Source organism: Equus quagga, chromosome 9, assembly GCF_021613505.1.
Source record: "Equus quagga isolate Etosha38 chromosome 9, UCLA_HA_Equagga_1.0, whole genome shotgun sequence".
Classification (NCBI taxonomy): domain Eukaryota; kingdom Metazoa; phylum Chordata; class Mammalia; order Perissodactyla; family Equidae; genus Equus; species Equus quagga.
In genome coordinates, this window is record NC_060275.1 from 88,560,344 (window position 1) to 88,685,691 (window position 125,348).

General features: G+C 38.9%; 3 protein-coding genes across 6 annotated transcripts in view; all 3 read left to right on the forward strand.

Moving 5' to 3' along the window:
• The first annotated feature begins 2,205 nt into the window (after positions 1-2,205).
• Positions 2,206-65,011, forward strand: C6 (complement C6). 4 transcript variants are annotated; one of them, XM_046670930.1, is made up of 18 exons: positions 2,206-2,333; positions 7,580-7,742; positions 9,192-9,348; positions 10,607-10,751; positions 14,983-15,124; positions 19,692-19,830; positions 23,014-23,214; positions 26,774-27,014; positions 32,050-32,172; positions 35,922-36,088; positions 37,528-37,753; positions 38,570-38,741; positions 38,994-39,105; positions 42,598-42,730; positions 43,652-43,840; positions 48,798-48,888; positions 51,693-51,934; positions 57,188-65,010. In XM_046670930.1, exons 2-18 carry the CDS (start codon positions 7,600-7,602, stop codon positions 57,367-57,369), a joined length of 2,805 nt encoding a protein of 934 aa, XP_046526886.1. In that variant the 5' UTR covers positions 2,206-2,333; positions 7,580-7,599; the 3' UTR covers positions 57,370-65,010. The 4 variants fall into 4 exon arrangements, with proteins under 4 accessions (XP_046526886.1, XP_046526885.1, XP_046526883.1 ...); XM_046670929.1 differs by lacking the exon at positions 2,206-2,333 and adding an exon at positions 2,668-2,799; XM_046670927.1 differs by lacking the exon at positions 2,206-2,333 and adding an exon at positions 3,915-3,964 and having other exon boundaries at positions 57,188-65,011.
• An 8,689-nt stretch (positions 65,012-73,700) lies between these two features.
• Positions 73,701-75,617, forward strand: LOC124244773 (eukaryotic translation initiation factor 3 subunit L-like). Its single transcript, XM_046671610.1, has one exon. The coding sequence runs from the start codon at positions 73,728-73,730 to the stop codon at positions 75,420-75,422; it is 1,695 nt and encodes a 564-aa protein (XP_046527566.1). The 5' UTR covers positions 73,701-73,727; the 3' UTR covers positions 75,423-75,617.
• Positions 75,618-103,310: 27,693 nt separating this feature from the next.
• Positions 103,311-125,348, forward strand: part of MROH2B (maestro heat like repeat family member 2B) — a 56,355-nt gene continuing 34,317 nt past the window's right edge. The window contains exons 1-17 of the mRNA XM_046671214.1: positions 103,311-103,434; positions 104,759-104,820; positions 106,254-106,364; positions 107,652-107,811; positions 108,521-108,619; positions 111,285-111,439; positions 114,531-114,671; positions 115,049-115,141; positions 115,230-115,299; positions 116,956-117,069; positions 118,010-118,083; positions 119,680-119,802; positions 120,551-120,664; positions 122,542-122,698; positions 123,060-123,100; positions 123,714-123,855; positions 124,422-124,465. Of these exons, the coding sequence (XP_046527170.1) occupies positions 103,311-103,434; positions 104,759-104,820; positions 106,254-106,364; positions 107,652-107,811; positions 108,521-108,619; positions 111,285-111,439; positions 114,531-114,671; positions 115,049-115,141; positions 115,230-115,299; positions 116,956-117,069; positions 118,010-118,083; positions 119,680-119,802; positions 120,551-120,664; positions 122,542-122,698; positions 123,060-123,100; positions 123,714-123,855; positions 124,422-124,465 (1,824 nt within the window). The remainder of the gene's footprint in view (positions 103,435-104,758; positions 104,821-106,253; positions 106,365-107,651; positions 107,812-108,520; positions 108,620-111,284; positions 111,440-114,530; positions 114,672-115,048; positions 115,142-115,229; positions 115,300-116,955; positions 117,070-118,009; positions 118,084-119,679; positions 119,803-120,550; positions 120,665-122,541; positions 122,699-123,059; positions 123,101-123,713; positions 123,856-124,421; positions 124,466-125,348) is intronic.

A 125,348-nucleotide genomic window follows, 5' to 3' on the forward strand; every position in this document is an offset into this window, starting at 1 on the left:
CTGTATTGCGAACCCTTCATAGAATCATAATTATCATTAGATATAAAGAAGATGATTGACCATTGCTATATGAAATGTTCCAGATTAAATGTTCTATTTGGTTTTGCTGGTATATGAAAACATTTTTTTCTGTAATAAACTTGTATCAAGTAATTTTACTAAATTATTACTTTTAATACGTGTCTATAGATTATTCTGAATTTTCCACATACACAATCATGTTGTCTACAAGTAATATCATTTTCTTTACTTTCTTTTCAATGTCATGCCTTTTATCTCTTTTCTTTCCTTGTGTCACTGGATAGGAACTCCAGCACAGTATTGAATAAAAGTGGTGATAATAGGCATCCTTATCTCTTTTCTGATCTAATGAAGAAAAGATTCAATATTTTCCTGTTAACTCTGATGTAAGCTACAAGTTTTTTGGAGATACTCTGTCAGATTAAGAAAATTATTTTCTGTTCCTAATTTGAAGAAATTTTTTATCTTGAGTAAGTGTTGAGTTTTACTAAATGTTTTTATGCATCTATTGAATAAGTGTTTTGGTTTTAGTTTCATTTACTTTATTCTACCTCACATCATTTATAAAAATACAGTATAAATGCAGAGGATTAAAGAACTCCTTTTGAAATATAAAGCTATAATACTAACTGAAGAAAACTTAGGAACGTATCTGTGACTTCAGATTTTTTAAACAAAGTAATTTCTTAAGCAAAAGAAAAAACTATCCAAAGCAAAAACTATCAAGGGAAAATAGACAAATTTGATTACATTAAAATTAAGATTTTTCTCTTCGATCAAAGACACCATAGGTAAAAATAATACATAGCTGTCAGACTGAGAGAAGAAATCTGCAAAATCCAACACTTACAAGGCATCAACACCTGGAATGTATAGGGCACACCTGAAAATCAGTTAACAAAAGTCAGTAAAGAAGCACAATAGAAAAATAGACAGAAAATGTGAATTGTTAATTCACAGATAGGAAAACAGAATGTCTGGCAAGAATACAGAGATGCTGAAGTGCACTATTGATCAGAGACCTGCTGATTAAATGACCAGGAGATACCACTTTACATACATCAGATATAACATCAGTAGGTTGGCTAACAACAAATGCTAGTAAGAACTCACTAATGAGAAGCCCTTGCAGGCTGCTGGTAAGAGTATAGACGTGTATAATTTTTCTAAAAGCAACCTGGAAGTCTTTAGGAATTTTCTCACAGGTTCACAAGGAAAGAGTATATTGTGTTTAGAGTTGCAGGGAGTTGAAGGCAATAAAAGTGGACAATAAGAGTGGATAAGTAAAATACCATTGATAACACTGAATGTGCATGCTGCAGTAGATTTACACTGAGTAAGGCTCAGAAGCATAATGTTAAATGAAGAAAGCAAGAAATCAAATAAAACTTTTAGCAAAATACCACTTATGTAAGTTACCAAAATACACGTGGAAAATTAGACTTTATATTTTTGAAGGATACACATATATCTAAGTAATCCTATGTAAGGACAATCATCAAATACATTAACACTTGTAACTAATCTGGGAAAAGAAATGAAACCAGATCTTGGGGTGAAATAGTGAAGAAAGGGTAAAAGAAGACCTTACACAGACCAATGATGATATAGTTCCGTAAACTATGGAATGTGATCAATTCTGTGCATTGAAATCTTTAGAAAAAGTATGACATCATTTAAAAAATTACATATGTATGTGTGTTCATGTGTACACTTAGAGAGACACACATATATATGTTATATGACTGAAAGTATTTACTCCAAATATTAATAGCAGTTTTGTCTGTTTATGAAAAATGATTTTAATTTTCCTTTTCACGCTTTTCCATATTTTCTAAATGTTCCTCAATAAATATTCTAGAATCAGAAAAAAGTAAGAATCTGTACATATTTCAATTAAATGGACGCATTCCTAAAGGGGAAGGCAATTTTAAGCAATTTATTCTAAAGGGTTTTTAAAAATAGAGTCAGAGATTTCTTTCCCTGCAACAGCAATATCTATTGCAATAGCTCTTGAACGGGAAAATCATTGAAAATTCAGGCCCCTGTGTAAAATCTTGCTCAGAGTTTCAGGATTACTGCTGATTGAAGTAATCATTTGCAAAGTCCAGAGTTTCCACAGAACGTTTATTTTGACAACACTCTAGGTGGTGTTGGGTCTCTGGGACATAATGGCATTGTCTTGTGTTAGCTAGCAAGAGCGAAAGAAAGTTTGTTTGGATTTTCATATAAACTCTTTTCATTGTGAATACCTATTGTTTCCACAGCTATTTGCAGATTAGCTCTCCGGATACCACAAACTCTGTTTAAAGGTGAGTGACATCATGATTTCATTTGTAACCTTAATATTTCAGAATTGTAGATTGTGTTTCCAACAAACTTACTCTTTCTTGCATTAAAATACATAACTCAGATTATAGCCATTTCTTTGTCTTTCTTTTTAAAAGAAGAAATAACTACTTTGCTAAAATCTCAAAAGAACCAAAGGTTTATGTCTTTTAAAGAAATATCCTGCCAGAGAGCTACCCTGTTAAGATCAAGTTTTTCTATGAGCTAAACTACAGTTAGAAGTAAAGCAAACATAACCTTTAGCCAAAGGACCAGTCATGTGCCTGGGCTCCCCAGCCTGTCCTAGCAACGGTAAATATCATTTCTTGAGCCTCTGGGGCATGCGAAGAAGAAAACAATAAGAAATAAGGGATTCGAGACATTTACAAGGAGACGGAAAGGAAGAACCTGCAGTTGGGGTCAAACTAGAGCATCCTCTGAACCTGTCGGGTAAGATGTGCCGAACTGCTTTATGGACAAATCTTTCATGTGACTCAAGTACTTCTAAACGTGACAGGTCAGAATAAGATGGACTTCACTCTATGCTAGAATTCTCTAAATGCTCACAAAGCCATCTTCAATGGGCCCACTGATTTTTAGAGTTCAAGAGGGAATGGCAAATATAAAAAAACTGCAGAATTGCTGCTCTTCTATCATGATACTGCAGTGGAAGGTTTTTCCTTTCTTCCTCTATTCACTGAACATTCTTTTGTTCCATGTTTGTTTGGTAATGGGTCGAATGCCCACATGTAATTTCAGATGTCTCCAAAATGCCTAGAGATGTTGGAAATGAATAAATAAGGAACCATTTGATATTATATGCTGGGCCATGGAAATTAAAAAAATAGAGAAGTAATTATCTTTATTTGAGTGAAAATTATCCTTTTAACATAAAACAATTTTTCCTCATAACAATAAAATGTTATAAAAGGAAAAGGTACCAATTAGCTCTTTTATTAGCATCTCCTAAAATAAGAAGCTTTGATGTTATCGTCTTAATTTATAGCATTTTCCAAATTGCCTCAAAACAGTTATAGTCAAAGAAGAGATCAGGATATTTTATAAGAATTCTGTCCTTGCAGTTTTTGATGAGAATTGGAATAAAAACCACATATACTTTCCAAGCTTTGGAAGTTAAAACAGATAGTGTCTGCTGAGAACTGAGAACTGGTAATCTCTGGTAATTCAACTTCTCCCATTCATTTACATGCTGATTCCACAAAATGCTCTAAGAATCTGTTTTGCCTACAATTGAAGGAATTATTCTGGAAGATAGCTATCTGTTTAAAATCTAATAAGAAAAAACAAATAAATAAACAACAATAAAAACCCCTCTGTTTAGGTTTCTTTGTTGAAGTGGTTTGTGTATAAGAAGATCCCAATTTGGAGGTGGGGGGATGGGGTGGTGGTCTGTCTAGCAGTTAACGGGGAGACTTCACATTGTCTAGGAGCCTTGGCTTCCAAGGGCCCCAAAGCCAGCGAAAAACCACCCAGTCTGGACTTGAGTCTGATGATTAGGACTCACACTATTCTGTCTGATCATTGCCTAAATTTTGTCTGGACAGTCTTGTCCCAATGTCCTGTGGTTCTATGCTGTTGAGGAAAACCAGGAAAGGTAAGTTACTTATCAGTGAACTAAAATCAGTAGACAAGCTCAGCAATCTTTAAAGGAGCCTCTGATTTTTATGATTGAAATAGCCTAGGGCTGTAGTAGCTTGTCTATGAGTTGGATAAGAAAGTTTGGATAAAAAGCCTGAGAAGCATCTTCAGTTGCCGTCTACCCTCTGCAGACAGTGATAATGGATTCTATTTCTTTGTATTTCACTCAATGCCTAGCAGCACACAATAGATACTCAAACGTGTGTTGATTCCATTTTAAATTGAAGGACGCATTCAGCCATATGTCAATGGATTTGGTCGCTTTTATTCTAGCATTTTTCTCTGAGCTTGTAGGAGAGTTCAGAAAGCTTACTGATTTATTAAGAAGAAATGTTCTAATTTCTGAGCATATTGGAGAAACAGTTCTTATATCTGATTTCAAACTCTTGGCTTGAGTGAAGATTTATAAAATGATGAATCCAGTTTTTTTTTTTACTGAAATATCCTTTCATCACAACTGAGAAACGTAAATGACCACATTAAAATATGATCAGAAACTCACCCTCTGAGACATTCGTTAGGGCAATTTGGCATATCTATCAATATCTTAAATTTCAGATCATTTGACTGAGCCATTCTATTGTTAGGAATACACCCATTGGTCCAATGGATATACTACAAAAGCATGCTAGGATGTAATACAAAGATGTTTATTGCAGGGTGTGTCTATACTAAATGTCTGCAAATAGGATAATGGTTAAATCCAATATGATACATCCATATGGTCTAAAATTATGCAGCCATTAAAAAGAATAAAGTAGATATGCATATATTAATATGGAAAGATCTTCAATGTACACTCTGGAGAGAAGAAAGCAAAGTACAGAATAGCATACATCATGGCTCCTCTTTTTCGTGTGTATTTAAACCACATGCATGCATGTGTCTGTGTAAGGTGATGTATGGGAGAATTTTCCCTCTTTTGGTTACCTATAAAAAGAGAAAAAAGTGATTATGTGTGGGGAGAGGTTCTGGCTACAGGTGGAAGAGAACTCAGGCCTTATGTTTTTCTTTCTGTTCTGTTTAAAATTTCCAAATATGGGAACATTATTTGTATTTTTTGAATGTCAATAGAAGTTTTCTGGTTGGTTACATTATAAGCCATCTTAATTTTCTTCATTATAGATTTCTATATATTTTTTTCTTTTTTTTGAGGAAGATTAGCCCTGAGCTAACTACTGCCAATCCTCCTCTTTTTTGCTGAGGAAGACTCGCCCTGAGCTAACATCCATGCCCATCTTCCTCTACTTTATATGTGGGATGCCTACCACAGCATGGTGCTTGCCAAGCGGTGCCATGTCCGCACCCGGGATCTGAACCGGAGAACCCTGGGCTGCCGAGAAGTGGAACATGCAATCTTAACTGCTGCGCCACTGGACCGGTCCACTGTATATTTTAGAACACAACAAATGTTATCAAATAAATAAGAAGTGTACTGACTAAACAAATTACAAGTGTTTTAAAAGTAAATCTGTATCTCAAGAGGCCTAGTTTTTTATTTCAATCAACTATTACAACTAACTAAAGCTAAACCAGCTATACTGCAAACTATCACTCTTGCTAAAATGATGCATAACAATTGAACAGATGAGTTCATTTCCCAAAAGTCTAGAAAATATCCTTAATCTGACAGAAATTTTAAGAATAGTATTACAGGGCCGGCTCCGTGGCTGAGTGGTTAATTTCGCGTGCTCCGCTGCAGTGGTCCAGGGTTCGGATCCTGGGCGCAGACATGGCACCGCTCGTCAGGCCACGTTGCGGCGGCGTCCCACATCCCACAACTAGAAGGACCTGCAACTAAGATATACAACTGCGTACGGGGGCGGTTTGGGGAGATAGAGCAGAAAAAAGAAAAAAAAGATTGGCAACAGTTGTGCCAATCCTTAAAAAAAAAAAAAATAGTATTGCAGAAGTGGCCGTAATGATGGACCCAAATTACACTATTCAGATTTCATTAAAACCCATTTCTAAACAGTGTCCTACACTCCACCAGTTCAACAATACTTATTCATTATATACGATGCTTGCTCTCATTCTCCTAAATGCTGAAATAAACAAAATGGACAAAAAAAGATTAACTGCCATGGTGTTTACATTCTAGTGAAAGAAGAGAAAAGAAAGAGGAGCTATTTATTTAAACTTAGTTTATACATTAGGGGGAGATATATAACAGAAAAAATAAAGCAGTGAAGGAGATAGGAAACTGGTGGGAATTACAATTTCAGATAAGATGGTCAGAGATCCTATTTTATTTGTGAGATGAAAAGCGACTAAGGACATATTTCTAAATCATTTTCACTATGAATAACCTTACTTAACATCAAAATATATTTTCTATCTTCACGTGATGCTTGTTGTAATTTGAGGAGCCCCTAATTTTGAAAAATGCATGACTAACAGCTACAATTAAATTTGTAACATTTTTAAGTGTTATTGCTAATTTGAAAGCTAATATTTATTGAGGTATGATTTTATGCCAATGGTTATTCTAAGCACTTTACATGAATTTTCTCACTGAATCCTAACAAAAGCCTTATGAAGAAGGTAAAAGTATTATTCCTATTTTATAGATAATAAAACTGAGACAGAGAGAAATTAGATGAATGCATTTTACTTCTTTAAATAAAAATTAAATATTAATTACAGCAGCATTTTCTATATTATCTAGCCATGTTGTATATTTTGTTAGAGATGTAAAGATCAAAATAACAATATTGGGAGGCAGAGATGGTTTTGAAAATTCCTTTCAATAATTCACAGATCCTCAAGGTTCCACAGCACACCGTTGGAAATCACTGGTCAAAGTTTTCTCTAGCACGCAGCCACAGCTGGATAAATGCTCTTGTGGCCTGGGTGGTGGAGCTCTAGGCATCCAGATGAGCCAGTAACACAATTATTGGTGTTATTAGAAATTCAATGCAGCCACGCACCTCATCCAAGAAGGTGGAGTCTTCGGCTCTTACTTGACATGTAGCCTCACCATTCCCGCACCTCCCTAAGCCTCAGTTTCATCATCCATAAAATGAGGGAGCTTAACCTGGAAGCTTCAAAGATCCATTCCAGCTCTGATTTCTGTGACCCTATACGTAGAGACAGTTGGACAGTGAACTCTCTCTTTAGCAGGTTTCCAGGATGCCGGGAAACTAAATAAAGCTTCCAGAGGAATGGTCCAAACTCCTTCCTCAGTCCCGGAAAAGTATAAAAGTTGAAAGGTACTTGAGGGTACTACCCACAGAAAATGAGCAGCTGTTTTGAAAAGTATAAGATTATATAAGAATTTCCATTTTGGAATGAAATAGGATACAAACATACACTACATATTTTGTCTTACAGTCTATCACTAACAGTTCAGAGAAATTTACTAGTCCTGGAAGTTGTAACTATGGGAATATCCACCCTAAGAAATAGGATTTGTACTCATGAGCATGTGAATTTATAGGTGTTAACTTGCCTTAAGGAAGGCAGGGAGATGTTGATGTTTTCTAAGATCATATTCGAGTCTGTAACTGAAAATGACTTTTAAAGTTTTACCCCGATAAGGTTGGATATGTATTACATCCTTCCTCCTCAGGGCCTGGGGGCTCTCAAGGCATGGCCAGACACTCCATCCTGTATTTCATCCTGCTGAGTGCTCTGATTGACAAGAGCCAGGCCTGTTTCTGTGATCATTACCCATGGACTCAGTGGTCTAGCTGCTCAAAGACCTGCAATTCTGGAACCCAGAGCAGATGGAGGTGAGTGTGAGCTATGTAGCTTTCCTTTGTGCCCTGGGTACCCTGGAGGACAGAGTTAGCAATATCAAAAATGCCACTCTAAGCAATGGGGAAAAAAACAATATCTTAAAGTGAGAACTCATGAATTTGGATGGAATTTGAGGTCTTTTCCATATAAGGTTGAAATGAAGTCTACTTTTGTTCTCTCCATAAAATTGAGGAGTTTCAAAAAAACTTAATTAGGAATCTGTGTAATATTTTCAGTTGACTATTTAACTTACTTAGACTCACCACTCAAGCTTTTTTTCAATCAGCATATAACTCTGCTTGCCTGCAGTTAGTGAGTTCATTATAGAGAATTTTCTACTTATTAAACCGAGTCTAACGGAACCTCAATTGAGCGGCACTGCTAGCTATTAGCTTGATTGTTGGCATGCACAAGAAGGCAAGAAAACTATGTTTACTTGATGGCATTTAATAATTCAGTCTTTTCACCAATTCAGACTACTTGTCCCCCACATTTCTTTAAATCGGTTTCTTTAAATCTGTTAGATGTTTCTGGTCCATGGAGATGCTCACATGACATGGGGGAGAAAGACATATATTTAATGTGTTTTAACCATTATAGCACTTTTTAGAGACCTATTTTAGAAAATTATTTTTGCCTATGTAGTGTGAGTCTTGTTAAAATCACCCACTGACTTCCCCAATAAACCATTCACTAAGTATGTAAAAACAGGTTTGTTTATAATACTCCCCTACTCAAATGTCCCTCAGTAGCTCTCTACTGCCTACCAAATAAAGTGCAACAAATATCCAGTCCCTCTCAACCACGCACTCCTCAGGCCCATCGCACAAGCTCCTCCGTGGACACGTCAGGCTCCTCCATCTTCAACTGTTGCATATGCTGTTCCCTCCACATAGCCTTTCCTTTGTTGCCTGAAGAATTCATATGAATTTTTCAAGATCTCTCTCTCATGTCATTTTCTGTTTGAATCTTTGGCCCCACAGCACTCTGACTCCATCTCAATCATTATACTTATCACATTGTGTTATCATCTTTTAAGCAATTTGCAGGAACTTTCTTCTCTTTTCTTTCCTATCCAGTCCCTTCCAGGAATTCCATCAGGGCCAGCTTCATGGATGTGTGACCTGTCAGTAGCACAGGACCCCACACCTAGAAGAGCTCTGCGCTTGGCTTAACGCTCTGCCATCACTGTCTAGAAATTCTTAATAATGTTTGAGTAAGACGCCCCCCATTTTCATTTTGCACTGGGCCCCACAAATTATGCACCCAATCCTGAGTTCTGCTGAGTGGTAAGAACTGCACACATGCCAACCTGCCTGATTTTCCATGAAAACCTTCTTTTCTTTTATTCACTGTAGTTAATGCTCGACAATATTTTTCCTATGGGGCTGGAGTCCCAGTGAATTCACTCATTCTAAGTAGTTTTTTCCTTACTGTTATAGACAAATAGTAATAGATCAGTACTATCTGGATAACTCTTGTGACCAGCTTTGCACCAAGCAGGAGACCAGAGAATGTAACTGGCAAACTTGTCCTATCAACTGCCTCCTGGGAGATTACGGACCTTGGTCAGATTGTGATCCTTGTGTTGAAAAACAGGTAAGGGCCATATGGGCATATTCAGGAAATCTGAATCACAATAAAATGGCTTGCGTTCCCTGACAGGCTCAATAATCACAGAAATGCTGAATTTTTTCAATTTCTGAAAACAAACTGTCCTAGCTTCCATTGAGAGAAAATTCCATTTAACAATTTTGGAGAGTTGTGGGGGAGGATTCATTTTACATGTTTTCCTGTCCTGCAGCCAACTAAAGGAAATTCTGTCCCCAGTACTGGTATTGCACCTGCCCAGCTCTGAGTTCCACTGCCTGTGCTCTCTGAGAGCTGAGAAAGCACAAGTAAGGGCTAGACAATGGAGATTTCAGTCCAAGCTTTAAAATCAGATGGAAATGAGGGATGTCAATCCACAGCCTGACTCCTGGCCCTTCCTCCAGTTGCCCTCTCCCTGGGGGAAAGTCCCTCAATTTGTTTACTGTTCCCAGCTGCACTATTTACCCACCTCAAGTTCATTCCTGTAAGGGCGGTGGCCCATGTGGACTCCAGTCAGGGCAGGTGCTGAGAATTCACACATCAGGGAAGAAAAAGAAACTTATTTGTGGAGCACTCCATCTCTGAGGGAAATTTTTGTAGGCCCTTTACATACATCACCTGATTCAAACTTCACATCACATTGTGTTTTTCTACCCATTTTTCAGGTGAGGATGTCATAGCTCGTTAGGTGTTAAGCAATCTGCCCAAGAATATAGCACTGAGGAGCTACATTTTGAACTTAGATTTTTCTGATTTTAAAGTCAGTACTTTTTAATCCTATCATATTTCTATCATTCCCTGACTCTTTTACTATTCACTCTTTTCAGCTGTTAAGAATGTGTCGACCTTGGTTTCCATGGTGACTTCCTTATGCAAAAGAACCCCCACATCCTTTCACATTTATCACTTCACACTCTCCTTGAGATATAGAAGAGCCATTGTTATTACCTGGAAGAATTTACTGTACTCGGGACACTCTCAGTAAATATTTCTGCATTTAATTTTGATTCTATTTATTTTCATATGATTTCAGAGTTAGAAGTCTTAGAAATCCTTTTTACCCCACTTCTTTAGTGTACAGTTTGGAAAACTGAGGCTCAGAGAAGTGATGACTTCCGTAAGCACACACAATAATGGAATTGGAAAAGTCATTAGTTAATTTAGGAAACACCACTTAGGAAAAATCACTACTGTGATTGAGAAGCCAAGTTTTCTCAGATACGTTTTGGCTTTGACCGTGACTCACCTTTCTCTCCTTTCCCTTCAGTTTAAGGTTAGATCCATTTTGCAGCCCAGTCAGTTTGGGGGACAACCATGTTCGGAGCCCCTGATGACCTTTCGACCATGCATTCCGTCCAAGCTCTGCAAAATCGAAGAGATTGACTGCAAGAATAAATTCCGCTGTGACAGTGGTAATGTACTTTTGGAAAATGTTCAGCCTCTATTAAAAACGACTTGACTAAATAGAGTTATTCCAACTGACTACCAATAAAAGCCATGATAGAGAAGTCCCACCTTATTTTAAGCATGGGGAGACGGGGGTGTTATGCTACCAATTACCAAGGTATTTATGTGTGAAATTATAGCTGTCAAACTATAATCATCTTAACCAGTTACCTGGTTCATTTGCTCATCAAGTATTGGTGCCCAAGTCTCCACACTGCTACAAAGCAAGAGGAGGAGAGAAGAGGAGAAAGAAAAGGACGAGTAGGCAGCTACTTTTAGAAATTGGCTATTAATATGCATAAACCTATAATCAGAATAAGCAATTGAAAAGGAAGGATGGATTAAAAAGATTTTCAATATAATTTATTAAAATAAAATATTAAGATACTATGTCAGGGGGATGACTAGAGATGATCTAACAAATTTTCTTCAGGGTCCATCAAATGGTTCCAAAGGTAATTTCAAAAGAGAAGATTGAAAATGATTTAAACAGTGGCAACATTCCCAAGTCCAATACTCATTCAAATTCATAAATTCTGATATTTAAGTATCATTAGATTATGATCAAATCTTGAATATACTGCTTAATCATATGTATTCTCTTGCCTCTTAATAGCTCTTGAAGGCCATCATTTTGAACAGTCTAGATCATGTTTCTGTAAGTTTTTTCAGTAAAGGTCCAGATGGTAAATATTTTAGGCTTTGTAAGCCATGCAGTCTATGTTGCAACTACTCAACTCTTGCAATGTAGCAGCAAAGCTCCCGTAGACAGTGTATAAACAAATGAGCACGGCTGAGTTCCATTTGAACTTTATTTATGAAAACAGGCAGCAGGTCAGTTTTAGCCCATCAGCCATAGTTCACTGACTTCTTATCTAAACAGTCAATTTGAAGTTAACATAAAAGCAGAGCTAAGATGAATAAAATCCATACCATTTCTGTGTAGTCTGGAATACATTGAAAAGTAAAATATTTATAATAAGATAGCAGATCTCGAATCCCATAGAAAACTGACCCCAGACCTTGGATCTAATGTTTTTCTCCTCTTACTCCTTGCTTCCTCCCTTCAGCTTTTCCAATCTTTTCTGAATGTCATATAGGAATGTTGGTGTCAGGGTTTTCCCTCTGTGCTCCTCCAAACCTGAGATACGAGTGTGGGATGTGGGAAGGGAGATATACATCATGCCTACACGAATAAGGTCATTCACAAGTTGACAAAAGAGGGAATATGAGAAAAGTCTTGATGGCAATAGCTGAGGGGAATACAGACCTAAGCAATACATCTAGAATGTTAAGAAAAAGATTTAGAACTGAAATAAAACTATTTGAACCTTGAAGGATAGATTTTAGAGCAAATTACCAGGAAGAAGTCCTTTATTCAATGGTTAAATAATCTGTGAAATTTATTACAAAAGAGCTTTGTTTAGGTCAAAAATCTTCACAAGTTTGAGAAGGCCTGAGAAACACCAATGGGCTGTCAATTCATAATGAGTGATTTCAGGAAAGTTAGTGGTGTAAGCATGGCTTATCTGTAGTTCATCAGCAAAATCCCCACAGAAAGTGACAAAAAACTCAACTACTGAAATGCATCAATAATGTTTGGTAAGCAATTGCTACCTAGAGCTCTCTTAGTGACCCTTACCCTGCTGTCCGGATCCCTTCCCCAGGAATACCTAGACCTTCCCAGGACCCAGCCACTAACTAGTTAATCCCTGGCACAGTGGTTGGCATCCATTCTCATTGGGTTGTACCGTGGCCTATTGGTTGTTAAATATTCCACTGAAGGTGATATGCTACTGTGCTCTTCTAAAAACGTCCAATAATGCCACTCTCAAAGGGAATAAAAGGTTGGATGGATCATCATTTGTCTGACTTAGGATGATGTTTGGCCCTCAGTTGACAAAGAACTCTCTATCCTAAAGCATTTCCCTCTTCCCTTTCCTCCCTCATGATTGCTAGTCAGAGTCCTCTAAGACTAAATATATTATTTTAATGTATACATGGATCTTTGAGAATTACCCATGAGATTAATCCCCATGCACTATGCCAACTGCTCTCTCAAAATCACAATTTTAAGCATTAAGACTAGAGAATTTGCAGCTGGTAGTAAAAATAATAAACTCTTGCAGTAACACAAATCAATTCAAGTAAGTAGGAAAACCTCGTACAATTTCTAAATGATTACATAGCTCCTGCTGTAAATGTACAAACGTGTGTGCTGGCTAAAACACACTGACTTCTGCAAATCCTGCACTATCCAAACTGCCCTTCCGCTTTCCCTTTCCTTCTCTGCTATAGGACGTATTCACGGCTAACAGTCTCTCTCCCCTGTGCTTCCTATTTCATTGAGTTTCCATTAGCCTGGAATCATTCTCAGCTATGCCCTGTTAGACCTGTATCACTCCTGCCACACTTTCATAAACATTACTCAAGGGGTGTCCTCCTGCTTTGATCCATACCCTTGCTAATAGGTCCTCTCCAATACCCCTAGAAGTACCAAGTGGATAGAATTTCTTGTATTCTAACATGTCTGATACCCATTCACAAAGCTAGATTGGTGAGAACTGTACCCTGCATGTGTATTCCTCTACTCACAAAATGGGATTTTTTTTTGCATAATCATATCAAAAATTAACTTTTGATTAAATTTGTAAGTGCCAGGTTCAAAACATCTTAAAAATGTAATATTTGTTCTTTTTTATTCTTTAGAAAAAAACATCTCTATTTCAAACTAAATTACCCATTCTGTTCTGCCCTGAAAAAAGCAAACAAACAAAAAACTAGAGATGTGCTATTTGAAAAACAGAGCATCTTTCAGATTATGTCTTGGATTGACAGAAACTCAATTCCGTCTATATTTTCAGTCTTGTTTGATTGTGGTGCCCATAACTCTAATTCCTTATAGGAATGGTCTGGATACAATGCAAGGTTTTAAATAATCAAAGGAGGACTTAATTACTTTCATTACACTCTACTTAGTGAAGATTATTGACTAAAACAGTTGAAACCAAATGCTTTCTGGGGAACTCTCTATTAATAAAAATCCTTTAATTCAACAGAATACCCAATCTCCCCAAGCACTTTAGTTGCTCAAAATAGTCGTGCATAGCTGTAATGAGATGCTGATCACAACTTAAAATAGTTAACCAGATAATCTTGAGTAAAATATTTAACCATTGCCAGTGAGACCTGTACATAATGGTACAGATGTTAGCATCTCTGATTATGGGCAAGAAGCTGAGGGACAGGAGAGGGGTTGTCACTGTACATAGTAGCTAAGGCATTTCAGTTTCCGTAATATGTGGGTACACACTGATTCCAAGGATCCTTATGAAATTCAGCAAGCTTAAAAAGGATGGGAATTATCTGAGTATGTGGAGTTTGTTCTATTTTCTAAATTTACTCATTTAACCTGCTACCTAATGCTGTAGTACCAAGGCATTTAACTTGTCCAAAAAATAGTTAAATATAGTAAATTATATGTGGTAAAACAATCATGATCAATAATTATATATAGTAAATATATACAATAAAAGATGTATAGTTATATATGGTAAACACAGGTAAGTGTGCTATTTGATTTTGACAAATGGATACCCTCATGTAAATAACCCCTAATATAGAAAATTTCCGTAAACCTAAAAAGTTCCTTCTTTTCTCTTTCCAGTTAATCACTCTTCTTGCTCTTTAACATCAGTTAAAGGAATCACATGGCATGACTCTTATGTGTCTGGTTTCTTTCACTCAACACAAAATTTTAGAGATTCAGCCATGGTATTATTTGTACCTGTGGTTGTGAGTGGGTGTCAAATTATAGTTTTTTGAATAAAAACAGTGACCTTGAGTCTGCTATCCTGAATCAAAACAAATTCTGAACCTACTGTTAATTTTCTCCTACAGAACATGATTTCTGCAATAAGCTTACTGCAGTGAAAATGGGATTCTAGAATTGTTTCTCTTACTTGAGACAATAAGCACAATGAGGATTGAATAATTCTATAATGACTCTTATCCTAAAAAATAAGGGAAAATATCAGTTTTTCACTCTATTTCCATATTTCCTAAATCTTTACCAAAAATAATGAAAACTTGCTCTCAAGTTTCTCTTGAAATTTAAAGCTTGCATGTTTCAAATCAATAATTGCTTTCATAACTGACCATTTGTTGTCAATCTTGTTGTTTGTTTTTCTTGACCAGGCCGCTGCATTGCCAGCAAGTTAGAATGCAATGGAGAAAATGACTGTGGAGACAACTCAGATGAAAGGAATTGTGGGAGAAAAAAAGCAGTATGCTCACGGAAGTATGATCCCATCCCTAGTGTCCAGTTGATGGGCACTGGGTATGTAATATCTTTTCATTGTTTTGGGCAGTAGCGGCATCTCGGATCTAATGAGTCAGAAGCAGCAATGAAACAATGAGACACATCGTTGTCCATCTTCCTCATTATCCTCTTACTACTTCCACCAGCCCTGTCTTTGACACTTGGCTACCATGTTAAGGCAGCATGTGGCCAGGATCCTCACCCCTAGGGAATAAAAGAACTTAGCACTTTCATACTTAGTTTAGCCAGCAATGTTACAGGCCCTTCATAAATATTGTTTGTTTTAATTCTCATATATCCTTCTGACAGCTCTGAAGTGGATGAGGGTAAAGTGGTGGGAGGCCAGCCAAGCTGGGAGGTGCTAGGGCGGATTCCTGGGACTGGGTCTTTAATGGGTGAGTAACCACTCAGAGAAGTGCAGTTTCTCACTGATAATGGAGGTCGAGGGTATCAGAAAAGTATGCTTGTGACTCTATTAAAAGTCAAAACACTAAAGAAGCAAAACCATCTTCAGGTGTGAGAGGCAAGCTCTGAATTAACAATGGGAGACAAAGCCAGAAGGAAAGGAGTTAGGGAAATAAGAAAAGAGGGTGATAAAAAAAAAACAATGGTGTGAAAAGGTAAGAGAGCAAGAAGTAAAGTGACCATGGCTGGGGGTCCGAGCTTCCTCTCACATGGCCTGTGTGATGCATGGGTACTCCGGTACAGTTTAAAGGCAAAAGGTCAGACCTGTGTTACCCTTGAGTTCTACTCGCTCAACTTACAAACCAGGAAACTGAGCTTCAGGAAGCTTAAATAACCTGTCCAAATCTACCAACTAGTAAAAGGTAGAACCAAGATTCGAATCCAGACTTCAAAACCCAGGTTATTTCCACCATCTCATTATGATTCAGGACTACATCTGCTTTAGAAATGGAAACATACTGGAAGAAACCTTGGTAGACCACACAACCCTCTCAATCTTTGAATAGTGCTCAGAAATTCTAATGTTCCTATTGTAGATCGTGAGGACATTGGAGGTTTGACAAAGGATTCTAAGTTCATTAGACTGAGCCAATGTCTTAGAAAACTTTAGGAAATATAAGAGAAGTCAATGAACACAGAAGAGCTTAGCCTTAGTTGGAAGCATAAGAAAAATCCGTAAAGATAATCTCCTGTACTCTCCTGTTCCCGTGGTTAAGAATTCTCCCTTCAATTTTTGGGCACAAAGCAAGTAGTTTGCTATAGGCTTTTATTGCTTTGCATTGGACTTTTTTAAGTCTTCACTTATGCTGCCAGGCTCGCATAATATGAAACCTTGGGGCACAAAAGACAAACAGCAACAGTTGCAAATACAATCTCTTTTGATTAGAATAAAAACCAGAAACTCAAGGACAAACTCAAGGACAGCAGTAAAATGGAACAGCCATTAGTCTGGAAGGAAGGGGAGTCAGACTTTAGCCACAGTTCTGCACTAACTCACTATATCATAACCATGTCATTGAATGTCTCTGGGCTGCTGCTTCCTTATATGTATATTGGATAGCTACGAACCGATTTGAAGTTCTGCCCTAAGAATTCCTATTAGAGTTGATTTCAAGGAGGGTGTTTCAACAACATCTTATCAACGTGCAGAAATGGTTTCCTTCTTTTTTCTTCCCCGGAAAGAAAACCTCAGCCAAAAACTCCCACTGATAATCACATTTTCTAATGTTCTGATTGATGAGGGGTGACATTCCAAACTCACCTCTTGTTCAGTTGGTCTAGACTCTAGAGTTGCAGATGGGGAGGACCACATGCTGTGTGTACTTTGGCAGAAGGACCATGTGGCCCTCTGCCAACCAGAGCTGTTGTTCCAAGGATTCTCAGAAATGAGCAAAACCTGCTGGCTCCAGGACAGCCAGTCCTCTGCTTGCCTCCCCAGGGACTGGGAGTTTTGAGAACTGCTTACTGGAATCTCTTTCTAATCTGCTGGCCTCAGAATCTCTGCCCCTCTCCTACACATGTCTACCCACAAAAGATAGCTTCCTGGGTGGCTGTACCTCTTTTTAAATGGCATCTCTCCAAGAAAGAATTTAACAAGACGTACCAACTTTCCTACCTTGCCAACATCAGTCACCGGGTCTAAAACTTGAAGGAAGAATCAGGCAATAATAACATACTGTTTGTTTTTTCTCAGGCTCAGCTAAGGTACAAATGCATACACACACACTCACACACACACACACATACATACATGCACACAAATGCATATTTTTATATATATAATTTTTTATTAAATTCAAAAAGTTACAAGATATGACACATAATGTCAAATTAGATAAAAGCAACTTAGAAACCTAAAATATTAAAGGCCTTGATGTATTTGAAACACCAAAATATTTAAAGTCAATTTCAATACCACAGACAGAAGGAGAAAGAATAGAGCTGAAAATTGCTGCATAGTTTACTTAACACCTAAAAGAGTCCTCAGGCATGCTCTGATAGAGCCACGTGCACAAAAATCCTGTCTTCAGGCTCTCTGCAAGCAGCTGCTACCTTCACAGATTCCTTACGACCTGGGACCCATTTTTCTCAAGCCCTTTCTTGTTTGTGACAAACACAATAAGTACACAGCATATGGTAGTCTGAGTTCAACAGTTCTTTTTTCTCTCATTGATCCCAGTTAACTCGGAAAACAAAAATGAATGAGTCTTGAACACGTGTCTGTTGCGCTAACTTAAGCAGTTTAGAAAGTTCTTCCCAGACCAGCTTCTCATACTTCGTCCCTAAGATACCTATTGATACAAACTCAAATATGGATGCGAATGAACCTCAAATTATGCTTGCAGCTGAGTATGAGGTTCTTACAGAACCCACAGGAATCACTTCTTTTTTTAACAGCTTTATTGAGATGTAACTCGCATACAAATTCTCCTCCTGTGTGCCTCTTTTACTCTCACACTACTACCATACTCATGACACTTCTGACACCAGATGTGTGAGGTTTTCTCCCACCAAGCAATTCTCTCTGACACCAGCTGGGTGTCCTACAATTTAACTTAATTCTGACACTATCTACCTGGGCACAGTGTCAGATCCTGCAGGTTAAGGGCCCAGTCTAAGAAGACTGTGCCCCCTACTTCAGATGCCACGCTCAAGTCCAGGTTGTCACCTGTGCTTCTGACATACCAGATGTTCTAACAACTCACTCCTTGGGTTTGACTAATTTGCTGAGAGTGGCTCACAGAACTCAGTAAAACAGTTTAGCTACTATTTACCTGTTTATTATCAAAGGATATGATAAAAGATTCAGATGAATATCCAGATAGAAGAGGTGAGTAGGGCAAAATATGTGAGAAGGGGCGTGAAGCTTCCATGCCCTCTCTCAGAGCACTACTCTCCCAGCACCTCCGTGTGTTCACCAACCCGGAAGCTCTTTGAAACCCGTACTTTTGGGATTTTTATGGAGGCTTCATCATGTAAGCATGATGGATCATTAACTCCATTTCCAGCCCTCTCCCTTCTCTGGAGAATGGGGGGTGGAGCTGCAAAAGCCAAGCTTCTAATCATGGCTTGGTCTTTCTGGCGACCCACCGTTATCCAGGAGCCCACCAAAAGTCACCTCATTGCAACAAAAGACACTGCTATCACTCAGGAAATTCCAATGGATTTAGGAGCCCTGTGGCAGGAACTAGGGTTCAAGACCAATATTAGAACAAAAGATGCTGCTGGTGCTCTTCTCACTCAGGAAATTACAAGAATTTTAGGAACTCTGTGCCAGGAACTGGGAGCAGGGACCGTTAGATATATTTTCCATTATCTCATCACATGTAATCCAATATTACCAAAATTTTTGTCAAAAAAACTTCCTTTTTTCACAGAACAAAAATACCTATAAGAATTTGGAAAACTATTAGCACCCTGGTGAAGTTTTTCATCTACCACAAAACAATTTCTTAAATACTTGGTTTGTGAAAGCTAATTAATCTCTGTGTGCTTCAACTTCCTCCTTTGCAAAATAGGTATAATAATTATGCCTACATCACATGGTTATAATGAATATTAAATAAATATAATAAATATTAAATATAGGTCAAGCAGTGCTTGACTTATAGTAATAGTATGTAAGCGTTTGTTAAATAAATTTTAAATATTATTACAGTTACTAATAAAGCAATAGTAATATTATTACCATTCTATTAAAATATTGCTATTACTATCTCATTATTAACTCTCTGTGAGAATTCCTTTATTGTACCATACAGAAAGGAAGTGGACCCAGAATGGCATTAACTATGTGATCATTTATTTCATATCTGCTTCCAAAGTTTGCACTGGCTTTGTAAGTCATGAAATAATTATAAACTCAAATTTTATTTCATGTTGGAAGCCGACAACAATTAAGTGAGTGGAATAAGGAGAATCTAACAGAGCCAAAAGGGTTGAGTTTTGGCTTCCAGTCCTTTCTGGATGCTTCACTATAGACTAGAAAAAATGGGGTTTCCTTCAAGTCATTCGTCATGAGTCAAAAGTGTCTAAAAGAAGAATTTCTTTCATATAAGTAAGGTAAATTTTAAAGATTGCTCTACATCTATTGAATTCTTGAAAATTACTTTGTTTCTAGGTTTCATTTTCTGGCAGGAGAGCCCAGAGGAGAAGTCCTTGCTAACTCTTTCACTGGAGGAATATGTAAAACTGTCAAAAGCAGTAAAGCAAGTAATCCATACCGTGTTCCGGCCAATCTGGAAAGTGTCAACTTTGAGGTATGACAGCCTATCATGGCGGCACTCCAAGGCCAATGGTGATTAAAAGCTGAATTTCCAATGTAAAATTAGTGATGAATGAAGGGACAGGATAAAAAGATAATGAACAGTTTTATCACCTATTATACATTGGTGTTTAGTCCTTCCACAACCCAATGAGGTCAGTGTTATTATCATCAATTTACGGATGAAAAAAGTACTATAACTAATTTGCCCAAAGTCAAACAGCTAGTAAATAGTGGATTACAGACTCAAGCCGAGGTTTCCCAAACTCCGGATGTTACCGGCTCCAAACACAGGTTCTTTTACCTGACACACAAGAAAGATACCAAAATAAAAATGGGAACACCAGGTTTATGACAAGGAAAGACTGCCAGACAAGGAGATGGGAGTTTGTTAGAACTCAGATCCACTTGCTCAAAGGAAAAAAGGTAGGGTTTTTGTTTAAGGTTTTAGGTAGAGGAGGGGAAGCATGTGACCTTGCTGGTTCTTGCCTTCCCACCAGCCTGCGGTTGGCCTTGTGAGGCTGCTTGTAGGAAGGAGGATGGTGAGATAAGGGAATCCACAGGTGAATATCCTTCATTGTCTGCCTCCACAGTGGATGGTGGATTACGGTGCCAGGAAGCCAAGGAACTGGGGTGTGGGAAGCTTCAGCTTCTTTTTTTTTGAGCAAGAGTAGTCCTGAGCTACCTACTGCCAGTCCTCCTCTTTTTGCTGAGGAAGCCTGGCACTGAGCCAACATCTGTGCCCATCTTCTTCTACCTTATATGTGGGATGTCTACCACAGCATGGTGTGCCAAGTGGTGCCATGTCCACACCTGGGATCTGTACCGGTGAACCCCAGGCCACCGAAGTGGAATGTGCGCACTTAACCACTGCACCACCCAGCCAGCCCCCAGCTTCCGCTTCTTGATAGTCTCTGGATATCAGTTTCCCTGTAATAAAACTTCAAAGGACTGGAAAGCAGCCAAAATGTTAGCATGAGGCCACCTGGGCTCTAACCATTCATAACTTCTATTTGCCTTGTGAAGTTCAGGGATACAAAGGTTTAAAAAACTGACATTTACATATGAATGTAACTTAGAGAAGCAGAGGAAGTGGAGGAGTGCTTTTGGTTTTAACCCCATATATGCTGGGTTTAATATAGGGAAACTGATATCAGGGCTGGTGTCACAGAGTCTGTGCTTTCTACAGTGAACATACAGCTGTAATATATACCCACACAGATAAATAGCTCCATTTATTCAGAATTTTCTCCTATCGTAGATAGCTCTTTCAGGTAACCACAAAATTTAGACATAAAAAAGTGCCTGGCTTCTAAAAAAATCAAGATGAATCTAAATATATTGGGGGTAGCTCTGCTTATCTTCCTTCCCATCTTATAAGTTGGTTTGGTTTTCTGTTTGTTCTCCCAAGTGGTAATGAGCAGTATCATGCCTACTCCCAGAATCTAGCCCAGTGCTTTACACATGGTAAGTGCTCCATACTTGTCGAACTAAAGTAAACAATCTACTTCATTTAATTTATGGTAAGAGAAACAGGAAAGACATGATTTTAATGGTGGTATACATGCCTACAAATTTGACATGCTGGAGAGCATTTCTGAACATCTAATGATTTCTGAGATATTTATGGATAGTAAAAGTTCAGAAACATTCATTCAACATTTCCTTTTAAAAAAAAAACCTTTATATACATATAACTATAGGTATTTTCCAATTTGATAAACTCAATTTAAAACCATCTAATGTACATATTAATGAGTGTGGGAAATGTCCTTGGGAACTGCCAAATTCCAACACCTTTTGGAAGACTTGCCCTGAGAAGTCCCATCTCTGCCTGGAGGTAGAAGTGACAAGAGTAAGGAGGGGCCTCTGACCAGGTAAAGAAACTACCCGCTGTCTCCCTTCAGATCCAGAAGTTGCTAACCCCAGGGCCCACCAACACCAAGGGAGGTGGAAGAGGTCTTGCCGGTACCCTGAATAGGAGCTCAGAAGGTACTTTTTTCCAAAGAAACAATAAAATCAGGAATCCTGTCAAAGATGGTACTACTCTTACGATGTACAGTATTGAATAGGCTTTGTTGACAGAGCTAAAACCCAAACATTTACATATAATATTGTTATGTTGGAGGATGCTTTCTAGCTCCTAAACAACCAATCAATGAGCTTACTTTCAAAATACAATACTTTCCAAAAAACAAAATGTGGACGTTTTAAATGCTAACCAGCAGGCACTTCAATATCTGAAAGTAACACTGAATTTTGGACCGTATTTTCCTGTTGAGCAAGACTCTTGCAACTGGGTTATTTTGTCTTTCTTTGACTGATTTTGCAGGCTATTTAATCGTGACATGTGGTTTGCCTCACAGTGCATTTTAATATTGAATATTTTAAAACAAGAAGAGGTTGTTTCCATTGCAAACCAGACAAGCATCTTGAACATAAAGAAATACTCTTCGATCAATTTACTTTTCAGCTTAAAAAAGTATCTATTGTTGTCTTCTTACCAATATAACCATAACAGGGATTTAACTTGTAGTTGGAAAACATCCTGCTCTACTCATAGCTCAAGTCAAGTCCCACTGGCTTTTTCTCTTCTTCCCAGACCAAGTCAGTGAAGACTGATAACCCGCCACCAGGCAGAACCAATCTATTCTTTGTCCTCTGCCTTGTAGACATGGCCAGTAGAGTGCTGATGCCCAACATTGAATAAAGCTAAGGGGATGGGAATGGAACCAGAGCAGACAGGACCTGACCTTCCCTTTTCTAGCCCTCAATTTTCTGAAAGATACCTTAAATTAAACTCAAACTGCATCAAATTAATAGGCAGACTGAAAATAGTCCTCGTTGCTTATCACCTCAGTAACTCTCAGTTTAGGAGTCATTTCCTTGAGCAAGCTTTTCCTGGTATTGCCTCTCTGGATTTTGTATATTTGTGGCAATCCCGTTGACAGTACAACACTTGTCACATTGAATTAAGTGTCTGTGATTGTCTTTCTTCCTAACTAAACTATTGACTCCCTGAGGGCAGGGACTAACATTATTCCTTGTTCCCTAGCAAAACGAGTCCTCAGTAAATATTTATTAATGCATAAATGAATGAACGATTCTTGCATCAGATCTTCACAGTAGCTCTGGTATTTCCTAAGTTATGTTTTATTTCATATGGATTTTTCTCCAGGTACAAACTAAAGAAGATGATTTGGAAACAGATTTCTACAAGGATTTAATTCCCTTTGGAAAGAATGAAAATCAACAAGCCTCAGCTTCGGGCGTAGGGAGCAGCAATTTTCATTTCCCTGTTTTTTATTCCTCAAAAAGAAGTGAAAGCTCTACCCATAGCTCTGCCTTCAAACAAGCGATTCAAGCCTCCCACAAAAAGGTAATACACGTGGTTCTTGATCTTTTTATTCTTTCCTAAAAATTAATGCCAATTCCAGCAATCATGCAATGAGAAGGGGAGAGTTTTCACATTAAATCAGTAAGATTTCTAACACAGATTTAAATAGTTTCATGTCTTGTTCTTGTTGTATCTCACTTTAAAAGTTATAGAGGTAATATGTATAATGATGCTCCCTGTCTGCATGCGTTTTGCTCTGTTTAGGGTTGTGTTTTCTTTATTGTAACTTTTCTTTGTCTTACTGTTTTAGGTTTATTTCTTATAAACTGCAAGTAACAGAATTTTGCTTTTTTGAGTGTAATCTGACAGTCTCAGGCCTTTGCTAGGGAAATTCAACCAACTCACATTTAATATACTCACTGAAACACTTGATCACATTTCTTCCATCTTTAATTTTTCTACTTATTTCATTTTGTTGCTATTTCTTGTTTCTTTACTTTTTCTGTCTTTGTCACATTTCTATCTCCTCCCTCTTATCCTTTTGGTCATTTTGGAAGTTCTACTAAACTTTGAAATTTTGATTATAGTTACCTTTCTCTAGTTAACGAGCATAATTAAACCTGTGTTTTTCTTCTGTCACATGAAATAATGTCTATAGCCCCCAAAAAGATGTTTTATTTACCTATTCCCCACCTCCCATCCTCACTGTCTCCTTGAGAACACATTCACTTCCCTACTCCCCCACCACCGTGATCACAGACCTCCAAACCCTCAGTTTTATTGAGATAGTTCAAAACGTATGTGTTCCAAGCTATTCATAGGTATCATTTTGTATTTGTTTTTATGTTATATATATTTATTTGTTTTTATTCTGACTCTTGTCTTCTCTATTTAAAGATTCTTCACATAACATGTAAATTCAAAGTTAATAGTCTGTATTTTATATTTGTGTTATATTTTATATATGTATTTGTATATATATGTGTGTGCATATATGTATATCCCATTTACTCCTCACTGTCTCCTCTTTTCTCATCTTCTCTTTCTTGAAATCCTTGTTCTCATTCAGTTGTCATATTTTTATATTTTCCTCAGGTAGGATACATGCAAGGTATATCCCCTAAATCTTTATATATCTAAAAATGTCAACCCTAGGGGCCAGCCCCGTGGCCTAGTGGTTAAGTTTGGCACGATCCACTGATATGAACATGTAAGAAAAAACGAGAATAAAACAGATTCCTTTTATAACTAGATTATTAGTTCAGTTTCAAATGGGTCACAGAGTGTCCCTCAAACTTACCAAATTATATTCTTAAGACAAGATAAAATTACCGGGAAGTAAAAATATACACCCCCACCCCCAGGCCCTTCCCTTAATTTCCTGATCCAGAATATCTGGGGTCGGGCATGTGATTCTGGCTTTTTCTTTTTAAGTCCCCCAGCTCACTCTGATGTCGTATCCAGGATTGGAAATAATTGCCTAAAAATATAGTGAAAGATGGGGAGGGAAATGGAGATGTTGAAAGAGACATAGATAGACAGATCTCAGTCTCAACATTAAGATTTGCTTCACAGAATTAGTTTATAAGTGCTTCAAACATATTAGAGGACATTTGTAAAACCCTTATCTGTCAGTAAACAGCTGTTATTTGATCCTCTAATAGTCCGCCCCAAAGTGGAAACATTTTGGGCTATTCGCAGTATCGGGTTGGATCCTATGAAACTGCGATAGTCAACTATTTTTGACTCACAAAATTGTCCACTTAATATGATTCAACCCAACATCTTTGATTAGATCTGAACAGAATAAGGAAATCTCAGGTTAAATCGAAAATGCCACTGCAACCTTAAGTCTTCAAATAGTGAAAACAAGTTACCACAAACTTGAAAATCAATCCATGCCCTTTGGTGGAGCTTAATGCGCTTTATTTATTTATTTTGTCAATGATTGATCTGACTAAACATTTGTTGGGCAGTCTGTTTCAAAGTCAAAATACCAATTATTGCAGTAAGATTCAGTGCTGTTTCTGAATTACTTTACAAAATTGAACCGACAAAAAGATGGTTAAAATAAAGCGAGATCTCACAAAGTGTTGAAATAGATCGTACGTAGTTAACAACCTACTGTTACATAACTCTTTAGTCTAAAATAGCCTATTCCAGCCATCAGGCACTGGCAAGTGGAACGCTAGAGAAGGTGATGTGTTGAGTTACCCAAATTTCACTTGTATTTTCCACAATTTAGTTTTTAAAGCAACCTGAAAATTTTGAACCGCCCATTTAACATCCCTGTCTGAACAGGCATTTCAGAGACTCAGTGAGTAAGTGTGCTTCTTACTAAAAGCACAACGCCCCTCCAATTTTTGAAAACCATGGTTCTATGAAAAAATTCAAGTATTCAACTTAAAAATAGAATTAATGGACACTTACTAAAATGTAAGCTCCGCAAAGGCGTGAACTTTGTCTGCCTTGTTCATTTCTGGGCCCACAGCACCTGAGATAGCAGAGCAACGTAAATATATTGAAGGCAACAAGGTAGGAAGGAGGGAAAGAGGAAGGCAGGAAGAGATATAGGAAAAGAGAGAGAGTGGAGGACAAATGATGACTCTTTTTCATTTCTTGTGATTATTTTTTTCTTTTGTTTACGCAGCTGTCCTAATTAAACATACAGGAAGATAGCTGTTTAATAATTTACCACCACAATAAAGTTATTTCACTAAAATATACTCCTTTCTCTGTTACTCTTACTCAAACACTACAATTTGCTAAAATTGAGATATTAGATAAAGTATACAGAATTTTTAAAAAATAGTCTACATGGCTGCACTCATAAAACTCAATGGATACGTAGAAGGGACTCTAACAGAGTGAGATTTTGAACATAGTAACAACCACCTAATCCTAAATGAACCTCAAATAACAAGAAATGATTTAAAAATACAATCTTCAAACAAATATTTCTGCTCATGGGTGGAAGAGAGAGAATATAAACAATTTTCTTTAATTTTACCCCCTAAGTAATTTAGAATCATAATATTTGGAGTTGAAAGGGTATGTAATGTCACCTGGTACACAGACGAGAGCTGTATACCAGGTGACATTTCATAGCCGACTGAGGCTTGGAAAATTTAAAGGCTTTCTCCCAGTTAGTGACAAGGTATGACTTGAATCTCAGTTGCATAACTTCCCGTTGAAAATTTACATGATCCTTTTTAAATTATTTGCATTAGCAAGGCCTTCTAAGTAAAAACTTCGTAAGGATGTAGTCACAATTGACAATCGAGAGAGAAAATTTTATTTTTCTGATAATTGATCTCTTTCCCATAGAATAACATATGCCTCAGTCACAGTTTACGTTATTGAGATAATCTTGTCTGTTCAGCACTTTGAAAGAGCACCTCATGGAAAGGTGCTGGAAAATAAAATGAAAATTATACTTTTGTACATGAGAACATGCAATTGAGAGTTAAACTTGTTGGCGTACTATGACTGGAATGAAGCTAATGATAAATAGATGACATTTAATGCTTGATACCTCAAGCTTTCATTACCTTTAATCATCTTTATTTTTTTTTTACCTCTTTTCTCCTCTTCCATTTAGGATTCGAGTTTTATTAGGATCCATAAAGTGATAAAAGTCTTAAACTTCACAGTGAAAACTAAAGATCTGCAGCTTTCTGATGTCTTTTTGAAAGCACTTAACCATCTGCCTCTAGAGTACAACTCTGCTTTGTATAGCCGAATATTTGATGACTTCGGGACTCACTATTTCATCTCCGGCTCCCTGGGCGGCGCGTATGACCTCCTCTATCAGTACAGCAGCGAGGAACTGAGGAACTCAGGTATGCTTGCTGCAGCCCTCATTTCTTTTAAGTGATATGATAGCATGCAATACATTTTTCACTTTATCATTTTAATTCTTCTTCTTTATTGACTTTATTAGACTCTGCTTTATTTCGAAAATAATATGAACAACCAAAAAGTACAACTCAAGCACACAAAATAAAAATAGAAAATTAAGACAAAAAAAGAAGGAAAAATAAATATGCTTAACCTCTTTGACTGGGCATCAGATTTTGTCTCTGAATTTCCTGACATCTAGGAACAACATAAGCTACACAGGGGTGGTAACTGAAAAAGAGAGACACATGCCATTATCTCAAGGAAGACAAAATGTGTCCTGGAACTAAATTCTAAAAGATAATTTATTTATACTATTTGTATAGGAGATAATAATTTTATAGATCAATAAATATGGCAAATTCACTAGCAGTCTTTTTCTTTTAATGAGTTTAACTAAAAGCCAAGGGCATAAGATGAAAGAGCAGTTAAGGACTTGGCAAGAGGCTGAGTTAATGTAGCCCAGATATGCACCTACCATTGATAAAACTTGAAACCAAATGAGAAGCACTTTTGTTTAAGGAAAGATTGCAACTTTATATCTTGGGATATAATCAGTGATATTTTTCTGCTTACGCATAAAATAACAATATAAAGCTTGGTTTATGAATAAATTTTGGTTTCTTAAGTATTATCTTAAATTACCAATATTAATTGTTATTACAGCTTGAGCTCCTGAGGATAAATTTGTTTTCAGATTCCTGTGTGAAATGACGTAGGGTCTTTGTGATGATTCTATCATGTGTCTCTTGAGAACATGGCTGGGAAAACTGTACAGTAACTAGAACTCCACTGGCCACTTCCCCAAAATGAATCAGAATTCTACATCATGTAACTTTCATACAAAAGAACCCAGGAATTTCTTTAAAAAGACAACATCAGGCCAACCCAGGGGTCAATAGAGTATCAATCGCTCTGTTCTTACACCTCACTGTGGCAAATACTAATGCTCAGTGTGACTGCCCTGAGTCCTTCCAAACATTAAATGACCAGATATCCCTCATGATCTGCTTCCTAAGAGAAGAGATGGAATAAATGTCTTTGAGAAGGACTTTCAGTAAGAAGGTATTAAAAACATTTTACCTGACAGAATTACTGAAATCCAAAAGATTTATGCCATGATGGGCTTTCCACACTGCCTGTCCCTTATGTCCCATTTCAGTTATCCTTTCCACTGAAGCAACGTTTGCATGATGAACCGGACGTCTTCTGCCACTGAGAATAGCATCAATGTTAATGCTGAGCAAAAATGGTTAGGGGAAATCTCTGCCCCTTGACTTGATTTCATCTCACCCTTGGGATGAAATTATGCTGGTCACTGCTGCTGTAGCCTAGAGAATAATTTTGCCCTGGATGAGCTATACTTATCATACATTCAGAGCAAAGCTTCTAAAGGCTTTGGGATCAGGTCAGTTAAATAACTATGTGAATCTTTAATCAACCACCCAGCATTTTAATAGCTGAAGCCCCATAACCAAAATGAAAAGGGAGGAGCTGCATTTTCCTACTAAAACATTCTTACCTATTCTTACCTGCCCTCTCTTTTTCTATAAATAGAAACCAGCAAACAGATATGCATAATAAGGGAAAGAAAGGGAGCTTGAGATGTGATAGGAACTAAAAATATATAACCCTACACATCGACATACACATACATACACACGCTATATATAGTATTTATAGTGTGCATATATATAGGTATATTCAATATGTTCAATAAAACATTCTTACATATAATATATATTCTTATATATATATATTTCTCTGAGTCACAATAATAATATTGGTGTGCAATTTTAATTGTGGTTAAGATGAAGCACATTCACACAGAAACAAATCTCAATAAACTGGAATTCTCTAGTGGATGTGTTTACCTGTTTTTGGCCACTCTCTAGATGAATACACTCTGGGCTCCTCCCTTTTCTCTTTCTATTCCTTTTCCCCTTATCTGGCCATTACATGGAACTAGAGTATAGGCTTAGTTTTTGTTTACTTTATTCAATAAGAATTATATCCCTTGTCATTAGTTTCAAAAAAATGGCTTGAATATTTCATAGTCCTTTTTCTCCCTCAAGAAGAAGGAAACGATTAAATTGCTTGTTATTTGCCTCCCTTGATTTATTCCTCTGTTGTTCAGTGTGCCATAGTCAATTTAAAACCTTGAATAAAAGTTGACATTGCTTCAGTGTGCAAGGTGAAAAGAATTTCAGGAATACAGTGAAAACATTAAACAATTAAAATATCATAATATGCAAGATGGTAATTTTAAACTCCTTTTGTTGGGAAGTCATTTTCTGCTTTGAATTGGAGGAGAGAAACTATTCACCCCACTGTTTATCAGTATGCCATTTTTGAGTCACACTGTTGACCTTTGCCAGTCAGAGTAGCTGAGGAGATTTTCAGAATACTCATCCCTGTGCTGCATCAGAGGGATGCTCAGGTTTGAGAGGCTGAGTGCTGTAGCATCAAGCAACTCTGTCGTTAGTGTGGATGGAGGTCAGGCAGTAAACTACAGGACACACGGTATTGCGAGGAAGAAAAGAAAGAAATTCAGACGGAAGTTCTCTGATAAAGACGTGACATTTTAATTCCTGCATGACCAACATCATGGCTCATAAGAGGGATTCATCATTCAAATCTTCAAGGATTTTTCTATAACCCTCAGAAAATGAAATTAACTAAGTTTATAGTTGATTAATTATGTTATAGTTAATCGGACACATAAAACATAATTTTCACTTATAAATAATAAAAACCTAATGAAAGACTAGGAAAAGGATAGGACTTGTGCCCTATAGATGCATTAAATTCCTAACATGGCCTAAACATTTGACTGATCCATTATAAGAACAATCTTACCAGAAAACAAAATGACTTGTATTTATTCAGCCTGGCCAAGTTAAAGATGCAAAGGAAACATGAGGGCTTCAAACCAAGAATTTTTTACTCCCAACTTAGAATGCATCTCTTCAAATGTGTCAAACTATTGAAAAAACTTTGAAGTAGGCAGACCCCAACCCCATCTCCTCAGCCTCATTTCTCAGTGATCAGTGCCTTTAGCTTTCAATTTCCCTATCACACCCAAACTGTGCCTCAAGCTCTAAAAACACTCTTTCCTGCCTATTGTAAACTCCAACCCTAAATATCAGTATTTGTAGCCAGCCCTGACAGCCTAGTGGTTAAAGTTCAGCATGCTCTGCTTCGGTGTCCAGGTTCAATTCCCAGGTGCAGAACCACATCACTCATCTGTCTGTAGCCATGTGGTGGTGATGGCTCACATAGAAGAACTAGAAGGACTTACAACTATGACATACAGCCAAGTACTGGGGATTTGGAGAGGAAAAAAAAAGAAAGGAAGACTGGCAACAGATGTTCGCTCAAAGTGAATTTTCCCTGCAAAAATGGGGAAAACTTGAACTTAAATATCAGTGTTTGATAAACTTCCTTGCTTTAAGGTGCCTAAAAGCTGATATTAACAGCTCTCTCTCTCATATGCTTATGTTTTGCAAGGCAACTTTAAACATCAAAAAACCTGGATTCTAATTTTGATGTTTCAGGTAGCAGATCAGGTAGGTTGGGAAGCTATTAAGCAATATGGGGGCCGGCCTAGTGATGCAGTGGTCAAGTTTGCACAATCCACTTCAACAGCTCGGGGTTCCCTGGTTCAGACCCCAGGTGTGGACCTATGCACTACTCGTCAAGCCATGCTGTAGCAGGCATCCCACATATAAAGTAGAGGAAGATGGGCATGGATGTTAGCTCAGGACCAGTCTTCCTCAACAAAAAAGAGGAGTGTTGGTAGCAGGTGTTAGCTCAGGGCTAATCTTCCTCAAAAAAATAATAAAAATAAAATTTAAAAAAAAACTAAGAAAAAAGAGAAATATGAAACATTGCTTCTTCTCAAATTATCCTAAATAGGCAGTCCCAACTCTGCCTACCAATAGCCAGACCTGTGTCCATGCCCGGTCCTACTCCATCCCTCACATCCACATAGATTTTGAAGTCATTGAGAAAAATGGCAAGCATTATAGTGGGAAAAAGTGATTCAGATGCCAAAATCTTCAACAAATGATGCTTGGAAGTTTGGTAGAAGATAAGAAGAATGAGGATAAATTTATTAGAGCTGGGTGGCCTGAGCCTCAAAGCATCAGGGTTTTTACAAGACTTATGAAACCATGGAGAGTCATGCTATGGAAGCAGCAATGGAAAACTAGGAAGATATCAACCCCAGTTCCTATATCTGAAGGGGCTGGGAATGAGGCAGTACCAACCTCCCTTGGAGACAATAGGGGAAACATGTCAAGTACAGGCTTGAATTAAGATAAGGAGATAGAACAGCCAGTGAGGACATTGAAAAGAGGAGTTCATAGGTCAGGACGTGAGAATTTCTGAGAGCAAAACAAAAGGGTTTGGAAGTAGCGATGGAGTGAGCAGCTGAGCCAGGGAGCAGAAGCACAGAGAAGTACGAGAATGAGTGTTCAGGGGAAGAGAGATGATCAACAAGGTCTACTTTCAGTGAGGAACAGGGAAAAATGTGAAGTGACCTCAGGTCTCACAGAATCAGCTGTGTCCCAGAAAAAAGACCTGACATTGGGGCACAAAACAGATCATGTGCTCATCTCTGGGTTTTCTGGGCTATACGGTGGCAGTGGCAGGTAGGACCAGCAGGCTTAGAGGTGCATTGTGTGTAGGCAAAACGGAGAGGCCAACATGATCCCCATGGGAGGGCCACAGTGACCCCAGGTTTGCTTTTAAAGGGCCAGTGTTGAAGGGGGAGATGGCAGAGACTCACAGATACCTCTTCCGTTCCAGCCCATCTCAGGGCCTGTAAAGGACAGAATCTGTAGGGAAAAGCTGTTAATCTCTCTAGCTTACAGAGTACCTGTAGCTCCCAGAGTGCCCAGAGCCTCATGCACATCTTCCCTGAGTTCTCAATGGTGCAGCCTCAGGGTTTTTGGTTTTTTCTCCACTTCCCAGGTCTAACAGAGGAAGAGGTCCAACACTGTATCCGGATTGAAACAAAGAAACGTTTTCTTTTTGTTAAGAAAACAAAAGTGGAACACCGGTGCACCACGAACAAGCTGTCAGAGAAATATGAAGGTAACAGTACTCTCTCTTAGCAGCCTACCCAGCGTGTCCTGAGGCCGGCAGTAATTTAAGTACCATATTGCACATGACTGTGCTATTTTTTAACTGTTCATTCATTTCATTTATCTACCTCAGAGCTCTATGTGTGGTGGTGATGAGGATTATTTTAGGCTGGTTACTTTTAAAAACTGCAGATGGGAAGGAGGCTCTGAGGAGTAGAATTTACTTACCCTTTGTTAAGAGACATTTACATTGTAAAGGAAATCTCCATCTGTAAAGGTGTCTCCCTCTCTGCACCAGGAAGAAGGGGGGATGACCTTATCTCTAGAAACTTATCAATGCAGAAGGCAAGAACTTCAATCTGCATCTTGTTTCATCTTGTTTACTGTACTTGTGTGGTAATCTCCCATGATCGACTCCCCCTTCACCCCCAACATCCTTCTTTGTCTTTAGCTAAAAATAATATTTAAGATGGTGGCTTCAGCCATTTACTTAATCTGGTTTGATTCTTATCTAAAAGTTATCTAAAAGACCAAGCAATAACCAGACCCCACCTGCACTGATACCATTTTAACAACTTTTTTTACATATTCTTTCCTTTGTCTTGTAAAGAGATAACTCACATACCTATGACTTAAATTTAGCCCTATCCTCAACCCATGTTTGCAGCGGCTCTCCACTGCCCATGGGTCCTGTCCCTAAGCTATTCCACACTATTCTCTAGATAAAAGAGCACTACTGCCAGACCTTGAGAGTCCAAGAAATCTTTCTTTTGACTTCTTGGCTCACCGATCCCGCATCAGTGGGAAGAGGGTGCAAATAAAATCATTAGTGCTACTTACAAGAGGAAAGGGTTAAGGTTTTCTTTATCTTATACTTAGGTTTAATTTAACGAATATTTGTTGATTCTTCCCCTGGGCTGAACTCAATATTAGGCATTGTGATGTAAAGATGGGTGTGAATCAGGACTTCCTATCAAGGAGCTTACAAAGTAAGGATACCTATAAACAACCATTAAAAATACAGAGTGACAAGGATCCAAGGGAGGTATGTGAAAAAGGCTCAGGCAGCAAAGCCAGAAACCTGCGTGTTGTCTTTGATTTCTCCCTCTTTCTAGCCTCCACATCCAATAAGTAACCATTCTACCCCATTAATACTTCTCCCAGTTATCCCCATCTCTTCATTCCATGGGCATGCCCTCATTCTTTATTTCCAACCTGGATGCCACAGAAGCCCCCAACTGGTCCCTTTGCCTATGGTCTTGCTTCTTCCAATCGATTCTACATACTTTCTATGAGAGGAATCTTCTCCAAGGCAAATTTTATCCTGAAACTCTCATGTCTTCAACATGTCATGGTTTCTCATAGCCTTAAAGATCAGTCCTTGTCTCTCTCTCTGCCTAGCTAAACTTTATGTATTCTCCTACATAAGTCATGCTCTCTCCTGTGCCTTGCTATTATAAATAACTCCTTCCTCTGTGTAAAGTTCTCTTACTCTCTTACTCTGCCTGACTGATTGCTACTCATTCTGCTCAGAACAAAGGGAAGCAGAAAATCGCAAAATAGGAAGCTTATATTCTCATGGAGAGACAGACAAAGAGCAAATAAAAATATAATATTTACTATAATAATAATAGATAATTTTAATTATCAGAATATAAAGATGTTCTACATGTAGATACCCATGTTAAGCATAAGAGAAATAAGGAGAACTGGCTTGACAACTATGCATTTGTATTACAGCAAAAAACGAAAAAAGGGAACAGCATGCAAAGCAGACAAATGATTTAATAATGTAAACCAGAATGGAAACAGATTCTATAGCAGTTTTTCATGCAATAGAATGATTTAATAAGAATGTGAATTCAGTAAATCAAGAGCTCAGAGACAAAAAGATTAAATGTAAGAATTAATTGAAAAGGAAGATTTTAAAGCTAAGGTACAAAGACAAACAAATATTGAAAAATATCACCATTATAGCTAAAAGTAAATTAGACACTGCAAGGAGAAAATATAATTGTCTGAGAATAAAATTAATAAAGCTAATCACACATAGGAAAGATCTAAAGTAATTCATAACAAATGCAGAGAAAAAATTCAGATATTAACAGTTATTAAAAAAAATCTAATGGACTCGGAATGACAAATATAATTTAATATATGGGAAATAGTGTCCCCAAAATAGAGATCCCAAGTAATGACACAGAAAAACTGTTTTTTAAAAAAAGGCTATATAATGTGTCCCTGAAATAAAGGAAGAAACTTGTCTTGATTATATGTATGAAAAATATTGTTCGAATATACAACTTCAAGACAAATTCTAGTTAATCTACTAAATACAAAGATTTTAAAAATGAATTCTTCAAGTATCTCAGTTGAAAGAACAAGCCTCCTACAGAACAGCAACAACAACAAAATCTCGCTGACCTCAGACTCTCCATAACAAAATTCAATGCTACCAGACAATAGAGGAATATCCACAAATTTCTGAAAGAGGAAAAAAATGTGGTCATATGTAAATGTAACAGGAAGACATTTCAAAACACGAGAGAATTCTGGAAATATACATTCTTGAGTACTTACTAAAAAAAGCTACTCAATTATAAAATCTATCCAACAATGAGATGATAAAATGTCAAATATGGACCCATAGTTTTCAGCCTGTAGGAATAAAAGGAGGACATTGCAAAATCAGAGATGATTGCAATAGTCTCCAGTCTGATTTATCAACTCTCCATTGCTGCCCAGTTGACACATTGCTAATATTTTGAGTTGCGTCAACTTCCCAACTCAAAACCTTTCAACGTTTCTAGAGAATGCAGTTGTTCCTAAACCTAAAGAATGAAGTCTAGTTTCCCTGGCTTTACATCCACATGCTCTTTATTCTTCTGTTCCTCTCCTACCTAAATCTTCAGCTTCAATTCAAACTGATTCTCATATGCATTGTCTCCAGAACATGCCGAATCTGCCACTGGTTCCAGGTCTTTGCCCACACTGGAATGGCATATGATTTCATTTCTTGATGCAATTTCCTATTACTCATCTCCTACTCATGTCAGTTAAAGACCCCGTTAGTGAATAGGAATTGTCTTGGAAATTTGTATAAAAGATCTGTATTGTGTACGTTAAATGTCATTGCCTCTAAAGAAACATTGTGCCAACTCTTAACTTGAGGTTTAATTTTTTTTCTTTGACTGGTTGTGTTTTTATTCCTGTCTTTAAGCTTAAAAGCGTTCTATCAACTTTTTTCTGTAATTAGAAGTCTCTGGCATGGCAGTCAACTGATCAGATATCAGAATCACATGGTTTATTTTATTTCTGAGGTCCAAGAGATGAGCTAATATAAATTAATAGCGAGAGGTTTGGTGTCAAAGAGCAGGACATGGCTGCATTTGCAGCCCAGGCCCCCCTCTTAGTAACCACGTGTTCCAGGCCAGATTACTTGTAGCTTTAATGTCCATCTTTGTAATAATCGTAATAATTCCTACTTCTCAGGATTGTTCCCAGTTACCTAAGATAGTGTGTGCGGAGTGCCTGGCACATACAAACTGCTCAGTAAATGGTAGCTGTTCTCACTGTTATTATCATTTCTGTTATTAAACTCCCTATAGGGACCAAGAGGAGCGTTTGCTTGCCTTTCGCTTAGCTTACTTAATGGAGCTACGTGCCTGTCCTCTCTACTTCTCCCTCCTGTGCAAATAGGCTCTTCTTTGAAGTTTGAATTTGCAATAAAATGAGTAATTTTCTTGAAACACCTTGCAGGTTCGCTTTTGCAGGGAGCTGAGAAATCCATATCCCTGGTTCGAGGCGGGAGGAGTCAGTATGCAGCAGCTTTGGTGTGGGAGAAAGGGAGCTCTGGGCCCGAGGAGAAAGTGTTTTCTGAGTGGTTAGAATCAGTGAAGGAAAATCCTGCTGTGATTGACTTTGAGGTAAGATTATAAAGTATTATGGGTAAGAGAGCTAAAGTGGTTCTCTAGCAGCTCAAATTGAACATCACACGATTCCTTTTCCATTTTCCTCTCAGATGATAAAGGAAATGTCTTTCTTTAGGGTGCATGCACAATGTACCTTTTTAAAAAATGTGAAATTACACATCTATTGCTTTTGCTACTCAAACAAGCATTTTCAAGTGCAGTATTTAGAATCTCTAATATAGATAAAATACTAGAAAAGGGAATTTAGTGAATAAAACTGTTCAAACTTGCCTTGAATAGCACTCTTCATCTCCCCATGTATACAATAAATCTGATTTCTCTATTTTTCTTCCAACTCTTTATTGGATGAGCACTCTTAAATCTTCATTTATAGCTCTGTGGGATAAATGGGATTTTAGATCCATTTGGCTTTCTGTTTCTATCACCATTGATTAAATTTTATCAGTTTTATATTTGTTGTAATTACATAAAAAGATGATTTTTATTATTTATGCAATACTTATCTGTTTATGCCCACATATCAGTCATATGCCTTTTAGAGCCAGTTTTCAACAAAACATAAGCACATTTTAAAAAGCCCCCAAAGAAGCTACTCTGCTCATTTCATTTAAACTAAGATAAAGGAGTTCCATCACTATGAAAGTAGAGTAATTTACATGTGAAATGAAGATACATTGGGCTCTACAGGTTATGGTGGGAAAATGAGATCCAGCCGCCCATCTGGGCACTTGTGAGTCATATAGTGCACTAGAGAGTCATTCCTTTGAGGTTTTAAAGTGTTAGTAAAATGAGCCTTGATTTTGTGTTAGCTTCATTCTTTGTTACAATAATTCTCCCATTCATCCTACCAGCAAGTTCATTTCTCCATTTTCTCCCACTTCACATTTTCTCATCTGATCCCACCAAGAGTCAAAGTATTGTCCCTGGAAACACAAAGAACACAGAAAACCTCTCTGCAGTTTTCAGCTTGAGTCAAACTGAACAAGGTCTCAGCAGAGCCTTCATGAGCTGCCTCCCTCTTGCTGGTCACCTGTCTCAGGACTTCAATGCATGCATGTGATGCTTGATAAATAACATGATGTAAGTCCAAGTAAGCGACACCTCACATGAGGCTTCCTTTGTCATAGAATGCCAGGGAAAGTAAGCTCCATATACGTCACGCTGCCACACTTTAGGGACAAGAGAAGCCAGCTCATCTTGGAGAGAGCTGCTCTACCCAATTTATAGAAGGGAGAGAAATTGCCCTGCCTTCATTGAGAGGGCTTTTCCCCACTGGTTCGACAGGCAGACAGACTATATTCTACAAATAATCCTTTTGAAGTGTGGGATTTTCCAGGCCTTGCGTCTCATCCCATGAAAATTGGGCAGTGATGGCAACATATGCCAAAGGGACGGGACTGTGACTAGACCTCCTCTCTGCCATCTGTTCTTAGCTTGCTCCCATCACGGACTTGGTAAGAAACATCCCCTGTGCGGTGACAAGACGGAACAACCTCAGGAAAGCTTTTCGAGAATATGCAGCCAGGTTTGACCCTTGCCAGTGTGCTCCATGCCCTAATAATGGCCGCCCCACGCTCTCGGGGACCGAATGTCTATGTGTGTGCCAGAGCGGCACATATGGCGAGAACTGCGAGAGACGCTCCCCGGATTATAAATCTAGTAAGTATCAGTAATTTACTGTGAAGTGGATGCCTTTTCCCCTCCAAAAGGTATTCTAGGTAGGTTGGCCAATTAAAACAAAACAAAATTTCTATCAGCAACTTCCACTCACAAGGAAAACAAGCCTGTAAAAAGTTAGACTTTACAGTCAACCAGCCCTGGTGAGTCTCAGCTGTAACCTACCAGCTATGTGACCTTGGGAATGTCATCTAACCTCTCTATGCCTCAGTCTGTTCATCCATAAAATGGGTATGCCAGGATGTACCCAAAGATACACAGCACAACTCCTGCAACATAAAATAAAGTCGTAAAACCTACTATATAAGAAAATATGTGATACTATTGTTCTAAGCCTCTTATGTATTGTAACATAGAGTGAGCGTAGCTTTGTAACAAGGGATGAAATAATCCACATCAAAGGTTTCTTACAGGACTAAGTAGTGTTCATGGTTACCTGCAATCTTGCCTAGAAAGGGGATGTGTCATGGGAGTGAGAATATATTTTACTACCTTTAAAAACATATCTTGCATATTCTGTTCAGAAGTTCATATTTATACATATCTGCATGCACATACGTATGTGTGTGATGTGTTACAGATAGTTCAAAATGATTCATGATTGTTGCCATTTCATTCAGGCTGTGGGAACAGGAAAGGGTCATCAGGCAATGGGCCAGGCCCTTCCCACAGGTGACTTCTTAACCACAATAACCCTATGATATTCCATCAAAGAAGTCATAGCAATAAAGTGAGGAAACCAAGTTGGCCTGGCTTCAAAGCCCACGTGACCGGTGGGTGGGTCTCCCTGCGTTTCAGCTGCGGTGGATGGGTACTGGGGTTGTTGGTCTTCCTGGAGCCCGTGCGATGCTACTTATAAGAGATCAAGGACCCGACAGTGCAACAACCCTGCCCCGCAGCAAGGAGGGAAGCCCTGTGAGGGGGAGAGGCGGCAAGAGGAGCGCTGCACATTTTCAATAATGGAGAACACGTAAGGCCGGTAATGGGGAGGAATGGGTCATTTTCCCCGCTGACAAAAAGAGTTAAGATATTTATTATCCTACTGCTAAGTAAAGAAATAATTAGAATTGTACAGACTCCAGCGCAGCATATTAATGAGGTATTGGGTCTGCTGCTACCTCTTTCTCTCTGATGTTTTCTCTCTATAATATATTTACACACATACACATATATGTACATATATATGCATATACATACATGCATATGTATTTTTCCCTCTTAGTGGACAACCATGTATCAGTGATGATGAAGACGTGAAGGAAATAGACCTTCCTGAGATAGAGTCCGATTCAGGGTGTCCTCAGCCAGTTCCTCCAGAAAATGGATTTATCCGGGTGAGCATCCTGACCTTTACTTTCAGTTTGGAATTCAAAAAAAAGAACTTAAAAAGTATGCATTTTTTTATTTGAAGTTATTGTTTTCCTAGTTTAATAATCTTCTGTTGACTTAAAAAGTAAAAAGTAATATTTAGAAACGCCCCCCCTCTCTTCCGTCTTGAATTCCCTGGAGGTGTCTTCATACCTGGTTGTTAGACCAAAGGATAGCCGGTTCCTTGTGTTCCTCAGCACTGTTCATTCCTAGGCTAATGGCACATTTGTGTGTTTGGAGAATAGAACTTGAGCATAATATGGCTTTGGATGACTTGTAAGAATCTGCAACTAAGATCTGTTTGTTTATTTCTGAGTGTGAGCAAACCAATCCCCTATCAAAGGCATGTTATCAGAGAGACAATCTAGTTCATAATCATAGGAGGTGTTGAGTCTGTAATAGACTGTTCTAGTCTTATTAGATTAGAAACTTGCAGAACTTTTAAGCAATCAATACAGTTTTAATACCCTTTAACTTTATCTTTTTTCACTAAGCCACAATATGTTTCTATGATTAAAAACAACTAAATATTTTTTGTCAGACAAGTCTGTGACTTTAGAGATAAATTTTCAGGAGACACATAATACTTAAAATTGATCACAGAAAGCATCCTCCCTAATCAATTTTACCTTTTTACCATTTTTTTTAGTTTTACCTTTCTTAAACTCAGTAAAGCCTTTAAATTAATCTTTTTCCAACTGTATCATATTTATGTTCAAAGATCAGTAACCCTCGATTTGCCAAGGCCAGCAAATAAATATCCACAGAGCATAGTCTGGACTAATGTGTCTCTCTTCCCTGCTCATCTGTCTTCTGCCCATGTGAAAGATACCATGCTGAAGGCTTTAACGGGAGGAAATATTTTGGAGTGAGGTAATGTCAATTAGTCTTTACTCTGGAATGCAGATTCTCAAACTCTACAATACCCTGGAGAGCTTGTTAAAGTACAGATTGCTGGATCTCACTCCCAGAGTTTCTGATTCAACAGGTCTTGGGCAGGGCCCGGAAACTTCCATGTCTACTAAGTTCCCAGGTAATACTGACGCTATGAGTTCAAAAGCCATACCTTGGGAACAAATCTTTTAGAACAAGGGTCAGCAAACTACGGCCCACAGGCCAAATCTGGTCTGCCATCTATTTTCTTTTCTTTTTTTTAATGAAGTATTACTGGGACACAACCACGCTCATGTATTTATATATTGTCTATGGCTGCTTCGTGCAACAATGGCGGAGGTGAGTAGTTGTGACAGACACCGTATGGCCTGCAATTGAATATTGAGGCCCTTTACAGGAAAAGTTTGCCAGTCTCTGACCTAGAACATTATCCTCAAAATTACATTTTGTCAGATCCAGATACAAATAATTTTTAATCTATTTATGCCAGTTGCTTACAAAAACTGTTAAAATTATCAACATTCTAATTTTGAAAACAAAGGGTTTAAACAATGGTTCATTATTCTAATGACTCCTTCTGTAAAATTAGATTATATGTTTCCATTTTCATGAAGAAATTCACTCCTTGTTTTATTTTGTTTTTTATTAAAGGCCTAATCTCTATCTGACAATAATTTTTGGTTTTTTGGTGAAGAAGATTGTCGCTGAGCTAACATCTCTTGCCCATCCTCCTCCTTTGGCTTGAGAAAGATTGGCCCTGAGCTAACATCTGTGCCAGTCTTCCTCCATTTTGTATGTGGGATGCCGTCACAGCATGGCTTGATGAGCAGTGTGTAGGTCCACACCCAGGTCTGAACCAGCGAACCCCAGGCCACAGAAGCAGAGCACATAAACTTAATCACTACACCACCACGCTGGCCCCTATCTGACAATGGTTTTTACTCAAAAGTAATATAATTTTAATTTTCTTAATGAACACCTACTGGAATTTCTAGTAGCAAAATGTCCCTCTTATGGAATCAAACAGAGGCAGTTATGCCTAATTCTAGGTTGGAACAATTATGTTACTGCAGAAGAAGATATCTGTTCAATGACCAAGACAAAGTCCTACCCCTAAGTGACAGTAACTTTAGGTTAGGTTTCCTTGTTTAGTCAGTCTGGCGGATGTGTTGGTCCAAGCTCGATGGCTGCCACATACACTAATAGGTTAGAGCTTCACAAAAGAAATGGAAGCAGAATCTTCAGGTAGTCACTTATTTCAGGAAGAATGCAAGAAAAAATGTGCAGCCTTGAACTAAAACATCCAAATCATGACTACTACTCATCATTCCATTTCTCCTGGGAGCAAAGCCACACTCATAACCAGTAGTAGAATAGTATTTTGTATTCAGGAAATTAAGAATCTTCTAGGAGACAGGTTGAATCATGCAGGCAAGTAATAATAAAAGTTGACGATTAAGCTTTCCTCTCCCTCAAAATTCCCAACTTCAATTCTCAGAGAATAACTTCTGGTCAATTCTTTGTACTTTTCTCCTGCTCAGTAAGGAAAAAGATTGTTAAATTGCTGCCTCCCTAAGGAGAATAATCTTTTGCATTCTTTCAGCAAAGAGTTATTAAGCCCAGTGTAAAGATTAATGAGACAGAGACCTGGCGGTGGAGTTGCCACTCAAGTATCAGGGGGTGGAGCTGATAAATGTGATCAACACCATAAAACAGAACTTTGTACAAGTTGCCCCCAGGACTGAAAGGAAAGTACACCTCATGAAGCTGGGAAAATGGAGTTTTCACAGAGGAAGTTCTTTTTGAGTTGGGTCTTGAAAGAGGGTGTTGAGAAAAGAGGGAAGAGCCAGGTAAAGACATAGAGGCGTGAAAGAGAATATTGTGTTCAAAGAATGGCAGATGGTTCTGTTTTGCTAGAGCACAGATTTTATGGGAGGACATGGCAAGAGGTGAGGATGGTAAAATGGGTTAAAACTAATATTCCAAGCTAAGAATATAAGACCCACTTTATCTTTAAAATTATAGTGAACCTCCACATGACGGTAGTTGTACTTTAATTACCCATTAATTGGGAAAATATATAATGACCACTGGGTTGTTAGGAATTGAGTAACATTTTTAAATGATTTGTAGTCAATTTGTTACCATAGCAACTGCTACGTTTGCTGCATATGTAGGTTACATTATTTATTCAGTTGATAGCCACTACAAGGTACATATACAGTTTTTTTATTCTTGCAATAGCAGGCCATCTAATATACAGAAGGCAGCAAGTTTTTACGTTAAAAAAAACTCTAATCAATTTAGAGCAGGAATATGGAAGATGGATTAGAAGATGGACCAGTTCGAAAGCTGTCCTGGTAAGAGACAATAAATGCTGTGAACAAAGCCAGTGATGATGGCAAAAGAAAGGAGAGAACTTTGAGAGATATTTAGAAGTGGAAATTGAAAGGAATCTGTGACCGAGAAGACAACAGGAGTGAGGGTATTGAAAGATGACCCCAAGATGTTCAGAGCTATTATTCATAGCACTAATAATTTGCTGGTTTCTGTTTTAATTCTAGAATGAAAAGAAACTGTACTCAGTTGGGGAAGAAGTTGAAATTTCATGCCTTACTGGGTTCCAAACTGTTGGATACCAGTACTTCAGATGCTTACCAGACAGGACCTGGAGGCAAGGAGATGTGGAATGCCAACGTGAGAACTGGGCAAACATTTTGCGTGACTTACTCTAAAGGATGAATGTGCCCGATATAAATAGAGCCAGATCACTCCCTTAGATCAGTACATTTTGCATTTTTTTAGTAACTCCGGTGAAAAGGTTTAGTGAAGCAGAAAATAGGATTCATCTGCTAAAATTAGATTTCAAAGCATCTTCATATTTCGGTTCTCCTGCCCCAGCATATTAGCCTCATATACACAGGACTGCGAAGCATGTGCTTAAAAAGAAATCCAGGAAGTCTGCTAACTGCATCTAACCACAGACATCTGCCTCGCCTGATGCACAAATTGATGCAAATTGATGAGTCCCAGGAAGATGATACTTATAGTCTGTGTATCAAAAATGGGATTTTGTGTGAAACGCAGTTTTCTCCTTGAGGCACATTCACATCTTTTGCTGAGGAATAAAGGATGAGCTTGTAGGCTCCACACACACCCGTGTTACAGTAAAGTCCAAATGAGATTCAAACAAGCCTCAAACGGGAACTCCAAAGAGTTATCACGGGACACCATGGCGCAAAGTTGAGATGAGCGTCAATGAGAATGTCCTGCCTCAGTGTCCCCCACAATGTGGTGATTTGCTTTTGGGAAAACCCACTGGGGAGAAGAAGGAAGAAGATCCTTTCTTGAAAGGAAAAGGTCCCAATAATGTAATGAAAGTTGAAGTATCTAGAGCCAGTTTCTTAGCAAGGGACCCCAGACAACAGAACTAAAGGGAGTTTCTCAGTGGAAACCTAGCATCCTCAACCTCCATGTTTTCTGATCCAAAGGTGGCATTAGAGCTGAACCAATGCAGTAAATGGCAATAAAATTGCCTCTTGGGTTGCATAAAATCTGCCTACATCCATTGAAGAATCTGCTCCATTAAATACACCTGCACTCTTTCTCTGCCTGCAGGGACGGGGTGCCTCAAGCCAGTCGTGCAGGAAGTCCTGACAGTCTCGCCATTTCAGAGATTATATAAAATTGGTGAATCCATTGAGCTAACCTGCCCTAAAGGCTTTGTTGTTGCTGGGCCGTCAAGGTACACATGCAGTGGGGATTCCTGGACGCCACCCATTTCAGACTCACTCACCTGTGAAAAAGGTGAGTAGCAGCTCGGGCTTCTGGGATCTGCTAAGGGGGTGTCCCTCGAGACTGGTAGTGTGGCATCTACAGTGATGCTATTTCCTAAGTTGGGGGAGAAAGCAGAAGATTCCACTGACCATCTAGGTTGTATTTCCCCCTGTGTAGATGATGAGGTCGGGCAGCAAATAAGAAGCTATCGATCAAGTGAATATCTTCAAATTTTAAGAGCGAGGTCAATTTTCTTTTCCAATGTAATGCTTCAATATTTTGAGGGAGTGCAAGCTCTCTCGTCTAACAAAATCAGAATTGACTAAAGTCAGAATTACCTAAAGATTTGGTTAAAGTGGAAAACTATAAAAAAGTAGTACACACATAATTAAGCATTTTATTTTAACTTAAAACATAGAAATACACATTTATTCACCAATTTTCCAATGTAAGAACAAGGCCTTTTATTTCATAAAGGGTCTCTTGATTAGAGTTTCAAATTAATAAAACAAACACATAATCATCCCATACCATGTTTCCCATTCCAGTTTCTCTTAAACAATGGTTTTTTAGTTCCAGGTGAGGCACATTTTTAGAAAAATACTTCTGCCCAGGTCCCATCTCCTGATTCTGATTGTCATTGAGCTGGGGAAGGCCCACTATTTGGTGTTTATTTAAAATCTCTCTTAGCTAACACAAATGTGAGCAGAGAGGGCAACCATTGTTTTGAAGAGAGGGGAAAACTTAAAGGCACTTTTGAAGCAAAGTGACTAGAGAATGCTTTTAAATTTTTTTTTTTTTTTGAGGAAGATCAGCCCTGAGCTAACTACTGCCAATCCTCCTCTTTTTGCTGAGGAAGACTGGCCCTGTGCTAACATCCATGCCCATCTTCCTCCACTTTTTTATATGTGGGACACCTACCACAGCATGGCTTTTTGCCAAGAGGTACCGTGTCCACACCTGGGATCCGAACCGGCAAACCCCGGGCCACCAAAGCAGAGCGTGTGCACTTAACGGCTGCGCCACCGGGCCAGCCCCGCTTTTAAATGTTTTATGTGTCTTTCTTTACTCTTCTCCGGAAGTCTCATCCACAATTAATTCAAAACAAATTTTTGAAAATCACTTTTAATTGTTCAAAATTTTCAACTTCGCTTTTATAAAAGTAACTCCCTTTTTCTTCCTTTTTTTTATCAGCTGATAATGTTTAATAAACTCACACAATTACAATAACAACTGATATAAATAGATTTGGAAGTAAACAGAACCGACTCTTGGGTGGTGGGAGAAAAAGTGTGAAGCTGTAGAGGAGAGGACGGTAGAAACCCTAAAGTTCGGTGTCAGACAGGCAGCTGGCACAGAAGGACTAGAGAACATCGGTCAGGCTGGCAAGTCAGTAACTTGGACGAGAGTTAAGAGAGATTCTACTAATTCATATCTTCCAAATTTCTCAACACGCTTCTTCAAATGGCATCTCATTGTAAATCAGAGAGTCCTTGAGGATGTTTCTGAGCTCAGATATAATTAGGCCTATTTTGCTTATGAAAAAACCAAAGGCACAGAGAGAATAAAGTAGACCCAAGGTCAGACAGTTTGAGTTGAACAGGAACCCTGCAACAGCTCTTTGCCGTCTTGCTTTCTTTATTCTCTTCTGTGCTTTTACAATGTGGGAAGGAAAGAGGGCAAAGTTAAGCTGTTAAGTAACCTTTAAACTATTGATAAAGAGATCCCACGGAAATTTGAGAGAACTTCAGGTTAATGCTGTGTCTTGGTTTCACTTGACCCCTGATCATCTATGTCAGGGGTGGATGTGTTCAGGAACCACAGGCTTCAGAAAATTAGGATCCTCTGGGCATCTTAGGTAGCATCCTCTTCTCTATACAACACAAATACACACACACACAGCTCTGTGTTTGGAAAAGAAATTGAAATTATAATCCAAACTGAGAGATAATGAAATGTTCTACATCTAGATAAAGGAAATAAATATCTTATCTCATATACTTTCTCTCTAATGACAATGGCAGAAAGATCAATGAGAGGAGTCACAGAAAGAGAAAGAAAATCATCAGTAAAACTGAACACTCTTTCCTCTCACTGTGGGGGGAGTTGTGAGCCAAGAGACTTTCAGGCCATCTTTTGGTCAGGGAAGGACTTTTCGTTCTTCCAACGTGACAAACCATTTTGCTTCCTGAAGAAATAAGATGCTGCACTCCTCCACAGTTACTTTTTTCCCGTCCTCTGAGAAATCAACACCTCCAGAAGATCCTCTTGCCCTAGGCACTTCCAAGATCACAATGTTCTCATTTCCACGTGGCTTACAAACTGCAGGGCGAGCAGTGTGGGCAGCTGAGGGCCAGTTCCTGCTTCAGCGTGATACCCAGTCAGGTTGTCGTTGCACTCATGCAAATGCTCCTTGCACATGATCACTGACACTTTCAAATCAGTGGTGAGAGCAATTCTCTGTATGGCTTGAAAGTTGATCCTCTTTAGAAACAATGAGGCATAGTTATACAAGAAACCAAAGAAAAACAATCCTTTATCAGTGGAAATCTTAATATCTGAAGCCTTACCAGCAGCTATAGGTCTCCATGTTCATGAAAGTTCTGAGCCAAATCTCACTAGATAGAATGAGAGTCCTAACAGAGGATAGTAGTAGGAAATGGAAATAGCAGCAAAAAAAGAAAACCTACCAATTTTTAAAAATCTTTATTTTTGCCTCTAACATAAACCTCCTTCCCTTATTAAACTTTCTACCTGAGAGGCTAAGAGGAGAAACCGTGAGCTGGGTCTCCTGTTCTGCCATCTAGTGTGTCAGATATCTAGCTATAGCTGCCTATTGCTTTCCTTTGACAATTAGTTGCTTATAGAGACCATTGTGGTTCTGTGGATGCTCAATTAGTCAGATTCAGACCAGGGAAGTTTTTTCATCCAACAGGTTCTGGAGGTCAGCTCCAGGTCCAATTTAACCGGTTTAAAGTTTCTCTGGATTGGCCTTAATGCAAGCAAAGATGAACAGGATTTCCCCTCTCCTACAATATGCCCAAGTGTTCTTCCCTCTACTTTTATCTCCATTCCTCACATACACATTATTCAATTGCTCATCTTGGCTCAAGCATCATTTCCTCCTGGATCTTTCCTTACATTTGTCAGTTGGGCTCTTTTTGCTGTATGATCTCCTGGAACCAGGTTCTCTTTATTCAAAGTACTTATCTGAGCCTTTAATTATAAATCCATTACTATGATTATTTGATTAATGTCTATTTTTCCACTATCCTTTAGGTTCATGAAAAAAATAACCACTGCTGTTTTTGTTCTTTCTTTTTCTTTTTTTTCCCACCATATTATCCCAGTGCCTAGAATATCATGCAGGAATAAATAGCTACATTTAGGAGTTGCATTTCTCCATTGATTCTTCTTATAAGAAAATCTGATTTTCAAGCCATTACCCTCCAAAAACCATTTACATGATTGCTGTCACTGACATCCATATTGCTAAATGTAATGGACATTATTTTGGTCCTCATCTCCTTTGACATCTCAGCAACATTCAATAGTGTTGACCTTCTTCTGCATATACTTTCTTTCCATGGCTTCCAATATACAACATCGTCTTGTGTAGCTTCTACCTCTCTGGCTATTGCCCTCTAGTTTTGGCAGGGTCCTCCTTGTGCTTAGACATTAGGTGTTGGAGTTCCTCAAGGCTCGGATCTGTCTCCTCACCTTATGCTACACTCTCCTGCTGGGGAATCTCATCCATACCCACATTCAATGATCCTCCATAGACTAATAACAAATTTAAATCTTTAGCACAGACTTCTTCACTGAGCTTAGACCTGAATATCCAAATTCCTATATATCTATTTTGTTTGAGTGTCTTAAAGATACTATAAATTCAATGCAGAAAGGAGATTTTGAGTCATCACTCTCCCCTCCCTAAAGCTAAGCATCTTCTAATATTTTCTATTTCAGTTAAGCCACTAATATTCATTGTCTTATGCAAACCAGAAACCTAAGAATCATATTTTACAACTTTCATAACTTACCCACAATATGCAGTAGCCTCCATTTTACCTGCTAAATATGTCTCAAATTTATCGACTTCTTTCCATATTCATCTCTGGCACTTTGGTCCAAATTATCATCAGATTGTCTACCCATAATCCTCTTGACTACCACGCCCATCCAAATCTACTCTCCACACAGAAGCCAGAATTAATTTCTTTTTCAAAATGCAGACCTGATTTTGTCACACCACCCACTGCTTAAAACCTACCAAAGACATTCCACTGCTGATAAAATAAAGACAAAAATTGTTCAAAAGCCACTTAAGACCCTGCACAGCCTGCCACACACCCACCTCTCTGGCCAAAATGATCTTACTTTCCTGTGCTTTAACCTCACCGGCTTTCTTTCAGTTCCAGAAAAGTCACACGCTGCCTCTCTTCAGAGCGCTTTATGCCTGATGTTTCCTTTGCTTTGAACACTCTCTTTTCTCTTCCCATTTTTACCATTCCTAACCTTCCTAGCTACATCAATTGTCTTGATTATATGCTTTCTCTTTAATAGCACTAATAATGACAGCACATCTCTTTGTATTAGTATTACAGACTATAAGTTCTGTGAGCACAGAATCTGGGTCAAATTTTGCTCAATCCACTATCCCCAGAACCTACTGCAGTGCTGGGAATATCGTAGTTGTTCAGTAAATATTTGAAAGACGAATAAACAAAACTTTCACTAATTCCATTTTCTTCAGTTATCTGAACTTAGCAGGAATTTTAGGTTGGAAAATGACAGCTCATGAGACCTAGAAAGGACCTTCCAGATGGAATATTTCAAGACAGCGTTATTTGGAAAAGCCAAACAAAGGCACTAACTCCAGGAGATACATGAGAAGCTTTCACTATTGCTTTTTCTCCTAAATTCAAGCTTATCTCTTGGAATCTATGCTGTGCACTGTTCTTCACTCCCTTTTCTTTTGTTTCAGATATTCTGACAAAATTAAAGGGCCGTTGTCAGCCAGGGCAAAAACAGTTGGGATCTGAATGTGTTTGCATGTCTCCAGAAGAAGATTGTAGGTAAGAGATACTCTGTGGACTTATTTGGAAATTGGAAAACCAGTGTAGTGTAACCAGCTTGATGGAGAAGCTGAGCTTCTTGACGCACAAACAAAAAACATATTAATTTTTCACGTAACTGATATGCCTTGTGCTCTATTGAATTCCTTCTTCCCCACTAGGTAGCAAGGTTTCTTAATTATCTCTCAGCTCAATTCCCTAAGTTTGCATGGCTTTTGTTTATCAACACAGTCTCAGTTTGGTTATAAAGACTTATTCCCGGCCATTTGAAAACTTCAGACTCAATCATCTTGAAGCCTTCCTCTTCCCTCTAAGTTTAGGGAAGGTTGTAATTCCAAAAACTTGCAGTACAGAAAGTAGTGTAAGTGTGGACTTCACAAACACACACACCCCTTTTTCAGTCTATTATTTCATGTTGGGGTAGAGATCCTGAAGCATGAAGAAAAAACTGATATATTCTCTTGTGACTGCCATGACTAGATGGCTATCTCCTCTTTGTTGTAACTGCCCCTTCTTTACATAAACAAACCCGGGACTGTCGAGGGCGCTTATTAATTTAAGGGCTACTTTCAGCCAAATTTAAGCCAAACTAGCATTAGCTAAAGATCAAATTTTGTTTCTCTGTCTCACAAAATAAATGCAGAGGTAAGCAGCTAGGGCTAGTATGGCGATTCTCTCATTGCAGACAGGACTGAGACTCCTTTGTGCTGTCTGTTCTCCCATCCCTAAAGTTAGTTCAAGGTCCAAGATTGCTCTGCTGGAGCAGGAAGGAAGGAAGACTAAAAATGGACACATCCTGTCTTTCTAAGAAGAGCTCTTGGAAGACCCATCACTTGCTTCCATCTATTAACCTTCTCTTATTCACATGGCTACATGTACCTGCAAGGGAGGCTATGAGATGCAGTTTCTTGGCTGGCTACTTAGGCATTTTAAATAAAGTTAGAGTTAAATTACTGTGGAGGAGAAAGAATGGCATTGGGTTAGGAAGCTGTGGAAGAGGATAACTTTTTCCCTCTTCTCTTTTAGGTTCGTTGGCTGGTCTAGTAATTAATTTGACATAAGACAGATTAACAGGAGAAAAACAAATTTAGTTTCATGTGCACAGAAGCCCCAAAGATATGAGACTCAAAGAAGTGACCAAAGCAGGCAGCTTTTATACCTTGTAGACACAGAAACAATTATTTGTTAAGATTTGAGAAAATAAAGGATTTAGGGCCTGGGGTAGTAAATTAATGAAGAAGTAACAAAGTTTGTTTACACATTCTTCTTGGCCTTGAATTCTCTATCTCAGGCAATAAGGGTGCCTTCTACCCTTCCGGTATAGGGAGACTGATTCCACAAAGGAGATTTATTTCCTGCTTTTAGGGAAACAAAGGAGGATCAGAGAGTCTTTCTTACACTGGCTGTTCCTTAGGTAACTTTAATTCAAAATAATCAATATGCCAAAGTGGCATATTTGGGGGCGGCTTATTCTGCCCTCCTTCAAAGCCAACAGACGCCACCCAATTGTTATATATCACTTTTAACACTGATTGGCTATCATGTTCCTCTGTGCTGCAGATGAACAATTGCTTGCAGGGACACATTTATTTATTCATTTTGGAGAACATCACAGGGTGTTTTCCTGTATAATTCCATTGATGTAATTCAGCCCAAAGGTGGTTCTATCTACTTTTCTCAGCATTCAGCACAGGTGGCCCACCACGTAGCTTCTTGCTGCTGGAGTCTCCTCATTCAGCAGATGGCCTTCTGAGGAGTACTTACAACATTCACATTGTTCATTTAACAAAGAGGAAACTTCTTTCTTGATCTTCACAATACCAAGTCTGAGAATACAGACTGTCCTCTGGAACGTCTGAATTTCAGCTCTTTCCTACCTCTTTGGCCTCTTTCTATAGTCCTCAGTTCTCTTTTATACAGCGTCGAAGGTGTTTATGGGAGTGGCTGGCCCTATAGTTTAAGTTCTCTGAATTTAGAACCTTTTCTTCTCAGCTATGGGCTCTAGTTCCTGGAAATAATTTTACACACTGGTGCACTAATTGTTAACTCTACAATTGACATCAGAGAAGAAACTCAAATTTGGAGCAATCAAGGAGCTCTTGTCCTCTCAGCAAGAGAAGGGCTGTGGCCACTGGTTACCTCTTGGGAGTAGGTATTTAGAGAGATTAAGATTAGGAGATTAAGCAAATTACCCAGAGAATGACTTAAAAGCTCATGCTCTTAATCACCATACAAACACATTTGCAAAGCTATATAATGATATAAGACTCTGGGGTTGCAATCAATGAATGTGATAGAGTTCAGAGGAGGCGCATCTTTCTGTGGGCTAGGTTGATCAAGGTTAGATTCACAGTGTAGCCAAGAATTGAAGTGGACACAGATAGGCAGAGGAAAGAACGCAATGCTGATTGAGCAGGGCATGAGATGGCAGCAAAGCAAGAGTAATCTTAGCAGTTTAGAAAATTATCAATACAATTGTCAAGTGATAAAGAGGGATTAAGGAGGATGGGAAAATAAGTCGAGAAAAGAAAGTTGATTGGAGTCTAATTATGGAAGATTTTGATTACCAGAATTTGAGAATTCAGACTAATTTGAAGGCAATTAGGAATAATATCAAGATTAAGAGAAATTTAGAAAGATGAATCCCAGCGCAGGCAAGTTGAAATGAGGAACTGAAAGAAGAGAAATCAGGAGGGAAAAAAGCAGGGAGAAGAAAACTGGCTGTTAACATACTAAATTGGCTACATGCTGTCTCTTTTTTTCTGGTCTTCATGTATAAACGCTTGCTTTCATCTCTTGGGCAGCCATTATTCAGAAGATCTCTGTGTGTTTGATACAGACTCCGATCATTACTTTACTTCACCCACTTGTAAGTTTTTGGCCAAGAAATGTTTAAATTATCAGCAACTCCATTTTCTACATGTTGGTTCCTGCCAAGATGGTCCACAGCTGCAATGGGGTCTTGAAAGGACAAAACTTTCATCCAATAGCACAAAGAAAGAATCCTGTGGCTACGACACCTGTTACGACTGGGAAAAATGTTCAGGTAAGCTCCAGTGGTGACCACACACTAGAAATACTCTCACTTAACCTTCATCTCAGCTGATATATCTTACTTACATTTATACACTCTTTATTAAAAATAACCCTTCCTTAATGAAAGATAATTCTTTTTCATTGTAAAAAAATTTATAAAATTATTTAAAGAGAAAGGAAAAATATAACCTACCCACAATTGGAAATAACGAACAATTTTGGTGTAAATCGTCCTGATCTTTTTTCTATGCATATATAATCCGTACCACCCTTAGACCCCAGTAAGAAGAGCATTCGTCCCAAGCATTCGTCCCAATCTCGTGCTTCAGGCACTCTTCTCACCCCCAACTTTGGAGGAACTTCATCAAAATTGTCTAAGTTTTTCTCTGGCAGTTGAGACCAGCTGGGGCCAGCATAGGTAGAGCGCCCTGAGCCTGGGCTGGGTTCCTCATGGAACCGATTGCTGGAAGTATCTTCCTCAATGTTTTTTTAAGTCCTCTTGCAGTGCCTGGGACCAGCTAAGGCTGACAGTATTATTCAGGCGGGACACCCTGACTTCAAACAGGGTTGCTCTTGGCCTCAGTTCCTTCATGGAACATTCTCTGATCCTCTACTGCTTCTCTCTCTGGCTATGCATGAGGTCAGCCAGATGCTCCAAGGAGCTCTGTGAGTCCACCTATAGAGTCATCCTGGCTCAGATTTAGACCTTCATACCCAGAGAGCAGCCTGTGAGCCACCAGCCAGCAGGGTATTCTTTTCTCAAGATTGCTTGAGATTGGACTGCTACTATGGTGCTGACACTAATTCAGAGTGACTTTAACTGGTTATATAGAGAGGCATCACATAAAAAATTTTTCCCTGGGGCCTCACATACCTCAAGAGTGGCCCCGATTATATTACAAATTAAAAAAAAATAAAATAAGATCATACTCTATATTCTATTCTATGTATTGCTGCTTTTTGCTTAATATATCATGAAACTATTTCTGAAACTATTTCCATGTTGTCATATATTATTCTGCCACATAATTTTCCATGTCTACAAAAGCCCATGTGGACATTCTGTGATTTATTTAACCAATCTTCTTTTAGGCATTTAGATTTTTCCCAATATTTTACTATTATAAACAGTGTTGTAATAGACAAATTTATCACAGATAAATCTATAATCTAAGATTATTTCCTTAAGATATACCTCAGAAAATGGAATTTCTAGTTAAATATTATTTTAAAATATAGTCTTTGTTGATACAATGTATTAACCTGCTTTCCAGAAATATTTTGACCATATTATATTTCTCTCTACAACATATAATAAAGACTGCCATCCCACACCCTCACAAATGTTGGAGTTATCACTCCTTTATATCTCTGCCAATTTAATATTCAAGAAGTAGCGTTACATTTCCACTTTCCATAAGCATATTGGCTATTGAAATTTCATTTGTGAATTTCTTAGAAGCAGAAACTTCACAGCAGTACATTTGCTCTAAGATGAAGTTTGACCCTGAAATAACCCATCTAAGCTTCATATAATACATAAATATGGGTTGAATATCGGGATTTAACAGAACTCAAATAGGCAGCTAGATTTCCCTTGTGACACATCTTCAAAAAATTATCTTAAATCAAGGCACAAAGTATGCAATAGAAACTTGAATTGTTACATCTAACTTTTGCTGAAACCACTTACTTTTGCAAAAACAAAGATAAAAACCTTATTGTTCCCCTTGATTCTTCTTTCACATTCCAGCCCAATGATCTTCGGTTTGATCCTGGAAAAGGGGAGAGGACTTATTACCCAAATCCACTTCCTTCCTGATCCACTTAAAGTTGATTATCAAGATCCCATTCCCTTGGCAGGCAGCAGGATTGAACTCATGACAGAGGGTAGACATAGGTGGCATGGTCAACAGGCCATCTGATGGTGGCAACTCAGGAGGTCAATGTCTGGGGCTTCCAAACTTCATTCCATATCTGAACAAGACAATTCCACGTAAGAGACAGCAAACCAGGGCCTGAGATATACATTGCCCATTTCTAATCAGTATTAAATCATCTTGCAGATAAATACAACTATTCATTTTTTGGCTGCCTGACCAACACCATTACCCAGCTGACATCTCTCTGAGAACTAATAATTTATGGTAGAAAAGAGCTGAAAGTATTATGCAATATCATTTTGTATTTAAAATATAAACTTTTTCCCTGCAAATTATAGTATAAGGACATTACTGTCAAAAATACATATGGAAAATAAAAGGAATTTGGTCAACAGGGAGGATGACAGTGGTCCCTGTCTATACCACAATAGGTGTGTAGTCTAAGTATGTGGGAGGTGTTTGCTGTTAGCTTCCATTCTTCCTTCTGTATAATGGAGAAAATGTCTTCATGGAACTCCTCTATTACAGAGACTTTCTTTCTGTTTTTTAAATATTTTCCCACAAATTATTCTTTTCAAATCTATCTGAATGAAAAATAATCTGCAGCTTACAATTTCATCAAAATATTTGTCTTTACTATCACCCATTACTGTACATCTATCTAAATCCCACTGTCTTTAGAAGTCTAAGTTTGTCTAAAAAATAACACTAAAAAGTTTGAAGACTTAACCTATATCGCTCAAGTGAGCAGAATGTCTTAGGATAATCCAACTAAAACATGAACATTTCCTTAAGAAGAGAGTTAAGTTATCTAAAATATTCTTTGATTCTGCACACAATCAGAAACCTGAGAGTATTTTTCCCCCTAAAGAGATAGTGTGCCTCTGCCAGCCTCCTCTAATTGGTGAGCGAAAGTGAAGGGGGCAGAGAATTCTGTTCGGGGAGCACTAGAGAACGGCATCCGTGTACAAACCACAGCATTCAGGAAGAGAGAGAAAGCTGAAAATGTATTTTATACCCAACCCACTCATGGGAAGTTGGGATATTATTAATTTTGAGTTGAATGTCACTTTGATTAAATTGTGTTCTTGATTACATTGTGTACTTTGCTACTCATTTCCTCCCTATCTAAAATGAAATACGAAAGAGTTTAAAATGAAACTTCAAAATAACATGAAGTTCACTTTTCAAATGTTAGAACACAAACGGCTTCCCAAGGAGCCTATTTTTATGACTATTAAATGTTTTGTCTGACTTTCAAAAATATCCACCATCAACCAACAGGAGGAGAAGATTTACTCAGCCAACATCCATGTGGTACCCAATATGTGGAAGTCACTATACAAGTATGGTGAGAGGTCTGAAGATAAAGGGGCTTTATATCCTCAAATTGTTCACAGTACTTGGAGAAGTAACTTTACAAAGTAATTGCATGAAGAACTTTAATGCAAGGCAGAATGTGATAAGAGCTGTAAGAGAGATAAATATCTTCTGGCCTGGAAGGGTTTCATAAGGCTGGAAGCAAGAGAGCTGTGTGTTGGAGGATGAATTGGTAGAGATGGTGGGAAATGCCTTTGGGTGCTGGTAGTCTGAATATAAACTTGCTAAGAGCATTTAAGCCATAACTATGGTAAAAGAGCAGTGAGCATGGTCTTTCCAGAAGCTTAGGGAACTGACTTCCTCTCCAGAGGTGAAATAGTCTCCTGTCCTTTGCCAAACCCTGTCCTTTCCAGCAATGGACAAGACTTTCCATAACTAGAATCTTCTTTAGCCAGTTGACAGAGGGCATAGAAGGGAAATGCATGCATTTTCATTAAGTATTTCCCACCAAGGGCAGGAAGCATATGCATATGAGCACCTCCCCATTTCCTTTCCCTTTTTTCTCCCATCAGTTGAAACACATGGGAAAGAAATTACATCTACCCAAAAGAAGCTACTCATTAATGACATCATTGCTGATTTTTTAGGCCAACTCAGATATTTTGGCAACATGAATTATCTCAGATCTATCAGATACACTTCTTTTTTTGGATACTTATACCCCCCCCCCCCCCGAAATTCAGAATTTGAAATCAATTGATGAAGCACAATTAATTGAGCACCTTGTTAAGAGCTGAGTGGGACATACAGATGGACGAATCTTAGCTCTCAAACAGAGCACTTATAATTGTCTTGGGAGAAAGACATATGAAAAGCTGGCTGACAAGAAAGTATAAAAATGTCAGATATAGTATTGACAAATTTACATCATCAAAGTTTAGTTAAAGGAAAGATCGGTGTGGGGGTGAAGTGGCTATGAAATGGTTCATGGAGGACGTGCGACTTGTAGAAACTGGACGTGTAGGGAAAAAGTAGTAAAGAGCACATCAGTATGGCAAAAAAAAGGGGATAATATGGACAAAAGGAAAAAACTGACCACCTTTGGTGGCTTTTTGGGGAAACAGAGAGAGAATTGATCTACCTGGAATGGAGAGGGCAGAAAAGATAATGTTGCAAAGGGATATCGAGGGCAAACTGTGGAGGACCTTGAACTTTGATGAAAACATGCATGTATTTATGAATGAGTCTATATCCCTTTACTCAAAATTGATTTAACATACTTGGCTTTGGTAACTTTGCCCCTAAATAATTGTTTTAAAACTATTTCATGAACACAAGTTTTATGTGAATTATGAAATGATTGGATGGTTCTGAAACCAAGCCTCATAAGAGAAGCACCCAATTTTACTGCTTATTAAAAATACAGATTCCCAGGCATAACCCAGGAATATTCTAGAAAGAAATCAACAAATGTGGTGTAAGTTATGTTAAGGAGTTCAAGCCTGTGTGTCATTTATGACTTAAAACCTGCTTCTACCACTTACTAATTGTGGGACCATGGGCTAATCACTTAATCTCTGAGCTCAGTTTCCTCACACGTAGAATTAGTGTGATAACACAGAGTTCATATATTTGCTGTAAGGATTAAATGAAATAAAGCATATAAAGTGTTTGGCATGATGTGTGGTTTCACAGTACATGCTTAATAAATGATAACTATAAATGTATTCCGTCAATGCCAATGAGAAAAGAACAGAAAGGACTGAAGACATTGTGGAAATGGATTGACAGGACTTGGGGATCGATTGGATCTGGGCAGTGAGTGAGAGGGAGGAGTCAGAGACAGCCCAACTCCTGAATCTTACTGGCTTAGTAGTGCACTCTGCTCTCTTACATCCAGACCACTCCTTTCAACAATGGTTGGGTCTTTCGAGTCATCGCCTGTGTTCCAGCTTTCTTATTCATTGCCACCAAGGTGCTCACCACTCTGGGGACAAGTTAGGTGAGATCAAATTCTAAAGCACTGTGGTGAGTCACACCGTCTCTCTCTCTCATTGCAGCCCCCACTTCCAAATGTGTCTGCCTACTACCGCCCCAGTGCTTCAAGGGTGGACACCAACTCTACTGTGTCAAAATGGGATCATCAACCAGTAAGAAAACAGTGAACATCTGTGAAATAGGAGCTGTAAGATGTGCCAACAGAAAAGTGGAAATACTGCATCCTGGGAGGTGTTTGGTCTAACACAATTACTGATAAACAGATTTACCATCCAAAAATAATCCCTACAAAAGGGCATTCTTGTACAAACAACAGACTGGCAGGCCTAGAAGTTACTGACAAATTCTCTTGTGTTAGTTTCATGTAATTATTCTCCCCTACCTCTCCTGTCTTAGCCTCCTCTATCCAGTTCCAGCATATGACCCCCTGTAGCACACTCCTAGGTAATAACTTTCACGTCAATCTAGCAAATTCCTCTGTTCAGGTTGCACTAAAATGATGGAACTTCCAAGGACTTTATGAAGCCTGCAGTATTAAGCATCCTCACAAGTAGAAATAGGAACAAAAACCATAATTTCCTTCAGCGAATTAGTAAACACGGAAATCTACAACAACTTGTAAAACACATTCTTGAAACTGAACTTTCATGCATTCATTCAGCAAATAATTCGGAATGTCTATAATGGGCCAAGTACTGTTTCAGGTGCTGGGGAGTCAGCAGTGAACAAAACAGACAAAAGCCCTCATGAAGCTCACGTTCACGTGGAAGAAGATCTACAAAAAATAAAACAGGCAGGTAAAATATATAGTAGGTTTGATGGTGATAATTGTATGGAAAAATAATGCAGGGAAGGGTGAATCCTATCCTTAAGCCTTATCTCATGCAAGCAAATATTCCATAGTAATAAGCATCACATTAAGGATGATTGCACTCAAGTGGAAATTACCCTGTTTAAAGTAGTTAAGAATAAACTTCTGGAATTCCATTTTCTTAGCAAGGAGAAAAAAGATTCAGCTTGTAAGCTGAAGTGTGTGATGGATGGAAAATCATAAGATAATTTTGAAGGAATAATTTTTAAAGCAGTCAGATCTTTCGTATTAGGCCATGTCAAGTAGACGCCCATATTGTTGTTTTGGATTGGAGAAGAGAAGATTCTTTGAAAGAGCAGTTCTCAAATATTAGTGTGCTCGGAATCACCTGAAGCTCTTGTTAATACACATCCCTGTGACTGACCCCCAGTTTCTGGTTCAGTAGGTCTGGGGTGGAGCCTGAGAATTTGTGTTTCTAACAACTTTCCAGGTAGTACTGCTGATGATCATGAGGGGATCACATTTGAGAATACTTAGTTTAGAAATCGAGTCATCAACCAGCTAATCCTGATTACTAATTGATCTCAAAACCTTAGCCAGCCAATGTCTAAGCAGGTGAGTGGAAACGCATTCCCTTCCTCTAAAACTCATTGGGATTCCCACCTCGTGGAAGGGGGCTATGAACTACAGCTCCCTGGTGGCACCCACGCTAGACTGTTTTACATTTGGATTCCCACCTCGTGAAAGGGGGCTGTGAACTACAGCTCCCGGGTGGCACCCACACTAGACTGTTTTACAGGAAATGCAGCTCCTCTTCGATCTCGTTAATCAAAGGATGTTAGCAAAATCTAAAACATCTTGTAATATCAAAGGAGAAGAATGAGAAAGGAAAAAGCCTAGAAACAGAAAACATATTTTCCTGGTATAACAGCAACTGAGTGGGAAGTTTTCTTTTTCTAGGAGTCTGTAACCTATCTTTTTCCCAGGGAAGTCACTCCACTCCCTCCTCACTACAGGAGTGGTACAGACCACACTTTTAAGCCTCAAGCCTTTGGCACTCCCAAGACCCCAGATGGAGGGCAAAGAGGAATTAAATACTCTCACATCCTAAGGAAAGCCACTAACAACTGATTCAAGGAACTTTCCTCAGAACTGCTGTACCCAACTCTCACACCAGCCCCACACCTCTCCAGGCTATACAGCAGGACTATGGGCAGAGGGAGGGGAGCCATGGGGATCTGCAGCCACATGAATGCAGTGCTCATAGTGAAAGTCCTCCTCCTCTCCTGTGCTTTTCCTCCCGTTGGTGAAGAGGAGGATGATGCTGAAAGTACCCACTGAAGCTAGGCAACTGAAGCCCCGAGAGAATCATTTGTAGGGTGTGGGGTCACAAGGATATGTGGTCCTGCCCTCGCTGGCTGGATGCTGTGGAATCTTAGAGCTGCCGCTGGTGAGCAGGGCGCTGGAGGAGTTCCCAGAGATGTGGATCCATACCACTGGTGGAGTTCTCCCTTATATGAGCACAAGACCACTTCCTGCCTAGAGAGTGCTGAGGGCAGGATGCTTACAAGAGAAGCCTGCACCATTTTCATAGCAGGGAGTGGTGTGGCATGACTGGGTGCAGCCCTTGCTCTATCAGAATCCCAAGGCATAGGGAAGGAATGGAGAACTTTGGTACCGCTGGCTCAGCAGGAAGGAATACAGAGAAGAGGAAAGGCAGGAGCTCTGAGGCCATCCTGAGTCTTGAACATAAACCTATGGAAAGAACCAAAAGGAGCCACGGCTGCCTCTCTCACAGGGAGTTCTGGGGGACAGAGTGGGTAGGGGTAAACCAAAACACCACGCCAAGAAACACAGGAACCACCAATAACATAGAACCAGATTTAGTAAGAACAAGTCCAGAGGTGATGCTCCGTCACTGTCTATTACATCAAATAACTCCTGCCATCTCTTCTGGGTCCACTTCCTTGCTTCCAATACCAGACAGCCAGACCCAGCAGATCAAGGGGAGGGGAGTGTCCTAGAATGAGGCATGCTCCTCCCCATCGCTTTTATGATGCCAGAGGGGTTATAAACAGACAAGAGCAACCCTGGTACCCTCCCGACCCCACGTCTTCAGATCCACAAGCCTGGCTGACCCTGGAGGCGGAGAAAGAGATAAGATGTAAATTGGATATGACAGCAGAGACTTAAACTGGACCAACTTCTGAAAACAGAAACTGACCAGAAATCTACGTGACCTGTCCCAGACATGAAGCGTGAGAAAACCGGAATTTGGCAGAACATAGTGAAAGCTGTGAGCATGGCATTAGTTTTCTAGGGCTGACATAACAAAGTACCACAAACTGCATGACTTAAAACAATGAAATATGTTGTCTCACAGTGAAGAAATCTGAAATTAATGTGTCAGCAGTGCCATGTTCTCGGAAATCTGTGGGACAGAATTCTTCTTTGCCTTTTCTGGGTTTTGGTGTTCGTCAGAAATCCTTGGCATTCCTTGGCTTGGAGATGCATCACTCCAGTCTCTGCCTCCATAATCACTTGGCTGTCTTCATCGTCTTCCTTCTGTGCACGTCTGTCTACCCAAATTTGCATTGTCTTGTGAGGACAGCACTCATGTCGGCTCAGGCCCACTCTAATGGCCTCATCTTACTTGGATTACATCTGCACAGACCCTATTTCTAAATCAAGTCACATTCACAGGTACCAAGGTTTTGGACTTTAATGTATCTTTTTTTGCAGACACGGTTTAACCTATAGCACTGTGATTGGGGAAAACAAAATGTTTTCTTTTTGCACCCCATAATATAATCAAAGGTTTATACCAGCTATTACACTCATATTGTTTGATTAAAATCAGTCATGCTTGCTTTAAAGTGTTTTATTCTTTTACTTGTAGCAATCTTCCCTTTTAATGGTGATTAGTTAGTCTTTTTGCCACTTTAGTTACCTTTGTTTCAAAGGATTTTTTGAGTGCGCTAATCCATTAAAGTTTGCATTAGGCTGATTTGCATTCCATTTACCAGTGGAATTTTTCACTCTGATATTAATATTAATATAGCAATTTAGTACAAGTGTTAAGAGCTAGTGATAAAATTGTCATCATGAAGCAGAGAGCAAACCTGAAATATATTAAATACCTGGAATTTGGACCTAGAATCTCCAACGCTGTCCTAGAAGATTAAATAAATTCTAGATGAGAGGTAACAGCTTTATCCTCTTGGGCTACCAGAGATGAGTACCAACCATTCATGCTTATAGCTTAAGTAACTGGAAACCAATTCAGGTCTTTTTTTAAAATATGGATTGTAATTTTTGTTGATTCTGCCAGATATTGACAAAATAAATGAGACCTCCATTTAAAGAATTTTATAGATAGAATGCTATTTATCTCACAGATCCTAGGAGCAGAGCTCTAAGACTATGATTTTAAAATTCCAGTCCTCTGGTGAGGTGACATTCAAGTTTAACTAAAGAGTTCCTCTTTTTGGCAGGCTTTAGTAAAGCTCTCTAAATTTTAGAATATGTTACTGTTTTTTTCTCCTTCTACAAAAGCCTGCAACTCCCACAATCACCTTTCTTTAGTTTTAAAGATTGAGCTCTTCTGTTATACCCAGAAGAGCAGCCACAAGCTAAACCTAATCCACATCCCTTCCTCAATTCAAATTCTGAGTAATGAGACTCTCACAGACCATGATGTCTCCAGTTGGTGTTGGGCACCAAATACCCTGAAGCTTGATTAATTGGATTCGAAATGGCTGGCTCTCTCTAAGGTCACCTTCATTCTTTTGGAATACGTTGTGTGTGGAATCAATGAGGCATCAATCTTCTAACCAAACAAATGGCCTGCAAAATTATACTTGTATCCATTTTATTTTATGAGAGTGAGACAGGCCACTGCTATCCTATTTGTCTTCTTGACAAGTTCTAGCTGCACAGCTTCAGTTCCACGTGTCAAATGTCAGTTAGTAGAGGTATGTGTCACCAATCAAGGGACTCCAAGGAACAGATGGTGCCTTGAAAGTCATGCTCACAAAGATTTATATAGAAAGATGTTCATCACGACATTATTTTTAATAGCAAAAAATGACAGAGTCTAAATGTCCAATAATAAATTATGGCCCCTCCATATGATGGGACAGTATGAGACCACTGACAAGCATCTTTTAAAAAAAGATAGGAAAGGACATAATAAAAGATGACAAACCAGGTTACAATACTATATATAATTACAGCTATGTAAATTGTGTGTGTACGAAAGCCTTTAAAAACAACGATCGGGAGAACAAATCTCTGGAATTTAGAGTTATTTTCATTTCCTTATTTATATTTTTCTGTACTTCTAGATTTTCTACAATCAGCAGGCATTTTTTTTTTTTTGAATAATTGGGCATGAAAACTCATCCTAAAAATTTTTGCTTCTACTTAGGTGAAAAGAACAGATAGCTAATTCTGCTTGTATAGACACACTGATGACAAATTGGCCTTGGAGTTCAAGCCAGCCTCATTGGTCTAGACCTGCCCACACGAGGCAGGTAGTAGCTTTCAGCCAGCCATGTAAGCCACACATGCATTCATTCATTCATTCACAAGCATTTTCTGAATACCTGCTAAGCCACAGGAGTTAGGTCTATAATCATGCAGAGATTTTTGGAGAGGTTTATGGTATACTGGGCAGATTTTAAAGGTATACTTAAACCAGTATTACACAAAATAGAAAGCATTGAGTTACTATTAAAAACTTACAGGTACCGATAACATCCTTAGGAAATAAAAAAACTGGACAGTTTAACAAAATAAAATTGAGCCTAAATTCTCAAAGTTTGATAACAGTTGGAGATACTGAGTAGCTGTTTGAACATGGACTGAGTTCTTCTGAGACTCAGTTTCCTCTTGTGAAAATAGGGACAATACCAGTCAACTCATTCTATTTGTTCTGAGGATTGGCAATATATATATATTGCAACTACTAAAGAGCCTAGAATAAAATGTGCATTCAACTACTTGGGTGTTATCATTTAATGCCGATGGAGAAGAGTGACTGGACTTCACCTCTTATTTCCCACCACATGAGACACTTCCTCTATCGTCAATCTTGTCTTGAAGCCCAATTTATTCAGGAGCCCATGGATTTGCTTAGCGTGTTCAAGAGAGAGAGATGGCTGGAGTATTCAGACTCCACATCTAACTAAGCTGATGAAATGTGCGTGTTCACTGTGCTCATGCAGGCGTGACCACAATGATCAACATCAGCCATAAATGTTTTAAGTTCTCTTTGGAATGAATCACCCTTCATGCCAAATAAATGGAGGTGGCCCAGTGTTTACAATTGAAAACCTGACAATCTGTGATATCAAAGCAATATGAACAGAAGATCCATAAATAGAAAGTGAAGAGCAAATTCAACTGGGTAGCTGGAAATAACACTCGAAGGATTGCTTGCTTAACCACCCTTGCATGATGGAACAACATAGTGGATTTGGAAAGACTACATTTTACCTAAAACATGAGGGTAAAGCCATATCACAGTTCAAAGCCAGGAGACCGGAATTTGTCTCCTCCATGAAGCTGTATTTGTAATAACACCAGGATCTAAAGCACCACCCTAACTGAAACATCTCCATTTTGTTTATAACAACTGAAAACTAATTCTTGCTTTGGGACTTGTCTCCTCTTCTACCAAAAGGCAGTGATTCACACTGGTACATCTTTGCAATTGTCAAAAGTGCTACTCACCAGTGTGGCTGGCTCTCCATCTCCCAGGGACCTGGTAGGATCATACTTCTTGGCTCCTGTGGGTTGGGGCACCACGTAATTGGTTCTGACTAATGAAATGGGAGCAGGAGTACATGTTTAGCTTCTGGACAAAATGTAATTGTTGGCATGAAGATTCTCCAAAGGCCCGCCTTTCACTGTGGCACATTTGAAATGGTGACTGCTCCATCAACTTGAGTCTCTGAGTCACTAACATGAGCAGAGTCCTCTAGTCTAGAGAACTCTGTCAAACTTCTGTGGGTATGTGGCATGAGCAAAAAGTAAACCTTTCTGAGATTTGGGGGTGGTTTATTTGTTACATTATGACCTATCCTACCTGTCTGTCTATAAGTGTAACAAATGACATGATGACATTAGATGCTGATCTCTTTCATGTCCCCAAATTACATTCCAGAACACTTTCAGCTTTCTATGGGCATTATTGAGTAAATAGGAATTGCTATTGCTTTGAACATGGCCTATAATCATTACTATGCTTGGGAAAAAATACAGAAATAAATTAAAATTAGAAAAAGGGAATGATTAAGTTTAGTTCTTAAATACATTCTTAATTGCATCCATAATTTTATAGAGAAATTGATTAGTGGAAAATTAAAGTGACAAAGACCAAATAAATCTTGTATAGAGAGTTTACCTGCTAGTACTAAAAAGAAACGTAAATGCAAAAATGGTGAACCCTTTTCTAAGAAACTCATTATATTTGGATAGTTTTATAAAATGTTAGAAACATTTACTATTTTAAAAAGCATTTCAAAGTTAATTAAATCTGCTTCATATTTCTTGATTACCAAATTATTCCTATTATATTTCACACAAATTGCTTATCAAAACTGCATTCTAAAGAACTTCAGGCATTTATAAAGATGCATATATACAAAAATGGATTCTTCGTTCCAATTTCTAACACTGGGATATAGCTTAAAATCTAACTACTATATTGTAGCAAGTACTATTTATTACCTCTCCCTCTCCCCACCTCCCAAAATCTATTCATCCCCCTGTCAATGGCCACTATTTCACAAGAGGCTGGTCCCAATTCCAACACCAGACCCAAAAATTAAATTGCAATTGGTTTAAGTCAATCGGGGGTGTCCCATTTCCCTTCCCCATGTGGTTTAGACGGTGCAGGTGATGCAAGTCTGATGAACAAGAGGTGAGGAGCATCTTTTGGAAGGCTTCTTAGAAGGACTTTCTCACTCTTCAAGAGTTCACAGGAAGAGATGATCTCTTCTAAATGTTGCCAAGTCTGAATGTGATGCTTGAAATTGCTGCAGCCATCTTGCCACCTTGAGAGGATTTCCATTTGTGGTCTAGGCCAACACATGGAAGAGGCTCCAGCAGAGGCATAGAATCTGGACCCTTTGTGACATCACTAAGCCCCTGAATTAACCAACTCTGGAGTGTCCATGCTTCTGGCCTTCTTACTAGAAAATAATAACTTTTCTCTATTGTTTCAGCTATTTTTGAGTTGCATTTTCAACTACTCATAGGCAAAGATATCCTGATTCAGAAATGAGTCATGTTCTTGCAGTTTGTATTTCCATGATGTTGATAGATTGATAGCATGTTTTTCTTTTAAAATGACTATACCTTGTTTACAAAAAATGGAGAATTCCCACTCCTGATTGAAAATACTTATCTTTTATCTAACAAAGGAAAGAGGAACCTTCAGAAATGGAACCTTATAAGGCAACAATTTAAGCTTATAAAGAATTTCTTCATTATTTCTTAGAATGCCAAAGTCACCTCCAAAGCTTCCCACTGAACCAGTAATAACTGTAGGCCTGTTGTCAGTGCCTTGTTTAATTCTCTGAGGTGAAAGGGAGACCTACAGCTTACCAAGCCCTACTAGGTGCCAGACTCACCACAGAGCTAGTTTATTTAGCCTCACAGCAACCCTAAGAGACATAGATATTACAGGCCTCATGTAGAGATGAGGAAACTAAAGGTCAGAGACCAGAGTTACTCACCAAATGTTATATATCTTGTAAAAAGCAGAGACATAATTCAAAGCTGGCCAGTCTAACTCAAGACCACAGGGGCTAACTGTACAGTATCAATGTTAAATTTATTGGTTTTAGAATGATACTGTGGTTATAAAGATGGCTGCAAATTATCTGACATTCTTCCACTGAGATGTGGGTTCTAGTTCCCCACCACTTGAATCTTGGCAGGCTTCTTACTGCTTCCACTAATGAAGTAGAGCAAAAGTGATGGTATGTGACTTCTGAGGATGTCAAAAAAGCCTTGAAGCTTTCACTTTGTTCACAGAAACACTTGCTCTTCATGCCCTGAGCTGCCATGCTAGAAATCTGACAACCCTGAGGCCACCATATGGTGAGGAAACACAAGCCACATAAAGAGGCCATGTGTCAGGGCCCTGGTGAACAGTCACAGCTTAGTCCAGATTTTGAAATATCCCAGCCCAGATACCAGATGTGTGAATGAAGAAGGCTCCAGGTGATTCCAGATTCCAGATGTTTAAGAAACCTCCAAAGGTTTCAATCTTCCCAATTGAGGCTCCGGACAGCATGAAGCAGCGACAAACCATCTCCACTGTTCTTGCTCTGGATTCCTGACCCACAGAATCAATAAGCAATATAAAATAGCTGTTGTTTTGCACCATTAAGTTGGAATTGGTTTGTTATAGAGCAATAGATAACCAAAATAGTTACATAAGAGAATGTCTCCATTCTTAGGAAATACACAATGTAATATATAGGAATAAAAGATATGGGGGCTGGCCCGGTGGCATAGTGGTGAAGTTTACATTCTCCGCTTTGGCACTCAGGGTTTGCAGGCCTGCATCCTGGGTACAGACCTAGCACCGCTCACCAAGCCACACTGTGGTGGCATCCCACATAAAATAGAGGAAGATTGGCACAGATGGTAGCTCAGCAACAATCTTCCTCAAGCAAAAAGAAGAAGATTGGCAACAGATGTTAGCTTAAGGCCAATATTCTTCACCAATAAATAAATAAATAAAAGCCCTTAAAAAAAAAGAATAAAAGATATGATGTCCACATCTTTTACTTTCAAATGGCTCAGGGAAAAAATATAAGATATATTTTTGTATATATCTTATGTATATTTATATATATTATATTTATATATGATTATTTATTTTATTTTACATATATATGTACACACACACAGACAGAAAATAAGAAGTGTGGCAAAATGCTAACAATTGGTGAATCTGGGTAAAGTGTTTATGGAGTTCCTTGTATTATTCTTGAGATTTTTCTGTAAATTTGAAACATTTAAAAATAAATTTAAAAAGAGAACCCATGGGCTTTCCACCATAACATGGGTGAGACATCATATATGTGTGAACACAGCTAACAACCCAAGGCAGTATCTAATTTTCTGTTAAGTCACATGGTACAGACAACCTCATTCCATTTCTATGCATCAGTATCAGTCTGGAAGAGAAATACTCACAAGTAAAACAGAGTGTCTTTCCACCTCGGAGTAAGGGACAATAATCTAAGCAGAACAAGGCACTGTGATCCTACCTGGAACACAGGTTGTATTTTAGCATGGGCTCATTTTCTATCCAAAATAAGGCTTTGATGCCGCAAAACTCAATTATGGTGTGCACTCCAAAACGTCTGTTTGTACAACTATTTAAAAGATAACAGGTGCCCAAGAAACTGAGCAAAGTCTCCCACTCTTCAAGAAGAGCCATCAGTTGAACAAGTTGTGCACTCTTGCAGAGCTGAAAACCTAGGTGAGAGCAGATTGACAAAAATACCAAAAAAAAAGTTCCTTAGAAACTAGATTCCATTAAACTATGAACAAGAATTGTTCTGAGGTGTTTGCCTGGCTGCACTGAAGGGCTGACAGCAGCTGATCATGCAAGACTGAGCATTAATGATTACAGCCTAATTGTTCACAAGCCTGTAGTTACGGAACCTGAGCAGACAGAGGTTAACAGTAGAGCTATGAGGTTGAATTTCCCTTTGTGGGTGGCTGTCTTCTTCACCTGATAAATATGCCCATTTTACTCAAGATGAGAGAGCTCATTTTTCAGACTGTTGTGACTTTCTGCTCTTAGTTCTAAACAACGTCTTTAGTCTTTGGAGGACTTTATTGCTTGCTTCCCTTCCCAAAGACTGACTGAGCAGGAATGGTGAAGGAGGGCCAAGTCTGAGCCCGAAGTCCTCTGCCTGTCAATGCAAGGGCACAGAATCAATGACAACAGGACTTGCTTTCAAGGAATTATGGGTAACTGAACTGAGGGTAACTCAAAAGTGTCGTTTCTGGATCCTCAGCCACTGGAAACCCTGCCCTTAGCACCACAGGACTGGCCAACACTAAAAATTCCTAATTGTGCTTTGCTTTTATCTGGTGCATTAGTTTCCCATTGCTGATATAACAAATTAGCATAAACTTAGTAGCTTAAAATAGCATATACTTATTATCTTATGGTTCTGGGAGTCAGAAGTCCAAATGGATCTCATCTGAAAACAAGGTCCCAACAAGATTACATTCCTTCTGTAGGTTCTAGCGGAGAATCCCTTTCCTTGCCATTTCCAGCTTCTAAAAGCCACCTGCATTCTTTCATACATGGCGCCATTCCTCCATCTTTGAAGCCAGCAATTGCATCACTCTGACCTTTGCTTCTGTCATCACATCTCCCTCCTTCTCTCTCTCCTTCCTCTTACCACTTTCTCTTGTAAGGACCCTTGTGATTACAGTGGGCTCACCCAAATAATCCAGGATAATCTCCTGATTTCAAGATGCTTAACTTAATCACATCTGCAAAGCCCCTTTGTCCATGTAAGGTAACATATTTACACGTTCTGGAGATTAGGACATGGACATCTTTGGGGAGCCATTATTCGGTCTCCCACATCTGGTGTATTTCAGATATCATTAGCCATGATAGATTTAGAGTTCTCCATGAACTGGGACTTTTTCTTTTTTAGTAAAGAGAAATCATTTTACAAAGCAAATGATCAACGTACCCCTACTAATACTAAGAGTATCCTTACCACTTTGCTCCTGACCCCATAAGATGGGACCAGAGCTGCTAGGATATTCCAAAATACTTAGACTTGAATATTATCAGGACTATCTCCCTATATCATACTTAAGTTTCCTTATGCATTCTGTTTTATTCTCTCTCTCCACAGATAAGCTTTCTCCCATAGTAGAAAACAAGGTAGCCAAATTTTAAGGAAAGAATAAGTGGATAAACCTTGGCTCTCTGAATCTCAAGTTAAAACCCCGGGAAAGACTCTCATTGGTCCTGCTTCAGTAAAGTGATCAACTGTGATTAAAGGCAAGGTCATGTAGAGCAAAGCAGCAGCTCTGACACTAGCCATCTGGAAGAGTGTGTGTGTGTGTGTGTGTGTGTGTGTATACGGGGGTGTGCAATTCCCTTGAGATTAGTTACCATAATATAGAAGAGCAATGCCACAACCAAGCTTCAAATTTCCTGTTGACCCACCAGACAATGAAGGATGTTGAATCAGGGTAGTGATACCTCCTTCAGAAAGTTGAGACATTGTGCAACAATAAGAGATCTCCTGGTAGTGGTTCCCAACTGTGGTAATCATCAAAATCATTTGGAGAGCCTATGACGCCGGCTGGTGGCGCAGTGGTTAAGTTGGCGTGTTCTGCTTCGGCAGTCCGGGGTTTGCCAGTTTGGATTCCGGGCGCAGACCTACGCACCGCTTATCAAGCCATGTTGTGGCAGGTGTCCCACCTATAAAGTAGAGGAAGATAGACATGGATGTTAGCTCAGGGCCAATCTACCTAAAAGAAAATAATAAATGATTCCCAAGTCCCACCCAGAGCTATTAAAGTAGAATCTTTAGAACTTAGATAATAGCACATATTCAATAAAAGCCCAATCAGGAAAACTGTCTCAGATCCAGGCTGAGGCAGGCATTTATATCAGGAATTATACTGCCTACCTGCTCTGAGTCCTTCAACATGGGCCCTAGTCCAAGCTCTATCCCTCATTCATTTTCTTACATCCACTTTAAGGCCTCTAGAACTTTCCCAGGCTTGTGCTAGTGCAATAAGATCACATGGCTACTTGAAGCTTGTTCTGAAAGTTTGTTCCATTAAACATCATGTCCAAGTCCTCTAGCTTGGCCAACTGCACTGGCAACTTTAGCTTTAAGCTTGAGAATCACAGAAATCCGCACCCACTTGTTCAGGGGACCGTTTCATTCCGACTCTTTACCTCTAGACTACTTACTGCTCTGAAATAGTGAGGAAGAGAGGAAAGGAAATGATAGAGAGTAAAATGAGAGTACTATGACAGAGTCAGGTGAAAGAGAACAGAATGTGTCACGGTAAAGGGTACGCAATTTATCCTTTAACTCAAAAGATGGTGCCAAGGTCCCCTGTGCTGAAGTCACCTCAGGTCGTGCAACTCAAAGTGCTTGTCTGTGAATTATTTCTTCTGGTCTCTGCCAAGACAATGAGCCAGCACCAGAATGTAAATCAACAAACTGCTTCCTTCGTCCACAAAGTCTTGCTACAGCAAAAAAAGTAGGCTAAACTAAGCAGTGCCATTAGTGGTAAAGGTCACACACATTCTGTCATACGTTCCTTGCCCCCTGAAAACCAGCAAAACTCAGTTCTCAGAAGTCGCTTTAAATATCCTTGACCAAGGGTACTTGTTTAATGAACAACCACCACAGTAATATTAACACACTTACTATTTATTAAGTATTTACTATGTGCTTAACTGTCATGTATAAAAATGTATTGTAAGCTTTACAATTGTGTCTACTAAAATTGATAGCAATATATGTGAGGACAGGACAGTTAAAAATCTTCTTGGTATACCTCAAGATAACTGGCACAGAGCTATTAACACCGCAAGTGATCAAATATATTTAATTGATTAAAGCAAAAGCATAGGAGAAATAAAGAAAATGCTGGATTAGAAATATAAATGTGGAAGTCATCTATCAGTGACACTAAAAGCTATATAAGTAAATAATTTCCCTAAGAGAATAAAGCCCAATTGTTTCTTTTTTGAATTATTCATCCATTAATTCATTTCAGTATTTATTTATTCATTCAACTGAGAGCTTACTAAAAGCACTATTAGAGACAAACATGATTCTTATTCTCATGGAGCATAGATTACTATGGAGAAGATGAAAGTAAATTATTAATTACTAATAAATAAGTTATTACAAACTGCAAAGAGAACTCCAGAGTTGGAAGAAGCCAGATGACATGTGAAGTCTTAGGGAGAAAGTAGCAGACGGTGCGAACAGCCAGTGTAAAGACCCTGAGGTGAGAAAGTCTGGGGCTTTCCTAGGAAGTCAGGCTCATTTGACTTCTGCTTTCACACAGGTTGGAGGCCAATATGCTGCTAAAGCAAAAAGAGAAGCCAGAGAAATTCAAAAATCATAGTACTTAGGCATAAGAGAGCTATAGACGCAAAAGGACGAAAGAGGATAGCATTTCATATAAGGAGCCTTCAAGAGGTGAACTGAGGATCTGCCTCTGTCCCTGGGGGGCACCTGCTGATCCTGGACATTGGGTAAAAGCCAAGAGTCAGGGTGAAGCACAGGCAGTGAGCCACTGCTTGGGAGACAGAGAATCCAGTGGGATCTTTGGGTTGTGCAGGACTTAAGTGATAAAGCTGGTGAAATGAATGGCCTCAGGTACGTGTCCACTTTCTCCCTCAGAACACTGACATTCCAAAGATGCAGAGCAGGTGGCTAAAACATGAAGCTGAGGCCTCAGCAAAGCAGAGAGGGATTTCCTGCAGCATCCCAGGGCTTTGGAGCAAAAGGCCTGGGAAGAAAAGAACAGCAAGTAAGAGCTGAGAGCCGTCGGGGGAGCAAAGAAATGATCCTGGCTCTATCCAGCCACTTTTTACATATTTGCCAATATGGGAGCACCAGCACATCTAGAGACTGAAATCCAGCCTGGGTTCCCATCAAACATGCATTGCTGGGGGACAGAAAAGCCAGCAGAACATTGGCAGATCTATCAGCTAAGAATGACAAATGCGGAGACTTACGAGCACCAATACAGAGTAAGTCTCTTCCTCAAGACATCTGGCCATCTTGAAGCCACATGAGGTAGGGGGCTGAAGAGTTAAGTCAAAACCTCTCAAGATGCCCTACACTTAGATTGTGGTGATGGCTGAACAACTCTGTAAATACACCAAAAGTTCGGCCACGGGGCCGTCCCCAAATCTGGGTGAATTTTATAGCATATAAATTATTTCTCAAAAAAGCTGTCTTTTTACAAACAAACCAACGAACCTCAAAATCAGGGTAGAAATAATCACCACGTCTCACCACTGAGGAGATGAAATTCTACAAGACTTTCAATGAAAAGCCCCAGAGGACCAAGCCCTAAGATCAGGGTTGACCTGGAGGGGGACCACAACCCAATCTCAACCCAGCTCAGACAAGGAGCCAATTAAGTTCATCAGTTCTGCACTCTATCTGCCTAGCTAAGGAAAGAGTAAAATTCCCCTGGTGGATAATAACACCAAATGGAGCCTCTACTCTTTTTTTTAATATATCTGATATTTGATATTTAACAAAAAATTACTAGGCATGTGAACAGAGAGAACCATATAATGGTTATGAAACCAATAATCAACAGAAAAAAAAATAGGCAATAACTGCAGGTCCTCATGTGACCTAGATATTAGAGTTAGGAGAAAAGACATTAAAATAAGTATGATTTTTATGTTCAAAAATATAATTTTTTAAAATAAAATGCATGTGGCTGGACCATACAAGCAAGTGAGATATGAGATTGAAGATGAAGGTAAGGACTGATCATGCAGGGCCCTCTAGGCTCTGGTAAAACATTTTAATTTGATTCTATCTCATGGTTTTAAGTACGAAAGTAAAAGTAATTCAATTTTCATCTCAAAAAGCAGGATTAAGAAGTGATAGCTCTAATCCAGGTGAGAGATGACAGTAGCTTGGGCTGGGATTGTCATAGAAGATAGAGAGAGAAGTAGCTAGATTCAACATATATTTTGCAGGTAGAATCAATAGGACTTGCTGATGGTTTGAATATAATTGATCAGAGAAAGAAAGATACCAAAGATAACTCTGAGGGTTCTGATTTGAGCAAAATTGGGTAGAACGACAGTAGAATAGGTTAGGGAGCTGAGGGAAGTCCTACAAAAGTTGGGAGGCTTTCCTGAGATTACCAACTAGTTAGTAACAAAACAAGGACAAGCTCCTGATTCTTGTTCCAGTACTCTCTACCATACTAAACTGACTATCCTCTATGAAGTATTTTCAGGAGTATTATAAGAGTGTCTGTCTGTATTACACAGACACTGCACAGAAACATCTTGTTTAAGAGCCCAGTTTCCAAGAGTAGTCAAATATTAATTTTGAGGCTTTAAAGATGGGTGGCAAACACAAGTGCCTTCAGAGCCAGGAAATTTAAAGTGGGTAAAAATGAGGAGAGGAGAGGGGGGGCTCTTTGATGAAACTTCAGTGCTCATCATACCTAAAGGCATTCAAATTCAATTTTTAAAATATTTGTAATTACTCTCTTGCCAATTAAAACAGATTTTTTTATATATGTAGTACACCAACTACTGCTAATTAAATGCAAATATTTTTGGTAACACTTCATTTTGTCTTTGAACATAAGCAAAAGATAGGCAAGTCCTGTTCAAGGACTCTACTCTTGTTCAGCCACTTATTGGAAATGGCAATGTGTTTCTAATTGCATGAATATTTGTATGTAAAATAGAAGTCCTAATTTCATTCCATAAACAAAAAAAGAGCTAAAAGAAGGCCATGACTAAACTAATGATGATAATGCATTGTGATTCAGGGAATATAATTAATCCAATCTTTTACAATTAAATCCAAAAAAATTAGTTGGATTATCTTGCCTGATGTATTTATTGTTCCTTTAAGATGTGATGCCAGGAACCCTCAACCTCATCACCTAAGGAACAGACAACAGAAAGAGGAAGAAAAGGATGATCACAAAGTAGAAGCTGCCAGGTCTCTGCCGCGGTGTTCGCGAGCGCCGCAGCCATGTCTTATCCGGCTGATGACTACGAGTCCGAGGCTGCCTATGATCCTTATGCTTACCCGGGCGACTATGATATGCATACAGGAGATCCAAAGCAGGATCTGGCTTACGAACGTCAGTATGAACAGCAGACCTATCAGGTGATCCCCGAAGTGATCAAAAACTTCATCCAGTATTTCCACAAAACCGTCTCGGATTTGATTGACCAGAAGGTGTATGAGCTACAGGCCAGTCGTGTCTCCAGTGATGTCATTGACCAGAAAGTGTATGAGATCCAGGACATCTATGAAAACAGCTGGACCAAGCTGACAGAAAGATTCTTCAAGAATACACCTTGGCCTGAGGCTGAAGCCATTGCTCCACAGGTTGGCAATGATGCTGTCTTCCTGATTTTGTACAAAGAATTATACTACAGGTACATATATGCCAAAGTCAGTGGAGGACCCTCCTTGGAACAGAGGTTTGAATCCTATTACAACTACTGCAATCTCTTCAACTACATTCTTAATGCTGATGGTCCTGCTCCCCTTGAACTGCCCAACCAGTGGCTCTGGGATATCATCGATGAGTTCATCTATCAGTTCCAGTCATTTAGTCAGTACCGCTGTAAGACCGCCAAGAAGTCAGAGGAGGAGATTGACTTTCTTCGTTCCAATCCCAAAATCTGGAATGTTCACAGTGTCCTCAATGTCCTTCATTCCCTCGTAGACAAGTCCAACATCAACCGGCAGTTGGAGGTGTACACAAGTGGAGGTGACCCCGAGAGTGTGGCTGGGGAGTATGGACGGCACTCCCTCTACAAGATGCTTGGCTACTTCAGCCTGGTGGGGCTTCTGCGTCTGCACTCCCTGTTGGGCGATTACTACCAGGCCATCAAGGTGCTGGAGAACATTGAACTGAACAAGAAGAGCATGTATTCCCGTGTGCCCGAGTGCCAGGTCACCACGTACTATTACGTTGGTTTTGCGTATTTGATGATGCGTCGCTATCAGGATGCCATCCGCGTCTTTGCCAACATCCTCCTCTACATCCAGAGGACCAAGAGCATGTTCCAGAGGACCACATACAAGTATGAGATGATTAACAAGCAGAATGAGCAGATGCACGCGCTGCTGGCCATCGCCCTCACCATGTACCCCATGCGTATAGACGAGAGCATTCACCTCCAGCTGCGGGAGAAATACGGCGACAAGATGCTACGCATGCAGAAAGGTGACCCGCAGGTCTACGAGGAGCTTTTCAGCTACTCCTGCCCCAAATTCCTGTCGCCTGTAGTGCCCAACTACGACAACGTGCACCCCAACTACCACAAGGAGCCCTTCCTGCAGCAGCTGAAGGTGTTTTCTGATGAAGTGCAGCAGCAGGCCCAGCTCTCGACCATCCGCAGCTTCCTCAAGCTCTACACCACCATGCCCGTGGCCAAGCTGGCCGGCTTCCTAGACCTCACCGAGCAGGAGTTCCGCATCCAGCTGCTTGTTTTCAAACACAAGATGAAGAACCTGGTATGGACCAGTGGCATCTCTGCCCTCGACGGCGAGTTCCAGTCAGCCTCCGAGGTTGACTTCTACATTGATAAGGACATGATCCACATCGCAGACACCAAGGTCGCCAGGCGCTATGGGGATTTCTTCATCCGGCAGATTCACAAATTTGAGGAGCTCAATCGAACCCTGAAGAAGATGGGACAGAGACCCTGAGTATGTTCACCCTTGCGTTAGACGGGAACCTATTTTGATGTCACTGTAGGTGGGGAGTGTTTTTACCACCGTGAAGCCTTTACCCAGCTCATCTATCAGCAGGTCAACTGAGTTGAAGTTTGTTTGTATCTCGGACTGAAATGTTTTAAATACGTCTCAGTAAAGGCTCTTGGGAGCCAGAAAAAAAAAAAAAAAAGTAGAAGCTGCCAGTGATGTACTCAGATGGGTATTCAACAAGAAACCAACAGGAAAAAATTGTGATACAGAAAGAACTATTTTTCACCTGTTTCATGAAATTGTTTAATGCTTAAAGAAAATGTTTAATTTGTGTATGTTTGAATTGGGAAGGCATCCAGCTTAAACGTTTCTTGCCAGTTTTGTAATTTCTAAATGTATTAATATAGAACCAAAATTGGCAGGATACCAGTGTAGCATGCCTTTGACAAAATGCCTGAATGTTTTTAAATGCTTAATTCTTGAAAATGTACTTAATGAAAGGACAAAAATTCAACCCAATTATGTAACTCACAAAGGAAAATAATCAAATAATAATGAAATATTTTGAAAGCATATGACCCACAAGGACTGTCATTATTGAGTTAACATTTTAGAATTTTTATTATCACTTTTGCATCTGTTTTTTCATAACATTTCATAACATGTCTTTTTGGCTCTCAAGATATCTGTTGTGACTTGATTTATTTTTTTCTTTTCTCAATCCTTAATAAAAGTGGGCAATTTGATCTATTTCTTCTGCTATTTTATTATAAACAAGAGCTTTCATGTGCCTATATGAGCATGACTGTTTCTCCTACCTGCTTACAAAAAACATATGAATGGACATCAAAAATATGGTTTTGTATGTAGAAAATCAAACACTGACTTTGCAACAGTTCAAATGAAAAAATCTGAGACTATGAAGTGGTGACAACCATTTAGATTAGCCAACATTGCAATAATTACCACTTCTATTTCTACTGTTATTATTACTACCATTGACAACAATAACAATAATACTTTATTTTAGTCAAGTAATATTATAAGAATATGCATTAAATAGACAACTTTATTATAAACACAAAACAATGACAAATAAAATATTTGCATATATTTTAAAAGTTGTATTTGTGCTTACATGATATTAACCAGATATTCATAACCAGAAAGAGAACTTAGTTGTGTTAGGACCCCAGACCTACTGAGCTTCAAAATAAAACCAGAACAAATATCTAGATCAATTTCTAGGTGGTTGATTAGAAACTATAATGCCACATACATTTTCGACAACCAGAGTCAGTTTCATGGCATGAATTCAGAGATGAACAGGAGCTCCTTGACATGAACAAAGTCTTTTTTTAAAAACCCCGTCTCAATCTGGAGAGAGTAGCAGCATTTGAGATCCCAAACATAGGTCAAGCTAACCTGCTGGCTTCAGGAATACATTTTTTATATTCTCTCAGGATAACAGACCCATGTTACCAAAATAAGGTCTGATTCCCCACTAGGATTCTAGCAACTGGGTAAAGGGGAATTGTAAAATACTAACACGGAGATATGCACATGGCAAAAGAGAAAGAAAACACGCACAAGTGCTCACACACATACATATGAATCCTACACAAAATGAACTTGCAAATAAAAATTTCAAAGCACGTGAGAAAAATGAACGTCATAAAGCTCAAAAAAAAAAAACCAGAAGAAATTATTCTAAAATGACAGCAAATATTAAAACATCCTTCTATGGACTCTCTTCCATAGAGAGGATGAGAAAGAAGAGGAAGAGAAGAAGGATAATGATATTAATAACATCCACAACAAAATAATGGCAGCTAAAATGGATTGAGTACCTTTGTCACTATTCTTAAGTGGACTGATTCATCTACCACAACAAATCAATAAGGAAAATAAAGGAGGAAATTGCAATTTTTAGCTATGTCCCATTAATCCACTAAAAGCTCTGCTTAATTTCTCAACCTCTTGACTGTAGAATCAACAAACATCTCAAGAGAAAATAAAATGGTGCCAAATGCTCGACATTCCTCTGTGAACTTCCACTCTCTCTTCTGAATTTTGCTTTCATCTCCAAAAGCAAAATCAATAATTATGAAACAAAGACAGCATGATAGGAATCAAAAATAAGTAGAGCTAGAGGAAAACTGAAATCACAGAGATGAAAAGTACAACCACTGAAACAAGAAGAGAGAACAAGGATCTAACTGATGAGAGAACTGGTAAATCAAAGGATCGTAGTTAGGAATTTATCCAGAACAAAATGTAGAACATAAAGAAAAATAAAAACTTAGACGACATAGGATAAGGAGAATAGATGAGAAGCTCCAATATATACCTAATAATTCTTCCAAAACTACAGAATAGAGAACATAGTTCATCATTTTCCTGAATTAAAGGAAGACACAAAAGATCAGGAAAAAAAATCCTGGTACACAACAAAACAAATCAAAATAAACCTGCACCTCTGAGTTTTCTTATAATAATAGTGATATTTCTATAGTGTTGCACATTGCTCTGAGTGCCTCGCAAAAGTGTTCTGCTTCTGGCAATGGCAGCAGGTTTTTCAGACTAATCTTTCACTGGAGAACAACTACGAAATCTGGAAAATTTATTAAGCAAAATTTGTATGAGAACAGCAGAGAGCTACCAGGAGAAGGAGGGCCTGCAGTACCAAGATCCAGGCAGAGGGAAGCAGAGAGAAGCGAGCTCTTCCCTTTGAGGTATCTGTCAACTCTGAAAACGGTAGTCGAGGGGTTGAGAAGCTGAGCTAAGCTTCACAGCAGTTCATGAAGCTGCCACAATCTGAGTTCAGGGACCACACAAAAAGAGGGGTCCTAATAAATACTTCTGTGCTCTTGATTTGACCTTGAAAGAGCTGAACTCTAAGAGTAACGCTGAATTAGATCACCTGTAGGTCCATCGCGGTCAAACTGCTAAACACCAAAGAGAGAAAAAAATCTTCAGTGTTGTTAAGAAAGAAAGAAAGAAAAAACTTTTCAAAGGAGAGCCAAACTTATCTCTGACTTCTAAACAGCAATAATGGAAGCCAAAGACAACAGAATTATATTTTAAAAGAGCAGAAAGGAAGCATCTACTAAAATAGATACCATATAAAGCAAAATACCTTTCAAAAATGAAAGCGATAAAAAAATATTTTCAGAGAGACATAAATGGAGAATTCATCATTAGCAGATCTGCACTAACAGAAATAACAAAAATTGTTCTTTCAATAGAAGGAAAATGATTGAGATGGAAATGCTAATATGTGGGTAAGTAAATACGGACTACACAATCAATATGTATTTTTGTAAGGATTATAATAAAATATGAAGAAAATTGGAGAGAGAAATATATGAAAACAACACCACATAATTTGAGAAGTGGATAAATGAGGTTAAAATGTTTTAAGGTCTTTGCTTTGTCTGGAAAGTGGTAAATGTATTCATTTATATTATACTTTAATAATTTGAGAATGTTTTATAATCTCTAAATCCATAATGACTAAATAAGAATAAAAACATATAATTAACAGGATAATAAGGGAGTAAGCAAAAATTAAAAATATAATTTAAAAGAAGTCAAAAGGAGCAAAAAGAAATTCAGAATAGTTAAGACAACTAGAAGGCTAATAACAAGATCAATGTAAAAGTATATTAGTAATTACATTAAATATGAAACAACTAGATTGTGTCAGTTTGGGTCCTCCACGTAGCAGGCATCAAGATGGAAAGAGAGGTACAAAAGATTCATAGGCAAAAATAAAAGAGGAGAGGAAAAAAGAGTAGGCAAGGGGAATCTCAGATCACAAAGCAGATCTGATACTGTGAAAAAATAGGGCGAGAGAAGGATTGCAGAGAAAGACTCTCAGAGGGGGATGCAGCTCTGAGAAAGTCTCCGCCAGGCTGATGTTGAGCCCAAAGCAAAGATGGAGCGTTAGATGAGTCACACGCTGGACAGCACAGGCTGGGCTCTGCTGTGCTTTCTCATTGCTAGAAGCAGCCTTAGTAAAGAATGACCGTGGGCTGAACGCAGCGGCAGATCACAAAGTAGTTGGAGGCTGTCTGCTAAGTACACTCCTTGCAGCAGCTTCTCTCATCAAGACTGATCTGAGCAACATACCTCCTAAATGCCACAGCCCACCCTTTGTCCTGTACGGATCCACATCTCCACACACATTCAAGAAGCAACTTCTTTAGGGCCTTTCTTCTTCAGGTGAACACGGAAGAGGACAACATATAGCTTCTGTCATTATTGGTCTTGGGGCCACAACTGGTGCTCATTGTCTCCCTACTCCACTATCCATTCTCAGCTCACTCACCCTACATTATCATCTGCAGGTTTTAGTGCTTCCTTGGTAATATTACCCAGAGCCTCATTCCTGAAAGATCTGAGACCCTGGTCATAGTACCCTTCTCAGGAGAGGGCTGCTGCATTTGTCCATTCACAATTATAATCAGGTAAGAGAGTAACAAAACAGACACAATTGGATCACTTAGATTCTAGTAGATTCCTCCCTATCCCCATTATGTAAAAGAACCCTACCTATGTGGTCCTGTATGTATCATTTTTATTCCTGCAGTCTTAGCTCTGAATATACCACTTCCATCTTGCCGTGGACTGCTGCTCGTCCTCTCTGGCTTTAGATTTGGCAGGTCGGACAGAACCCAGATCATAATAGGAAATGAGGGATGCATGGTCACTTGGTAGCCATGGTCAAGTGTTCTACCAGGACTCTGTAACACTCCAGTAGCTATTTCTCAAAAAAATGTATAATTCTCCACTGCAGATGGCTCTGTCTTTCTCCAGAACACCAGAGATCTGCATTGCAATTCTTCTGCTGGGGCTTGCCATAAACTCCTTAATGAGTCCTTTTTCACCTCGGACACTTCAGTGCCATAGTATTGACTGGATTATATGGCCGAGGGGCAAGGGTGTTTGTGTCAAAGTTGACAGCCTTCCATGTTACCATATGTATGCCAGAGCACCATTCCTAGGTATGGCATACGCTCCCTCCAGAACCTAAAGAGGACCATCCAGCATTGTGCAGCAATTTGTCCTTTACTTTGGATATTCTGACACACCCCTGACTATATCCTCTAAAAACTTCACTGAAATGTTAGGTCTCTGGATTTGTATAAGATTTATCTCTCATCCTCTGGAATACCAAGGCTTCTGGCGTGCTAATTACCTTTTGCTCATCTTGCCCAATCAGCATGATATCATCTGTGTAATGGATCAGTGTGGTGTTCTGTGGGATATCCAGATGGTCCAGGTGGTCCAGACCTCTTTGAAGTATGTTATGACAGAAGATGGGAGAGTTAACACAGCCCTAAGGCAAAGCTTTAAATGACTTATTGTCCACATGGATACAAATTGTTTCTATTCTATTGAGAATGGAAAAGAACACATTCACCAATGGCCAGACAGTATGTACCTGAGACATTATTACTTTGCTCTTCCAATGATACCATGTCTGGTATGGCAGCTGCAATTAGACTTATGACTTAGATGAGAGAGAAGTAGCCTAGAATCATTCTGTAGCATCCATTTGGTTTCTGCAGGGGCCGGATGAGCTAATTAAATGGAAATGATAGGAACCACCACCATATATCTTTAAGCCCTTTAAGTATGACACTAATATCCACCCCCTCAGGATTGTTTTATATTTAATATCTTGTCTGGGGTTTGACATGGTTCCGGAGTCTCACGTTTGTCCTTCTCCACTATAGTAGCTCTTAACCTGCAGGCCAAAAACTCAAATGGGACGATTACTCCAACTGCCAAGTGTGTCAGTTCCAATTATATACTCAGTGACAAGCAATGGACTCAGTGTAAGGCAGACTTTGGCCTGGACTCCATTCATTACCTGGCTCCTGTTTGTCTTCACTCTAACAGGGAGGTTCCAATGATGCTTCGAGTCTCTATGCCAACTCAGACCCTGTGTCCCATAGTACTCAAAATATTTTGACATTCTTATTTTCCCAGTGTACAGAAACCCAAGTAAATGGCTGTCAGTCCCTTTGGGGAAGGACTAGAGGTGTTTTTACAATATAAATTTGCCATGGCGTTGTAAGGTCCTCCCTTTTGACCTGGCCACCTAGATTCATTGAGATCCAGACTAAAAATTGGCTCAATAAGGAAAAATTGGCTGAGCAAGGGATCATGATCATTTTGTTAGGCAGCTGTTCCCAGCCTCTTGCTCCTCTATTCTTGCCTTCTTCTGATGGTGGATGTAAGTAGCATCCTCACTGACTGCCCCTCTCAGCCAGAACTGATGGTCTTAATGAGCAGAATGTCCTCTAAGTCATTCCATGTAATACAATCTCCTGGTGGGTCTCTTGACCTCCCATAACATATCTACTCCAGCATGCTCCCTTCCCTCAGCCTCTTTGCTTCCTCTACAATCTGCCTCAGCAACTCAGGTATTTCAGTTTCACTCAAGGGGGGCTACAACTTCCTCCTGGCTTCTAAGCACCACCCCAGCAGTTAATTTTCCCCATTCTCTGGGGTCCTTGCCAGAGTGTTAAATCTCATGTTTGAGAAAGCTCCCCTAAATCACTGAATTCTCACCTATGCTGTCTTACATTCCAATTACTAGATCAAATACCCTAAGGGATAACACTTTGAAACCTTTCAAAAGATGTCAGATACAAACTGAAGTATTTACAACTGAAATGGTACGATATCTGTGATTTTATTTAACTAAACAAAAAGTAAACGAAATAAAATGTGTGTGGAGAGTGCTAGATGAAATTAGAAGACCAAAATGTTAAGAAGTACTGACACTGGTTGATGGACCCATGAGGGGATGTTTGTGGTCCTTATTATATATTCTTTTTTATTTTTGTATCTTTGAAAATTTCAATAATAAAAAGATAATAAAAAGAAATTAAAGAGCTTCAGATCTTTTATTTTCCTATGGGGTTTAACATTTTTGAATTTTTTAATAAAAGGTAGGAAGGAAAGTTTGAATGTAATGGGATTGGGCAATGTAAGAGAGAAGGAAAAAACAAAGAAAGAGAAGGAGAGAAGGAAAAGAAAGAGCAGAGGGAGGAAGGGAAATCTTACATATAATAGGAGCTGGTGAAGAATCAAAACTTAAGTGTAACTTAAACACTACCCATCCAACATTTCCTTTTGCAGAGAGCTGCAGCCGCTGGGAATTGCACGGCTCCGCCAGACGCCGCGTGAGGGCTCTTCTGTATCTCTTGGGTGGCCACATGGCCTTTGGAAGATGAGAGACTGGTACCCTGAAATCTCCAACAGCCTCCAGCATGTTACCTCGAGGTCCTGTGCCCATGTTTAAGGTGTGAACTAGCTCCCTTTGCATAAGGGATTCTAACATGCAGTCAGGGTGGAGAATAACCGGATTAAGAGATAAAGGTATAGGTACCGCCCTGCACGAAGATGCTACATTGAAGGATGAATAGGAGAATATTTTTTGAATAAAATTTTTTTCTGATGTAATCCTGCTGTTCTTAGTTAGGCAAGTCATGTCACTTCTCTGTGCCTCCCTTTTCTCAGTTGTCAAATGGAAATAGCCATACCTACCTGAGAAAGTTATGAGGAGTGAGTATAACACACTGCACTACTGTTTGGAAGACATCTAGCTCTCTACTTCCTAGATAAGTGCTCAGTGAAAGGTAGCTATTGTTATTTTACAAAACGTTGATGGATCCAGGCAAGCCTTCCATTCCCAGAGGAAAAAATCTCTAATTGTGAAATAACATTACAGATGAGTAGCGGAGATCTTTAGGGATTTTCATAGGAGCCCTCAAATTATACATTATGAGGCTCTAACGTCTGCCTGTACAAGGTTTGGAAAGGGGCATTCATAAATCTAAGAGAAAATGCAAATCAAGGTCAGGATGAAAAACAAGTGTATCTCATATTATTAGGAAAAAATAAATCTAACAATACTGAGTGTGAGAGAATAGCTATCTGTGGGATTGTTTATATTCTGCTAATGAGATATAATTATAACACTTGGGAAAACTTTCATATTACGCTGTATAGTCGTGCAGCCATATACCCTCCTAGCTAACAATTCCACTCCTAGGGGTGTAAAACAGGAGAAGCTCCTACACATTTTACCTGAAGACACGAAAAGAGTTCATGTCATTTCTAGATTGTAATAGCAAAACCTGGAAAGAGTCAAGGTGTCAAAAAAAATTCTCACTGTAGAAAATATGGGCAAAAATAAAGAAGAAAATGTAATTATATCATCTTCAGTATTTTTCCTCTGTAAAAATGCAGTTTATTGGAATAATACTATAGATACAGTTTTGCATCCTATCCTTTGGAGCTCACATATGGGCTGATATTAAGCTGGAATATGCATGCCAACCACTTCAGTTACGAAAATATTGAAATATTTCCGTACTGGTTGGAAATGGTTGCTACCCCAAGCCCTCCATATGCTCCTACTGAATTGACCTTGGCTCCACCCCTGGGGCCTCCATAGACTCTCTCACATTTCAGAAACTGGAGGAATATGTCTGACACTGCCAGAGGGTCCCAAAACGACTCCAGCACAATGGTCAGCATCCAATATGATAAAAGAGTGCTTGTGCCATATGAGTTGTTAAATATTTCTACTATGCCATGTCATTAATTTTTAAACATTATTATAACGTCCATATAGTGAAGTGTCATAATTTATTCAATTATCCCCTAACAAACAATTGGGGTTTTAAAAATATTTTTATTTTATAAGTATCACTGTGATGAGCATCTTTGTTTCATTGCTTATTTGTGAAATTACTATCAGGTCACACAGGACAAATACCTGTGTGGCTAAAGCCCTTGGTATATGCTGCCTACTTACTCTTGAAAATACTTTTAAAGGATGGCATTTGGTTGACTTGAAAAGAAAGCTGTAAAACTAAGGAAACTCAAAGACCAAAAGGTCCTGATAATGTAAGAGCACTCCAGAATAAGGGTTTTCATGACAGCTAAAAGATATAATTATAGCACTTTAACATTTTAAAAGAACTTTCTCATTATGTATTGTTTCATTGACACTCAAAACAGTTCTGCAGAAGCAGAAGGACAGATATTACCAGTGGTGACTTATCCAAAGCCAATCAGCTAATAAATTATATAGCTAGGACTGAAACAGGCCTTGTGAATCCACGTGCACTCTCCTTACTCCACAGCTTTCAATTTGATATAATATTATATATACACATCAATTCATACTAACCCTTTACAAGTGAATGTTGCTGAAGTTTACTCTCTCCTTTTGCTTATATTTGATATTAAGTTAACCCAAAGTTAAGTCAAAAAAAGCTACCAGGAGCTCATGCTGACTTTAACCAAATGATGGCCACACTATCCTCAAAGTCAGATGACCTCTATTCCATACTCCTAAGTACACTCCAATTGCTGATGCACTTTGACAAAATGTCATGGATTATTTTCATCTCTAATATAATGAGTGATTATATCACTCTTAACTCAGCTTGTAGGAAATAAGAATTGCAGTGCTCCAGGAAAAGAAAATATAATGAATAGTTCTAATGATCCTAGTAGCAAGGATATATATTTCCAGAGTTATTTTTTTTCACTTTCAGTAGAACTTTCATTTGGACTTATCCTTCCACTCGGCCTCAACTACACAAACTGGCATCCTTTCATAGTCAAAGCATATATTCTTTAGCACTTCAAATGTTCCTTCTAGAAACAGATATAATTTTTGTTTGTTTGAGGGGAATTTAATATGGCCCTTGACAGTTCTGCCATGACAACAAATTTGTTTCCATCCAGTTCTGTAATGTCAACTTGGTTCCAAACATATCACCTCATGCACTCCCAGCATGCAGCATCTCTCTGTTATTTTAGACTTCAATCTGCTGCAGGCTCAGAGAAAGCTGTGGTGTGTCTGTAATTCATGTTTATTTTTAGAGTTATATGGCTTTCATTAAAAAATCACAAATATATCTTAACCCAGTTTAGACTCATGTTCTGGCAAAAATGTTCATGCCAGGAGAGTTTCAATGAGCAGGCTTTGAAAAATAATTGAAGGAAACATTCCTGGGGAGGTATGATGGTGGTGGAATCCTTCATCTGTATCCCTCTTGTAGGATTAAAAGAGTCTTTCTCCTTATTTGATTCATGACATCAAACAATAGCAGATGAGAGTTTCTTTAAAGATAGAAATTAAAACATAAGTCTGCTAAATAAACCATAGCTCCATAAAGCAAGATGAAAGATATTTGAAAGAAAGCATGTTTGAGGGAGGGACTAGTACTCATTAAGTGCCCACCAGGTTCCAAGCACTTTCTGCAACATAAGAAGTGTGTATTGTTACTATCCCCATTTTAGAGCTGACAAAACTGAGCAAGTAAAAAGCAGAGCCAAGATGTGAATCCAAGTCTGCTTAAATTCCAAAAGCTTTGATTTTTCCAGCCTTGTGTACCGTAGCACACATGTTGAGTGAGAGTGTGATCTGGCCTTTAGTGGTAGATTGCATTGATGCTCCCGATTCTTCACTGCTTTCTGCATATATGCCCTTTGCTGTGCAACTTTCTGGGGCTCTCTCACTGCGGGCAGAGAGTACCCCCATATCTAAACTCTGACCTCAGCCATGTGATTTGCTTTGGCCAATAGGATATTAATAGGTCTAATGCAAGCAGGGGCTTGAAAGCGTTTGCGTGACTGGGCTTGCCCTACTATCTCTCCACCAACACCACGAGAAAGGTCCAGGGGGAAGATGAGAAACATGAAACAAATCCGTGCTGCCTCGATCAGCTGAATCCAACAAGTTGCAGACACATGAGTGAGTATAGGCAAGACCAGCAGAACCATCCAGCCACACCCTACCTAGGTCAGCCACTCTCAGACAATCTGCAAATTAATGAAAATAAATGCTGTTGTTCTAAGCCACTGAGCTTTGGGGTGACCTGTTACACAACAGTTTTGTGGCAATAGCTGACTAACATAACCCCCAACGTGTCCCAGCATGATGCAGGAATTGGGCTGTGTTTTTTCATTTAATCCCACAGATTGCAAAACTTAACAAAAAAATTGAATATTGCTTGTGTGCATAATGAAGAAAAACTTTTCAGTCAAACAATCAACCCTAGAAGTGTTCCGTAAGAATTCTTGAAATATTAAAATGTTCCCCACTCTACACAGTTAAGCAACTATGAAATAATAAGTCCTAAGATCACCAGCTGTTTGACTTCACAGAAGGTGATGACGTTCTAGGGACAAAGGTGACATGCTTTTGAGAGACTGGCAAGCTCTGACTCTGAAAGAAGGGGGTATGTAAAAATTTCAACCTATGAAAACCAACTTTAAAAGAACTCATGGGATAAGTTTGTCTGGTTTTTATCTTTTATTCCTATGGTTTCATATAGAGGCTATCTTCTCCCAAAGAACTTAATTCTCATTCAGTAAGAGAAAAAATGACAATGTGAAAATAGATCAGTTATAACTACATTTTCCCATCTTTCTTATTATCAACCTTGTACTGACACTCAGGATGTGCCTCCATTTTGCATATTCTTTAGTGTCTACAGACCACTTCTTAGAAGAAGACTTTTTCGCTCTATAGCAAACTTTTACCCATGCTTTGAGATGCCACCCTGATTTTCGCTCTTTAACGAAGAGTTCCATAATTTGTTCTCTCATTCTATCCTAATGACTTGCCAGTAGCCAGAAATAATCTCTGTCCCACAGTTCTCTCATTCAATTTATTTGCACTTTGTTTAATAGCCTCTTAACACTCTCCACTTGGGTTTTGAGGTATTTTTGTGCATTTTGCCCCATCTGCTATACAACAGGTCATAAACTGAATTGCCTCTAGAAGCCAGAAGGGTAATGATGAGTAAAGAGGGCTGACAAATGGCAGTAGTGGGTGGTGGAGATTCTGGCTAACTGAAAGAGCATGTTTCATCCGTAGGGAGAAAGCTATACTCAAGTCCACCTAATTTTTGCAAATATGGGAATATGGGCTCAGAGGTGATAAATCTTCCCATTTTTAAGATTTGAGAATCCAGTTTTTTATGTAAAATTTCCAAACTTTATGAGAAAATCCCCATTTTTAAATGTTGTTGGCATAGAGTTTTCATTACTGTTCTGAATTTCATTACCCACTGCCTTGAGGCGGAGTATAATTCCCTCCCCCACTGAGAAATGGTCGCCTACATGACTTGCTTGAACAAGTACTTCATGTCTCTAACTCCGTGTCTAACCAGAGCTTTAAATCTGCCACTGTAACCTCTGATCCCCAAATGAGAGACACATGGAGCAGATCCCACCGCTGGCCTGAGACCTGGAGCACAGCCACTCCAGCTGACCTGTAGACCCACAAGCAAGAAAAATAGATGTCTGTGATGGCATGCCACTGAGATTTCTAGGGTTATTTTTTTTTTTCAAGATTTTATTTTTCTTTTTTCTCCCCAAAGCCCCCCAGTACATAGTTGTGTATTCTTCGTTGTGGGTCCTTCTAGTTGTGGCATGTGGGACACTGCCTCAGCGTGGCTCGATGAGCAGTGCCATGTCCACACCCAGGATTTGAACCAACGAAACACTGGGCCGCCTGCAGCGGAGCGCGCAAACTCAACCACTCGGCCACGGGGCCAGCCCCTCTAGGGTTATATTTTACACAGCATTGTTATATCTGAAATCTGACCAAAATATTTGGCTATAAATTTAAAGAAAAAAATTAAACTGCACAGCACTCTGGTGACCAAGTTTGGCTCACGGGCCTGTAGCTTTCAGTCTCTAGTACTGGGAGTTGTTTGAGGAGTATTCATAGTGATTGTATTTCCATTTAAATTCCCTGTCCCCCATCATTGCAACATCTAATGTCATTTATTACAGAGTAAAAAAAGTAATTTTTTACTTGGTAATAATCTGTTACTTTATGTCAAATCTCTGCTTTTTAAAAATAGAATCTTCTTGCCCAGAGTCAGATTATAGGAAGGTCAATCTGTAAAGGATGCTGAGTCGTCACGAGAATAAACTGGTGTTTCCACACACCGTTCCATACACAAACCCTACAAAAGTGGATAGCACTCCTGAAATGTGAAAACACGCCTCCCAGCGCTGACGAAGCTCTCTTGAACATCTGAGACAGACAAGAGCAATCTCATTTAGCATCAAGTTAACAATTCAAAGTGAGATGCAATCCTGAACCTGGATAATTAAAGATGTCACGCACAGAGAAGTTTATTTCTCTCCATATAGGTTTTGTTTGGCTGTCCTGGTTGGTACATAGAATCAGCAAAGTCTGGGACAGGCTCTCCTTCAATGCTTTTATGCATCCCTAGGTGACACTCTTTTCCTCAAAAAGGACTCACCACAATACCCAAATTCCAGCCTACAGGGAGGAGAAAGAAAACAGGAGTCAATCTCCTTTCCTTTTAAAATTATGACCCAAGAATTATCCTGGCATTTCTGCTCACATCCTATTGGCCAGATTATTGTCACATGACTCCTTGGTGGCAAGGAAGGCTGGGAAATGTAGTCTTTATGGGCATATTGCTACCCAGCTAAAGCTTCAATTACTATAGAAAAAGAGAAAATGCATTTAAGAGAAAATGAACAGTTTCTATAATATGCAGATAAAGAGAAAACATTTTGACAAATTTTTTTTCCCCAAAGATTTTATTTTTTTCCTTTTTCTCCCCAAAGCCCCCCGGTACATAGTTGTATATTCTTCGTTGTGGGTCCTTCTAGTTGTGGCATGTGGGACGCTGCCTCAGCATGGTTTGATGAATGGTGCCATGTCCGCGCCCAGGATTCGAACCAACAAAACACTGGGCCACCTGCAGCGGAGCGCACGAGCTTAACCACTCTGCCAGGGGGCCAGCCCCCATTTTGACAAATTTTTAAACATTGATTTTGCTTTGGTCATGCATGTGAATTTATAAGTAAATCTGTTTCTATTTATACTTCTTTAATAAAAACCACTTTTTCCACTTATTTTCACTAAGTAAATGTTGAAGGAAGATATTTAAGGAAATAAAATTTAAAACAGGATCATAATTTTAGAACGCCTGAAATGTCTAGAGGATTTGATCAAGACTTTTCCTTGCTTACCATTGGATTGATATTGGTTAAACTTGATTTTGAAATAAAGGGGAGTGAATTTCACAAATGATACTCAGGCAGATAATCTATATTCATTCATTAACTGGTTAATGCTATCTATTTATTGAAGGACAACCAAGTCAAGGTGCTTTGCTAGCATTAAGGCTACAGATGGATAACAAAGCACACATAGTCCTCGTCTTCATGGAGAGAAGACAGGTGTCAAACACATAAGCAATAAATAGAAGTATAATTACAAATAGAAGTAAGTGCAATCAAAGTTGATACAGAGTGTAGGGTGGTATATAGGCACAGGGAATATGAAAATAAATAAGCCCTTAGAGGACACAAAATCTTCTCCATTCACACTCAAGTACCAACTCTAGCTTTTTGTGTATCTTTTGTTTTGGGAGGAGAGCTAAGGGATTCCCAAAGAATATGATACCTGGAAATGTAGCTTATCAGCTTCCAGGCACCACAGTCACACCTCTTAAGAGTGCTCTATTGATATAGCAATTGGTTTTTACTCTAGTCTAGTTTTCTACCAAAAAAAGTTGAGTAGTCTGTATGAATAAGAGAAAACAGCTCAGGGATGTGTTTGTCCCAAGACATACACTCTGCTTCTCTCATGGAAGTCTTGTTGAGCTGCCAAAATGATAATCAGCTTCATTAAAAGCATCCCAACTGTCAGTGCTCAGCAGAAACTGAGGGGGATGCTGGGAAATTGCCATTATTCTGCCAAGATGCTGGGTGTAAATTAAAAGGGTCATGTTTTTCTTGACAGAAGAGTAAGGTACAAAATAAAGTCGCATCTCTGGATTATATACCATCTAGGATTTTTTAGAGAACTATAGTTTCTATTTTGGGTGTTTTTCATTGTACACACTAATATTTTTCTTATATTATTGTTAATATCTTATGACTATTGCTCTTACAATATCCCACTCATTCGCCCTTGCCTCCTGAGTGAGGTGACCCCTTTGTGCACTGCTGCCTCCTCCATGACATCTAGATGCTCTCAGATAACATTCACTCAACTCTAATCTCTGCCTTTAAGCCCCCAGAAGTGTCCTTATCCTGTTCTACTCCTCAGTGTTCAGCCAAACAACAAAATTTTTAAACACTCAATAATTGCATTTTCCAACACACATTGAGCACCTGCTGGTTTCAATAAGGAAAACAGGAAAGGAAGTCAAGAGACATGCAAAAAGTCAGGAGACATTAGCAAGTTGCCAGGTCTGTGGAAGCCTTCTTCTCCTCAACAGTAAAATGTAGTTAAGAATAGCTGTCCTCCTTTACCTTGTGTGGCTTTGATGAGATGAAGTATATGAAAGCGTTTTGAAGATGACAACATGGACTATATAAGCCAAAGGCAAGAGAATCAGAGTGTCTCCTGAAGGCACTGCTTGCAGGATATTTTAAAGATCCTGAAAATCTTGCTGTCTTCATGACTTTACTCCTCTCTGAAATCTCAATATAATCCATTTTATCATGATAGCTGAAGTATGCACTCTTACCTTTGTTCTTTTAGATTGGGTCTTGGGTTTCCAGAAGTCCCTCTGAAAATACACAGATCTATCCAGGATTGGTAACAATTGAACCTCGAGGACAGACAGAGAGAAGTTTACCAGATTATTCCATTTTGGTCTTGCCAAATGGGTGGGCTACCTTAGAACATGGGATACCACAGGAGTAAATTTGGACTGAATAAAGAAAATTCAAGTTTGGTTGAACGACTTATGGGCTTGGATAGAACACAAGGAAGACAGAAATTAAGAATGGTCCCCAAAGGGAAACGTGGAGGCAAGTAGTAAGAGAAACTTCATCTACTTAACCACTTGACTCAAATCTAGACAATGAGGAGCGAGTTTGGCTGTGAAAATTCATTATCTTTCTTTCCAAGTCCCTTTCATCACATCCTCTGGGAGTCTTTGTTTTCTTATTTATGAAATAAGAACAGCAATGCTCACCTTCTAGTTTTATTGGAAGATTAAATACTAAAATAACGAAAAGCACTAAAATACAGTATCTGGAATACAGCATGTCCTCAATAAATACGACTTTTCTCCCCTTGTCCTATTTGTGAAATTTTACTGTATGAAGCTTTTATTAGGGGTACAGAGGAAGAATTGGCATAAAGGGGAGAGAGCAAAATTTAAATTCTCCCCTTGGTGGGACCTTTCTCCTCTTCGTTGGGAACTACAAGACCTAGAAAGTTCTCGTAGTTCACATAGTAAAGGAAAATACAAAACAGAGATAAGATACCCTAAAAATTGTGTAGAGATGGTCAAAACTCAGAAAACAATGAGGCATGCAAGCAGGAAATAACACAGAGCTTTCAGGGCTATGCTTGAAGGAAAGAACTGGATACAAAAGAGTGATCCCACTGCTGTTGGAAGTTCCAAGGTTATCAAATAAAAGGGATAAAGCAGGATGACCCATTTCCGTGTACTGAGAGAAAGTGCAGCTGTGGTCCTGAACCCACCCTCAACATTTTAGGAATTTGGGGGAATGAAAGAGATGCAAAACAAAACAAACACTACAGGGAGAAAAAGTTCTAATTTTCAAGGAGGGGAGAAAGGTGGATCATGAAAATATAGTTTCATACCCCCAAAGATGTTTAAAGAAGACTAGTAAATATATAATTAGTAAGATCTTGAAAAAGGAAGATATGATGGCCAAGAATCTGATCATCATTCTAGGCTCTCTGAATGTCCTTTGTTGATATGATTCTTAGACTCATTAGGAGTGCCATAAAAAGTGTGTTTCTATTTCAACAGATTATTTAACAAAAACTGTCACACCTGTGTAGTCAAGAGAGAGAACTCTATGATGGATATGTATAAGAAAGAAAATTCGTAAATTTATTGAGCATCAGTACTCAAATAGCTGGCTCATTAATGCCAATAAGGACACAATAATTTAGGGTCCAGCTACAGGTTTCAATTCCTGCTTGATTTTCCTTGCCCCCATCTTCCCCATCTCTAGAAATTGACTCTCCAAATTCTCCCTATATGCAGCCTTGAACAAGTCCCCTTTCCCAAGCCAATCTTGACTTGGGAAGAAGAATACGAAAGCAGAATATACATCAAAAATCTACCTGTCCCACAAAGAGAACTATTTAGTGGCTACCAGGAGTCTGGGGGTGGGAGATGGGCAGAAAGGGTGAAGGGGAGAACCTATATGATGACTGACAAATAATAATGTACAACTGAAATGTCACAATCTTGTAAACTATCATAACCTCAATAAAAATCTCCCTGTGTTCTGGAGCTCAGTTTCCTAGTCACAATTCCTGGGGAAAAATTTTATTTTACTGATGTTCTTAGTCAATTCAGGCTGCTATAACAAAGTACAATAGACTGGGTGGTTGTAGACAACAGAAATTTATTTCTCACAGTTCTGGGGGCGGGAAAGTCTGCGATAAAGTTGCCAGTATGGTAGGGTTCTGGTGAGGACCCTCTCCCAGGTTGCAGAAAGAGAGGGAGAGCTCTCTGGGGTCTCTTTTATAGGGGCACTAATCCCATTCATGAGGGCACCACCCTCATGACCTAATTACCTCCCAAATGCCCCACTTCCTAATACCATCACGTTGGGAATTAGGATTTCAACAGATGAATTTTGGGGGGGACACAAACATTCAGTCCATAACACTGACGCTCCCATCCCCCAAGGTATTCTTCATGCCAATTAGACTCAGATCTGATGCACCAGGAGCAGATCTTGGGCACCTGAGTAGTAATCCACAAATTGCAGTGCCAGCCCCAACCCCTACCCTTCCAGATTATATTGGCCCATCTGTAAACCTATGTGATCTTAAGTAGTTGACCACTAATTGTTATTCTGCTCTGTTCCTTCTAGTAGCTGAATTGCACATTGGGTTGGGGTTGTAGGAGACTATCAAGCTCCTGCTGTGCTCCTCTCTGGGACACTCCCTGGTCCTCACATACTGACTTCTTCTACCGAACAGAGATCTCTCTCCCCATGTTATCCATAGCTATGACTTGTTCTGTATGTGTCTCCTCCCTGAAATCCCAGGATTCAGAACTTTGCCCACCTTCCTGAGTAAGCATAAGCCTACTCTCTTAGTCCCTCTGAAAACATTTACTCTTCACCTCAATAAACATGTCTCTATCCCCCCATATTCTCTCCCTACTGGCTGGCCAATGTTACCAACTCCTAAATATTGTTATGGCTAAGACTGCCCAATTTACAGCCTCTAAACTATTCAGAGTGTTTAGTTTTTAAATTTGTTCATTAGACAAATATTTATTGAGCCTCCAGCGTATGTCTAGCACTATTCTAACAACTGGAAACAGAGAAATGAATAAACAAGTTAAATTCTCTGCTCTCATTTAAGATAGATATACTTTATTTGAATTTTTCCTAAAAACTAGGAGATTAGAAGACAAATCAATCAAAATAAACCAGAATGATAAGCCAAAAAAAATTTAGCAGAGTAATACATTTTCATTTGGCTTTAAAAACTCCTCTGCTCAAATATAAGTTGGGGAAGATCTGGTATGTTGGCAGTTCAAGCAAAAAGCATCTGTGAGTTAACAGAGCACAGAAACCCAATGTGATAGAGCTGCTAAAAAACAAAACAAACCGACTTAAATCTTAGGCTGAACTAAAAGAACTTCAATGTCCACAACAGTCTGGAATAGTGTAATCAGTTATTGACAATATAGAGGGGCTTTTAAACTCTGGAAAATATTCAGGGGAAAGTGAGAAAGACGGTAAGAGACCTGGAAACCAAATTATTAGAGGAACTATTAAGAGATCATTTAGACTTTTTCCTAGAAAAGAAAAAGTCTGTGCAAGGTAAAATGGTTCTGGAAATCTTTTCAAATACTTGAAGTGCCATCATGTGGACACAGGAATAGAACCTTCCTACTACAAAGGACAGATCTGCAGCCAAACAAAGGCTTTCCAAAATGAAAGAAATTGGCTCATAACGTTGGGTTTTCTGATCATTGGAGTTGTGTCAAAATGGAATAGTCTGATTGTGTGAAAATGGTAGCGTCCCTGTCTCTGGAAGTTTTCCAGCAGAGGCCAAGTTGCCACCTGCTAAGAACTGAAGGGGGTATGAGGAGGACAGCAGGACCTAGGACAGTAGGACATAGGTGACCCTCTACCACCATCCAACATGTCCTCCAATTTTAAGTTTCTCTCACCATCCATACTACTCCACCACACACCCAAGGAGAGAGAGAGACTTCCCAGGCATGAGAGAAATACTCAGACAAACCCGATGACTCTCCTGCGATGGAGAATGCTAGACATAAATGCAGCCAGCACAAATTGAGATAAAATGACCCTTGTGAGAATTGCTAATTCAATTGCTTAAATAAAACTGTCTAAATTTAGATGTGCATATGGTACTCATTTAATAAGTCTTAAAAGTGACACTTCTTGACAGGCAAGGGAAATATTTAAGTGCCAACTTCAGAACCACAAATCTGTCTAAGTACTATAACTTGTGAATGAGATACTTTGCCAATTTATAATGCAAATAAGGTATACGTATACATGCATACACAGACACAAACACACACACACATGCTTTTTAAAGTTTGCCTTCTGGGGCCGGCCCAGTGGTGTGTAGTGGTTAAGTTTGCGTACTCTGCTTTGATGGCCCGGGGTTCACTGGTTCAGATCCCCTACACAGACCTACATGCCACTCATCAGGCCATGCTGTGGCAGGCATCCCACTTAGCAGAAGTAGAAGGACTTACAGGTAGGATATGCAACTATGTACTGGAGCTTTGGGAAGAAAAAAAATAAAAGAGGAAGATTGGCAACAGATGTTAGCTCAGGGCCAATCTTCCTCACCAAAATAAATAAACAAATAAAGTATGCCTTCTTGTTTTTCTTTTAAAGATTTTATTTTTTCCTTTTTCTCCCCAAAGCCCCCGGGTACATAGTTGTATATTCTTAGTTGTGGGTCCTTCTAGTTGTGGCATGTGGGACGCCACCTGTTAATTTTTAAAAATATAGTAATAACATTATGCTTACTTTTTCTTTAAGGACAATTTTGAATCCTTAGCTTTTAGAGAAATATCCTAAAATAATTGTGAATGAAATCATATGATGTCTGGGACTTGCTTTAGAACAATCCATGAATGGGTAAGTGGAAGGGGGTATAAATGAAAGATGGTCTACATCTTAATAATTACTGAAACTGGTGACGGAAGCCTATGAGCATTTAGTATACAATTATCTCTACTTCTGTATATTTTTGGTATTTTCCACGTTTTTAAAAATGAAATAAAATCTTATTTAACATGTCTTTTCTCTCCCAAAGTCTTTCTTCAATCACTAGCCATCAAATTTTCCCATTCACTACATTTTCTCTTAAACTCCTGTATTTTCTCAAGCAATTCAATTTTCACCTCATATTTACAATCCCCCAGGAGAAAAACAAAAGCCTTGAAGCTAACCACACCCAGTCCCTTAGAGGGCATATTAAAGATTATTAATTATGCTTAGAGTCTATCCCTTGAGGTCTTGCTTCTTATGCCAAAACATCTGTTTAATCATCTAATCTAAGTATGATTCCACTTGTACATCATTACACTGGAATTTCTTAAGCAAGAAAAATGTATTATCCTAAGTTTTGTCATCTCAACAACATCAAAGTTCATGTGTGTGTGCATCTGTGCAAACATACGTGTACATGTATATCTCTGTCTATGTGTGTGATCCAGAGGAAAATTAATAATTTTTAGAGCTTCTGAATTAAATAGATTAATAAACAAATCAAATCAGAGTAAAGCTAACAAATTAGGACAATGATACAAGATATAGTCTCCATTTGAATTTATCTTTTATGCCCTAAACTAATTTTATCATCTTGCCTTTACTTTTATTCAATCTTCATGATTTACATAAGGCCAACTGACAAACACAGAAGGAAAATGCTACCAAACACAGGAAATAAGTGACTGTGTCTAGCTCCCACAGATCTAGGCATATTTAGGCTCTTGGCAATATTGTATATCCTTAAATGAACACAGTAGGATTATTGTTTTGGCAGACACTCTAGACTATCTATCCAAAAGATCCTCACAACCCCTTTTTTCCCTTGCCTCTCTCTTTGGAGAGGCCTAGAAACTAAAGTACATGATTTCCCAGACTCCAATGCAGTGAAGAACGGCCACCTGACCAAATTCTTACCAATAAAATGCAAATGGAATTCACTGTGGATGTCTTCTCTTCTCAAATTAAAAATGTAAAATCTTACATGGAGAAAGCTTTGTACTCTTCTGCTTTTTTCCTTCTTGGAATACAAACATGACGTCTGGAGGTATAGCAACTATCTTGCAACTAAGAGGTCAAAAACACATGCTCAAGATAATAAAGCAGAAAAAGAGAAAGAGGCTGGATCCAGAACAAGATCGGTGAACAGCTGCTTTACTTCAGGCTACCTGTCCCCAGATGGATCTTTATATAAGAACAATAAAACACTGTATATACACAAGCCACTGTTAATAGTGTTTTCTGGGTTTCTGTTTTGTTTTGTTTTGTTTTTCAGGGAAATGTATTCCTGACTTACACACTAGTGTTCCTGGCAGCAAAATAGGTGGCAGGAGTTCAGAAGACAGAAACAACATAAACATATGTAAGACTGTTGGCAGACTCCTGCTGCTGGCAAAGATGAAGCAGCAGGGATTAGATTGACCCCTCCACCTAAAATAACTAAAACAATAGACATAATATGAGAAACAACAGCTTTCAGACATTGAACATCAGTGAATGCAGGACATTGATCTCTGAGAGAGGGGAAGAATATGAGGTTAGCCTCAGTGATTGCCCAAGATGACCTCCCAGAGAAAGTTTCTAAGCCTCAGAACAGAGCAGAGGAAACCAGGTGGAGCCTGGAGATCTCCCTGACTTGAAGCTACAGAGCTGGGAGTCCAGGAAGGGCAAAGCGGATAGAGTTTATATGGCAGACTACTGGAGAGGAGGGAGCTGCAAAGGGAGAAAGCTCTAGAGATCTGCGGAGCATTCCCCTCCAGTCTTCAGCTGAGTACAGAATAGGGAGGGCATCTGAGGAAAACACTAAAAGAACAGAAGTGATAGTCCCCAAAGGTCACACAGGCCTGAGAATAATCCATATTTTCAACCAGCCAGAGTGGAAAACGTCAAAATTCACGAGACATCAGATAGTACTCAGAAGGATAGCATCTCAGAAGTGAAGCCAAATTAGCCCCATATTAAGGCTGCCAGTGCTTACACCTTACAAAACCTAAAAGTGAGCTTGGAAAGGACCCAACTGTTTCCAAGTAGCTTAGCTGTGTGACAGAGCAAAGCTCAAAAATATTCAACACCCGACAAGAAAACGTTTACAATGTCTGCTATCCAGTGGGAAAAAAAAACACTCAAAGAAATGGGAAACTATGACCAGTAAGAGGAGGAAAAGAATCAATAAATAGAAATAGACTTAGAAATTACATACTTTAGTTTGTAAACAGCAAGAAAAAATGATCAGTATATTTGCTTTTATAGAATTAGTATACTATCAAGAAGAGTGAGGATTTAAGGAATATTGTTTTACAAAATGTAATACAAAAGAGAAATGCAACAGATAATATAATCAATTACTTTGATATGTGGGTAATTAACAATTGAGTAATTAACCATTACATTGATTATGTCATGGTATGAGTATTTCATAAAGAATCCTGGAAGAACATTTCCTCCCCAAATCAGAAACCATACTCTTATGACCTCAATTAGCTTAATGCTGCTGGAAGGATGTGGTCTGGTTAGTCTGTTTTTGGTTAAGTTATAAATACAACAAGAACAAGAACAATGCACACAAAATAACAGAAAACAACAACTTAATGATAACTCAGTGCAACATCCTTCCAGGTTCATCTTTTTGAACTTCTGTGCTCATCTCTGTGCACAGAAGCACCAAAGACTTACACATACTAACACTAGGATCAGCCATGAAAGTTATGTTTTGTTTCTCAATCCTCCGTTCAGAGTATGGGTTTGTAATTTACCTTCTTTCCAGCAAAAATCTCTACTCATATTTGAGTGCTACTGGTAACCAGGAATTTTATTATGTGAATTTTTCCTTTTTTTTTTTTTTTTTTTTGGTGAGGAAGATTGGTCCTAAGCTAACATCTGTTACCAATCTTCCTCTTTTTTGCTTGAGGAAGATTGTCACTGAGCTAACATCTGTGCCAGTCTTCCTCTATTTTGTATGTGGGACACCACCACAGCATGGGTTGATGAGCAGTGTGTATATCCACTCTTGGGATCCAAACCCACAAACCCTGGGCCACCGAAGCAGAGCACACAAATTTAACCACTACACCACTGGGCCAGGTCCTATTATTTGAAGTTTTACCATGACTTCTTAACTAAAATTCTTTTGAACAGTTTCATTTAATAAGTTATTTTTACAAAATTCATTGAACATTTGTAGGATTCTAAAACATTCTCAGTGTAACACCAAAATTTGCACATTTTTATGACACATCTGAAGACCATTGAAACCACCAAAATCATGAATTAGAAATGTTTTTAATCTTACAAAAGTAATCAAAAGACAACAGAGACAGTTTCTTTCTTTTAAAAAAAATGGAGAAGATTTTTCTTTCTAAATGTAAGATAACCATCCAGAGGCAATGGAAATATCTTTTAACTCTTAAAAATACAGCACAGACGACTGTTTTTTCTAAGATTTATTTATTTAGACAGTTACAGAACCCAAGTAATTCATTACAGAAAGGTGAAATAATGAAAATATCCTACTTTGAATTATCTAGCCACCATCAAAGATAAATTCCCTGGTCAAAAAGATGATGTTTCATTTCTCACTAACACGACCTGAGCGTCCAAGAGGTAACTGACAGTGAAAATTTAGTCCTTCTGAAAGCTCTGGCCAAGGTCAAATGAGCTCCAGAAAGTCAAATCCCATGAGGCCAGGCCACTAGGCACGGTGTTCAGAGGTAAAGGGCTCCCGTTGTTTCTCTTCCTACTCCAAATTATAAAGTCAGGCTGTGTTCCCCTGGCCCCCTGTTGTAATGAACCTAGAAATGCTAATATGAAACGTGTTTAGGAAACAATTTGCTAGAAAATTACTAACTCATCTGCAGAGGCTTGAATCATCTATCACTTGAGGGGGAAACCATTTTATAAATTCATCCCTTCTCCAGATTAAATTCTTAAACTCCTCCTGAATTCCTAATCAGACGACTTTGAAACCATAGTCTCAATTTTAAAATGCAGCATGCTTAATATACAGAAAAGTAACTGCTGTTTACACACGTTTCAGATTAGCAATTCATGCCTAATATCTCCTGAGGATTATTAACCAAGAAACATTCATTGAGGCTGGTTCATTATATTAAGTTTGAGGTGTCTTCATGTATCTTACCTTGCTGTCTACCATGACAATTGCCTTGCCTTCAGTCCAGAGGCATTTCTACAACCTCCTCCCCGTACATCACTGGCCGCTGTTATCAATGCAAGGAAGAAGAAAGTCTCCATGCTGGGTTTGTTCCGGGAAGAGGCTAAGAACTTCCCCATCCACAAAAGGTCCCAACACAAAAAATCCATTTATAAATTTGTTGTTTAGGAATTAAGAACAACATTACAAATGGTTTGGGTGTTACCAAGAAGGTGAAAACAAAGTTGCCACGTGCAGAAAATGATCTTTATGTCAACTAACCCCATCTTCTTGTTTTTGCAATTGAGAACTCAAACTCAGTCCAGAGACTGATTTTCCCAGATTAATGCAGCTTGTTTGAAGCAGAACTGAGATATAATTCAAGATTCTGAACTCCAAGTCTCATGCTAATTCTTCTTTCCTCTTTTACTTCATGTATGAATCCTGCCCTGGCACGAAAAAAAGGATCTTGAATATATATTTTATCATAATAACATAGCTGAACACTGTATATTTGCAGCGACACAATAACAATATAAATCTTGGTAAGTAAATAGAAAAAGATCAAGAAAATAATATTGTGTATGCTCCTTATTTATGCTGATGAAGAAATAAGTTAATTAGGGATCTGCTGTCTTCTACTTCGAGAAGGAAGAAGATGAGTTTCTCTGCCTGAGGGTTTAGAAGATTTGCCTCTGCTTTCAAGGACCGCTTCAAATGCTACCCTGTGCTCTGCGGACAGAGTTCACAACTCCTGCATGCTCTTTGTTACTCCTCTATCATAGCAATCACTACTCTGACCCATTTTTCAGTTAGTTGTGCCAATGGACTGGCTTCTCCCCATAGACTGTGAATTCCTGGAGGTTAGGATGTGGCCTCTTTCATCATGATACATCCGAGCACATCTATAATGGGGCTTCTGGCCTAACAAGAAGTCAGGAAATGTGTGATGACTCGAACTAAAGTGAATTATACTGGAAATTATCTTTTTGTTGTTATTGTTTGCTACAAGTAGAGAAAGCAAAAAAAGAGTAAGAGAAGCAGGAACAAGAAGAGAGACTAGAGAACAGGAGAGGAGAGAAGAAGACAGGAAAGAGCAGAGGTTGGAAGGATGAAGGAAGAAGGAAGAGAAAAGAAAAAGAGGGAAATGAGAGACTACTAGTAACAGAGGCATAGTTCCTTCGATATGAAATTACAGTCTAATATTTCTTGCCTTTCCATATACTAGAGTATAAGGGATTAGGCTTATGTTTTAAAATTGACTTTTTTCAAAAAAAACTCAGGGCCTAATTTTATTTTTAATATTTTTTATAAAATCTAACATTTCACTTAAAGAATAAAAGGATTCATGTCAAAATTTAAATGAATTGTACTTACAATAAAACCATTAAGAACACAAAAATTTAAACTTCTATAAATTTTGATATTATTTTTACATATATCTATTCTCCCATAGCCTTATATTTTGCCTTTCCTGCCATATTAATATTCTTACTGGTAACACCTCCTTTGGAACATAGCACTCCTGGGATGGGGCAGTATCATTTGACAAGTTGCACTGAAAGGGCATGGTTACCATATACCCAGGGAGAACTCTTAGTTCTTTAGCAAGCTGAATTTAGGCTCCCTTGAAACAAATATCTAGAAACAATACTTCATTAGTTAGCACATGCCATCCTATTAGCTCTGAGAATTAGTGTTTAGCATGTTCCTAGGGCTTCAGAGAAATCCAACTCATATTGTGTTAGCCTCATGTAAAGACAAGAGTGGGCAATAATAGGAAAATGCAACAAGTAGGCCCAGAAAAATGGAATAAAATGACAGCAAATTTGCTGTTTTGAAATTTGACTTTTTTAATCTATCTGCAATATTGTTGTATGAAAAGAGAGATCAATGAGTAAATGTGCTTTATCTGAAAGAATATTTAGCCAAAAGATGTGTTTTGAGTGCCCTGATGAATAAATTACAAAGTCAATATAAATCAATCATCTCCTAACTTTCCTATTCTCTATGAAATCAAGGAAATCTCTACAGACATTCAGAAAAATCATTTGCCATCATTCACAAAAAGAGTAAGAAATTGATTATAACAATTACCTAAATGGCTAGCTTTCTTACTACTGATTCTATTGCGTGTTGTTCTTTAAGATTCTAAGAGCACATAATTTCCAACGTTTTTATTTCCCTGTAAGACCTTAAGAGTTTCAGGCTGCCTCCCGTCACCTCAGTACCTCCCTGACCCACCAATTCTAGGCCTGTCCTCCAATGGGTGAGTCCCAAGCTGGAGAGAAACACCTACTGTTCTTGCCCCACCACAGTGAACATCCTTCACGTAACTGCTAAATTCTCAATTATCCCATAATGGGTGATGGGGCAAGGATCTTCTCCAGTCCTTCTCAGACTTTAGCGAGCCTAAGAATCACTACGGGTACTCCACAAAAACAGATTACTATCCCTCATTCTAATTTACCAGGTCTGAGGTGGACCTGGGAGTGGACATTTTAAACAAGGACAACAGGTGATTCCTGTTACAAGGCACTTGTGGACACACTCTGGAAAATAGTGATGCCTACTTGGGAAGCTGAAAATATTCTTGACCACCAGCCTGCTGAGGACCTCTATAATAAATACAGGGAAAAAATATCTGTCTATGAAAAGAATGATAAATTAATTCAGAGATTTAGTTGGAAACATTTGGCCTATGAATCTGAAATAAACTTTGCTAATGAAAGGAAGATAGCTGGAGAAGAAGCAACAGCTGAGAGTCATCACATGCCCCTCCATTCAGCCCTTTTCACATCCAAACCTATAGACTGCTAGGGAGCCCTTCCCACTCCCTCTAACACCTACCACATTAACATAGGATCTAAACATACACTGGAAATTGCAGTCATATAGATTTAGGGTTAGGAGGGCATTGGGACCAGATTTCGGTCCATAAGGTCCATTTAGGTCTGTAAAGTTGAAAGCCTTATAGCCAAGAGGTCTGGATAAAAAATGATTTGAAAACAAAGAGAATGAAGTCAGAGAAAAAGCCTGAGCCTGAGTGAGGTCAAGATCCAGACCAAGTCAATGATGAGGGTTGGATGGGGAGAGCAGGAGCGAAGCCAGGCAAGGCTTTGCTTTGCTGCTGTCAGTTGGACATTCCACTCAACTGCCCCTGGCAGGCATTCCAGTCCACTGAGCATGCCCAGTTTGTGTGACTGACTTTCACCAAGTAGAACAATCAATAAGATCACCATAAAGGCTTTACCAACACCAGGCCAGTAAAGTGACCACTGAAAACCATTCCCAAATTTGTTCTCAATGGACCCAAGTTTAGGGAGAGGAATTCCTTTGGTTTACAAAAATGGTTTGAGTCCCAGTCTCTAACTGCTTCCTTCTCAGATACTCTGGTCTCCACCAAAGGGACAATATTCGGTGAGATGCAGCCATTTTGTTGGTCAGCAGGAGCTCAGAAGCAAGAAAATGTCATAGTGGTAGAATACAGCATCATCCTCCTCAACAGCAGTCCATCGCTGGAAGCTTCCAGATCATTGTGCCGATCAAGTGGAGGAGGGATTTTCATCTAGAGAACCTTATGTGAACCTTATATGAGAAACTGCCAACGTGCTTCTTTGATTTTTTAGCCTTACTATTACTGATATTTAGGTGCTGTCTCTTAGAGAGCCTGAAACAGCCAAAACAACAACTCAGGACATGGAGGAATCCATAGGTAAGCATCATCAGATCCCGAGCAGTTAGGTGTTTTGTCTGTGTGACCATATGCATAAGTCGGGTGGCAGACGGTGTGCGTCCTTGTGAGAGGTCTGTACGCCTTAAAGTTTAATGAAAAGCTATGCTGAAGTAAGATTGTTTCTCTCTACTCTCCGTTTATTCCAAAAAATAAAATCACACTGATCGTAAAGGACCAATGATAGACTAGGAGGCTGACAGATGATTGTGCCTTACTTTCTTTAAAAACGTGTAGTCTGACCAAGGAGAATGTGGCTACAACACAAAGAAAGGCAGTTTCTCGTTTAATCTTAAATACTGGAAGAGTCCTTTGGAAATATTTTCCCTCAATTTTCAATTATGGTTGCCTTTCTGCTTTGCCGAAAAAGACTGTACTAAGGGGCTATGTTGTTTGATTTGGAGGCTTGTGGAAAATCACCACCTCCAAAATTATCTCTTACCAACTTACCATGTGGGCTGAAATTGCTCGATTCCTTTGACTCAAGTATTTTTTTCAGCTTTCCAGGGAGCTTTATTCAAATGCAAACATTCCTGGAAAGTGCAAGTCAAAAACATTTAGGTCATTATCAGAAAAGAGCAAGATTCCATGAGCATGGGACCAGAAGAGGGACCTGGCAGAGCCAGAAGGGAAGACGGAGGGAAAGAAGGTGTGGGAAAAGAGGACGGAGGAGGCATTGAGGAAGAAGTAGAAATAAACATAAACATCACACCCTTGCCTTCAAATGCTCAAGTCGGGTGTAAAGGATTCAGCTTATGGATTCTGAGAGCTGAGCCTTGCAACAGAGGATATATGTATAGGGTGATGCCTACATGACTGGAGGGATAAATAGGAATCTAGCATCTTTTATCTTCCCCTCCAAATTTAATTCAGATTTTGAAAAACATACTAAGCATCTGCTCTTTTCAAGTATGTCAAGTATATGAAGTACAAATAAGACATGGTTCCTGCCATCAAAGAGCTAGCAGTTAAGGAGGAGAGGGGGAAAGGTCAAGAAGGAACGGGAGAAAGAAAGAAGGAGAGAGGAGGGGGAGGAAGAGAGAGAGAGAGATAAAAAGAAAAAACTTTTTGCAACGATTTCATAGTAATTAACAGGAGGGTGTTTCTGCACATACTCAATTCTTTTTCTGTGCATTTTAGAGACTTTTGGTGATATTAACCTCACTCTCAGCGTACTGAACAAGGAAGATAATATTAGCAAGGTAAGGGAAACAGAGAAAAAACCTCTTTCCCATTCACTTTTTCTGATACAGTTGTCGTAACATTTCATATACATCCTTCTTTGCTTCAACTTGCTCTTTTGTCTCTGGCTTCTTACATGACACTCAATTTTACAGAAAATGCAGTTATAATGGAAGTCATTATAATGTTCAAGCAGTGATATTTAACATTTGAGGGATCCGAGTATCCAGTTCTAGAAGCAGCAAAAGAATGTCCCTTTCCACAACTTTATACAGGCAGATGTGGAAAGAGAGGGAATGTCAGACTTACGACCATGTGGATTAGACCCTCCTCTTGTATAATTTGAGGGCTCTGGGGAAAAATCCCAAAAGATCTCCCCTTCTCGTCTGTAACGCTCTTTCACAATTAGAGCTTTTTTCTCTGGGATTTGAAGCCTTCAGCAATCTTCTGTAAAATAAGTATAGTTACCCTTCATTGAACACTTATCTAGGAGGTAGAGAGCTAGAAGCTTTCCAAACAAGAGTGCATTGTGTTATATTCACTCCTCAGAACTTTATGAGGTAGGTATCCCTATTTCCATTTGACAACTAAGAAAAGTGAGGCACAGAGAAGTTACATGACTGCCTAACTAAGAATACAGGAGTACAGCCAAACGCAAGCCTGTCTGATTCCAAAATTATGCTCCCATTCATTATTTGATGTAGTTGAACGACACTCCCTATACTTTTCTCTCTTAATCCAGTGGTTCTCCACGCTGACTGCATATTGGGATCCCTTATGCAAAGGGAGTTATTTCATGCCTTGAACAAGGGCACAGGACCTCAAGGTAGCAAGCTTGAGGCTGATGGAGATTTCAGATCACTAGTCTCTCACCTTCCAAGGCCATGTAGCCATCTAAAAGATTTAGAAGAGGCCCTCACACGCAGTGTCTGGTCAAGCCACACGATTCCCAGAGGCTGCAACTCTCTCTAAAAGAATTCACAGCTTTCTCTCCACAAAGGCAGGAATGAAGCAACGACCTATAAATCTCCCTTAGGATCTGCTTGCATGGCTTAGCAGCCTCTTTGGGAATCACAGTGTGTTCCTTAATACCATAGTCTCTGCCTGGTGTAGGAGCAACAATTAGGGTGGTGGCCATTTCCATTCCCCCCAGTGCCCTACAACAGTGATTTTCGAGAGACTGATGTGTCAGGTAGTTTGCCCCTGCCTTCGAATAGATTTTGCCTTAGAAGTGTAGTCAAGTTTATAGTTGTCAGAATAAACTTTGCTTTACATATAAGGCTTTGACTCCTAATGATGTATACCATGTTCAGGAAGCCCCAGTAAAGATATATAAAATCCATTGTGTAGCAGAGATACATTGTTTAGTTTGATGGTGGTATTCATTTGGACTTCATCTGATTCTTTTAGCTTTGCAACTGAAATTTCTATGTATACCCTTGTGTGTTCACAGGAAGACATTTATAGTCATCTCACTTCTGTTATTCAGAATACTGACATCTTGGATGATGCAATTGTCCAACGGTTGATTTATTATGCTTCTAAGGACATGAGAGACAACAATGTAAGTTTGATTCTTGATGACAAATCAGTGTCAAGGCCAGCAACAGTTGACCCAGGTGCACCCATGTAGACATCCGTAAGCTTTTTCTACATCATTGCCAGGACCACAGATCGCTTTTATTTGTTCTTCGTGATAACTTAGATATTATTACAGTACCTATTATTTACCCCTTCACAGGAAACTGAGGCAAAGTGAAGAAAGACTTTAGAGATAATATTATCCAATCCACTTTTAGATGAGGATGTCGAGGCTTGGAGAGATTTTTTTTTCAAAGTAACATAGCTATCTATTGACAGAACAAGCAACTAGAACTCAGCTTTCTTGGTTCCCATGTGAATTCTTATCGTTTCATATGCTTACTTATCATTGTATCTGAAAAATTATTTGTAGGAATAGTCTGAGTCCTAGGATAATGTTACTTTCTTCCAGAAGGAATTTTTCCTTGTGTTCCTGCCAAGGATACTAACAATCTATGGTTAATCTCAGGGCTTGAAATTTTGGGGGGGCCACTTTTGTGACTCAGAGTTGGACTACAGTCCACAGAGGGCTGATTGAAACGTTCATCTAAATGCAGCCCTTGGGGGCCTTAGACCAAAAAATGAGAGGTGGGGTGACCAGGGTCTCACCATTGGTTGGCCCTGAATTCTGGCTATTCTCACAAAATGTTGCAAAATAACCTCAAACGCAGGGCTTACTCTCTGGATTCCCAATTTTTTCCAGATCTCAACTCAGTAATTCATTCCACTCTACATTGTGAGATCTTTGATGTTTTTATGGGTATATTTTTAATATCTTGTCCAGTTCTTTTTATTTTCCTCAGTAGTAAGGTTGATCAAATTTACCTAGTTGACCATTACTAAAAGGGGAAATCCTTCCCAATTTCTCCATCATCAGAGATATTAGGTTAGGACAATACTAAAACCCAAAGCTTGAGATTCCTAGCCCCATTTTCTTTTCACCATTCCCTTCAGTCTTTCAACCACAGTAATTCATATCACTTAAACATAAAACATAAATCCTATGTTCATGGTGCCTGATCAATTAGCAAGAAAACCTGTATTGACCTCAAGTTTACAAGAACCCTATTAAAACCTAGTTTTACAGTGCATTCAAATTACCTGTGCTTTCCCAGGTACTGACACCTAGAGGCTTACACCCTAAGTTTGTAACAGCCTGTTCTCCCTCTGTTCCAAAGCTAGGAGAACTTACAATTATGATGTATTTCCCCTCTGCAGACTCACTCTGCTCTTCCTCTAGCTGTTATTGTTATTTTCTTTTATCCCTCAGATCCTCAGAGAAATCAGAATGCTGGCTGGTGAGGTTTTGGTGTCTCTTGCTGCACATGATTTCAACTCTGTGATGTATGAAGTACAAAGTAACTTCAGGATCCTAGAGCTACCAAATGAATTTGTTGTGCTTGCCCTGGCTGAACTGGCAACCAGCTATGGTATGAAGGAATACTCTCCACATTTTTCTGGGAAACAACCACCCCTGACTAATTGTCTAAAACCCAAATGGGAGCAAACAGCAGAGGGGAGAGCATCTCTCTCTTCTGCTGTACTAGAGAACACAGATAGATGGATTTGGGCAGTTGTTTTTGACACAGATGAGCCTGTTGACCAGCCATTAGCCCAGGCTGCTCAAGTTGAGTTTGGCTGGGCTCTCTCCTACCCTCACCTTCCCTTTCATCTGGCTTTGCGTTTGCAGAAGCACGTTTTCCACAAGGCATATTCTGCAAACCACTGAACACTTTCATGAAGTAAAGGTTTCTTACGATTTGTTTCTATACCACTTTATTTAACAAATATTTATTAACCACATATTACCTGTGCTAGACCCTGGGGATACAGGCGAGTTCTGGTGGGAGGGATGAACATTAATACAATAATTACTCAAAAGAGTGATTGCTACTAAACAGCAGGTAGAGGTGGCTGTATTGCTAGTACATTACTTTAAGCCAACCCCTCCCTGGTTCTACATAACACGACCGCCTGGCATTATGAGAGGGAAGGCATAGAGGAGAACATCTTTCTACGGCACCTCATCTGCCTCCCCTGAGCAGCCTTGAAATGCTTGCTGTTGACATGAGGAGGAGTCACAGAACTCCCCCGTGTGAGATGATAATTGCCTTTCTCCTCTCGCACCCCTCACTGCAGTGTCCCAGAGTATTCCCTTCATGATGATGACTCTGCTCACCATGCAAACCATGCTCAGGCTGGCTGAGGAGGAAAGGATGAAGGGAGCCTTCTGTGTCGGTGAGTATCCCTGTGGTTTCCTCTTTGTTAAGACCAGACTGTGAATTGAGCAGATGTCTTATTTTTCCTTTTACTCTAGTCATGTCCTTTCTAATAATAATAGCTACCATTTATTGAGTGCCTACCACATGGAGGGCCCTCTGCAGGGAGTTATCTCTCAGTCCTCACAGGAGTTCTGCAAAGTAAGTACTATTAGCCTGTTTTACAGATAAGAAACCTAAAGTCATGTAAATTAAGGAATTTTCCCAAGGTGGTGACTCAGTCAATGAGATGTGGAGGTGGCATTCAAACCTAGGTTTATATGACCACACAATCTATATGCTTTCCACTATCCTATACAGCCGCCATACCTACCAGCCTTTTTTAATTGGATCACACTTTCTCAACGATGATTATGAGGGCTTAACCAGCTCTTAGCAGTAGGCTAAATTTTGGCATCTCTTTATAATGCAATATAGTAATAATGATAAGTAAACAATCAAGTCAAAATGCAAACAATCATAAAATCAAAGAAAACAGGTAAACAAACTATGGTCACAAATCCCCTCTACCCAAAAACAAATACATCTACAGCAATCGAAGGTCTACAGAGAAGAAAATGCTCTGGAATTCCTATGAAAAAGCATTGCCAGCATAGTGAGAGGTTTCTTGGATGAGTCTGGAGACCTGGACTCTTGTCTCTGATCATCCACTGGGCTATTAGGTGACTCCTCCCCTCTCTCAATCTCAGTTTCACCTCTAAAAATATCAAATAAAGTGATTGCTAATATCCTTTTCACTTCTAACATCTCAACTCTATTATTTTGAAATATTTTAAAGCCCATGCTGTCAGGAATGTCTTCTTTACCTATCAACCAAGTCTTTCGTATTCCATTTACCCGTTTCCTCCTTGTTCTGTCATCAATGAAGGTAATATTTGTACCTGATACATACTGAGAATTTACAACGTGCCTGGGCACTGCCCTGGGTATTTTAAGATTATTATTTCATTTAACCCTCACAGCAACCCCATTAGGTAAATAACATTTTTCCTCCATTTTACAGATGAGATAATTGAGGCTCAAAAGATTGAACAGCTTGGCTGTGTTCACACAGCTAGTATGTGGCAGAGCCAAGATTTGAACTATGACTCAAGGACTTGAGCAACTATACTAGATTAGCCCACTTTTCAACTTTTTTCTTTCCCTACTTACTATCACAGCCAACATTGTGTTCCTGCAAATAAATTTTGGTGCCTCTAATAGCATTTCTATCTCCAAAATTAACAACCAAGAAGGTAAAAGGAAATAAAATCAGAAATCATCATGGCAGTGAATAAGGGAATTCTCTGTCTTTGTGTTATAAAATTATCTAAATGCCCTTTGGTCCTAAGGCAACTTTTGCCTGACTGCCACTAAAGAAAGAAGTATAGTATTTAGTAGCCATCCATCTATCCATTCATTCAATCATCAACAAATAAGCAGATATTGTGTTTGTTACTTCGGATACCATCAGTGAACAAGACATCATCCCTTCTCTCACGTTGCTTATAGGCCAGTGCAAAACACACACACACATGCACAAAAGATAACGATAAAGTTTAGCAGGAGATTATCAGAAAGAGAGTGGAGGGAATATGACTGAGCCAATAAATGGCCAGCTCTAAAGCCAAGATACTTAAAATCTTTTCCAGAGTATTCTTTGAATGTAAGATCTCAAAAAACTAAACTACAGATTTTCTTTGTTACCTAATGAAAGGCATAGCATGAGGGCTAAAGGAAAAAAATAATATTATTTAATGCATTTAATGCAAATGGGTTAGTGGCCCAAATGATATTTTTGCAGGCCCAAGAGTTTTTAAAATTTTATTGAAGTAAGACAGACACAGGAAAACCTGCAAATCACAAGTGTACAGGTTGATGAGTTGTTACAAAGTGAACTTATCCATTTGACCACCACTCCACTCAATAAGTGGGATACCCCAGAAGCCCCCCTCATCTTTTATCCCAATCATCACACTCTCTGTCCTTTCCAAGGGTTACCCCAGTCCTGACTTCTAACACCAAAGATTAGTTTTGCCTGTTTGTGAGATTCATACATGTTGGTTTCTGTAGCTATAGTGCATTTTCATCTCTGTATACTATTATGTGCCTAAACTACAATTTATTTTCCCATTCTACCTGTTGGCAGATATTTAGACTGTTTAATGTTTGAGGCCATTAAGAAAAAATAAAGCTAATATGAACAATCTTGTACAAGTTTTTTTTTAGTGCCTGTATGTTTGCATATCTAGTAACTATATACCTAGGAGTGGAATTTCTGTGTCCTAGAGAACACATATTCAACCTTAGTAGATAGTGCCAAGAGTTTTCCAAAACGTTTGTATCAGTTTGTACTCCCAACAGCAGTATGTGAAAATATAGGCTGTACTTTAGGCTTGTCAGCACTTGAAATTGACTGTTTTAAATTTTAGCCATTCTGAATAGTATGTAGTAGTATCTCATTATGGTTTGAATTTACATTTCACTAATGTGGCTGAACACTTTGTATGTTTGTTTGGTACAGTCATAATACTTTATAGAAACTATTACCCATTTGCTGATCACCAGTACTCTCTTCTCAAATTATTTTATGGTCCTTCATATCTTTATATTTTTCTCAGTCTGTGGTTATTTTTAAAATGCAGCCCTTGAGAAGTTCAGCAAGGCCATTTACGAGTATGTCAACCACTGGAGAGATTTCCCCTATCCCAGACTGGATGCCAACCGCCTGTCTGACAAGATCTTTATGCTGTTCCGGTATATAATGGACAAGTGGGCCCCCATGACCTCACCCATGAAAGTGAGTGGGGGCCTCAGCTAGCTCTCCTTCCATGCTGGTTTAACTCCCTTTTCTTTTTTTTGACTGGATAGTTAATCTCAGTTCTTTTGGAAAGTTAATGGGCTGTGTTTTATCAGGTTTATCAAATCTTTTTTCCTTCCTATTTCAAATCACTGTTTATTCATTCCTTCAACTAATATTTATTGAGTCCCCATGGCATGCTAAACACTGTTCCACATGCTGGAGATACAGCAAGGATTAAACAGACCAAAATCCCCACTCTCATGGAACTCACATTCCAATGTGTGGAGATAATAATAAACAAGAAAAAAGCAGCAAAATATATAGAATGTTAGCTATTCATGTCTTAAATATCATAGCCCATATTTGGGCTGAGTCATTGATTAGGAAAAACAACAGTCTGCAGAAATTGCCTGCATCTGTGAATATCACAGTGAAATAAAATAACATCTAAAGAATGTACTTGGCTGCTTCAAAATATTGTAATGCCTTATAAAGGATAGATTAAAAAGTGCATTCACATGTATGATCCCATCCTTGTTTTGCTCAATTGCTATAATTTTTTGAAGTAGGCTAAATTTTACCCTACTTAGATCTCTTTCTTGCTATATTATAAAATACTTAACACTTAGCTGCCTTCTCTAGTTCAGTTTCTTTTCTATACTTTAAGTTATTAAAGCATTTAATTTTTAACATGCTGGGGTAGTTAAATTATTAGCAAACATGGAACTTTTAGCTATCCTGTAGAAGTCTTTTCTTCAAGACACCTGGAAAACAAAATTCAGTACAAATTTGATGACTACTTTCCCAATTTCCCACAGGAGGAATTAGGCAAGTGACAAGAAGGTACACAAAGTAATAAAGGAGCACAGAGAGAGAAGCATGTAACTCCCGTAGTGAGCACTGGAAAGGCTGTGACATTGGAACTGAGCTTGCAGGCCATGAAGTTGTTCACTACAGGGAAGGAGAATTCTCTAACGAGGAAATAAAACCCATTGAAGCATAGGCTGGACATGGGATAACATGCACACTTGAGTTAGTCCAGTGGGAGAAAGGAAAGGGGGAAGAGGAAAGGAGATATAGAAGCGGAAAGAAATGAAACCAGAAAGCTGGTCTTAGCCATACAATGAAGAGCCTTGAGTGCTACACAGAAACTTGGACCTTTTTTTTTTTGAAATGAAATACCTGTAAAGGATTTTAAGCAAAGATTTGAGTATCAGAAAAAATCATTCTAACATCAATGTTAAAGGTGGATGGGATGTAGGGGTGGATTAAGACAAGACTATCAGTTAGGAAGCTATAGAAATATTCTAGGTCATAAATGCTAAGGGGATCAAAGTATGTAGTATCAATGGTACTGATCAGAGTCGTCAGATGCTGAAGAATACAATCAAGAGGTCTTGGCATCAATTGGGTGTTTATAATGAGGGAATTAGAGGCACCTGGGATGACTCCTAGATACACAATTTGAATGATCTTGGGGCCATTAACCAAGATATGAAAAATTTGAGCTGGCCCAGTGGCACAGCGATTAAGTGCACACCTTCCACTTCGGTGGCCCGGGATTCACTGGTTCGGATCCTGGATGTGGACATGGGACCGCTTGGCAAGCCATGCTGTGGTAGGCATCCAACATATAAAGCAGAGGAAGATGGGACAGAGGTTAGCTCAGGGCCAGTCTTCCTCAGCAAAAAGGGGAGGATTGGTGGCAGATGTTAGCTCAGGGCTAATCTCCCTCAAAAAAAAAAAAAGATATGAAAAATAGGGGGAATAATACATTTAGGGCAATAAAAAAATGAATTTAATTTTAGACTTTTTGACTTGAATGCCCATGGGACATTCAAGTAGAGATATTAGTATGTTTGAGGATATTCAGGATTGGTGTTAAGAGAAAAGCAAAAGCCAGATACGTAGATTTGGATATCATCACTATATAAGTGACAACTGAGGAAATGGTTTGGGATGGAGTTGTTCAAGAAGAGCATGCAGAGTGGAGATGTGCCAAAAGTAGACTTCCAGGGGCATCAATATTTAAGGAGAAGGCAAAGGGAGAAGAGCTCATGATGGAGAATTGGGAATATGCTGCTCAATGAAGAGGAGAACCAAGCAGAATGGATGTTAGAAAATAAGAAAGGAGGAATTTTCAAGAAGCAAAGAGACATCTAACAAGCCCATTGTTACAGTGCTCAAGCTAGAAAAATCTTGAAAAATGTCCATTGCACAGAAATCTTGTAGAGGCACCATCCAGCTGGCACACGGTCTTGAGTGAAACAAATGGTTGTTATTACTGGCACTAAATTTTGAGGAGGTTTGTTGAATAGAAAAATTTAGGTGACGGATAAAACTTATCATATAATATTAGCTAGAAAAAGCAGAATATAGAACTATACATTAAAGAATGATGACAATTTTTAAGAAACTAAAATGCATACAAAATAGAAAGTTCAGAATAAATCAAATAAATAAAGAACATATTAAAAATACACCAAACAGTGATTTTCTATGAGTTCTATGGATACTATGTTTTCTTCTTCATCATAATTTTTGTGATTTCTAAATTTTTATAATCAATATATATTGCATTTGTATTTTGTGCTCACTCATTTTTGATGTCAACAAAAGCAGATTATAGTGGATTGAGGGGTAAATGGGAGGCAGGAAATGGAGATAGCGAATGTAGGCCACTCCTTCAAAAAGCTTTGCTTCAAGAGAAAGGAAAGAGAAACAGAACTGGGTGGGGAAAATATGGGGCCAAAGTGACAGGGAATGAAAGAATTTGCTCTCAATATGAGGGAAATTTTTAATTTGTTAATATATCAAAAGAAAGTGACTGTTAGAGGTTAAAGAAATAGGAGAGAGGGGCAAATATTGAAATGAGTATCGACATAGATATAGACGTAGATACAGATATAAATTCTGCCTCATACCATGATCTTAACCTAAACATTGTCTAAAGTTGTTTGAAGAAATCTGTCCTGATTGAAAGCAATGAGGAAAGTTTTGGGGGGGTATCTAAAGCTCCTGTTCTTCTGAGAAATGTACCAAAGCATAATGAAGTATTAGAAATGGTATTTGTCTGCTGCCTCTGCAGACTTTGGCCATCATTAAGGCTCACGGCCCCACAGTGAGCCTGCTGCTCCATCGGGAAGACCTCTGTGAATATGCCCTGGGCCAGGTACCCTGGCTCCTGAACCAATACAAAGACAAAGAGACTGATTTCCATGTCACTCAGGTAAGAGCCACACCCTAAAGGAACTGATTTCAAAGAGTTGACTGGCAACCATCCCAGAGGATATTAAGTTTCAAGAGGGCCTAAGAACTTAAGTATCTGTTTGGGCAGCTGAATTTAAATACCTCTTGGGGAATATGCGGTAAAGAACGAAGAAGTTGGCATAGCTGGATGAGGGAAACTCCAGAAAGGGATTGAGAATTTTCTTTTCAAGCTCCTGAGGCACTGAACAAGGTGGTGGAGCCAGAATCACCAAAGCAAACTGGTAACTGCAGGAAGGTTAGGGGTTTGCTCTCTTCCCAAAACATATTTGCCTTCCATATCAGGTGCTGCTGCTTCATGGGCAGCCTCAAAATAACCTTTGAGAGCTTCCGTTCTAGAGTCTAAAGCAAATATTGACTGCGGCAGTTCTTTATGATGTTGACCTTCCAAAGGGCTTGAGGAGAGCCATCTTTACCAATTTACTCCACCAGGTAAGAAGACTGTGCTGTCAAATCTGATTGTTTCATTTTCACCAGTTTTAACATCTACCCACCTGATTTTTCCTCCTCATTCATTCAGGTCTGCAGAGTTCCAGAACATCCAGTAAAGGAAAATGAAATTGAAGCTTCAAGCTGTTTTCTCATTCTAGGTAGGACCCAGCATCCAGATGCTTTGTAATAAAAATGTCTCCGAGTGGTGATGATGATAACGATGAAGGGTGTGCAAAGTGTCCATTAGTTACTTTCACACACACGCCCTCAAAATGTTTCTTTGGCTCACAGTATTCTATGCCTGTCCCTATCCTACACGTTCCCAAGAGGAGCATAATAGATGAAGTGACCAATCATCCTGGTTTGCTTGAGACTAAAGAATTTCCAGGGAGATGGAAATTCAGATTCTAAAACCAGGAAAGTCCCAGGCATATTTTGGATATTAACCCCTTATCGGATATATGGCTGGCAAATATTTTTTTTCCCATTCCGTAGGCTGCCTTTTCATTGTGTTGATGGTTTCCTTTGTTGAGCAGTAGTTTTTTAGTTTGATGTAGTCCCACTTGTTTGTTTTTGCCCATACTTTTGGTGTCAAATCCAAAAAATCATTGCCAAGACCAATGTTAAGGAGCTTACTCTATGTTTTCTTCTAGGAGTTTCACGGTTTCGGGTCTTATGTTCAAGTCTTTAATCCATTTTGCTTTGATTTTTGTATATGGGGTAGCATAGGAGTCCAGTTTCGTTCTTTTGCATGTAGCTGTCCACTTTTCCCAACACATTTATTGAAGAGACTATCATTTCCCCATTGTATGTTCTTGGCTTCTTCCTTAAAAATTAATTGACCATATATGGATGGGTTTATTTCCAGGCAAACCAGAATGAGTTGGTAAGCCTAAAGATAGGAAATGCTTTTTACTTGGTATCTGAGATTTTTTGAAATTGTGTCAAACTCAAAATCACCGTTTTTCCTCTCTGGTCATTTCTTCATATCTATTCCTTATCTTTCTCTCTCTCCTTCACTCTCTCCCTTTTCTTCTTGCTATCACATCACAGTCCTACCCATCATCTGGTTAGAATACCTGAGACAGATTGTAGAGGAGCCACTGAAGTCCCAGGATCAGGATACAAAACTGTGTTCCAACATAGTCCCAGAGGACAAGGGACAAGAGCAATCTTACACCTCCCACACCTCCACCCTCCCCAAAATATGTCATTTCTACTACTTCATTACATGCTCTTCTATTATGCTCTGGTTCTCTCCTAACTGACCCCTCTATTTCTATACTTTCCACTTCTCTATGCCCCAGCCTATTTAACTACTTCGCTTTACCTCTGACAACTTGCAACCCAAACTGCTCTGCTCCAGCCAGGCCTTTCCTCACTCTTCCCTGATTCCTGCTCCACCTCTGTAGCTCTCTAGCTCCACAGCCAGTGAAGCATCACTCCAGTATGTGTTCACAAGGTGTTCTCCCTGTGTCTCCTCTTCTTTTCTTATAAAGAAACCAGTCGTATTAAATTAGGGCCCACCTTAGTGACCTCATCTTAACTTGAGTCCTTCTGCAAAGGACCTCATTTCCAAATAAAGTCACGTTCACAGATATGAACAGAAGTGAGCCCAGGTATAGAAAGCTCTCTTACTGATCAAACTGCTTCATTAATTCTACAATACTGAAGAAACACAGACATAATAAAATCTAATGACCAAATGAAGAGTGACGTTGACAATCCTCACAGAATTACCTTCTTCCTATTCACAAGTATTTTACCTAAGGTGAAAATGAGTTCTATGACCCCAATATTTCTTAAACCTGCAGCCCATTCCAATCCTGCAGACCTGATGGAATTTTTTGATGAACAGATGAGAAGTAATAATGAAGCCATTCGAATGGGAATCTTGACTTTGTTAAGATCAACTATCAATGCAGACGGTAAGTGATAGGGATAAAGCTGGAGTGGTTTATTTTGTACCAAGAAGCACACTGAAGTCTATGCACTCTCTAATCCTGTCCTATGTCTTTGAGATATTTATAGAACATCGAATCCAAGTGAAGTTCTGTCTTCTCAGTCATCTACACTCTACTACTTTTAAACAGGCATTTTCAGTTACCTCCCTTCTTTCATGATATTTATGGATGCACCCAGTTGAGAAGCACAAGTAGAATATTTGAGAATTGAATTTAGAAGTTAGAAGATCTAGTAAGCTGGTTAATGGCCTAATAAAGAGGTGGTGAGAGGAATGCACAATATTTTAAAGATTAATATCTTTAGAAAAGAGCAGAATTTAATGAATTCTTACATTTTGTTAATTCCAAGAAGCTCATATTTTCATGACATTGGAATGCATCTTACAATTGATGGCATCTTTAATGATTATCAGCCACTATAGTTTTTTCTTTTTTGATGTGATATAAAATAATAAAATGATAATACCTCATAAAATTGATGATATCTTGGATTTAAGAAAATATGAGAATTCACTTTTGCTCTACATTATTAAAATTTTACATTATTTTGCTCTAATTATTAAAATTCAGTTAGCATTGGGGTTTACTGAAGAATCAGCAGACAAGAAATATGAAATAGTCTCACGAAATTTAAAACTGATCCACTGGGCATCATGCATTGAATCCACTTTGGAATCTAACATTTTAAACAAGATGAAACGAAATGTAATAGAGAGCAAAGAAAGCAATCAGCATCTTTAAACAGTTGGAAAAGAAAAGGGTAGGAGGGAATTGAATAAACATAAACGTTAAGGACAAGAGACTTGGCAATTATGCACCATAACTCTAACGGGTTTTCATCAATCCTAGAACATACAGTACCCCTACTGAATCGGGCCTCTCAACCACTCCCTCTGTCTTTCAGAGCCCAATTTGAGGGATCACATGACTTCAGTTGAAAGAACAGTCAAAGTCGTCATGAGTGACCACAGTATAAAAGTAAGAGAATGAATGGGGACTTTTATTTGGTTGATGATAGATTTAGGAATAAATGAAATGGTTTTGACTATTTAAGGATCTGCTTATGAGATTGCTTTACAAGGAACTCAGTGATCACCTCTATTTTTAAAATAACTTCATGTTTCTCCCCCAAAAAACCTATATCAAGGCAACATTCCAAAGTACATTCAGTTCAAGGGGTTCTCAGTAGAAAAAACAACTTTGCCCAGAGCATCACTATGTCATGCTCTTCGAATAGTTTAAAAATTAATTGTTAATTATAAAGATAATATATCCTCCTCCAAAAAATACTAACCCCTAAAACTTGTTCTGAGTATTGTCATCCTATTTTCCAACCAAAGAGCACCTAGAACAAGCCTTACACATAATAAAGTGCTCAGCATTTCCTGACTTTTGATTAACGTATTCCACGTTAGGAAAGACATAGAACTTATGCCGGAACAAACAAGAAAATAACAATTGTATTTTTTGTATAGAAACCATATTTTATTTGGATCAAAGTCCTACAAAGAAGCCAATGAAGGGGAGAAGATTTCCCTAAGATGCTTTGGTCACCAGTGACCCTGTTTAAAATAACAAAAACTACACAATAAACAATACAGTGATTACATGTAAAAACTTGACCCAGTAACTGGCCAATCCAATCGAAGAATTCATAGAAGATTTTCAGGTAGAATAAAAGAGTACAGAAACTTTAAGGAAGGCCAGCTCCTAGGCAAAAACAGAGAGAAGGTGTACCTCTTTTTTTCTCACTTAAGGGGACTACTGGGTGCCTTTATGCTAATTACTGATTGCCACCATGAAGTCCTGCCTCCCTCTTCAAAATTATTTTTTTCTTCCTACCCTCCATTAAAAGACTCATTCTCTAAGGTGTTAGATGTGATCTTTCTACCCTCCAGGGAAGCAATACAATAAACCAATTGAAGCCAAATTATTAAAAACTTATAACAGATTTATAACCCCTTATTCCAATCCCTAGGGCCAGATATATCTCAGAAGTCACAATTTTTCAGATTTTAGAAAAATATTATTGTGACAGTAGCCCACAATCAGACCCATTAATATTTCTGCAAGAAAATGTATGCATATCTACACTGCATAGAATAAGTAAAGACTACAAATAGCTTTGAAATAGTTCAGTTCGGATTTTGCCACTAATGAGTTGGCACCAAATTTAAGAGACAAAATACAAATTTGCAGAGTTGTCTGGGTTTTGAATTTGTGGATAAGGGATTGTGAAACTTTATTTCAATGCACTATCTTTGATTGAGGATTTTAAAAGTGATGCAGTGTTTTGGCCCAAAGTTACCAATATTTCATAACATACAGTAATAGAGGATACATCTTGGAAGCTAGGGAGAAAGATTTTGGTTAAAGAGACTCTTTTCGGTGACCCTTAACTCATAACCTAGAGACTGCTTCCTGACTCATCTATTATAGTAACATCTTTCAATTTGTACTCTTTTTTGACAAGGTTCCTACTAAATGGTCCATGAAGGTTAAAGGATAAGATAAGCTAAATTTCCACTCTGCCCAACATACTAATATGTTGTGAATGCATTTTTCTTACTCTAGGTAAGGACTTCCACCCTCCTTCTCATTCAAACCATGTGTGAAAAATGCTACATTGAAGCCCGAGAAGGATGGCCACTGATTGATTATGTCTTCTCCCAGTTTGCAGTGTCCAGCAGGAATCTGGTAGGAAGAGGGAACAGTTTTAAGTGCTGCATGGTGACAAGTGCAGTTGACTCAACTGAGTTTCAAAAGAAATGGCTGGGGTTACATTCAATAACTAATTGAGAAATTACATTTCAGTCTTATCATTTTTATTGATAAATTTTTTCAGCCTCTGGTATTCTTAGCTCCCTTTCACTGATATCACTTCTAACTTATAAACAGAAGGTAGGTTAAACCACAGTTTTCCCCATGGAGGAGGCAACCTGGCCCCAAAGGTTTGGGGTGGTTTGGAGAGGGGCGGAGAAAATGAATTGCTTACAGAAAATAAAAGACACCAATACTTGCTGCACTGGAGCTGGCTTCCTTTGGGTGAATAGCCTGAAAAGCAGGTGTGTAAGATTTCAATGATCTTAGCAAGTTTGCCACAATGGAAATTACAGTCCACTCCACTAGGAAGCAGGATATTTGAAAATTTTGCCCCAGAGAAAATAGTAAAGGCCTAAGGCAGAGAGGGAATATCTGTGATTCAAGGATCCTCACAATTTTTGCTTTTCTGCTTTAGCCAGGGATGTTTTTCCTACCCTATTCCTCCAAGGAGCACTTTAAAATAGGGATTAGACACTGGAGACCAAGATCACTGGGTTCCATGAGCCCCTGCAGTTGAGTGACTGTGTCCTCCACCCCAGAGTCTGACAACACATCCAAGTAAGGTCAGAGGGGACCAACAGGAGGGATTACTAACAAGTCACCTGTTTCATCTTTCTTAAAGGAGAAACTAACAAAACCTAACTCCCATGAGGATGAAAAGGGAGAGAAATCTGTCCGAGAAACAAGCCTCGAGGTCTTGAAAACCCTAGACCCATTGGTCATTGGAATGCCACAGGTAATTGGTCTTTTGTCACCACTTAAAGTTACTTTGATTACCTTTCTAAAGCTCTGCCCATTTAGGAGTAAAGACATGAGTTCATAGTCCACATGTCACCAGCTTTTTATACTCTGACTAGAGGAAGTGTATTGTGATGCTCAGTGCCCAGCACACAGTAGTTCCTCAAAAACTGGTGTTGAACTAATTAATTAAATAATCTCTTCTATCTGGATAGCAAATGACAGTTTATGAGCACCTTGATATATTATTTCTCTTCTTTCCCTAACATACCTGGACATATTGTTAAGTAGCGAGTGGTGATTCTAATGCAGTGAATGCTAAACTTTCTCCATTCATCTGGAAAAGTGTTAAAAGCACATATTTCCAGACCTCACTTGAGACCTAATGCAATCTGAACCTCAAGAGAAAGAGCCTTGGAGTCTATATTTTCCTTAAGCAAAACCACCCGAGAGAGGATTTAGTGGCCAGAGATACATGGCACAGCCAGGAGACAATCAATATACCAATTTAAATGGATCAGAAGTTCTGTCTAGGATATTTTAAACTGTGGTTCTTGGATTATCTGCGATATTTATTTAAAATGCAGATTTCCAGGCTGTATGCTGGACATACTAAATCAGCATATCTGGCCTGCGGCCCATGAATCTGAATGCAAATAACTTCCAACATTTCTGATGCATACTAAGGTTTGAGAAATCCTGAACTAGCAGTCAATAATGAAAAAGTAGTCTAGGGCCAGACTCTGAAGAGACAAATTCTTACCTTGTGCTTGATGAGTCATTGAAAATTTTAAGGAAAGGCTAAACATTTAAAATGATAATTGCAGGAAACCATTGGACTGACGTAGGGGTAGGCTAAAAGCAAAGAGACTATAAACGACACCAGATGGAACTCATAGGAACTGGAGTAGGATCATAATAGTAGGAAGGAAAATATGGAAGGGCATGAGAGATCTTACAGTGAAAAAAGGACTAAGCTTGGTGATTAAATATAGACAACAAGACAAAAGGAAGAGTTCATGTTGACACGTAGGTTTCCATTAGGACAAGGGAGTTTTCCAGGGGATGTGAAACACACTGACTATAGAAACTAGACATTCCAGGGCTCCAGAGCAATAAGATTAGCGTCTGAAGGGCTGGCCCCGTGGCCAAGTGGTTAAGTTTGCACGTTCCACTTCAGCGGCCCTGAGTTTCACCAGTTTGGATCCCGGGCACAGACATGGCACCACTCATCATGCCATACTGAGGCAGTGTCCCCCATAGAACAACCAGAAGGACCTGCAGCTAGAATACACAACTATGTACTGGGAGTGGGGGCCTTGGGGAGAAGAAGAGGAAGAAGAAGAAAAAGAGGATTGGCAACAGATGTTAGCTCAGGTGCCAATCTTAAAAAAAAAAAAAAAAAAGATTAGTGTCTGAAGCACAGAGCGTAACAGCAGCCCATCCGCTGTCCATTTCCAGTCATTCTCACTTGGGTAGTCCCATTCCAGTCTTGGAGTTCGTGTAAATATATGGGGCATTTTGAGCTGTCACACTGACAAGGGGTTTACAGGCACGTGGTAAGTGGGGCCCAGGGTTGCTAGACTTCCTGCCATGCCTAGAACAGTTCCTCACAATGAAGAACTGTCCTGCCCTAAATACCAGCAACAACCCCCTGGGGAAACACTGACCAACACTTACTCCAACCAGCACCTGAAAATGAATGTGCTATGCAGAGGTCTTTTTTAATGATTTCACTTTGATTTGGCCTGAAGAGTAAAATAGTAACAAACGAGAGAAAATTTTCTAAACTGAAGGAAAACACACAGTGAGGACCAAGGAGAAATAATGGAAAAGAATGAGCAATCCTTGCATCTGGCCCTGTGTTTTCCACAGGTACTATGGCCAAGAATGCTGACTTTCGTAGTACCTGCAGAATATACAGGAACTCTGGAATACTTGTTTAATATTATCAGAATTCTGATTATGGCAGAGGAGAGGAAGAAGAAGAATGCCAAGGAGTCAACAGCACTTGTCATCTCCACAGGAGCTGGTTTGTACATTCAAAAACGAAGCAGGGGCCAGCCCTGTGGGCCAGTGGTTAAGTCTGCATGCTCTGCTTCGGCAGCCCAGGGTTTTGGCCCAGGTTCCCGGGCGTGGACCTAGCGCCACTCATCAAGCCATGCTGAGGCGGCGTCCCACGTAGCACAACTAGAAGGACCTAGAACTAGAATACACAATTATGTACTGGGAGGCTTTGGGGGAAGAAGAAAACAAAAAACAAAACAAAGTGAAATATTTCTCTCTTGAGAGACTCATTTCCAGAAAGGCAACAATGCTTTGATCATATACCCAACCCCAATCTGGATTTTTTAGCCCTCACAACAATAATGAAAATTGCTTTGTCTTTCTAGTGAAACTTCCTTCACCACAACAGCTGCTGGCCAGACTTCTGGTGAGTGAGTGATGAAAAGCCAATGTGGGATAAATTTAAGTCAATATAGATAATTCAGTTCCAAATAAATGCTAATAAAAATTACATGGATACTCCAAACCAAAAAAACATGAAAATGGCATAACAAATGTTCTGCTATACTAATGACACTCATGAAGATTTATTATTGACAAGATTATCTTCTCACTCTGAAAAGCTTGTTAAATTTTATTTATGATCTTAAGCATAGACTAACTTTGATCCTTAAGTGCCAGTCAAACAAATTTCACATTTATCGTTTAGATTTCCCTCTCTTCTTTTGACCCCGTATGTATCATTTGCTTAAGCCCTATTTTCAAATACCCTTATTTCATTAATAAATATGTCTAAGTGTTGGTACCTTCCACTTAATTTTGGTTGATGGCTTCCATATACTTTTTAACCTTTATCCTCAGAAGAAAATTGGAGAGTTTTACCTTTGCTCTAGAATAAGTAAGAATAGGCTGTGATGATTTGTTAAAAGATTATCTAATGTAGAATGCGAAGGAATCTAAGACAATGGTAAAAAGGAAAGGGTAGGTGGGCCTTTTAAATATCCCTGAAGTTGATGAGCATTTTCTCTTCCATCCTTCAGGTAATATCTATGCTCGCCAGTTTAGGGAAATTATGTGGGGCTGGTGCAATAGGACTTTTGAAGACACTGCCTGAGATCATTCACCCCAAATTGGTAGACCTATGGAAAACACGCATACCTGAGCTCCTGCAGCCTCTGGAAGGTACAAGGGAGTGGGATCAGGTCTTTATTCAAGGGGGCAAGAACATGAAGAAATGAGGCACCACTTCTGTGTCTAAAGTCGTTATTATTCATTTTAGGCAATAAAAACAATGAACTTGATATGCAAGGGAGACAGCTATGTTTTTTTCCTTGACTCTGTATGTTCTATTTCTCTACCAAATACTTGTCCTACGAGAGGACCTGGTGGGTAACATACTTAGCAGGAACTTTTACTTTTGTTCTGATCTTTTTCATGTATTTAGAGAAACTCTTTTTTGGCATTCTTCTAAAAAGTTATTATTCAGTCACGTTAGATATGAAAATGTGATCATTTCAGTAGTTACTGTTGAAATTCACAAAAAGTCTAGATGTTTTCGTGGATTGCAGACCCTCTGTCCACCTGGCTAGCACTTTAAAGTTGGAAATACAGTCAATTTCCTCTGAAATAACCATCCTGTGTAAGGAGAAAGCTTGAAATGGTACTCCAGCATCCAGTGGGGGGCCTGGCAAGGGAGAAATGGCATCTTGATTTTTTTTTGCAATTATTGCATCAATTTCTATTTCTAGGAAAGAACGCTAGTATCGTGCTCTGGGAAACCATGCTGCTCCAGGTAAGGGTGGCTCCTAGACTAATTGTTGATGACGGGGGTGACGAAATCACCTAAAGTTACCCGTCTTCACTAAAAGAACTAGATTCCCAAGGGTAGTAAATAACATTTCCTTTTCTTGAGGAAAGGACTAGAACGTTAGAAATGATCACATAAGAATTATGCTCTTTAAATTGCTACAATTTGAACAACAATCTTTAGTTTTCAATTTGATAAGGAGTTTGATGACAGTTTTGCATATTTCACTTACTAATATTTTTCTCTATGTCTTTCTGAAATCTTCTCCAATTTTTAGGGTTTTTTCTTCTCCTTGCAATTGCATTCTTTTACCATCCACGTAAAGAAACAGAGATTAACATAGTTTCCACTTCCATGCTCCTAAATACAGCTCTGTTTCCTTCTCTATCTGCCTCTCACTGTCTTTTTCCTGATTTCTAAAACCCAAAGGGCCACGGTGTACCCCTTCTCCAGAAAAGAATCTTCTTCTCTCATCCATAAACTTTTTGGACCTTTACAACTAAACGGTGCCACAGATGATGCCAAAGCCCCCAAAATGGTAAATTGCAGACAGGAGTTGGACATTGGCTTTACAAAGAAGAGTTTGATTTCAGGAGCCCACGGGCAGGTAGCCTTTCATCTAGCAGGGTTTCAGTTCATAAGCTACTTACATAGGAATTAACTATGGCTTCTTAAAAATGTCAGTTTTCAGTGACCTCTATAGAGCACCTTCATCTCCCATCACCACCTCTTCCAGAATCAGAATCTCTGGAAGGGGTACCTGAGAACTGATATGTTTTAAAGACTCGCACAAGTAATTCTTATCCAATATGGGGTTTGAAAGTGACTGCTCTACTCTCCTTGGTCCTTAATTTTAGGATCCACCTCT

Excerpts from the sequence above, each read along its gene's own strand:
- C6 (XM_046670927.1), top strand. The coding sequence starts at position 3,925 with ATGTCCTGTGGTTCTATGCTGTTGAGGAAAACCAGGAAAG. Across the intron at positions 36,089-37,527 it reads CTGCTGTGATTGACTTTGAG|CTTGCTCCCATCACGGACTT; the intron begins GTAAGATTATAA and ends ATCTGTTCTTAG. Across the intron at positions 38,742-38,993 it reads TTTTCAATAATGGAGAACAC|TGGACAACCATGTATCAGTG; the intron begins GTAAGGCCGGTA and ends TTTCCCTCTTAG.
- LOC124244773 (XM_046671610.1), top strand. The coding sequence starts at position 73,728 with ATGTCTTATCCGGCTGATGACTACGAGTCCGAGGCTGCCTATGATCCT.